The 143093-nt window shown below is 38.5% G+C and overlaps 9 protein-coding genes, 1 long non-coding RNA gene, 3 other non-coding genes and 2 pseudogenes across 18 annotated transcripts; 6 read left to right on the forward strand and 9 right to left on the reverse strand.

Annotated features, from left to right (window-relative positions):
• Positions 1-18173: 18173 nt before the first annotated feature.
• On the forward strand, positions 18174-22183 carry LOC121756499 (protein IQ-DOMAIN 14-like). The gene is made up of 6 exons (XM_042152053.1): positions 18174-18503; positions 19510-19616; positions 19994-20644; positions 20740-20979; positions 21071-21202; positions 21326-22183. The coding sequence occupies exons 2-6, from the start codon at positions 19542-19544 to the stop codon at positions 22055-22057; spliced, it is 1830 nt and encodes a 609-aa protein (XP_042007987.1). The 5' UTR covers positions 18174-18503; positions 19510-19541; the 3' UTR covers positions 22058-22183.
• A 4074-nt stretch (positions 22184-26257) lies between these two features.
• LOC121756646 lies at positions 26258-26384 on the reverse strand. The gene has a single exon (XR_006041025.1). It is a non-coding gene; the product is annotated as a small nucleolar RNA snoR86 (small nucleolar RNA).
• Positions 26385-26453: 69 nt separating this feature from the next.
• Positions 26454-26579, reverse strand: LOC121756647. The gene has a single exon (XR_006041026.1). It is a non-coding gene; the product is annotated as a small nucleolar RNA snoR86 (small nucleolar RNA).
• A 1487-nt stretch (positions 26580-28066) lies between these two features.
• On the forward strand, positions 28067-28137 carry TRNAG-GCC. The gene has a single exon. It is a non-coding gene; the product is annotated as a tRNA-Gly (tRNA).
• Positions 28138-35203: 7066 nt separating this feature from the next.
• LOC121756540 lies at positions 35204-38121 on the forward strand. Its single transcript, XR_006040960.1, has 3 exons — positions 35204-36069; positions 37414-37477; positions 38058-38121. It is a non-coding gene; the product is annotated as an uncharacterized LOC121756540 (long non-coding RNA).
• A 5374-nt stretch (positions 38122-43495) lies between these two features.
• LOC121755844 (probable sugar phosphate/phosphate translocator At3g17430) lies at positions 43496-48710 on the forward strand. Its single transcript, XM_042151257.1, has 10 exons — positions 43496-43830; positions 44115-44415; positions 45153-45260; positions 45951-45982; positions 46059-46109; positions 46788-46849; positions 46943-47204; positions 47802-48067; positions 48145-48233; positions 48378-48710. The coding sequence occupies exons 2-10, from the start codon at positions 44332-44334 to the stop codon at positions 48540-48542; spliced, it is 1119 nt and encodes a 372-aa protein (XP_042007191.1). The 5' UTR covers positions 43496-43830; positions 44115-44331; the 3' UTR covers positions 48543-48710.
• A 48-nt stretch (positions 48711-48758) lies between these two features.
• LOC121755845 lies at positions 48759-50807 on the reverse strand (annotated as a pseudogene).
• Positions 50808-51891: 1084 nt separating this feature from the next.
• On the forward strand, positions 51892-59268 carry LOC121755889 (ion channel CASTOR-like). Of its 4 annotated transcripts, none has more exons than XM_042151316.1 (13): positions 51893-52408; positions 52533-52604; positions 53448-54059; positions 54339-54521; positions 54820-54879; positions 54982-55185; positions 55342-55590; positions 56557-56655; positions 56713-56811; positions 57024-57218; positions 57388-57480; positions 58255-58521; positions 58599-59268. In XM_042151316.1, exons 1-13 carry the CDS (start codon positions 51989-51991, stop codon positions 58815-58817), a joined length of 2772 nt encoding a protein of 923 aa, XP_042007250.1. In that variant the 5' UTR covers positions 51893-51988; the 3' UTR covers positions 58818-59268. The 4 variants fall into 4 exon arrangements, with proteins under 4 accessions (XP_042007252.1, XP_042007250.1, XP_042007251.1 ...); XM_042151319.1 differs by having other exon boundaries at positions 52271-52412; XM_042151318.1 differs by lacking the exon at positions 56713-56811 and having other exon boundaries at positions 51892-52408.
• A 2728-nt stretch (positions 59269-61996) lies between these two features.
• LOC121756201 (LRR receptor-like serine/threonine-protein kinase FLS2) lies at positions 61997-76359 on the reverse strand. 2 transcript variants are annotated; one of them, XM_042151691.1, is made up of 6 exons: positions 75714-76359; positions 64449-64592; positions 64228-64371; positions 64046-64152; positions 63819-63962; positions 61997-63311 (listed from the first exon to the last, which is right to left on the reverse strand). In XM_042151691.1, the coding sequence occupies exons 1-5, from the start codon at positions 75736-75738 to the stop codon at positions 63915-63917; spliced, it is 468 nt and encodes a 155-aa protein (XP_042007625.1). In that variant the 5' UTR covers positions 75739-76359; the 3' UTR covers positions 61997-63311; positions 63819-63914. The 2 variants fall into 2 exon arrangements, with proteins under 2 accessions (XP_042007625.1, XP_042007624.1); XM_042151690.1 differs by lacking the exon at positions 75714-76359 and adding an exon at positions 64667-64718.
• On the reverse strand, positions 62087-63144 carry LOC121754674 (receptor-like protein 19). Its single transcript, XM_042149995.1, has 2 exons — positions 62502-63144; positions 62087-62379 (listed from the first exon to the last, which is right to left on the reverse strand). The coding sequence occupies exons 1-2, from the start codon at positions 63142-63144 to the stop codon at positions 62087-62089; spliced, it is 936 nt and encodes a 311-aa protein (XP_042005929.1).
• LOC121756202 lies at positions 69487-70894 on the forward strand. Its single transcript, XM_042151692.1, has 3 exons — positions 69487-69756; positions 69831-70186; positions 70293-70894. Exons 1-3 carry the CDS (start codon positions 69702-69704, stop codon positions 70320-70322), a joined length of 441 nt encoding a protein of 146 aa, XP_042007626.1. The 5' UTR covers positions 69487-69701; the 3' UTR covers positions 70323-70894.
• LOC121756200 lies at positions 71056-73225 on the reverse strand. 2 transcript variants are annotated; one of them, XM_042151688.1, is made up of 4 exons: positions 72274-73225; positions 71922-72186; positions 71638-71843; positions 71056-71528 (listed from the first exon to the last, which is right to left on the reverse strand). In XM_042151688.1, the coding sequence occupies exons 2-4, from the start codon at positions 72121-72123 to the stop codon at positions 71289-71291; spliced, it is 648 nt and encodes a 215-aa protein (XP_042007622.1). In that variant the 5' UTR covers positions 72124-72186; positions 72274-73225; the 3' UTR covers positions 71056-71288. The 2 variants fall into 2 exon arrangements, with proteins under 2 accessions (XP_042007622.1, XP_042007623.1); XM_042151689.1 differs by lacking the exon at positions 72274-73225 and having other exon boundaries at positions 71922-72194.
• A 16871-nt stretch (positions 76360-93230) lies between the features above and the next one.
• On the reverse strand, positions 93231-96365 carry LOC121753766 (annotated as a pseudogene).
• Positions 96366-105908: 9543 nt separating this feature from the next.
• LOC121755959 (mitochondrial proton/calcium exchanger protein-like) lies at positions 105909-113677 on the reverse strand. Its single transcript, XM_042151409.1, has 15 exons — positions 113560-113677; positions 111296-111937; positions 110897-111209; positions 109650-109796; positions 109475-109563; positions 109294-109386; positions 108743-108869; positions 108394-108458; positions 108115-108289; positions 107816-108010; positions 107686-107733; positions 107154-107300; positions 106884-106966; positions 106422-106537; positions 105909-106263 (listed from the first exon to the last, which is right to left on the reverse strand). The coding sequence occupies exons 2-15, from the start codon at positions 111880-111882 to the stop codon at positions 106181-106183; spliced, it is 2268 nt and encodes a 755-aa protein (XP_042007343.1). The 5' UTR covers positions 111883-111937; positions 113560-113677; the 3' UTR covers positions 105909-106180.
• Positions 113678-116194: 2517 nt separating this feature from the next.
• LOC121756041 (integrin-linked protein kinase 1-like) lies at positions 116195-121106 on the reverse strand. Its single transcript, XM_042151497.1, has 12 exons — positions 120123-121106; positions 119844-119918; positions 119661-119765; positions 119309-119394; positions 118476-118596; positions 118102-118181; positions 117788-117850; positions 117558-117676; positions 117297-117382; positions 117058-117185; positions 116830-116961; positions 116195-116552 (listed from the first exon to the last, which is right to left on the reverse strand). The coding sequence occupies exons 1-12, from the start codon at positions 120552-120554 to the stop codon at positions 116546-116548; spliced, it is 1434 nt and encodes a 477-aa protein (XP_042007431.1). The 5' UTR covers positions 120555-121106; the 3' UTR covers positions 116195-116545.
• Positions 121107-143093: the final 21987 nt, after the last annotated feature.

Consider the following 143093-nt stretch of genomic DNA (forward strand, 5'->3'; position numbering starts at 1 on the left):
CCCTAGAATTGATTAATGTTTCATTAGTTTCACTCATTCTTTTATCAAGTAAATGTAGTTATCCATTAAAATTTTACCCTTTTATTTTCCAGAATAATCCAAAGACAACACCTTCTGATTAATTGAGAATCCAAAAAGGCATTCTTCAATTTCTAGCAAATGATTGACGTATTAGAATCTTATAATTTATATCAAGTAGATACTTCTCTATTTCATATTAATAGAGTCATTTTATATTAAGTAGATACCTCTCTATTTCATATTAATGGAGTCATTTTTTAATTTTCAGAAATTTTAAGATGATTGGGTTATTTTTATTTTTGGCAAAAACTAATTCTTTCTTTTACTTTATTCTCTCTTCATTTCTCTTACTTTATTTTTCTCTTACTTCATTCACCATCAATTTAACATACTATTCTTAAACTCCGTGCAAAAAAAAATACATCAATTAACAAGGAACGGTTGGAGTATTAACTTATTTTTGTTACACTAGGATATTACTTGAAGATGTGTTTGGCTCAATTTAGTTATAATTACTAAGGTCATCCACAATTTACTAGTATCTCTTAACAATTCCTCAAGTTGAGTTTCATACTCTTTCCGTCCCAAAAAATTGATAAACTTGTAAATGACACGAGTTTTAATCTACCAATACATTATTAGATTATGAACATAAGAAATAACATTCACAACCCTCTTTTTTCATGAATCAATGAATGGTATAAACAAAAGTAACATACAAGCATGACTCGGGCATACCCGAGGGATACAGCCAACTAGCCTAGGCTAGCGAGCCGGGGAGGGGGAAGTAACAAGAAACACACAAACTTGGGCATACCCAAGGGCTTGTACTAAGCCAGAATACAACAGCAAAACATGAAAATCCTGAGGTTAACTGAGGACCCTAGCCAGCCTAATAGCTTAGACAAACGTCCTTGCCATGAAAAGTTTAGACGAAAACATAGGCATACCCATGTCGGATAGTCCGGGTCTATCCCGAAACCACAAACAAAGACCCTCTGGCGGTGGAGGACGGGCCTCATTAAAACCTTTTGAGGCAAAATCCAAATGGAAAAAATCCCCAAGAGGAAAAAGAGTTCCGTGATTAGGGAAAGGGAGAACGGGGATCGCTTGAAGATAGAATGAGGCTCACGAGCCTAGAACATGAAAACTTTTGTTTATCATACAAAACATTACCATACTGAAAGCCTTGGGGAACTAGGGGCCCAAAGATGTGGGGGCGGCCGTGTCTTCGGAACGTGCCGAGAAGATTGCATCGAGGTGGTGTTTAGCTCAGGCAAAGCACGGGTGGGGCTTTAGCCGAAGACATAAGCCCAAACACTTGTGCCTAGCTTAAACATTCGGCCAAAACAGTATCAGGGTGTTGCACGGTACGGGCCATACGCAATCTTAGCATTGACACAATAACTTTTGTTTATCATATAAAATACTACCATACCGCTAGCCTTGGGAAATAAGGGGTCTACTTGTATGGGCGAGGTACCGTGACTAATCCGGGTGTAGCACGGTATGGACCATACACGATGTTAGCAAGGACTCAAAAACTTTTGTTTATAATATAAAATACTACCATACCGATAGCCTTGGAAAACAAGGGGCCTTCTTGTATGGGCGACAGAGATTTCGAATAGGATGGGGCGGATTCATTTTATACACAGGTTCTATCTTTAATTTTATTTATTTCTCACATACTTACTAAATACTCTATTTAATTTTATTTATTTCTCACGTACTTACAAATTCACTATTTAAATTAAATATGTGATTTCATTATAAATATAGATACCATTAGAAGTTAAATAATTAAAATCTTAAAATTCCATAATCTAAACTTTATGTTATTGAAAACAAAAACTTATATAATCGAAATCCTAATCATTCGACAACATGACCAATGACAAAATTTAAAAAATACTAGAAACAAGTGCTTATTGTGGCTTTTGTAAGGCCACAAGATAGGTTTTCGGAACTGGGTATTCCTTTTCCTTCTTGCTTTTAGTCCTCCTTTTATGGCAGTAGTCTAGGAGAAGGGATGGTGATAATCAATTGTACCTTACACATCCTTTCTCTAGGATGCCGCGTTCTTCTTTGTCGCGTTCCTCTGGTCGAGATCACTCTTCTTTAGGCTTTTCTCCTACCTCTTGTGATCTCAACTCGCCCCACTTAGGGCTCCTTTTGACAATATCTCGCTGAGATAGTTGTTGTTCTGCGTTGTTCCTGAATCATTTGTAAGTGTGTGTATTAACTAAGTTTTCAGCGTAAAATTGACTCAAAATATAGCTCTGAATTGTAATGATCAACTTTTATTAACACTAAAATACTTACCGTTCTGAAGCTAAAATAGCGGTGAAAGAAATTTCTAGGCTTTATTGTTCTTCTGTCACTATGTGTTTTATGTAGTTTGGCCCATTAGAATTTCAATCTTACTCTGTAGTTCCTGTTGATTTATATGTGGATTAATTGGTTTTGGGCTAATATATTTAATATATGGGCTGGCCCTGTGGTATTAAATGTTGAGGCCCAACAATTTGTGTGGGCAACCCAAGTGCTTGCCTAGCCCGTCACTTACCTGTCTCACCGATGGCCGCCAAGTGTACCACCTCTCTTGGATCATCACGCACAGCCGTTGGATACAAGGTTCTGTTCGTGATGAGTGTTAAGTGAGGCGTCGTTTCGTTTCACCAGTCATTCTATTCACTTACTCTCTCTCACTCTGCAGTGCGATATTCTCTCTTCCTTCTCTCTACTTTCTCTCACTACATCCCCGGCGGTTAACGCCGGTCTTCTCCTCCAATCTTTGGTTTCTACCGATGAATCTGTGTTTTAGTTGATTGTATCGGTGAAGATTTGGAGTTAGGTTACTCTCTCGGTTTTCTTTTGAGTTTGATGTCGGATCTGACCTAGGGTTTCAGATCCGACTGGTTTGAGTGTTCGGTGTAAGAGATCTTGTGTAGATCGTGGAAGATCTGTGAGATTGGTGATGTTTTGAGACTGAGGTTGTGAACTGGTGGTAGTCGGTGAGACTGAGGTTTCTGTCGCCTGTGCTTGACGGTTTCTCACCTTGTGATTTAGTGGTTGAAGCGTGTGGGGAGGTTCTTGGCCTAGTGTAGTCGCTGTTGTGACCTGAGCCAACTCCTATTACTTTTGACCTTTGTTAGTATGTTCTATTTTGGTCATTCGGGATCATTGTTAGTGTTACTGACTTATTTACTTAGTGTGCAGGTGCTAAGCGGCTGTGCTTGGAGGTTCAAGTCTGGTGAATGACTAGAACATAGCTAGGGTTCTGATTAGGGTTCCTTGTACTTAGTAGATTCTGTAATCTTGTTTCTCTTTTGTATCTGGCTTATTTTCTCTGAGTCTAGCCAACTCCGTAAGCGGTGTAATAGCAAAAGAGGTTTCAATAATTAGTGTCATGGTGGTCTGATCCCTACCGTTCTAATTGTACTCAAATAATAATCTTGAATTTTACAGATTAAATTTGTAATTACTTCATTGAGTGTTATAAATAATCTTCAATACGTGCGGGCGGGGTGACCTAAATTTTCATATAAGGTAGTATGTAATAATGGAAGCCTGACTAGTTCATTTTATTCATTATTTGAAGTTAAAAGGAAACGAAACAAAGAAAGCTTTGATATTTTTTTAATTTGTAAAAGTCACAACCACAATAACATTTTTGAGATATTAAAAATTATAATAAACGTACAAAACAGATAAAAGAACAATGTTAACATATAAATAAGAGCTTCATATATAGGTGTCTGTCGTTGGTTAGCTTGCATTGGTTAATTGGGCCATTATTTGGGACCATAAAAGGGTTATGGTAAAAAACATTTACTACTATTAATAATTTAATATCCAATAATTCTTAAGTCAAAAAAATACAGAGTTCGTGTCACGGTGTCTGACTTCATTCATTGATAAAGAGAGTAAGAAATTCCGTCACTATATTTAGTCTAGTGATGAAAACGTGTTTAGTCGTTCTTCCTTTCTTTTCATTTTCCATGGCTACAAAGGAAAACGTTAGTGACCTTGATTTAGTCAACATTCATTTTTCAGGATCAATCACTAAACGATTGCGGTCAAATTACACAATTGTAATCCAATTAAAAGAAGAATATATATAAATAATTCTAAAAGTATATTGTAGTTTTGTTAAATTCATACCACACACATGTATGTAAAGTACTAGTAGTGTTTGCGTGTTGAATGATGCAACGCTTCATTCTCTATGATAATTAAATCTCAATAGCCGACTATTGCTAACACAAAAGATTAGTACTCCCTCGATCCCAGTAAATATGGAACATTTGGTTTTTAGCACGAGATTTTATGTAGTATTGTTTTGTTAGTTAATAAAGAGAGAGTAAAGTAAGAGATATGAAAAAGGAAAAATGATATTTTTTTTTCATTTTAGGAAACTTTTCATATTTAATATGACAATGTAAAAAGAAAAACAGCTAATTTTTAATGGGACAGAGAGTATTAATTAACGTTAGCATATTTCTCTATATTCCATTTTATTTTTAATGTATCTCATGTCCAAGACCATAAAATTTTCAAATAAAGTAACAAAATTCATATATTCCGATATTTAATTTGTAAACTGAGTGATTTTGTATTAAGTAGCAAGTTATAAAAAATCAAACAAAAAATGAAAATGAAACGTACTTCATGTTGACATTAATAAAATAGTGTGTGGCATGTCTAATGGAGTAGTAGTAGTAGTATATAGGAAGACTTTGTAGTTGATGAAAAAGTCCCGAGTCAAAGGAATGAAATGGAAGTTCTCTTCTTGATCAATATTATGGCCTTTTTGGGTTAAGCATTTTCACATTTTCTACAATGTTTTTTTATTTGAAGATTAATTCAAAACAATATGTGCCCAAGCTAATTATTTTTACGATGATTAATTTCATACATTTCAAATATTTTTTTGATTTGGATAAGAGCATATATAGTTTGATGAATTTGGACTCATCAGCTTGTCTGCCAAGAATGTGTGTGTTTTAATAAACTAAACTGAAATAAGGCATGCATGTTAGTTATTGCAAGGTCACTAAGACGAATTCACAGTGGAGAAATAAGCAAAATATTGTACTGCATCATGACTATTTTATTTCTCCTCATTTTTGGGTGATTTTTTTTAATATTGTGAATGAATAGAAATTTTAAAGACGATAGATTCAAATTCGAGACCTTTGTTATCAGACTTCATCACACTATTATTAGTTCAATACACACTATCACTAGATCTTTGAGTGAGTTTTTGTTTTTATAATTTTATGTTTGATGATTGATTTACTACTATTGTTTTTATAATTTTATGTTTGATGATTGATTTACTACTAATAATAATCGAGTTAATGAACTTTTGGGGTATATATATTACTCTTACTAATTACTCCATACTATGATTTCTCCAAAATGGCTGGTCACTGTCAACAAAGTTGGTTCAATCAATATCACCAATCAAATACAAGCACACATAATCATTGACCACCTACCAACCTTAACCAAGCTGGCAAGTTTGGTGAAATTAGCTAGAGTCTACTTGAAAATGTAATACTCTCACAATTTCCTTTTTTTTTTGTGTGAGGTAATAAATCGGAGAATTGTATAATCAATATTTGAAGAAGACTTGGGTATTGGATGTATAATTAACTAGTTGTATTACTAAATAATGGGAATAAATGCATTGCATCATTATTATCAAAGTCATGCTTTCAATGAATTGCTTACTTTTGGGAGCTAATAATATGATTATTTGATCGTAAAAATATATATAGCGGCCTTTTCTGTCACATTATATTCTATCACGTTCCATGCATAATTATCTGAAATTTTAAAATATTTTGTGAATTTGAATATAATTTGAGTAGTATACAAAGTATAGTTATTTTGATAAACTCAAATCTGATTATGATAAAGAGATCCGTGACTTAATTGATTTAAATTGGTTACGTTAACATTGACAGCCATTCCAATTTCAAAGGCCCATTTACTATACAATTTATTGTACTATGTACTACGCGTAAGGAATTTATATATTTATCTAATTACTTAATTGATTTAAATTGGTTACGTTAATATTGACGGCCATTCCAATTTCAAAGACCCATTTATTATGCAATTTATTGTACTATGTACTACGTGTAAGGAATTTATATATTTATCTAATGACTTAATTGATTTAAATTGGTTACGTTAACATTGGTTACGTTAACATTGACGGCCATTCCAATTTCAAAGACCCATTTATTATACAATTTATTGTACTATGACTACGCATAAGGAATTTATATATTTATCTAATGAGCGTAGTAGAAGAGTATATATGAATTACAGATCTAGATTCATTATCAAATTGTAAGTTGAACATGTTACACACAACATAATTAATCTTACTTGTATCATTGTTTTCTTCGATTGATCGAATCTGCGGGTTGAATCCACCACTATTAAAGTTCACGTGTAATCCAATTCGATGCAGGAACTATCCCGATACAATTGCTCTATACGCAGAAGAAAGCTAGAAAATCTTCCTACAAAACTTTACTGTTTCTATCTTGTTACCTTTCTCGTCTCTCTTCTCTCTCTATTTATTCTTCATAATAAAAAATAAATAATCATTAAGTAGATAAAAAGTAAGGTAATTGAAAAGGCATTTGGATTCTATAACTATTGGACTCATAAATTAATATAATTATAGTGTAATTATAATCAATTAACCTATATTAAGCTAATTCTAACTCATACTACTTTTTATTATTAATTATTAACGAAATGAAATATAAGTAGTAATATGAATGTTTGATACTAAAAGTAATACTCATTCCTTAAAGTTCAAAATCGAACGCATGTGATAATATTATGTAATGTTGTTTAATATATTAAATAAAAAAGAGTAACATAATTTTTTTTTAACAAAATAGAAACTGTGATAATTTAATTTTAGAATTGTGTCATTTTGAACGTGAGATTCTAAAAGAAAAATATAACTCCGAGTTGAATGAAAAAGTAGTACGCCGCAGTACTTTAACATGATGTCATCCTAACTTAATCATGTTTAACATATTAATAAAAAAGTAAAAAAAATAAAAAATAGAAAGTGTGATATTTTAATTTTTAGAATTGTATCATTTTGAAGAAAAATAAATAGAAAATGTGATATTTTAATTTTTAGAATTGTGTCATTTTGAATGTGAGATTTTAAAAGAAAAATATAAGTCCAAGTGGAATAAGAAAAGAATTACTTTAACATGATGTCATCCTAACTTAACCATACAGTACACCTTCTTGAATTTCACTATTATGTGGAGTAACTATTTAAATATAAAGGGTTTACAATCTATAAGCAGGACCACATAAATTAGAGAAACTGAAACATTTCGTAATAATGCTATATAGAAACCTCCATGATATAGGACCAAAAAATGTGGTTCATGCGACATGACCATGGTCTATGGTTTGCTAAGAGGGAACTGGTTGGCTAAGTGACATTCGTATATCTCCTATTCCATGTCTAAATATTTTCAAAAGATTCTTTTGAAACCTTTCGCAATAAAAGTTTTAATGGGTAAATTGCCAAAAGTCATAAACTTTTCATTTTTCAGTTTTTTCCACGAGCTAAAAAATTGACTTCTAATGTCATGAATGATAAGGCTAATTTCATGCATCGGTCTAGGGATTTTATTTCGTGAAAACGCTGGGTCTAATGCATGTTTAAAGCCAGGTGTGTGAAGGGTTTCGCTAGATCTAGGAAAGGAAGAGGACGCTTGCATAGTCCTAGGAAACTGGCGAAAGAGTGGACATTATGAAGAAAATTGCTTGACGGAGGAAGCCTCGGAGTTGAAGGGTAGAATAGGGATTTCTACGAAGACTCTAGAAGGCTATGTCCGCATCTATAAAAGGAAGAAGCATGCAAGCTGGAGGGACCTTCTCGGTTGGAGGCCTCGCTAACAGCCTGTAGCTTAAGTTCACTTTTCACACACTTGTTCGCGGAGGATCTCGGGTTTGCACTGAGGTTCACGTTTAGTTTTCTCGGAAGTATTTGTAGGTTGTAACACCGTCCTTCTATGGGGCGAAGAAACAATTTAATTTCCGTTTTCGTACTTTGCTGATTTCACCGAGCTCCACTGTTCGAAGCTCGGTCCTCTGTTTCTTTGCTGAATATTTCTCTTATCTTAATGCAAGTTTCGTTTTCGCTTATGTTGATTGTGTTGATTTCTGTTTGTTGATTGTGTTTACTTGAATGCTGGAGTTGGAATTGTTGGAGTTGGTTGTTTTCGTGGATTGTTGCAGGTTCGTGGTTGGATCTGGGAGAATGGAGTTTGTTTGTGGATGAATCGGGGTTTTGTCTTGCTGATATTGTAGGATTGTCTGTGATTGTTGGAATTCAGAGTTTATCGGAGCAGATCTGTAAGAATCGGAGTTATGGAGTTGATTTTGATGGTTGTTGAGTTCGGATGGCTTGGATCCGGAGTGGATTAAGCACCCGACGTGAATCTGAGCAGTGTTGATTTAATTTCATGCCTAGTTTACGTGTTTTCATTTCGCTTCGCCTAGTTTATGTCGATCTGATGTATTTCCGATTCGTAGCAAGTTTCTAGCGTCCTGATTTCTATATTCTGTTTGAATCTAGGTATGTGCTCTGTTTTCTCCATTTACGTATTTGAGTCGGATAGGAAAATGCATGTCGTTGTTAGTCAGGGCATGAGTTGGTTGTTTGCAGCTTTTACCATACTTGCTATATTTGGAGTCATGGTCCCCACTGCTTTTATTCTCTCTGTCTAGTCTTAATTAGTGAATCGTTTACACGGTCTAGGAAGTGATTTTAATACCTCGCGGTCATGACGATGTTTGCTGTCAGTGTGTTTACAGTTTCCTAGGTCTGGCATTTACATTTCGTGCCTAGGACTAGAGTTAGGTAAAATTCTCAACCCTTTGCGTGGCAGCAGCCGCTTGTTTCCAGAGTCTCTAAGCACTACTTTACGAATCCATCTTCGTGGGATCGACCTCGCTTCCCTATACTAATCCATAGTATTTGGGGTTGAGGGATTTGATTGTTGAAGGGGAGTCGAGTGTGTCCAACGACAGAAACACTCTGTGTTCCTTGAGTTCCTAGACCTAGTGATCCAGTGGATTTAAGAAGCGCGGTGTCTTGACCGAGCATCTGCATTAACTTTCTCTGTGCACACTTGCTCACTCCGCTCATGAGTCATATCTTAGCGAGCACGCACTTCAATGAACTTTATTGAATTGTTGGAATTTCCTATTTGACCCGACCCCAGAGTTTTGCGCACGTGGCAAGCGTGAAATCTGACGTGGAAAACGCAGGAAATTCATTAACTCAAGTCATAAACTTTTCCCATTTTCCGGTTTTTCCCACGAACTTTTCCCATTCTCTTGTCGTGTTTTCTTTTCCCTCCTGTAGCGATTTCTTCCGTAGTCCCATTTTGATTTTTCCCATTTCAAAGCATCGATTTTTAGTCAAATTGAATGTGTGATTTTAGGTTTGTTTGAATTCGACTATTTTTCTGGTTTGAATGTGTGGTTTCGATTTCAATTTCGTATTTTTAGAATAATCACTTTAGCTCTTAACCTTGACCAATTCAACGTATCTTTCAACAATGTAAACGGCTCCATTCTAAAAGGCCTTGTGGGAAAATCGAAGGAATCATTTCTCGGTACTTCGTTTTGTGGGAAGCCTCTTGACATCATGTAGCCCGAAACTCTGGCTATTGCCACCGGTGGATCCGCGAGTGGCGGCGGCGAAGGGAAGAAGAAGCTCTCTGGCGGTGCCATAGTGGGAATTGCAGTTGGATCTGTTCTAGGGCCACATCTCTTGCCGTTACTATTATTACCATATGTAGGAAGCGGAGGCTGCGGAGTAGAAGAAGTCGCGGTCAATCGATGTGGCGGCATATAAGAATCAAGAAATTGACTCATCCGCCGCCACGCAGAAGCCCCTCGCCCGCCGCAGTGTTCATCGTCATCGGCAACGATTTGAGAATGACGTGAAGGGAATTTGGGGGTGTGAATTAAGGGTAAGAATGGAGAGTGAATTAAAACAAATTTGGGGATTTTGTGCGTTAAAATACGAGGAAGCATAATTTTAACACGTTAGTACACACTCAGCAACTAAGTCAGTTTAAAAAAAACATCAGCAAAAAAAAATTAGTTCGTGGAAAAAGCCGGAAAATATGAATCGTTTGTGACTTTTAGGGCAGTTTGACATATCAGTAGCAACATCAGCTTATACACTCAGTAGCCACGTTAGCTTAAAAAGACACATCAGCTTGCTTCATGGCCGGAAAACCCATCATGAAAAAAGGCGACAGAATATAAAGTTCATGACATTATACGTCAATTTTTTAGTTTCTGACAAAAACTGAAAAATGAAAAAAGATTGTGACTTTTAAGGCAATTTGCCCTAAGTTTAAATATCTAAATTATTCTCTTTCCGAGTTTATTGTTACTCTTGCTTTAACACTAAAAATATTCTGTAGTAATTTTTTAACACTAAAATATTCTAGAGTAATTTTTATGGATCTAGTATGAGATTACAATGGTTACGGACTCTTATTTTCAGTAGTAGTGCAATCGAAAAAAAAAACAGTATTAGTACTACAATTGAAAAAAACAAATAAAAAAACAAAATAGAGTGGGCGAAAAATTACTAAGAAAATAATAAAACAAACAAATTAATTGTTAGTCGAATCAAAGATATCACTTTCACCACAACAAAGATTATAAATATTATATTTTCCACAAGACAAATTATATACTCCATCTGTCCCATTAGAAATGAAACGTTTTCCTTTTTGGATTGTCTCAATTAAAATGAAACGTTTCCTAAAATGGAAATAACTTTATATCTACTTTTTCATCTCTTTTACTTTACTCTCTTCATTAACTCACAAAACAACACTACATAAAATCTCGTGTCGATTCCCAAGTGTTGCATATTTAATGGGGTATATACGATTTCCTTCTAGATAAAAGCACCTCTACTTCAATTGGCATATACTCCCTCCGTCCCGGACTACTTGCACTTATTTCTTTTCTGGGCGTCCCAAGTTATTTGCACTCTTTCCATTTTTAGTAAAAATTATCATCTACAGCCGCAATTGTTGACTTTGCTATACACTCATTCCTTAATCTTCGTGCCGAAAAGAAAATGTGCGAGTAGTCCGGGACGGAGGGAGTATAAACTTAGCGAAGTTCCGATAATTGAGCAAACAGATTTCTAAAGTTGGTAAATGAAGAATGAGTGAGTAAGTTTACAAAGAAGCATTACATGTGAACTGGAATCCTTGTGTGTGTAATGACTCGGCTCCCAAATTGACGGTTGTCTCTACAGACCAACACAAGTCTTTCCAGCATGTTTTGTCCTCTTATCCATCTCTTAACCGTCTCATTCCTTAACTATTCATGGGCTCCACTGTACTTTTCACTCTATCTCTTAACTAAGAGACATAACCTGCAACCCTCCATCTCTTATCCGTCTCTTAACCATCTCTTAACTTACTATTCATTCAATTTCATTTTTTATTTTTTTTTCCAACAAATTCAATTAATAAAAAACACACTTCATTAAATAAAATAAAAATACAACTTAAAATCCTAAAAAAATACATAATTAAATTCGTGGCAAAATAAATAAAAAAGCATAATTTAAAATACAATTTTATAGAAATTAAAAAAACTACTCCGCAGGCAAATCATCTCCCGAAGGCGGTGGCGGTGCACTCAAGCTACCTGGAGGCGGAATACCAATTTTTCTTGCCATATACTCAATTCCGGCAAGATGAGCTTGGTATTGTGGAAGCGTAATGCGGGAAGTGTCAGCCATCGTGGCGGTCAAGTACATGGACAATAGGGTGTTCGAGCCCGAGCCCGAGCTAGCCTGGCATGATTCGCCTCGGCCCTTCCTCCCTCTAGCCGCCTTCGCCGCCTTGGTCCCTTGCTGCCGACGGCGCACAGGGGAGGACCCCCCGATATCGTCTGCCATGCACTCAACCTTCTGCTATGCAGCCTCTTGTGCGGCGCTGCCAGAACCGCCCCCACTAGACTAGGGCTGGCAAATCGTGCGGATTGGGTCGTTATCGGGTCAACCTGATAATGACCCAACCTGAACCCGACCTATTAAGGAAACTGTAAATCCGAACACGAACCCGACCTGCTACCTTTAAATCCGAACACGATCCGCACCCGACACGAACCCGTTATCGACACGATATAATATGGGTTGACACGACACGATAACAACCCGAACCTGATATTACACGATTAAAACCTAATATTACACGATTAAACCTTAAATTTTAACCTAATTTACATAATTAAAATTCGTTTTATACTATTTAAACCTAATTTATAAGAAATTAAAAAATTAAAGTAATATGTATTTTTTTTAAATAATAATAAAAATAATAATATTATTTCTTAATGGGTTACCCGTATCCGACCCGCATCCGACCCGAACCCAACCCGAAATTATCGGGTTCTTAATGGGTCAACCCGATAAGGACACGGATCCAATAAGACTTGACCCAACCCAATAATTTCATGCGGATTCGTGTCAGATTATCGTGTCGTGTCGAAAATTGCCAGCCCTACACTAGACGAGTATTGGCCACCCGTCGTGTACTTCATGTGCTTCGAGGTCGAGCCCGAGCTGAACCGCACACCGCCGGCCCACCTTTCCTCATCTTTGAAGCCTCCCAGACATCGACATGTCTGAATTCTTTGCCGGTGTCGTCGAAGTAGACTCGCAAAGCCGATTTCAGAATGTCGGCTCTCGTGGCTCCGCTTTGGTAATGAGCCGCTTCGTTCTTGTAGATGCAGCAGATTTTTTTAACCTCCCTGTCGACTCGGTCAAAGTGAGCGCGGAGCATCTTCAATGTGCGGCGGCGGGACCCTCTTGGCTTGATCTCGTTGTAGGCCTAGGTGACCTTTTCCCAGAAGCACTTCCGGGATTGTTGATTCTCGATGATGGGATAGTACGAGACGCTGATCCAGGCGTTGTACACCGTCATTGTGTCCTTGCGGCTGTAAGGATGTCGGCTTACATCCTCATCCTCATCCTCCTCGGCGTCCTCCGCCTCTTCCTCCACAACGTCGAATGCCCTGGAGCTTCCATCGCCTCGTCCTCCTTCCGGATGGGGTTCATCCGGATAATCCTCCCGAATTTGGGGGCGGAGGGACAAGCGTATTCATCCACATCAAAATGGGGTGGTTGATACCCCCGGCGTCGACGAGCCCTGGGTGCCCGGTGTAGACGAACCGGAACCACCCAACACGTTGTACATGCCCCCCAGTAGCCAAACGCGTTGATGTCAAACCCGCCGGAGCCGCCACGGCTAGAGTTTTCATCACCGGACATTTTGTGATGAGAGGTTAGATGAAAATTGGAGAGGAAATGAGGATGATTTGGAGGATTTGATGTGTATTTGTGTGTGAAATGATGATGAAATAGGAGTATTTATAGAGTAAAAAAATAAAAAAATAAAAAAAGGAAAACGGTCGAAAAATGGTAATATTACCGTTTTCGATTTTATATATATATATATATATATATAATTAATTAAATTCGATTTTTTAAAAAATGATTTATTGCGTCAGCGTGACGAAGCCCCCTCGCGGGCCGGCCGGCGAGTGGGCGTCACGCATGGCGCCGGAGCGCGCCACGTCGCGCAAGCGCGTGGCGAGACAGCCCGCGAGGTGTCTCAGTGGGACGGGCGTCTCGGCGAGACCGGGACGAGACGGGGCGCTGCAACGCGTCTCGCCGGCGTCTCGTCTCGGCGGGACGAGATACGAGACGCGTTGCGGGTGGCCTTACCATGTTATATTGTCTGATGTGTCATTGCAAGATTGAACCCTTTTACGTGTCAGTGCTCGTTGTGTCAGCAGTGCTGCGACACACGAGATATAGTCATTTTATCTATAGAGATGACTTTCCTGAACCAAGAGCACAAACATGTCGTATCTCATCTTGCTGAAAGAGAACTCCTCAAATCGCCTAAAAATTTTATTACGATTTTTCTTTCATTCCGTAGCCAATTTTGTCTAGTTCAATTCATTGTATTCCTTTTTATTTTGGTTGTAATTTGCTCAACAAATGGTTTTATACCCATATTGTAATAAGTGGCGATCCACAACTTCAACATAAATATCATATGATTGACATTTATTCTCAATTTTGCATTAAATATGTTCATTGATATATTAACTTCTCCTATTCTTGAATGTATCAATTTTTCGTTAATTCTTTATTACTATTATATACAACTTTTTTGTTTCTTTTCTTTTCTTATTTTCAAATTTACCCATTTGAATAAGATAGACGTATAGACACGCAGTAAGTGTGGAGCGAATGCAGCGCGTGAGTTGACGAGAAAAGGGGCCAAAAGAGAAAACGTATGCGACCGTTGGAGCAACCGCCTTTTCCATTTCCAAATTTGGTGATTCATATTCTATATATATATATATATATATATATATATATATATATAATGCAGATGGATGTCACACCAAATAACAATGATTAAGATTAATTAAATAAAGAGCATATGGTCTGTAATTAGTGGATAGGGGTAAAATATTGCTGTCTGAAATTGAATTAGTCTTCCTTCCCATTCAAGTAAAGTTGGTTGAATATCCCACCAGCTGACCCAGGAATCCCAATTTGAGTGCTCTACTGCCCAACTACTTCTCTCCTACACACACACATTATTGTTTTCGGAAAATTAACTACATATTTTTGAACTATATCGATAATTACAATGAAATTAACAATTAGAATAAAGTACACAATAAATTTGCAATATCATTTGAAAATATAATTAAAGTATCACGCTGAAGATTGATGTGACACATAGAAACTCATTCATGAAAATTGAACAATAATTTTATATAGTTAATGCATTTTACCATTAATATTTATCGACCAAGTTAGTTTCGGAGAGTTCAAGATTATTAGCGTAGTTATAATTATAAATAGTAGTGATACTTTTATTAAACACTATACTTATTTACTCACTGCTACATTTATTATGACCTGACTCATATTATGAAGGTTGAAAACTGTATCATGAATTAAATACCCGAATAAGAATTTAAAATTTTACTTTCAAACATATTTGGAATTAAATCTTCAGTATTACACAACGGTCAAAATGTATTACTCAATGGTTTAAAAATACAATATGTCTAGTGTGAATGGGTAATAATTGAAAATTAGTTCATCTTAATTAACCGTTAAATATATTAGGAAATTGGTGTCTGAAATCATTAACTTTGGCCAAAATTTGGTATTTCCCACAAACTTTAAAATTGGTCTAGAATATCACAAATTTTGCACTTTGTTAGGTATTTCCCATATCATGTCTATCACCCTATTTGACTAATTTACGAGGCTTTTTTTTTATCATACTTGACACAATTAAATCAATGTGGTTTTCTACGTGACTTTTTATCATACTTGTTATAACTTAAAAAGTAGTTTAAAATATTATAAACATATCCCGATTGCCAATGTAAAATAAGATTTTTCATGAAAATAGTTTATTTGGATCAGTTTGGGAAACACAAAAAAAAAGTGCAAGGTTTGTGATATTCTAGACTAATTTTAAATTTTCTAGGAAATACCAAATTTTGACCAAAGTTAATGATTTTAAGGATAATATTCCAAATATATTCTACATGTAACCGTAGTCTGAATAAATTTCCAAATAAATCATTTATTTAAGACGATTATGTATGGTGTCTATGGCGTGATTACTAATTAAGTTCATTAAAGGCCTAAACTTTTAAACTAATTTTGCTCTCAGCTAATTCTTCCTTTTATCTAGAATGATACAATGAGCTCTTGTACCTTTCAACATAAATAAGTTGGTGGGAAAATGACTAATTAATTCGGACAAAATGCAGAAAAACATTTTCTAATAATAAGACATGTGTTCAAGAATTAGGCAAGATATTGAATCCTAGGAACCGTAATAATTCCTCTATTTGTTGAATTTTAGCTGCTGTAAAATTGTGGTCTGACATAAAAATGATGCTAGTCTATCATCATTATTAATCATGATGATGCCTTGAATAAAGGAAGGAACCATCCAAATAAGAGAGAGAGAAAGAGGGGTAAAAAGGTGGGCAGGCCAACATTAGAAAATAAATTAAAGCTTCAGGGCATTAGCAATGGGGCGCCCTAAGGCGCGCCCTATGGCGCGCCACGTCAGCAGTTTTATCCTCCTACCTCCTCACCTGCAGTGGGGCGCCCTAAGACGCGCCCTAAGGCGCGCCCTATGGCGCGCCACATCATCATTTTTTTAATATTTATTACAAAACTCATACGAATTTAACAAAATTAATACATTAAAATACGAATTTCAAAAACTTCATTTCATTGAATAAAATTAATACATTACAATGCGAATTAAAAAAACGCGAACTCAACAACGGCGGTTGCGAGCCCACACTTCTTCGATCATGTCGTTCATGAGCTGCGCATGATCCTGTTGGTTGCGCATTGAGGCCTGTCTAGATAGAACCTCGTTGAAGCCTAACGGTAACCCTCTATCGGGTGGCTCGGTCGACGCGCCGGCCAAACTAGATGCACGATCATCTTCATTCCAATCGGTGATGCTTCCGCCTTCATTCTCGACTATCATGTTGTGCATGATTATGCACGCATATATGACATCGGCGATGACATCCTTGAACCAGAAACGAGCCGGCCCTTTCACAATTGCCCACCGTGATTGGAGCACGCCGAATGTCCGCTCGACATCCTTCCTCGCCGACTCCTGCTTTTGCGCAAATAAAACCCTCTTCTCACCAATTGGGCAGCTAACCGTCTTCACAAAAACAGGCCACCGTGGATAGATGCCATCGGCCAAGTAGTACCCCATATGGTATTGGCGTCTGTTGGCAGTGAACTCGATGGCCGGGCCATTGCCATTACATTGATCGGTGAAGAGGGTGGACGAGTTGAGGACGTTAATGTCGTTGTTCGACCCGGCTACGCCGAAGTAAGCATGCCAGATCCATAGCCGATGGTCAGCGACGGCTTCGAGGACCATCGTCGGGTGGCTGCCCTTGTATCCACTTGTGAACTGGCCTCTCCACGCCGTCGGACAATTCTTCCACTGCCAGTGCATACAGTCGATGCTCCCGAGCATCCCAGGAAACCCGTGCGCCGTCTCGTGCATCTGCATCAGACCCTGGCAATCAGTGGCAGTCGGCTTGCGCAAATATGTGTCGCCATAAGCCTCTACTATCCCCCGGCAAAAGCGCTTCAGACAATCGCGGCCTGTAGAATCCCCGCAGTGGAGGTACTCGTCGAAAAGGTCCGCCGTGGTGCCATAGGCCAACTGACGGAGTGCAACCGTGCACTTTTGCAATGGTGTAAGGCCGGGTTTGCCGATGCCGTCCTCCCGAAACGTGAAGAATTCATCACGTGAAGACAATGTCCGAACAATGCTGAGAAACAGGTACCGCGACATTCTAAATCGGCGCCGAAAAACAGCCGGGCCCCATCGCGGTTGATCGGCAAAGTAGTCTTCAACCAGACGTGTGTGAGCTTCCGCGTGGTCGCGTCGGATATACGACCTATGTCGAATAGGTCTATGGACTTGCTCAGAGGCCGCTGCCGCTGCCGCCTGGCGCTGCATCAACGCATAGCAATGCGTCATCGCCGTTTCAACGACTGCATTTAATGCTATATCTATGCTATTACTGGACTCATCAGAGGAACTAGAACTATTGGTGTCGTCGCCGGGATTCATATTGGTTGGATTTGTGAGAGAGAATATGTAGAGGTATGCACAAATGAATGACAAACGCTCTTTAAATAGAAAACCAAACCGCGTGCCATCGTCCGCGACCTATCGTCCGTGTACGCCACAATGGGGAGGACGATGGCGCGGACGATGCCTATCGTCCGCGGCCATCGTCCGTGTACGCCACAATGGGGAGGACGATGGCGCGGACGATAGGCATCGGGCGCGCCATCCTCCGCGCCCTTAGTATCGGCCGCGACGATCGTCCGCGACCTATCGTCCGTATCCGCAATGGGCGCGGACGATCGATGGCGCGGACGATGCGCGCCATCGGGCGTGCCATCGTCCGCCCATTGCGGATGGCCTCAACCTTTTGCAAGCAAGAACCTGATTCATAGTTCCCCACACACCTTGGTAAAAAGTTGTGGGCAGTTTGCCAATTTTCAAAGATTAACGGCTGCGATAAAATTAAAGGGTGTTGCTGCTATGGGGGAAAGAAATATGTTGTTGAGCACCAAGAAAGAGGGTGGATGAAGGACTAGAAAGAGAAGCTTTTGTAGGCTCTTCTCTTTTCTTCTCTTCTCACATATGCTTAGAGAGAGAGAGGAGACAAGGGAGTACTGTGTATTTTTTGTTTTCTTATTTTAGTTGTTGCAGCTTTGTGGAAGGCTTCTGAAGATAGGAGCAGCAGTTAAGGTGATGAGAAATTAGGAATCTTTAATTAATTGCATGTGTTGTTGATGCATATGATCTCTTGGGATTAGGCCTGTTTTTGTGGAAAACAGGAAAGAACTGATTTTTAAATTTCTTTACTTCTTTTCATGTATAGATTTTTTATTTTTCTTGCTTCTTGATTTTTGCTCCTGTTTCACTACCTCACTCTTGAATTGAACTACTTTTTCTTTCCAAATAAACCATGAGTGGAGGCTGCTGCCAAATTAGGTAGATCGAATTTATGGGCGGGGAATTGTATGGGTGTTTAGGGATTTGGTGTAGGCTTGGAAAATTTTGGCATTTAAGATGTATGGTTGTAGTTTGTTGAGTTCTTGACTTTGGAGGGTTCTGTAACACTCCAGAATGCCTTCAAATATCTTCCCTGTTATAGAATTTCTCTTTAGATATGTACTTAATCATATCACAAACCAAGATATCAGCTGTAAATCTTGTGTGGATATTATATTAAATGCTTCAACCTAAATTCGTAGAATTAGATTGTGTGTAATTGGGCGTTTTTGACCATGCTTGACGACTTAGGACTTAGCGTGGTTCATAAAGACCAAGACACAACCCATAATTTCACCCCTCGTGCTTACTTTTCTTGCACCGGTCTTTGGGGCGAGGTCCCGGGTTGACTTATTATTCACAGTGGCCTTGAAATTGGGTGTGAGGGGTTTGAGAATTCGAGCTTGGTTTAATAACATGGATGGGAAATGGAGGCTGTGTGTATAACTTTCGTGAAAAGAGTTGGATAATTCTTCAAGTTGATGTTAGACTTGTACCTTTGCAAAAGATCTTCCTTTGTGACTTGTTGCTCATTCCCATTTTGTGCACTTTATTAGATGTTAGTGTTTGTTTTTTTTAAGACCTTGAATGCATGATAAGTTGTGCTTCGTAGTAGTATGCTATGACATCGTGTTTGTCATTTAGCTCGATAGCAGAACATGGCCATATGTCTTGGATTGCTAACTCGAAACACATGCAGGTTTTTGTGGGAGAAACAGTAATGCTGAGAATATGGGGAAGAAGGGAAGCTGGTTTTCAGCAATCAAAAGGGTTTTCACTAACAACTCAAAGGAAAAGCGAGCCGATGTAAGTCATTCTATTAACCATAACAAAGTGATGCTACTTTTTAGATGATGAATGAATGGGCTCTCTTTTTTTTGTGGTTGTTGACTTAGGCATGCCCAATTTCTTAATATCCTCCTGCTTCCTTTCTGTAGTAATTGATGTAATTCTAGGAAGGGCATATGTTTCTCGTAAGTTTCAAACTAACCTTGTGATTATGTTGGAGCTTTAAAAATCACATTGTGCCCTGCATTTGTGATTTACTTCTGTGGATCACTAAACCATTTGGTCTTCCCACAAATATTTCAATGCATTTCGCCAGAGAATATATATGTTTAGAAGTTTAATGTGTTAAATTTAAAGCTAGCTTTAAAATTTCGTCCAATTTTATACTATTTCAGGGACCTGACAAGAAGAGCAGCAGCAAGGAAAAGAAGAAGGGTAAGGGAATTTTAAGGCATGGAGATACCAAGTCGTTTATTCCCCGGTTCAGAGAGCCAAGCAGCATCGAGAAAATATTAGGGGAAGCTGATCAGCTACTGATTAGGCCTCCTCCTACATCTTCTCAACTCCCAAAATCGCCTCCTGCTCTGCCTGTAAGGCCAGTCTCACCCCGGCCTGCTTCACCTGAACCTACTTCTCATAGAGCTTCTTCCCCTAAATCTTATTCTCCAAGAGCTCCTTCTCCGAGGGTTACTTCCCCAAAGGCTACTCCTCGAGAGACACTCTCCACTGGGGCCGTTCCTCCCAAGGCTGCTCCTCGAGAGACATTCTCCACTGGGGCCGCCGTTTCTCCCAAGGCTGCTCCTCGAGAGACATTCTCCACTGTGGCCGCCGTTTCTCCCAAGGCTGCTCCTCGAGAAACACTCTCCACTGGGGTCTCCGTTTCTCCCAAGGCTGCTTCTTCCAAGGCTGCTGCTCCTTTCAAGGCTGCTGCTCCTAAATCAACTCAAAGCAGAAAGGAAATCAGGCATGTACAGAAGCCAGAACCGACTTTAAGAGACCAGCAACTTTCAGCCACAAAAATCCAGGCAGCGTATAGAGGTTACCTGGTAATGTTCTCACTCCCTAAGAAGGTTGCTGATAGAATGTTTTTCTGTCCCTCGCGTGTTTGTGATTGACTCAATAGTATGCTTGAATATGACAGGCAAGGCGGAGTTTCCGAGCCTTGAAGGGCTTAGTGAGGCTTCAAGTAGTGGTGAAAGGGCAGAATGTAAGGCGGCAGACGGTGAATGCCATGAAACAAATGCAGCTTTTGGTCAGAGTTCAAACACAAATCCAGTCACGGAGGATCCAAATGTTAGAGAACCAGGCACTCCAGGACCACGTGTATAAGAGTAACAAGGATGCTGAGAGTACCCTGAGCAAATGGACCTTGAACCAGATGGTGAGTTCTTTTCTGGATATCATTTTGAATGTTCACCATCTTTAACATGTAGTTTGATATCATCTTCTCACTGTGTATAATGTTGGTGCAGTCTGAGGCCGGTCAAAATGAAGATTGGGACGATAGCAGGCTAACAAAGGAGGAAGTAGAAGCAAGGACGCGGAAGCGAGTGGAGGCTGTCATTAAAAGAGAGAGAGCAATGGCCTATGCGTACTCTAACCAGGTAAACAAGTCGCCCTTTTTGTCATTAAAGGAGAGAGAGCAAGGATTTACGAATAAGATTTGAAAATGCTAGATTTATTAGATGTTTGACTGGTTTTACTTCTCTTATTATCTATTACAACAGCTCTGGAAAGCCAATCCAAAATCAACTCCAAATTCTTCTGGTGTCCGATCCAACGGATTCCCTTGGTGGTGGAACTGGTTAGAACGTCAGCTACCTCAAGCTGGTAGTTCGCAGAGTCAAGCTGCATCAAGGAGCATCTCGTTAACCCCTTCGAGGGCCGTTTCAGAGTTCAAGCCAAGCCCTCAGCTTCACCCAAGTAGTACTAGGCTCGGAAACCTCATGTTCGACAACCACGAATCTGTAACGCCACGATCATCCAGGTCAACAGTCCCTGTCCGGGCAAAATACTTTCAGACCACCCCAGGCAGGAGTCCTCTTGCAAGCAGCTCGAGCTATACCAAGTTCTCGAAACCAAAAGGAGGTGCAACTAATTCAGCTTACGATACTCCTATGAAAGATGACGACAGTCTGGTGAGTTGCCCCCCGTTCTCCGTTCCCAATTACATGACGCCTACTGTCTCGGCCAAAGCCAAAGCGAGAGCATACAGTAACCCGAGGGAGAGGTTCCCGGGGACTCCAGGAAGCAGCGACTCCAAGAGAAGGTTCTCGTTTCCTTTGACTCCGAATGCTGGTTCGTTCAAGTGGAACAAAGGGTCTAACAGGGATTCGGCATCGCAAGTGGGAACTGAGAAACAGGAGGATGCCCGCTCCATCGGAGATTTCAGCGTGAATTCAACGGTTTCTATGCCTGCAGGTTTAGTTGGGAGAAAGCCGTTTAACAGATTTGTGTGATTTTTGTGTATGTTTGTTGTAAGATTATTAAGGTGGTGGTTGTCAGTTTAATATACAGTGTTGATGTTTGAAGGGTTGAAATCTTTAGTGATGTACAATAATGAATAGGAATGGTTGTTTTTACCAGTAGGAGTACAATTTTTGGCTGTTTAGAGCATCCACAACCGTGCTCTTGCCAGCGGCACGGTTGTGGGCCCGGGCGGTACTATTCATGCCTGCTCTCTGGCAAGAGCACAACACCCACAACTGTGCTCTTCCGCAAGGACGAGCACAATTAATATAAAATTCAATTACACAAAAACATTTCCATAATATTAAAATTCATTTAAAACCCACAATAAATATTACAAATGACAAATAAAATTAAACATTGCATAATTAAAATCCTAAAAATTAAAAATTACATAATTAAAATCCTAAAAATTAAAATTACATAATTAAAATCCTAAAAATTAAAAATGACACTACTCGTTGCCGAATTTCGCCCACATGTGGTTGATTAGGTCTTCTTGTAGTTGATTGTGGATTCGAGTATCGCGCATTGTGTGTCTTGTCTCGATCCTCTGGCCAACCGTCGTATGCTCGCCTCGGCGTAGGGGAGACCTCGCTGTTGAGCTTCCGGCTTCGTCCTCGTCGTAGAAGCTAGCCGCCCTCGGCCCTTCGTCGGCTATAATCATGTTGTGTAATATAATACACGTGAACATGATGTCGGCGATATTATTCACGTACCACAGCCGAGCCGGGGCCTTCACAATGTTGAATCGAGCTTGAAGGACCCCGAAGGCTCTTTCGACATCTTTCCGCGCTGACTCTTGACGCTGCGCAAAAAGAACCCGTCTCGGGTCGTGCGGGTTGTGGAGCGTCTTCACGAACGTCGACCACCTTGGGTAGATACCATCGGCGAGATAGTAACCCATGCGGTATATATTTCCGTTGATGGTGAAGTCGATCGCCGGTGCTACACCATTCATCACATCATTGAAGAGTGGTGACGAATATAGCACATTCAAGTCGTTGTTGGATCCAGCAACGCCGAAATATGCATGCCAAATCCATAGGCGGTAGTCGGCGACCGCCTCAAGGATAAGCGTTGGGCCGCCGCCTTTGTGACCGCTCAAGTGTTGCCCCCTCCAAGCAGTCGGACAATTCTTCCACCTCCAATGCATGCAGTCAATGCTGCCAAGCATTCCGGGAAAGCCATGGACTGATTCGTGAAGACGAAGCAACCGTTGGCAATCATCAGTGGTGGGTGCTCGAAGGAATTCATCCCCAAAAGCAGAACGAACGCCCTCGCAAAAATTCTTTAAACATAGGATTCCAGTGGACTCACCGATATGCAAATACTCGTCGAACATGTCGGCCGTTTGCCCAGTAGCGAGTTGTCGGATGGCACACGTACACTTCTGCAACGCCGTGATACTTTGCCGGCCGGCTGCATCTACACCTGTTTGAAAGTATTCAACACGTGCGGACAATGTGTTGACAATTCGCATTAACAAGCGCTTTGACATGCGAAAACGGCGCCTGAAGTAATCTGCCGGAAACCGCGGCTGGTCGGCAAAGTAGTCGGCAACGAGCCTTTCGTGGGCTCCCTCCCGGTCACGATGGATGTACCGTCGATTTGATCTGGTTCGTTGAGGAGGAGGAGCAGGGGTATTCGCCGCGACATATGCTTCGTAAGCGGCACGATGTTGTTCGTAGTATTCTTGTTCTTCGCGTTCCGCTTCCGCCATAATATGGGTGAAATCCATTTGAGAATTTGAGTGGGGGATGAATGTGTTGATAGTTTGTATGAGAATTATGAATGAGAGATGAATGAGAGATGATTTGATGTGATAAATGGATGATGAATGTGTGTATTTATAGATGATTTTGGGGAAAAAAAAAATAAAAAAAAATCAAAAAAATTCAGAAAAAACGGGAAAAAAAACGGCCATATTTTTGGGATTTGGAAAATATTTTTTTTTTATTTTTTAGCATTATTTATAATTAAATACCGATTTTTAAAAAAAAAATAAAAAAAAGTTTAAACACAACGGCTATGCCGTTGACGAATGGGAGCGCGCCACGTGTGCGTCCGCTGGCACGGACGTGCTCGATACATCGAGTAGCGCCGTGCCAGCGGCGCGGCTGCAGCGGCGGCGGTCCTGCGCCTTGCCAACGGCGCGGACGGCGGTGGCGTCTTTCGCCACCGCTGCGGATGCTCTTACATTTTACAATATCCATCCTCGTACAATTTGTCGTTTGGGCTGCCACAACAGAACTTGGCCTCTCTACGGTTTCCTTTTCTCCCTTATCTTGGGACCAACCACTGTGACTAGCTTGTCGCGGCTCTCCTCTCACATCCCTCTCCTCCTAGGTGTCCAGTCATCGTGCGTGAACCACAGGTGCTAGTTGGGTTATTATTTTGGTGTGTAGATACAAGATACTCCCTCCCCCGTGAATGAGTCTCGTTTTTTCATTTTAGTATGTCCGTTAATAGGAGTCCCGGTTTACTTTTACCATAAATGGTAATAGGGTCTCACATGTCACTAATTCATAACACTTGCATTTCATTTAAACTAATATATACAAGTGAGGTTCATATTCTACTAACTATTTTTCACCTACTTTTTTAACATTTTTTAAAACCCGTACCACTAAGGAATAAGACTCCTAATGACAAACGGATGGAGTAATAAACTTGTTGGACGTAATACAAACTAAAAAATAAAAATAATCGAGGGAGAAGATAACATGGAAATAGAACTGAAACTAATTGAGATTAGTGAAATGAAGCTACGAATCTTGTATTGAATGTCTTTCCACAAGATAGAGATACGTTTTGCCGCTCGGATAGTGCTATTGTCTCAAAGATAAAACGAGTTTGTCTCTGGTTACATGGGCGGACCCATGTATAATGGGTAAGGGGCTTAAGCCCTCAATGAATACTTATTTAAAGTTTTTTACTACTAATTATTTTTAAAAAAATACAAATTTACTATAAATTATAATGTCAAAGCCCCTATAAATTATCTTAATTACTCAAAATATACTTTAAAATAAATTTTATATATTTAAGCCCCTATCGATAAATATTTCTGCGTCCACCCTTGTCTGGTGAAGTAACACTGCTGGCAACAGAGCTCCGGCAAATTGTATGACAATGACACAACGTCTATAAAATAATAATTTTGAGAAATTGAGTTTATATGCTGTCTATAAAATAATAATTTTGTTATAAACTCTATTCTGTCTATAAAATACTTAATAATTTTGTTAAAGAGAGTTTATATGCTATGAAGGTAGAAATTTCCAGTGTCTTGGTCTGGAGAAGCACAAGTATGCTTCAATATTTTAAAGGCCAAGCCTATTACATATAGAGCTTATGGAGATTAACATTGGATTGTAAAGGCCGGTCGTTACAAAGGTCACAAACTTCAATTATAGAGCATGACTTTAGACAAGTATATCTAGACACCTCTCACGTCATTAGTCATTCCAAAGACGTATCTGGACCCCATCAATATGCAATGGACACTTACATGCCAAGCCACTTAACGTTATTTATCACGTATTTTGAGGTAAGTGTCCAATTTGTGATTAATTAATTAATCACAAATAGTCAAATCTATGCTTGACTAAGTGACTTCCAATTTGTAGTGTGTTAGCGCGATGATGTTGCTCTGGCGATCGGTGGGTGCATGCTAGCCAGATACATGTTCACGACATGCAGTCAGTATTTACATTCATGGCATTTATCTATAACACAGGATCTGCGCCTGTGGACGATTTTTTCTATGTCGAAACTAGTCAAACGTACTATAATTTAAAAAGATTAGTGATAAATGATTTTATAACAAAATGGATGGAACATTTATTAAGATCAATTTAAAAATAAAATAAATAATGTGGACATGAGTAATTAACATGTAACAAGGCATTACAGCAAACGTTTTAATGTAAACATTGCTATTTATATATACTTACCCCATGTATTTTTAAAAATTACTATGGGTTAAACCAATTATGTACTCCCTTTACAGCATTAACCTTTTTTAGAAAAACTAAATATAGCTTTTATGGATTAAAATTATTTAAAAACAGTTACTATCCAATAAAACAATCTTATTTTTTAATTATCTAATAGGAGTAGTATTGATGTTTACAGTATCAAATTGAAAAGCGATGTATATTTAACAAAAACTGAGATTCTGAAAAATTGTAGCGATTTGTTCGAGGCCGCAATCAAAACCGAGATAGATGAAAGGCACGGAGAATCGCTTTTCGATCTTGCCAACCTTCAATGCAAGTTTTCGTCATTGATATAAAATCGACGTCCTTGCTCTGCAAATTGGCTCCTAATGTATACAAATTTAAATACCAAATCATATTTATTCTGAAGGAAATTTTGAAAAATGTAGCGATTTGTTCGAGGCCGCAATCAAAACCCAGATTAGATGAAAGGCACGGAGAATCGCGTCGATATTGCCAACCTTCAATGCAAGTTTTCGCCATTGATATAAAATCGACGTCCTTGCTCTGCAAATTGGCAACCTTAACCAAAAACAATTAAACCAAAACAGAAACACGAGAGAAAATCTTATCGAGAAAATGATAATTTTAGAAAAGAAATAAGAAAAAGCAAAACGACGGACAGAGATGTAAAATGCTTATGAAATGTGGGTAAATGTTAGAATGCATTTATAGGCAGCAGGCGGTAGGGCGGCGAACCGAAACCCTAGTTTCAAATTGGCTAAATTGCCCCTCGCAGTTCTTTAATCCTATTTTCCTATTTTTAGTGATCACGTTTAGTATAGAGTTAAGGCCATCCACAACGCTGTCTCCATACCGTCTCTTAAACCGTCTCTTAACTACTATTTGAGCACTATTTGAGGGCCCTACTGTCCTTTTTTCCTCCATCTCTTAACTAAGAGACGGAACCTGCAACGCTCCGTCTCTTAACCGTCTCTATACCGTCTCTTAATTACTATTCATTCAATTTAATTTATAATTTTTTTTTAAAACCCAATTCAATTTAAACAAACACACTTTATTAAAATTAAAACAAAATAAAAAAACACACAAAATAAAAAAACACACAAAAAACACACAAAATAAAAAAACACACAAAATAAAAAAACACACAAAATAAAAAAAAACTAATCGGAAGGGCTAATCATCCTCCGGAGGCGGTCGAGGTTGAGGGGGAGTCGGAAGGCCAAGTTGTGCCGCCATAGTTGCCCTCGCCGTCGCCGAACATCTTGAGTTGGGTTATGAAAATTTCAGTGAAAATTTGAGAGAAAATTTAGATGATAGGAAGAATAGATGTGTAGTTGTGTGTAAATGAGGATGAGTTTAGGAGTATTTATAGAGTAAAAAATTTAATAAACAACAAAAAAATTATAAAAAAAAACAAAAAAAGGTAATAATACCGTTACAATTTTTTTTTTTAATTTAAATTCGATTTTTTTTTTAAAAAAAATATTTATTGCGTCAGCACGTGACGACGCCCACTCGCGGGCCGGCGAGTGGGCGTCACGCACGACGCCGGGCTGCGCCACGTCGCCTAGGCGCGTGGCGAGACAGCTCGTCTCGTGGCTCGCCGAGACGAGACGCGGGACGAGACGGGACGAGACGGAGGCTGCAAAGCGTCTCGCCGGGGTCTCGTCTCGCCGGGACGAGACGCGAGACGCCGGCGAGACCCGTTGTGGATGGTCTAACATATGTTCCAAAATTTTCTCCAATTACATTTTTCATATTTCACTTAAAGTTTTAACTAAATTAGTTAGTACTACTAATTCTTTTCTGGGATGTGCAGAAGATTGGGGTTTGATCACTAGAGTCGGTGGTTAGCATAGAAATTTTAGAATCTTTAAAAAATGGACCATAAAATATAGTCTGAATCCAAAATTGAAATTAAATGTACTGGTCCCAATATGAGTAACGACTATAAAATAAAATCCTTTTCAATTGGTCCCAATATGAGTGACAATTATATATAAAGTTAAATTCCTCTACAAAACAAGAGCACCAGTGGTCTAGTGGGAGAATAGTACCCTGCCACGGTACAGACCCGGGTTCGATTCCCGGCTGGTGCATCTTTTTTCATTGCGGAAGCACCGCCGGTGGAGGTGTCGCATTGCAGCGTGCCCGTGCTCTCAAGTCTAGTCTTGTCTTGTGTTATTGTTTAGGATCGTACACTTTTGAGTTAGCAATCAACTTCTTTATTTCTTTTATCAACAACATCCTATCTCACCCATTTCTCTACATTTTCTGATTTTTTATGCGCTTAAGCCTCTCTCATGATTTTCTTTACCTAAATGCATGCTACCTCAAATCTATGAATACCTTTTTTCAGCCAATTTTCTTCTCACAACAACTTATTTCTCATCTGTATTACCTTCAAAGTTGTGATTTTGTATGTGTAACACATGAACCATAACATCAAGTTGATTTAGCTAAAATATAAGTGTGATGGTTCCTGTTTTTTGAATCTATTGTTGTTTGTTGCAGAGCAGCAATAAGTTGGATGTTCATATGAATAGCTATGCTTTGGCTATTCTCAAGTATCTCCAACGAAGTGATGTGATCTCATTGTTGTTGGTACATGCAGGATTAGGAACTTTCTTAATACTTGTTGAGAATGAAGCTAAACTATCAGAGGACCAGAAAAAAAGTTTTTCATTAACAACTTTTATTTTATCTAGTGTTGACAAACATTTAGCTTCTGCACAGCTACCACAAATCATTTTTTTGGTAGTTAGGGAGGAGAATATGAGATATAAGGGTCGTGCTATAGCGCAAAATATCCAAATCAAACTTCATGTTCATCTTAAGGAAGCCATAACAATTAATTGACTAGAATGAGAAAACTACAGACTAGAATGTTAGTCAAGTGAAACAGACAACTTATAAATTTAGAGTTTATTCAAATATCAAGAAACCATAACAAGTCTGGGATATAAATAACTATGCCTTGGGTGTCAAGGTAGCTTCTTCCTCATTTCTATGTTTCAGATGTTCAAACTTGTCAATAGCTACTTGAAGTTCATCTGTACCACCAACTGCTCTCATTGTGTAGAAATAATTAAATTGGCTCGCCGACCGCTCGCCGGTCCGCCACCTACAATGGCGGCGAGCGCTCGCGGATCGGCCAGCTCTAGCCGATTTTTTCACCGAAATGGCGCTCGCCGGTTCCAATGGTTCGGCGAGCGGACCGGCGAGCGCCGGAAATCGGCTAGCTGGCCCGCTCGCCGCCATTGGAGATGCTCTTATGGTCTGTGATAAAAGGATCAAATATTTGGAGGAATTGTATTCTCTATGATATTATGTTGATAGAATTGTACTAAAATGACAACTCATATTAAAATGATAACCAACCACCAATTAAGACCCTTAGATTTAAGAATCGATTCAACTTTAGCATGCCACATGGCAGGCTTGCTTGTATATGAATTGTTGATTGCTTGATTATCTCTGATTTCGTATTACAGATTGCATGGAACAATATGTTGAGTAGCTTGTCTATGTATCACATATTGTGTCACGACCGCTCTCTAGGGTTAATAAATGCAGGCGATCGTGATTAAAAGGACTTAAATGACAGACATAGAAGACTAGGATTTTCAACAAGAGTTTGACCAAGAATTTAAGTTTAATAAATAAAACGACCAAAAGTATTTATGTTCAACAAGTAAATGACTAAGGGTTTAACATTTATTCAAAAAGAGTAACGAGTTTGCAAATATCCCAAATAAAACAGTTTTAGGATGAAATAAAAAGTATATGTAAAGAAAACATCACAGCGGAAGCATCCAAGAGAAGAGTGACGTCATGTGTGAAGACACAACGACACTCGGAGTTTCAAAACGACCATAGTTTATTATTAATTCCTGCTCAACACCACCAACCGCTCGTCGCCGCTCAACCTGCACATAGGGAAAACATATGCAGGGCTGAGTACTTATGAAAATACTCAGTGGCTCATGTCGAAAACATTTTAAATAAAAGTATATGTTATCATGCCATCCGTAAGTAACCATCGGTGTTTTACTTTAGAAAGGCCCAAGGCACCCAAAAGATTTTCCATTGTTCAAAAAATAGCGACTGCGCGGTCATTTTCCCATAGACGTCAACCATATCTGCCAATACATGACAAGGAATGCGGCCGCAAACCAGGTCACTAGATCGGCCAGCCCGTACGCTAGCACATAGTCTACCATAGGTGTACATTAATCCAAGTAGGGTTTGCAGCCCTACGAGGACCCGAATTCGATTTATATAATAGTGGCAAAAGCCACATCAGATAGGCACGTAAAAACAAACCAAGGCATGATAATCATAGTTATTTTCATCGATCAAACATTAGGACATAGTCCTTAGTTAAAAGAGAGCCCACCTCGACCGTTTAGATTTCAAGTATCGCTTTCCCTTTGATATCACGCTTAGCGCACGAATTTTCACCTTTAGATAAGGTATTCCCAATCAGTCACCAACATGGACTTAAAATTTATGCATGTCCCTAACTTTCCCTTTTTCCCCATCAACATATGGAATTCACATCATAGCATACCTCTTTGCATATCACATCACTCCATCACATATATAATTCATGTATGTCATTCATAACTTAATAATATAGTTGTTTTTGTAAAGGTAGAAATCTGGCAGCACTGCGCAACCATTTTATAAAAATATTTATAAATTCACCCGACTTTCGTTGGGGCTAAAACTTTACCACGATACAGTAGAATCATCAAATAACTTCCAGTTTAAATTCCATGTCAAAATACCCCTTTTTGGTCGGTCAAATCAACAACGTAACCTACTGGTCGAGAAAGTATTTTATGGCAGAATTGCGCAGTCAACTTTAAAAATTCACCAAAAATTCATCTTTTAACCAAATGAGTTGAAATTCACACACAACACAGAAGACATCATGAAGTTAACTCAGGAAAAAGAATCGATCATATCGGAGTTCATTTGGTCGGTCAAATACATGTCGGAACATACTGTCCGAACTCACAGTTTTTCAGGCCTTTAAAAAGATTCGAATTAGGGTTTATCCCTATTTATTCAAAATCAACCTTTTCATGGTTTTAACACACAAACATGCTCAAAAGAGTCCTTGTACTCATGCTTTCGTAACATCACATATCATTCACCATAGATTCATTAAATCATCAAACAATTTCATTCAAAACGCAATCACACATACAAAAGCAAATTCCCACCGATTAACCCTTGGATTTGAATTCCCTACGCTCTCTACATGCATGAGGGAGTCAAAGAATGTTTAGATGGAGAGGAATGAAGAATAGGGTATGATTTTTACCTTTCTTGGACGAAACAATCGGTAGGAACTAATAAAAGTCTCGATTCTTCAACAATCTCTTGGAAATTCGAAAGGATCTTGAGAAGAGTGGAAGAACAAGTGGGAGAGGAGATGAGAAGGAGAGAATGGCGTGAGGGAGAGGGAGGAGGCGTGTGAGTGTGGTGGCTAGGGTTAGGAGTCTTTTATTTATAGAGTTTAGGGAATAGAATAAACCACCATTAATTCAAAGATTTGGGTAATTAATTTGAGAGGGATTTGGGGAGATTTGATGGGGAGAGTGGCGTGAGTTTTGGGGGAAGAAATAAGGAGGATTTTCGAAAATCATGGCTATTTAATTAGCCTCTGATTTAATTTGGTGTTTTCACGGATCAGAATAAAATACTCCCTCTGTCTCGTGTTACTTGCACGTATTTCCTTTCTGGGCGTCCCAAGTTATTTGCACTCTTTCCATTTTTAGTAAAAATTATCACCTACAGCCGTAATATTTGACTTTGTCTATCACTCATTCCTTAATCTCCGTGCAGAAAAGGAAACGTTCAAGTAACGCAGGACGGAGGGAGTAATACGGAGCAGAAAAATAAATAAAAATCCTCCCACAAATATAGGAAATATGCGTGTATTATTCCCCCTCAATAAGGAATAATTTCAGATCTTTAATAAAATAAGATAAGGCAAGATTTGCTAGGATATTCCAATTAAATCATGGAAAGAAATAATTAAGGGATCAAAATAAATAATGAATAATTTCCTTCTCCCACAAGTTAGGAGATTTCGAAATCTCCCCTTAGAAAAAAATAATAGGGATCGGTTTTTATCAAGAATAAAATAAGGTAATTAGGCTTTAGGATTTAATTTGGATAAATATCCCAAAGCAAATAATTAAATCCAATAAATAAAATTCCTCTCCAATAATTGGTAGTGGTCGAAATTTCCACAATAAAAAGAGCAAGGTAATTATTTATGATCCTAAGTAAAATCCCACTCTCCTTGGAATATAATTCACCGCAATATATATTATTCCCCATCAATTAATTTAAGCCACATCATAAAAAATCAACGAAATTGACTCGGTCAAATCAAATTAGGTCACCAATTCAAACACGTAGCAATTCATCAATTAATTCGACAATAAAAGAAAGTAAATGTAATCGTCTTAGGGTTCGAAAATTAGGGTTCGAAAAGTGGGGCGTCACATATTGCTTGCTTATGTATCGTGCATTGCTTGCCTAGGTTGTCATTTTAACTATAGTGTCATCATAGTGTTCTGATTTCGTATCACATATTGCTTGGAACCATATCGCAGCTTGCTTGCTTATGTATCGCAGCTTGCTAAGGTTGTCAAGTTGTCATTTTAACTGTGGTGTCACTATAACGCACCCGTTGATATATGTCATTACTATATTGTGTACTCCCTCCATCCCTCTAAAGATGACTTACTTTCATTTTTAGTTTGTCAAATCCAAGATGACTCATGACTAAAAATGAAAATCACTTTATCTCTACTTTATTCCTTCTGTCTTATTTTACTCTCTCCATCTAACACACAAGATAAAACTGCATAAAATTCTGTACCGCCTAAGGAAGGGATCATCTTCCTTGGAATGGAGGGAGTATATAATAGAAGACATCCGATGATGGGATATTATTGGACTCATTTCCTATGTCACACCCTTCTAGTTTGTAGCTCGTGCATATATTGATAAGACCCTTAAATCATGCTCCCTCCGTCAGCAGAAAATAGACAAGTTTTACCATTTTGGGTCGTCCATCAAAATTACATTAATTTTTTTTTAAATGGAAAGTTTTAAACCAATACTAACCATACACAGCATTATGAATGTGGACCACACGTTTCTCTAGCACTATTTCCACCACATTTACACTAATTCTAAAAATGGAAAGTTTAAACTCAAGTCATTTACAACTTTGTTTATTTTTTTTTGGATGGATGGAGTATAATTTTGATATTTATTTTAATAAACTATGTTCATATTAATTAAAAATTATTTTCATAGTGCGTTAAATAATACTCCCTCCATCCTAAAAGAATATGCACTCTTTCCTTTTTAGTTCTTCCTACAAGAATATGCACTTTCTAAATTTGAAAATTCTTTTATCTCTAATGAGGTGGGAGCCGTTTTTCACTAATAATACTTTAATTATTTTTTCTTTCTACATCCCTCTTACTTTACCAATTGAGTATTAACACCTGTGCCCACCTAAAAATGCATATTCTTGTGGGCGAAGAGAGTAATAAAGATATATGATGATGGCAACTCGAAGCATAAAACATGTGGCGTATGCTTTAATGATATGACTACCACCAGTGACGGACGCAAGAATTTTTAGTGGGGCGTCCAAAGTCCTGTTAACAATTATTGCATATGGTAATATTGATGGCACCGAAATAATTGAAAAATATATTTATTTTAAAATAAAAAATGTTACTTTCAAATTATATTAATAATGAAAAGCGCCAGCTGAAGGAGATAAACTCCACACCTCCGGCTTGCAAGTCCAGCTGAACAAACAACCAACTCAACTATGCTATGTGTTGCATTTTATTTTATTAATATAGTATAAACAGTCATAATGAAAATTAACGGGGGTCCCAAGAAGCCGCCCCATACTACCATATAAGTTGACATATAGAAAATTAATAAATCCCTATATCTTGATATAAAAATTTTAAATTTTTTTTATGTTTTATAATACATCAAATAATAAAATATAGTATATGTAAATTCCAAATTCGAAAGAATATAGATTTGTGCACATAAAGTTGTCAACTGGGGGCCGATCCAGCTTGGGTTGATTTAAATGGTAAAAATAATGATAATAGTATAAATTAATAGAGGCTACAGCATAATCAAAACAATGCATAGAGGTATAGAGGAATATAGTTAGCGTATGATTTAAACAACGTAAAATGGTTGTGGATATGTAATAGTATTTCTACCTTCTAATAATATTTAATGAAATCTCATATGGAGTAATTTTTTTTAAATTCGCAATTCGATTTGAAGTTTGTGCTATCGAGGTTCGAATCTGTATTGTTCATGATAAGAATTTTTTGAAATTGTTTATAATAAAATTAAACCCAAGCGCTATTAGCCTAGCTATCATCATCAATGATTTACTACAGATATTATCCAAACTAAAAGTTGAATGCGAATGCAAATCCACACAAGCTTTGGAGCAACTTGCCATTGATTGTCATTTGAAACTCATTGATTGGGTTGCCGGTGTTCCTCCATATTCGAGGCTTTCCACTGGCTCTGATGTCGTTCCCAATTAGGATGTTGCACTTGTTTGTTCCCATGGCGTCGTTCTTGATTATGATGTTACTTTTATGTTGTCTTGGTGCAAATGTATGTATCAAATCCACTCTCTCCTGACTCTCGGAACACCCACAAGAAGACAATGAGTCGCCACACATGCTTGTTGTCGTTACGGGAGAGATCTTGTACCCAAAGGCAGTGGCCGACGAATGATGGATATTTCTCCATAGTATTTTGATTTCCACCTCGGGGACAATGTGTGTATTTCAATCACGAGGCTTCATCAAATATTATCCATGAATCTAGAATATATTATTTAATCTATTTTTATCTATCTAGAATATAATTTTCCATGAATATAGAATATATTTTTACTCTATTTTTATTATCTAGAGTCATTTCTTTTGGATGGTTATGATTTGATCTGCTAGTATATTTTTTTTATATCCACACATATAAATATGTATGGAGTATTTCTGTAACAACCCGAACTTTCGTACCTTATTATTATTATTAGCCTAAAGATAAATAATAAGTGATCGTTGTAGTATTCGAAATCTGCCATTTTCATGTATGATAATTGATCTTGGAATTATAAATAATCGTTGCTTCGTTCTCGAATGAATTTTTCAAGTAAAAAAAAAAGGTAACACCAAATAAAAATTTATAATGTCCGGCATATCTCCGAAGTCCGCTAAATTACTATTATACAAATTTATCAAATCCTTACCTATTACAATTAGAGAAAAGTTCAAGCAGCCCGTTCAACGGTCGTGCTCGCACTCCAAGAAAGTCCGGTACACCATCAGGGAAGACTATGGATGTTATTTGTTTTCCTACACCAAAGCCACGAGCTTAAACTGGGTTTTTCCTATACCAAATTAAATAAATAAGTAAATAAATATACAAATAATAAAATTTAATAAACAAATAAAATATAAAAAAAAATGAGAGAGAGGGCAAATACATAGAATCGTTTTTTTCTCCACACAACATTAAATGATGCATTAATAGCTTTGCAGTAGAAATCATTCTCTGACAAAATTTTGCAAGATACGCCACTTGCCATCCTAATCCTTAATCCCTGCCTAACCATTTAGGCATATCACTTTCTTTCACTCACCCACATCACCATCACACGCCTCTTTCAATATATCCCACCACCCTAATCTCCTCTTTCTCTACCGCCACTCCTCCATATTAGTTCATTCACAATCAAGTTCCATCCCCACAAGTTGCTCCACTAAAATCAGCACGAAGTTTCAAGAACATGGCTGATATTCTTCTTATCTCAATCGAAACAAATTCAAGAAACCGAGAGCTCAATCAATTGAATTACAGAAACTGAATCTGCAAAATCCAGTGGGCTACTCCTTTCGGTTCTACAATTTCACAACTAATATCGTGTTATCAAGGTAAAATCCCTTCCCAATTTCAAGTCATGAACTTTTAGTATACCCTCCGCAGTATATCATCATACATCACTCACACGTTGAACTCAGAATTAAATCAACAATCAGAATTAAGCGAAGATACGAATTAACATAAAAATTGGGTAAAGAACTCATCTTTCGGGGTAAATCGGGGTGACGGAACCGGCGGAGAAGCCGACAGCAGCGGCGACGACTCGGGGCAGTGGCTGACGCAGTCGCTGTGGCCGAACCCGACGGCGACGGAGAAACAGCAGAGGCCGCCGGCGTGAGGATCGACGCGATGGTGGAGGATCTGGACCGCGACGACAGAGATTCCTCCACTCCGGAGCGGCGACGCCGAGCGACGACGACGGTGACCGCGAGTTCGCACCTGGTGCGCGAGCGTCTAACGGCGGAGAATTTGACGGAGGCGGTACTACAAATCACGGTTGAAGTCAGCGGCGACCTCCGTGCGGTCTGCAGCGCCGACGACGACGTCCTCCGTTTGCCGGCACGTTGCGGTTTCTGATCTGGAATTGAATGAAAGAGTGACGGGATTTGGGATTATATTCTTCGTTTGGCGAATTCAATTTTGAGTGGTGCTTCAATTTGAGTTTCAAATTTTGGGTTGGGGGAGTTCTGCTTGAGAAGAAGAGAGAGAGACGTGGGAGAAATGGTGGAGTACTTTTTTGGGCTTTGTTTAAAAAAAAAGGAATTGGGCTTCTTTAATTAAAAGTGGATGATTTATTAAAGTATGGGCTCCTTTTAATTTTGCTTTGGGCTTTAGAAGTTTTATTAAGGATGTAAGGTAGGTGAAATAATTAGTTTGGTCTGGAAAATAAAATAAGAATTTGGGCCAGTTTAAAATAAATTTTTGGGCCGATAATTAATTATGACGAATTATTTAATTAATCCCGGAATATTTTGAGGGATGAATAATTTTATCCTAAGTCCGAAATAACTATATTTGCAAAGGGAAATAGTTGCGATAATTCAATTATGCGCTTAAATAAATTTTGGGATTTTTGTTCAAGATTATGATGGAAAAATACGAGGAGCTAACGGAGGAATTATGGGCGTAAGCGGCCGACCGGCATCGCCCCGCGACGCCTCGGGCGGCCGCTAAGGAAATGGAAAGAAAGAGGGAGACGACGTTCTCAAGTCACAAAAAAATAATTAAGTTAATAAAGAAGTGCTATTAATTAAATTTCCCAATTTAATTAATATGCAAGTTTCTAAAATTTTCTAACGGTGAACAAATGATGAAAGAAATAAAGTAGGGGCATGCATTCCTAGAAGTATGTGAATTTTCTCGAGTCTTATTAGTACGTTATTTGTTTTCAAAAGGCTATCTCCGTGAGTTAAGGGTGGAGTCAGGAAAATTCAAGTTAAGGGGTTTTAAGCAGTCCAGGTGAGCTTTCTTGTACTGAAATACAAATCGTATTTTATGAAAACACGAATACATGTTCGTGATTCTTTAAAGATGTTGTCCTGCCATAAATATTTTGTGTATGATGCCTATCTGTTTGGCTAATGCCAAGTGAATTATGAATGATGGTATAAGTCGAATTCGGGTCCCAGTGAGGGTGGTGTCCCCGCTCGGACTAGTGTACACAAGCTACCTCTGACATGTTGGGCAGAGCAGGTGACCGAGGAAGGTGGCCACCTTCCCGGCACAAGGATACCTCTGACATATTGGGCAGAGAAGGTGACTGTGGAAGGTGGCCACCTTCCCGGCACATGTATGTAAGGTGACCGTGTGAGAACACCATCTCAACGGCACAATGTGATCAGATATGGCTAAGTACAGGAAAAAGGGACTGCAGTCCAATGTGAGTATTTTTAGTAAGCTCGGGTCTTTTCAACAACACCCCGAGTGTTACTGTGATGATGGCTTGACAATATTTTTTAAATGTATATGTGTACTTTTTGGCAATGTGTTCACTGAGTACTTTTTGTACTCAACCCTGCATATATTTCTAAATGTGCAGGTTGAGTAGCGAAGTTGTTGGGGAAGTGCTATTGAGACAAGACATTTAATTCAGTCATATTTTGACTCTCGGAGGTTCATGTCTTCATACATGGAACCGCGTTCATTTGCTTCTGTTGTGCATCTTAAAAGACTCAAGTCTATTTTGTTCAAAACTCTGATTTTATTTTGATTTATTCCCATTTGTTTCGAGCTATGGTCGATTTGTGTTTTCCCCTTTCTTCCTCGCTTCTTTAATCATCCCCTAGTCGCGATCAACCGTGTTTTCTATCCTTAGAAAATGCGGTCGTGACAATTTCATTATAATGAAGAATGAGATTATTTCGAATAGATGTGTCTCAAAAAAATGAGTAACTGTTGTTATTTGGATATACTAAGAAAACATCGGATTATTGTTTATATACGAATGTCGGGGTCTGTGTTGATTATGATAATCTTGGTCCCTCCATTCACTGAAGTTAATATTTTTCACCAATTTCTTAGTCTGAGAATTAAAAAAAAACTTCAAACAACACTACGTAAGTTGTGAATAACAATCTAAAACTACAAATAAAAAACCAATACTTACCATACCATGTGGTATTTCATCTCTAACCGCAAGTCCGTAGTAGAGATACATCGGTCCACTTATTTCATGCTAAAAAACCATGTTTTCTCTACTTGTACAAAACACTAGTTGTACAAAAAAAATCTTTTGCTGCTTCCAAACACTTTGCTTTTTCAAACTTGGCCAATAACTTAATATTTCATCAATGTAGTCTTGAACTATATGAAAAAAAATAAGTTAAACACAAACTTATCGTTTTACGCATATATATTTGAGGACGAACTTCGAGCACTTATACACGTGAACGCTCTATGACGATACCGGTTGTCATTTGTTGGCCCCACTCGTGGACGGAGTTGAACCAAAGCTTTATTATATGCATGGCATATTCTCGAAGGATAAAGTTGTTTGGCTCACCAAACGTGATTATAAGAATACCAAAATTAGAGAGAAAGCTAAAGAGGCGATGACAACTGTGAAGGAGGGAGAAGGAGCAAATGCAAATGCAACAAAGGAGAGGGGAAGGCGCGATACATGTTTTTGTCTTACTTAAGTGGGAAGATTATTAACTATTGATGTATTAAGTTCTTGAAATATTAAGTCCTCGAAACAGTCTGCAAATCAACTAAATCAAATTGTATTTGGATGCTCTAGCTCCTTCTTCTGTAAAGAGAGAAAGAGCGGGTTGGTGAAGCGCGAGAAGAATGCACTGAAGTTACGGAGGGAGTGCTAATTTCAAATTTTTGAATTGTGGATTTAAGTAAGCAAGAGGTAAAAATTTATTTTCCAATAGAAAGGGTATCGGGTACTATATTATATATTTTTCAATTTTAAAAATTTATTTTTACCTTTTCTTCCTATAAAAGGTAAAAAGTTAGTTATTTTTATTTACTATTAAATTTTTTTTTGGAGTTCATTATTTTTTCAAAAGGTATAATTAAGTCTTCCCTTTTTTTTCTTTGAAATTCATTATTTTAAAAAGATATAATTAATTTTTTTAAAAAAGTAAATAAAAAATATATTTTTTCACTTCACTTTTTTCCGTAGAGATGCTCAAATAAAAAAATTAATAAATGAATTTTCAAATGTAACGAAACGGATGAAAATAAAGGAATAAAAAAAAGTCCAAAATAGAAAAATATAAAAATAACGAGGGCCCATAAAGGCCAATTAATTAGTAGGCCTAATTTTTATAAACAAAATATTGAGGTCGAGTAATTAAAAAAAAGAGGAAGTCCTCGCTTTGATTCCTAGCTCCCCTTTTCGATTCATCCGAGGTCTCTTTTCTGCAAAGCATTGCATAGAATTGACTATATTACCTTACTATGAACACGCTCACACTAGTACATAGTGTACTAAGCAAAAAAAACTGAGAACTGCTCGAAACATGTTTTTCAGTATACCAGCCCTAACAATAATTAATTTATTAGTTTAACAAAAAACAATCTTTTTACAATCTATTACTTTATTTTCTCTCATATTTTATTTTTTTCCCTCAACTCTATTCTCTCTATTACTTTATTTTCTTTTCACTTAATAAAATAGTATAATTTTCTTATACTCCCTCCGTCTCATAAAAATATGAGCGGATGAGATAGCACGAGAATTAAGATAAAATTGGTAAAGTAAGAGAGATGAGAAGAATGATATGTTAAAGTAAAAGAGAGGAAGAGAATGATAGTTAAAATAGAATTAGTTGATAGTAAGACCTACATTATTAAATTGATATAACTTTCCAAAAAGGGAATGCACATAATTTAGTGGGATTGACGAAAATGAAAAGTGCATATATTTTTATGAGACGGAAGGAGTATTTTATACTTAAAAAATTAATCACTTAAAATAAAATAAAAAAGTATTTTATATAAATAGTGTAATTATCCCAAACCTTATCATTACCTGTTTTGAACGGGCATCTATTTGGAAGGGGCATTCCTTCGGGCAATATTCGACATTTTCTAATGTCTAGTGCCATAAAAATAGGGAAAATAACAGAAAATATATTATATGAATGATGTACCTAGGAGTAAAGGGTAACCACAAGCTTTAGATTTTTTGTCGGTTCATATCTCATTAAAATGTTAATAGTTGAGGTAATAATGATTTTTTTTACTCAGGTAGGATGCAGTCTTGAATTTTAACGGGGAGCACTTTAAGTGACGGTGGGTTTTGAATATTGAAGCTTCCTGCTTTTCCATACAGAATTGTACTCCTATTATCCAATTTTAAATAGAGTGAACTATCCTAATAGTCCCTAATTTTATCGAATTAAAAAAAAAATTATACTAGTATTTTAAGTACAATAAGACTAAAGTAACCCTAGGCACAAAAATTGTAATTTTTTAATATTTAAGGACATTTTTGACTTTAAATACTAGTGTATTATTTTTGCATTTTATTTACTTAAAATAGTTTATTGTTATTATGAGTTTAAAAATAAATACAACCTTAAAATAATTTAAGTATACATTATTTATTTTTAAAATTAAATACTAATCATTATAAAACTCAGTCTATATGAAGAAAAAAATAAATCTAATAGTAATTTTTTAAAATAAAAATATTAAAGTGAATTTTAGAAAATTCTTTTTGTATGTGATTTATTTTCACTTAAAATTTAATTAAATTTTTTAATTTGAGAAGAAAAAATATTATAGTGAACTATAATGAATTTTTTGCTTAAAAAATATTACTTAAATACTTAAATGTTACTATATTTAAGTGAAAAATAAATATTTTAATTACGTTAATTAAAATATAGTATAATGAGAAAATATTTTAAAAGTATAATAATTAAAATTTAAGTGAATTATATTTAGCTTAAATTAAAGTGAACTCTTGCAAACATTTTTAATAAAAATATTAAAGTAAACAAAGGAACTTTTTTTATAAAGCTTAATCTATACGTTTTACAAGTAATTATTGAAAAATTTTAAGTGAATTATAATTCAGAATAAAATGTTTTATGTTGTAAAAATATAAAATCAACTAGTGCCAAAAAGGTAAATTTTATAGCTCGAGAATGTGCTTTTATATATGTCCAAAAAATTACAAGAATGAGAGGTACCAAAAATGTGATTTCCAAAGACCAAAAATGCCCTCCATGGCATTTAGGGGATTTTTCAAATGTAGAGGGATATAAAAGAATGAGAGGTACCAAAAATGTGATTTTTAAGGATAAAAAAAGCTATAAAATTTTTTAGGGATCATTGATGCATTTTTCAATAAGATCAGAGACTATTAGGATACTTCACTCTTTTAAATAATAGTTTCTTTTTTTTATTCGTCTGATAAAATTACTCCATTTTTATTTTTAACAATGTTCTTTATATTCTATCAATTTCATATCATTAAATTTCATGCCATCTATAATGTCTTTATTTTTTAGAAGGAGGAGGAAGTACTCCATGCAATGCTTATTGTACTGGGAACATATTTTCAACGTTGTTGTTTTAACTTTTAAATCTGTGTTTGAATAGTACGTTTTCTGAGCACTCTGAATCATTGGTGGGGATAAAAATAAATTTAGTGTCGGGTATAAGAGCATCCATCGCTCCGGTCAGGGTTCAGGCCTCAAGTCCCATCCACGTTATCATTCTTCTAAATTTCTAGGTTAGGCCACAACTTCTATAACCCCTGTAGGCTCCATTCAGGCTCTAACTATTAAATTGCACTATTCACAACTAAAACATATTTACTCGTAAAATAGAAAACGTTGAACAATAAAAACACGAAAAATTCATTGTTCAGTCGAAAATAAAAAATTATAAACCCTAGAAATGAAAAATTACAAACCCTAGAAAATAAAATTTATAAATAAAGGTAGAATAAAGTGAAAATTTGGTGAAAGAATGTTGAACAAGATATATAAATATAAAATAAAAAAGAATTGGGGGTTCGGGTTTGGCCCGAACACCCCATAACTCTTGGCCGGGCCGCAACCGGGCACGGCTCCGGGACTCTCCCGTGTCCTCAGGTGCAGCCCAGGCCTCTCCACCGCCACCTCCAACGCTGTTGGGCTTAGGCCGGACCCAGGTGCGGTCCGGCCCCAATTTTTTTCAGCGTTAGTGATGCTTTAAACGACCAAATGTGTGACTGATTAAAAATGGGATATTTATCCAATTTTGTGATTGCATTTTTTTTCTTTCAATGTTCTCAATTTCTTCTTATATTACTGGAATAAAGAATATTTTAACTGCAGAAATTCAATGTCCAAAATAGTGGACCATCACTCTTGCTAAAATATTCAACACTACACCTCACTTTAAACAACCACATCAACTTCTTTATGACATCCAAATATATGTGACAACACACCAAACTATAAATTAGATAATTAAATGAAAAGGACTACACTTATTATTAACCTTTTATGGTTAATCTAGCGTGCCACTCGTGTCTTCAACTTTCTATTTTATATCTTGTGTTAGGAAGTAACGAGAAAATTTGCCAGATAGTGATTGACGAAGTGGAAATTATTTTGATTCTTTACTTAATGAAAGACTATTTAATTCACAACAGAAACAAATTTATGCTCGTTTGCAAGCGAATACACAATGTGTTTTTTCTCCATTTTGTAGTAATAAATGCTAACGCCAATAATAAACAATAGTAGGAATGGCGGGATTTGTTTAATACTGAGATTTGAAAATAAATTAAATCACGAGTACATTTTTTAATATAAATTCGTGAGTCAGATTAATGCAAACTCGCAACTTAAATACGTAAAATAGCATTTTATAAATTGAAATTCAAATAAAATAATAATGTTCAACTTACAAGTTACAATATTTTTTGTAAATTCTCTTATCACTATATTGCGAGTATTTAATCAAATACGACAAAAATAAAGCTTCAACACTAAAGTGTAAAATGGCAGAAAATAAATAAAACACACACATCAGCAATTACTGATTAGCGCGAATAACCGAGATCTGAAGAGTTTTTTTTTCTTCTCTGATTCATCACCAGCAAGATTCATTCACTGTTATCACATCTTCCTCACTAAATTCCCCAACACATTGCACAAAAATTGCAGATCCTAAATCCATTGTTAACTGCGAGAGTTGTAACTTCCTTGGCCGACTAGCAACAATTTTCTACTTTTTTTTCCCGAATACCCATTAGGAATTTGTATCGTCATCACCGAATTTCCCTTAGACCCAACTCAAATCGACTGGCTTTACGGAGGTCCAGTTGAAGTTGCAGCTCTATTTTTACTTTTCAGGTTCGATCTTTTCACAAATTCTACTGATTTACTAATATGCCCATCTCGACTCTGCCCGCTACGTGGTTGTCGTAATGTTTCTTCGTAATGCCATCCTATAGCTGCCAATCTTGGTGTATTTTCCTGAAATTGTAGATTAATTATCTAATTATTGATCAAGTATGATTATAGTGGACTGTAATTCATTTGAGATTGTGTCTCGGGGTTAGTTTTCCTTTCGATGTTGAACCTTGCCGATGGATTAATGGATTCTGATCATGCGTTTGATTTTGGTACTTTTCTAGATTCGAGGGGCTGTTGGAGTTGCAGCATCAGCTACTTTCCCGGGAAAAGCGTTTTTTTGTCACATATCAAGGGAATGAATGAGGGCACCTCTACCAAATATAGCATCAGTTGATTTGCTGTAAAATAACTAGTTTAGTTAGTTTTAGTAGTGACAGATATCAGGACATTATATCTGGGGCATGAGTGCATAGATAAAAAGGGACCAAATTTGGCACAATGATCAGCAAACACCTTCTGCTGACCTACCTGTATCTCTTAGTATATATAACTCTATCCTCTGGAGTTATTCTGTATAACAAGGTATGTTCTTCTTGCTTCACGGCCATTATAATCACATGATCAATATGGTTAACTGGTGCTTCTTTTGTGTGTGTTTATGTGGTTTTCCTTGATGTAGGTATTTTTGGGAAATGTCCTAGCGGTAGTTTTACATGTTTGTGTTGTGTGTAGCTGATGGTACCTTAACTTACAATATACTATAAAACTCGTAGTTAGAATTTTAGTGCTATGCAGCCAGACAGACCTCTTGTTCATATGGGATTATGTTTGGATTAAAGGGTCATGATACAGAATAAAAAGTACAACGAAATAAGATTCTCTTGTACTATTATCTTCAGAATGTTATATGGTGTGCATTAGTATATGGTGCCTGAACTTTGTGTGTTCCTTGATATATGCAATGTTTGTTTCTAAATAACTAAAGAGCGAAGTGACCTCCTCGGTCCTCCTAAGACAGAAAAGAAAAAATATCCAGTTTTTTTTGCAGATGCGGCTGCATGTTCAAAAATTGAAAAAAAGTCTGTTTACATGATAGAGGACTGACTCTCAATTGTTTCTAGAATATTTTATTAAATTGACAAATATTAAAATATTTAAAATACTTGGCACAAGTGTTAGTTATTTTGTTATATATGCACAGTGTATAAATTTATGAAACCATAATAGTTTCCATCAGTATACTATATAATTTGTTGGGTCTGATTTTATGATATTCATGACCTCACATTTATCCCCTCTTACTTTTTTTGTGTTTGTAGTGGGTTCTCTCACCAAAGTATTTCAATTTCCCATTGCCGATAACACTTACAATGATTCACATGGGATTTTCGGCTTTTGTGGCATTCGTTCTGATCCGTGTTCTTAAGGTACATACTGTTATGGAACTTCTTTCATATTTACTATTATTGCTGTTTTCATTTCATAACATTTTTATTGAGCAAGTCATGTCAACAGCAAAAGCCATATTGAACAGACAAATAAATTATGAACTCCATGAGTTTATCTAATTGGACTTGTTAGTGTCATTCCTTTAGCTAGAGAATTTTGAATTTAAATTTCGTTTGTCAGGAAGTACTATGCCTATTATTATCGTGACCAAGCAATGTTCTAGTATAGCTGTTCAGCCATGCATTCTTCCAGTTCCGAACTTGAATATATAATGCACTTCCTTGCCGGTCTTTTGCTTTCATACTAGCTTGCATGCCGCCCATGGGCCACTCCCATCCAATGTGTACATATTGGAGTTTTTGGCTCTTAAAACCTTGTAATTTGATATATTAGGTTAGCTGTATTCTAACCAAATAGCCAAATTCATACTTTAGATTCAATTTGGATCTCTTTGGTTGACATCATATTGGATTGTGGCAGTACAGTTCCGTGGATTGCTCTTATTAAAGAAAAATACGTTTGATTTCTTTATTTTTAATTTTTTTATTTTGTGCAACTATTTTTTCTTCTGCACATTCAGTGATATCCTTCATTTATCATTTTATAATATATCATATTATTGATTTATTTTCTTGATTAAATATCTTTTACTCCCCTCTCTTTTTCAGGTTGTATCACCTGTGAAGATGACATTTGAAATGTAAGAGATGTTCCCCTCATTCTTAGTTACTGGATATAGCATCTAGTCTGATGATCATGGCTTTTGGTATTTGCAGATATGCGACATGTGTAATTCCTATTAGTGCCTTCTTTGCGGCAAGTCTATGGTACGTGATGATTTTCAAATAATGGAAGATCTTTGCTTGCTTTCACAGTTTTGTATGCTTACATAGGTGACATGCTACTTATTGTGCAGTAATTGTGAAACATGTATTAATAGGATACTTCAAAATTGACTACTTAGGGCTATCATGACTTGTCTTTTTTTTCTTTAATAAACTGGAGCCTACCTTGTTTTAAATATTACCATCACTTTTAACAGCCCTTGCAAGGATGGATCAGGATGTTAACAACAACATATTGTTTGCTTTTGAATAGTGTAGTTCAGCTTTTCACTCAATTTAGTTGATTTTAATATGGTTCATGATATACATGAAAATATAAGTTGATGAGATTAGAAGACCTTTGTTTTATTTATAGTTCATGATAAGAATTACTGTTAAAGATATTGTAACACCTTTCTTTCTTACCCTCAACTCGTAGTTTTTCCTGGTAGCACACTTATATCAGAAAAATCTACCAAAGTGATAAAGGAGAGTGTGGACTGTATCATCTGCACAAGATCTAATGTGTTCACCTCATTATCGTTACATCAGCTGTTATAAAACTGTCATTTATGAAAGTTGTTCTCATCTTGGGTGGAATTTCACTGACTTGTATGTCAAACTATATTTTATGAGCCATGTTCTTTTCTATTTTTAATTTGAGGATATACTCTTGTGCAGGTTTGGAAATACAGCCTACTTATTCATTTCTGTTGCCTTCATTCAGATGCTCAAAGCCTTGAGTATGTTTACATATTTTCATTTGGCCTCTTATTTCAATTGTGAGGCACAGAAAGTTGACTGATTAATTTTTTTATCCTTATACGTGATTTCAGTGCCAGTTGCCACTTTCATCATGGCTGTTCTTTGTGGAACTGACAAATTAAGATGCGATTTATTTCTGAACATGCTGCTGGTCAGTTTTGGAGTTGTGATATCATCATATGGGGAAATTCATTTCAATGTAGTGGGCACAGTTTATCAAGTTACAGGAATATTTGCCGAAGCTCTTAGATTGGTTCTTACCCAAGTTCTACTCCAAAAGAAGGGCTTAACACTCAATCCTATCACAAGCTTATATTACATTGCTCCATGCAGGTACAAACCTCACATTCATGAAAATTTCCACATCATTTCATATTCCTGAACTCTTCAGTAATCAATGGAGGAAAGTGCATGCACTGCTTTTTGCAGAATAAAATTCTGCACTGAGCGGTTGATCCATTATGAGAGTGAAATTTACAAACTTTTCAATATTCCATTCATGTGCAAATTCATTAGATAATGATATAGTACTATTATAAAATCCATACTTGGGTGTAATTCTGAAAAAATGAGAATCAAGATTTAGCAAAACAAATCTCGGAGTACGATGCTTGGTTCTCATGTTTCCTCAAAAGCTTTGTGATGGGATTGTTCGCCATCTGCCTGCCAAATATCTGCATTTTAACTCTTCTCATGCAAATTAATATATATTCTCAGTAGTAACTTTCGATTAATTTTTGTTATACCATTTGTGTCCCATAAAGTTCATATATATTTCTCAGCTTATAGGCTTTAAATATTCCATTTTATAAGAAAATGCTATACTTGTATTATTTTCTTAGTCCGCAACCATTGATACATGAAATTTAGCTTTTATTTTGTGTATTGACATGGATAATACTTGAGACGTCCTTCCCATTTTCTTTGCAGTTTTGTGTTCTTGTTTGTACCATGGTACCTGTTGGAGATGCCCGGGATTGAAGTATCACAGATCCGGTTCAATTTCTGGATATTCTTCTCAAATGCACTTTGTGCATTGGCTTTGAATTTCTCAATCTTCCTGGTAATTGGTAGAACTGGTGCTGTTACTATTCGAGTTGCTGGCGTTCTAAAAGACTGGATTCTTATTGCTCTTTCATCTGTCATTTTCCCGGAGTCGGCAATCACAAAACTAAATATCATCGGTTATGCTATTGGTACAAATCTGATTCCACATTAAGTTTGTATTTCTCTGAAAGTAGTCAACTCAAAGACTTTATCATTGTTTCTGCAGCTCTATGTGGTGTTGTCATGTACAATTACTTGAAGGCCAATGATGTTAGGTCATCCCAAACTTCTGGAGATAGTGAACGAGCAGCAAAGGTAGAAGTTCTTCTTAGTCAAAACAATCCCTTATAATCTCCCATGGTCTTTCACATCACTCTTCGACAAATGACTTCTACGTTTAATTTCGTTTGAAGGAGAAAAACCTCTTGATCAGCAAATTTGTACTCCATGTTTTTACAGGATCTGAGATCTTCCAATATGTATGGTCTGGACGATAACTCCTCAAACAGCAGTATGGGAGGAAAGAACGGAAGGAGTGGGTCTCATTTAGAGGTTGTGATAGATGAGGAAGTCCCTCTGATTCCTGCTTCGAAGGGTCTGTTGTCGAGGTCGAAACCCAGTTAGAGATAGATGCTGGAAATGAGTTACAGTTGTTCCTTCTATTGTTGGTCTACTCCTGGAGCAGCTCTTTTTGCAGCCTATTTGTCATTCTTTACCTATGAGAATTACTATGGATACTTAACATTTCTTAGAATGGTTGGAGTATACAATGCAATAGTTGGTTGTTTTCTATCCTTTACTTTTATTTCTCTTTTATTCTTATCATAATATGCATATGGATGCCAATAACAGAGTCATAATATTATATGTTCAAAGATTAATTACAATCCAAAGATGTGTTGAAAGCTGCTTGGTGATTCACAACATAGCAACTAATTAACATCTGCAGTCCTTATATAGGTCCCAGCGATGACTGTCACTTCTCAACTATATACGATGACATTGGATAAAGCACTTTCTCACCTAAATTTCACCAAGATATATCTGCTTGTCGCTGCTGCAAGACCCGATTATAGGTTCATTGGGATGAAAGACACATTCATTCACCGACCCAGTATGACCAGGAAGCTTGTATAACATGCGCCGTGAAGTAGTGTCCCATACGTAAACCATGCAGTCGCTACTACCAGCAGTGACTTTGCTTCCATCAGGCGACCAGCTACACCTCAGCAGGCTCTTCTCAAAATTGTGTTGATGCCCTTCAAGAATCTTCACACAGCGATTTTGGGGGGCATATGGTCGCATATCCCATATTCAGAGAGAGCAGTCCATGCTGTTTGTGAGAAGGTAACAGCCATCCGGACTCAGCTGCATACCAGTAATCATATCTTGATGTCCTTGAAGCTTCATAACAGGATCAGTTCTTCGTAAATCCCACACCTTAACATCATTGTCGATGCCACCAGTGTAAATCTTATCTGATGCATCAGAGAAACTGACTGCTGTAATCTGGTATTTTTCTGGAAAACTCTGAATGGAACCCCTTTGACGCATGTCCCAAAGTTTCGCAGTTCCATCATCTGACCCACTGACAATAAGAGGTGGGCCCTCCGAGCAGGACAACAAGAGTTCACGACAAACAAGTGCCCTACCATCTTCTTAATCTGTTTTCCAGTTTCCACGTCCCATGCCCTTAAAGTTTTATCTGGACTTGTTGATACTATCTGCGAACCATCAGTATTCCACTGAACATCCAACACAGCATTCTTGTGTCCTCTCAAGACCATAAAGTTTTTGCAATCACCATGCACATTCCACAAAAAGATATCCCTGTCATGCGAACCAGATGCAATGACAGTCCCAGCAGGGTTAAACTTCATTGAGTAGACCGCACTCTGATGCCCAGTAAGTAACATAATAGGTGCTTCTAAGCTTGATGTCCGCTGTTTCCCATTGGATCCTGCCCCAGGTGGGCCGAAGCTGTGTGTGAAAGTTGACAACTCTATTGGCTTTGGACCAACAACAGATAGAGCACTTTCGACCTGCATATTCACTTATGTTTCACTCTTAGTAAGATACTGAATAATAAGACAACAATAGTCGGCAACCTCAGCACTGCACAGAAGTAGAATTAAGAATGTCATCAAGTCAGACAAGGTATATAATCAAACAATAACAAAGAAAAGAAAACTTGCTGGACTGGTAGAGCAAGTGTCTAATTTGCAAATCCGCTAACAGACATGATTGAAGAGCATGATACAAATATAAGAACAAATCTACTATTGCACGCAATCAGAAAGCATTGAGTTCTCACACACAAAGTATCCTACTGATTTTATATGTATTCCTTCAATCAAAGTCAACATCACACCTTCAAAGATATTCTCATGAAGTTCAACATAGGAAGACATTCTCACATAACACACTTTTCAGTAGAAAAAAAGAATCTACTGAAAGCAATCCAACACTACCAAATCAAATAACTAGTCACATCTAGAACACATAAAATCAAACCTCCAATGGGAATTATAAATTTAAATTCCACATTTAAACTCTGCACAACGCAAATCGACATTAAAAAAGAATACAGAGAATTCAACCAACTAAGACCAAAATATAAAACGATCATCTAACTAGCATCAAATAAAAGACCCGAAAGAGGAACGAGGCAGAGCAACATTATGGACATTGGTAATTATGAATTAGATAGAAGCTGATGAACACTAAGATGATGCAATCGCACAATTAATTACCTCGATACAGAGGTAGTCGTAAAGCACTAAAGCTAGGGTTCTTCAAGAAAGTAGTGGAACAGTCAGCTTAAGAAGATTTTACAGAGAAATGATGGGATCGGAAATGTTGTTTTCAGCGATGTAGTGTATAGTTTATTGGGTTTGGGCCTATGGCTTTGTTTCTTCGGCCATCATTTTTCTTGGGCTGGGCCGGGCCGGGCCGGGCCTATTGCTTTGTCTCTTTGGGTCTTCATTTTTCTTCTCTCAGCATGCTGTGGTCGATCGAAAACATGCTTTTAAAACATCTAAAATAGGGAGTAAGTAGTACTTAACTTTTTGGCATCTAGAAGAATTTTTATGTGAATTGAGAAGTTAGTTTCTTAAAATAGAAATTACTTTTATTTTCGTATGTTTCTTAATAATAGAAATTTTTAAATTTTTTTATTTTTATGAAGGGGATTTCATATTATACTAATATTATTTCACTTTTTTTTTTCTTTTTCTTCCTTTTTTTTCTCTCTATTTTTCTTCCTTTTTTTTTCTCTCTATCTTTTCTTTTCTCTTATTTTAGTCAATTATACCTTAAAACTCGTATCATTTTTAAATAAAATTATTTTTCAAAGATAAAGTTAGTAGAAATTTATCATAAACTTCAAAATTCGGTAGGTAAGAATACTGACGGTCGCACGTTAGAACAAGGTATGAAACATTTTATTTTCAACACGAGATTTTATGTAATGTTGTTTTGTGAGTTAACGAAGATAAAGTAAAGTAAGAGAGAGAAAAAAGTAGAAAGAGTGTTGTTTTCATTTTTAGAAATATTTTATTTTTAATTTGACAACCTAAAAGGGAAAACATTTTATTTCTAATAGACATATAGAAGTACATTCTTTGAGCATACTCCGTATATTAGTGAACTAAACACCTTAAGGTTTCTACAAATGTAGAGTTTGATCTTTAATGATGTTGAAACAGAAGTTATAATGTTATAAAATGATAAAATAAGAAATATAGAAAAAAAGGTGATTCAAAGTCTTACTCCTTCCGTTCTATAGTATAATAGGTTAAGTAAAAAAAGAATAAAGTAAAAACTAAAAAAAGTTAAAAAGACGAAGAAAGAATAAAATAAGGGAGAGTAAAGTAAGTGATAAGATATCAGTTGACTTTACTAGTACGAAAGGGAGGAAGAAATATATTATTAGGAGTTTTAAAAAAAGATGAGGGAGTATCTGTTTGAGCGTATCAAAAATTTTAAACTAGTATGGTTGGTCAATACTGCTACTATTAATCATTTGACAGTTATCAAATTACTCCTCGCAGTCTGGTGGAATTCCAAACATGTCCTCAAACACCGACGGATCGCCGCCGTCGACCTCATCGGCGGCGGCAGCCACGACAAGAGACTGGATTTTCCCTTCATACTCATTCGTCCACTCCACACATAACATCCGGAGAACCCCCAGAAGAAGGAGATTCTCTTCCTACCATCCACCGCAGTCGCAGCAATTCAACTCCACCGCGCCGGCCTCTTCATCCGAAGACGCCTCTAATTCCTTCACCACTATCTCTCCGAGTTATAGACCACAGAGTTCGGAGTTTGTCAACTACCAGAAGTCAACGAGGTTGGTGGCTGGTCGTCCAGACGAACCCGCGGCAGCGCCTGTCAAGTCGAACGACGCCGTTTCTTCGGAGAAGATATTTTCGAAATTGTTTAGAGGCTGTTTGAGAATTCGACCGCGGTTTGCCTTTTCTGTTTCAGTGAGTTAGTTCTCTTCTCTACTCCGTGTTTTTGTGTGTGTGTTTAGCAACGTACAACTCTGATACGCTGAGGTACTACTTTTTATTTGCTCTTATCTTCTGATGTTGATGTTTTGCAATGCAGATAGTGACAACGGTGTTATCTTCATTGTTAAGCAAAAACTTTACCTTGCACAAAGAGGTTACTCAGTTGCAGGTAGTTATGGCAGCTACAAGTTCGTTTAGGTCACGTTTCTCATTTGCATCAATTTGATTTTGTGCCGTGTTATAGTATCATTTCATGGGGATCTTTCACGTGAATTTCACAAAATTGAACAACACAATGTATTAACATAAGGAATCAAGAGTCGTTTCTAATTTGCTATTTGCTATTTGCTATTTGCTATTTGCTATTTGCTATACTATGATGCAACTCAGCTACTGGTGCTTTTTGTAATTTATGCATGATCCATAATGATCATGTAAATTTGTCACTATTTTGTTCTCTTGATCTCGTTTCTTGAACAAAGAATGTTGCTGTAGGTAATATGGATTTTTTTTTCTAATGTAGAGTTCCAATTAACGCATTTGATAGAAAAATTATTGGTAGAAAAACAGTTCATGCATCTTGATTAGGAGAATGAAAACAGTGTTGCTGACTATAAAAGAAATTTAGTTTTGCACATCAGAACTGGAACTCCATTAGTTAGCTGTTAGCACAAGAGAAGCTACCATCTAGGCCAGTTTTATTTGGCTGTAAGAGTTTGAACTCTAGATGGAAAAATATATGCTCCCATTGGTAAGAAACTAAATGTCACAGTCCACCTTCCCTGGGAGTCAAACTTGCGTTTAAGTTCTACAATGAAGTGAATAATTATATTATTTGAACTTAATTATAAATAAACTAAGTTCTACAATGAAGTGATTAAATTTCCAGTTTAAGTTCTCTGTCAATTGCAATTCCTTGAGTATAGATGTTCACCCTTTCTGTTGCCTTTGTACAATCTCATATATACTATATAATGTACTATCTAATTTTTTTCTTCACCATCATTTGTAGGATCAAATTTCCAAGCTTAATGTTGGACTCAAACTATGCAATCTGTTGGACTCCCCAGACATGTACAACTCGACCCTGCAGGATGTTTCTCTTGATCCAAGCAAGAGCCTGAAAATTGCAGCATTACTTGTTTCAATCATGTTACTAGTCCTCCCGCTCTTCTTCTTGAAGTATGTTGATTATATTTCAAGTTCAAGAAGACAGGTTGATAATAACTCAGAGGAAGTTTCTTTGAACAAGCAGCTAGCATACAGGGTTGATGTCTTTTTATCAGTTACCCCTTATGCTAAGCCTCTAGCATTGTTAGTTGCTACTTTGCTGTTAATATGTCTTGGTGGATTAGCACTGTTTGGTGTGACAGATGACAGTTTAGCTGACTCGCTTTGGTTATCATGGACATACATAGCAGACTCGGGAAATCATGCTAATTCTGAAGGCTTTGGTTCTAGACTAGTGTCTGTATCCATTAGTTTTGGTGGGATGCTTATATTTGCTATGATGCTTGGACTAGTTTCTGATGCGATTTCTGAGAAGTTCGACTCTCTGAGAAAGGGTAGAAGCGAAGTTGTTGAGCGGGATCATACTCTTATACTTGGGTGGAGTGATAAGTTGGTAAGCTCTCGTATTGTGTGCCCTAAACTGAAGAAGAAAGTGATCCTTGGAACTCATGTGCATGCTCCTGGTCATTCTTCTGTAGAATGTCTTCAATCATTTTAAAGCAAAGTCGTTTCATTCGAACATGGTTCTAAATTTGTATTACAACTGCTAAATTGATTTTTTTTATCGAATTTCATTTCCAGTGATCACTTTCAAATCAACTTACCATGGATGAGAGTGTGTGTGAAGGATTTTGGTTTTATTGATTGTAATGGACACATATTTCGTTTTCAGGGATCACTTTTAAATCAACTTGCCATAGCTAATGAGAGTTTGGGTGGAGGAAACGTGGTTGTGATGGCAGAGCATGACAAAGAAGAAATGGAGCTTGACATTGGTAAAATGGAGTTTGACTTTAGAGGAACATCTGTCATATGCAGAAGTGGAAGCCCTTTAATATTAGCTGACCTAAAAAAAGTATGCTCATATAATTTTTTTTACTCCCTCCGTCCCCAAAAAATAGACAAATTTGTATGTGGCACGGATTTTAATGTGCAATTAGTAAAGTAAGAGGGAGATTGAAAAAAGTAAGAGAGAGGGAAAAGGTAGTGGAAGTAGTGTTAGTGGATTGTGGGGTCCACATTATTAGTATATGTAAAACTAGTCTATTTTTTGTGGACGGAGGGAGTATTTTAATGCTTATATTAGTGTGTATATTATGGCTGGTCTAACATTATAAATTTAATGAACAAACTAACTGGAAGATGTTCCACAGGTTTCTGTTTCTAAGGCTCGAGCAATAGTTGTCCTTGCTGAAGATGGAAATGCTGACCAGGTTAGTCAAATGGAGAATGAGCGCACCCCAACAATAAAAAAATGTAATTTTATTTATTTATTTTGTAATTTTGCTAACATTTGAACTTTCTGATGCATGTAGAGCGATGCTCGTGCGTTAAGGACAGTTTTAAGCCTTACAGGAGTTAAGGAAGGATTGCAGGCTCACATAGTGGTTGAATTAAGTGATCTTGATAATGAAGTTCTTGTTAAACTCGTTGGAGGGGACCTTGTTGAAACTGTTGTGGCACATGATGTGATCGGAAGGCTGATGATTCAATGTGCTCGGCAGCCAGGCCTCGCGCAGGTCACCTTCTATGTTTGTATCATTAAACAGAAATAATTGCTGCTTTCAACATCATATATTGATTGTTAAATGCGACTCCCTGACACTTCTACATAGTTAATATTTAGTTTTACTTTTCCAATTTTATCTTATTACCTTCTGTAAACCGCAGTGCAGATATGGGAAGACATTCTCGGGTTTGAAAATTGTGAGTTCTATATTAAAAGATGGCCACAGCTGGATGGAATGCAATTTGAGGATGTTTTGATAAGCTTTAAGGAGGCCGTTCCTTGTGGGGTGAAGGTAGCATCTAGTGGTGGAAAAATTATTCTGAATCCTGACGATTCTTATGTTCTGCAAGAAGGGGATGAGATTCTTGTTATTGCAGAGGATGATGACACATATTCTCCATCAGATCTGCCAACGGTATTTCTCTCTTCTTTTCTTTGCTAATATGTTTTAAGTGTATATTTTCTCGATGGCTTCCTATAAACTATTCTATCATAAGAGATTTTAGCTGATAGGCAAATTTGTTCTCCTTTTACTTAACGATATTGCCATCTTTTTTCAGAAATAAAGAGAAAAGCCATCATTATTTAAGCTAGTTATACACTCTAAATTCGTTAGTAATTAAGTGGCTCTTCGAAAACTTTAGAATCGGATGTGAATTCTAACCTTGAATCCATGAGAATTCTCTTAGCACTATTCTATTTGTATTTTCTGCATATACTGAAAAGGTCCATTGATTAATGTAGCATTGCTCTTTCCTTCGAAGTGGGCACTGCTGCTTTCCTTTTCTTTCCTTCAGCATGGGTACCATCTGGTAGCATTTGCATATAGTCTTCACATGCTCCATATTGTTACTGGTTCATGGGAGAATGGAAGTATGTCAAATGATAGCTAAAACATGAATAATGATTGGACTCGTACAAGCATCTTATCTGACAGCCACACCTCAGATACATGCTTCAGGCCCATGGATATGCTTTTCTCAACCATGTTACCAGTTCTGTATCATTGCATCAAATGATTGTCTAAATCTTTCTGGAAGCAAAAACTGCTAGGAATTCTGCTATGCAGTTAACTTCAATAGTCAGTTAAATTCCTGCTTTGCCAATAGATATAACAATAATATAATCTTTTCAAATCCGACTACTTCCAGGATTTTTGCTATCCTAAATTCCTCAATCTCTTGTAATGAGAATGACAGTCTGGGGAGCTTTTATTTCATAGTGGTATATCACATTAAAGCTGACCTAATAATGAAGAACGTAAAGTGGAAAGGTAGGCTGGCAACTGTTGAAAGACATGGTTTAGGACCAGTTCCTACCATGGACAGTGGGGCATACCATGGATCAAACTTACAGACACACAATTAATTTTATTATTCAGGTCAAAGATGCCAAATTCCTACTTGTTACCCCACTGGCAAGGAAGCCTCAGAAGATTCTACTTTGTGGATGGAGGAGAGACATTGATGATATGATTGTGGTAAGCCCTGTTTATAGAAGCTCCTAATTTCTTTTCTTCTTCAACTGGATGCTGCAGGTTCTGGGAGGAAATTTACCCGAGCATGAACTAATTCAAAAGTCTTTTGAGCGGATTCTTCTTTGCGGTTGGCGGAGAGATATGGAAGATATGATAACGGTAGAGCATGCCTTCAGAACTTCTCCAGAAAAGTCAATTTCTAGGGAGGCAACTGGCTATTTGCTGTTATAATAAACTTCGCATCATGCGACTACAATCCACTGAAAATATAATCAAATTTTTGTCTCATCTACTGTTGTTAATACATCCATTTTAAATTACTAGATTAACACTTTCCAATGTCACAAGAAACTCTTGTGGGTTTGTTTTAGGTACTGGATGCTTCTCTAGCACATGGGTCTGAGTTATGGATGTTCAATGAGGTTCCTGAGAATGAAAGGGAGAGAAAGCTTACAGATGGTGGCCTTGAGATTGACCGTTTGATTAACATCATACTTGTCCATCGTGAAGGAAATGCTGTCATAAGGCGCCACCTAGAAAGTCTCCCATTGGAATCGTTCGATTCAGTAAGCTGCATCTACCTTTACGTACATCTTCTGCAGAAAGCATGAACTGACAATTTACATGTTATAATTACAATACGTTTACTTTCTTCAGCAACTAATCATTGTTCACTGCTGTAAACTATATTTCTTCCTAAAGTTTCTAGTTATCATTGTTGTTTCTACCCTGCAGATATTGATTTTGGCTGATGAATCAGTAGAAGATTCTGCAATTCAGGCAGATTCCAGATCTCTTGCCACACTACTGCTAATACGTGACATTCAGGTAACCTATTGGATAAGGGATCTTCAATGTAGTTGTTATGTGACCTATGAAATTACACCGGCTCTTTATTCATTTTTCATGGTCCCTTGTTGATATTATGTGAATTTTGATTGCGATTTCTTCATGATATATTTTGTGAATCACAGGTTTGGTGCTAAACAAACTATCTTTTGCTACTATTTGTTGAATTAGTTCTGAAGTCTGGTCGAACTCTTGTTCTACATGATTTCCAACCCACAATCCTCAAAAGAAAATTTCTGTTGTTCTTAATACCCTCTTGAACTATACTCAATATTTTTCCTTAATAAGCAGCTAGTATTTAAGCTATGCGGCTGGTATTACAGTATCGATTGCAAAGGCCACTTTACCTTTGTCCCTAAACTGATTTACTCATATCTACTACTCCTATGACCTGCTTTTGGCTTTCTTTTGCCTTTTTTTAAGATAAAAACTTGGTGCCTCATGGAAACTAATATCTTTCTTTGGAAAAGGATAGAAAGAGACAAATAAGTAACTAATATTGATACCAAGCTGCCACCGTAAGCAGTTGTGTTGAGCATATGAGCTCAATTTGTGTAGACACACAATAATGATGGTAAGCAGTTGTGTTGAGCATATGAGCTCAATTTGTGTAGACACACGATAATGATGAGATCAAAACATATACTACGGAGTATTTGTTTTCATTTTGACCGACTTGAAGGCAAATATGGCTTTGGAGATGAAAGTAAAAGCACAGGTATGTCAAACTAAATTTCTAATCTGGGTTTGCAGGCAAAGCGCCTTCCATACAGAGAAGCTATGGCATACCAGACCCAGAGAGGTAGCTTCTCGCAAGGCTCGTGGATTGGGGAAATGCAGCAGGCTTCAGATAAGTCAGTTATTATCAGTGAGATACTTGATCCGAGGACCAAGAACCTACTATCAATGTCAAAAATCAGTGATTATGTTCTGTCAAACGAGCTTGTCAGCATGGCACTGGCCATGGTTGCAGAAGATCGCCAGATAAATGATGTATTGGAAGAACTTTTTGCTGAAGAGGTAGGTTTCTGCTTGTGGAACTTAATGTTTTATGTTCCTTTGCAAATAAAATAACAAGAAGCTTTCATTTCTTACAGGGCAATGAGTTGCACATAAGAGCAGCACACTTATACATTGAGGAAGGTGAAGAATTGAGTTTCTATGAGATTTTATTACGTGCTCGTCAAAGAAGAGAGATTCTGATAGGATATCGCCTGGCTGACACAGAGAAAGCTGTGATCAATCCTCCGGCCAAAAACGAGAGAAAAGAATGGTCAATGAAGGATGTCTTTGTAGTGATAGCAGAAAAGGAATGAGTTATGCTGCTCGATGCTTGTTGGTATGTGCTCTCCTGTGTGCAAGTAACGTGCGTCAAGATTTGCTGCATCGCTTGAGCTCTGGTTGTTGCATCCGAGATATTGAAGTCCATTGGTTTGTAGAGTTGAGTTTGGCTTGAGCAAAAGTGGGCGATCACCTTTTAAAGTGTCTTTGGAGGGAAAATTCATTTTTCCGTATGTCATTACTACGTATATATAAACAACGCATGCACATTATTCGTTTCATGATATAAGATCTTAGGGGTGGGAAAAATTAGAAATACCATACTTAACCTAAATAATACCGATTTTTTTGTATAATGTGCTTTCGGTACGATGAGATACCTTATCGAAAGATTCTGGTACGTAACGGTATAAAATTCATATACCGCGGCGTATGGATATTGGATATAGTGAAATTTTGTTCCGTTATACAACGGAAATTATAGTATATACTACTCCCCCGTTCCATTATAAATGTCACACTTTCCCTTTTAATTTGCCTCACAAAAGATGTCACATTTTATTTTTTGAAAAGAAGTTTTCTCTCACCTCTTATATACAATGTCAATGTCAATGTGAAGATGTCTATACGTATATAAAAGGGGAGGGGAGTTTCGGGAGAATTAACAAAATTATCATTATAATATTTTATTAAAGTTGGCAAATAAAATAGTTTTTTATTCTTATAATAATTGAGGGAAAGTTGAGTGAGAAGGTTTTAAAGATATGTTGAATATAGAGATGAAAGTACTAAAGTCGTGGAAAATTAAAAGATACTGGAAGGGGAAGTGATATGTTAAATACTCATTAAGATTAGGGATTAAAGTAATAAGGTAGTGGAAAATGAAAAGATTTTGGAACGGGAAGTGAAATGATTTTGGAAGCTTAAACCTAATATACTTTTTTTAACTATAAATACTACTCCTACTTCCAAATTGGATTTGTACGTTCCAAGTTGATTGCCTAATTTTGTAAACACTAATTTAATATTCTACTTGTATGTTGGTTAATCTTTGATTGATTTTTCTACGCTCGTTTTATAAAAATGATAATAAATAATTAAAATGAAGAAATGATATTTCTCCTACTTTAATTTTCTCTACATTATTTTCTGTCTTACTTTACAATTTTTCACTTTAACTATTTATATCATTTTTATAAAACGAGTACAGAAAAGTCAAAGTGACTCCTAATATGGGACGAAGGGAGTAATAACGTACTTTAGGGCATTAGCAATGGGGCGCCCTAAGGCGCGCCCTATGGCGCGCCACGTCATCATTTTTTTAATATTTACAAAATCCATACGAATTTAAAAAAATAATACATTAAAATACGAATTTCAAAAACTTCATTTCATTTAATAAAAATTAATACATTACAATGCGAATTAAAAAAAACGCAAACTCAGCGACGGCAGTTACGAGCCCACACTTCTTCAATCATGTCGCTCATGAGCTGCGCACGCTCCTGTTGGTTGCGCATTGAGGCCTGTCTAGATAGAACCTCTTCGAAGCCTAACGGTAACCCTCTATCGGGTGTGTCGGTCGATGTGCCGGAAGAGCTAGATGCACGGTCGTCTTCATTCCAGTCGGCGATGCTTCCGCCTTCACTCTCGACTATCATGTTGTGCATGATTATGCACGCATATATGACATCGGCGATGACTTCCTTGTACCAGAAACGAGCCGGCTCTTTCACAATTGCCCACCGTGATTGGATCACCCCAAATGCCCGCTCGACATCCTTCCGCGCCGCCTCCTGCTTTTGCGCAAATAAAACCCTCTTCTCACCAATTGGGCAGCTGACCGTCTTTAGGAAAACTGGCCACCGTGGGTAGATGCCATCGGCCAAGTAGTACCCCATATGGTATTGGCGTCTGTTGGCAGTGAACTCGATGGCCGGGCCGTTGCCGTTACATTGGTCGGTGAAGAGGGTGGACGAGTTGAGGATGTTGATGTCGTTGTTCGACCCGGCTACGCCGAAGTATGCATGCCAGATCCAGAGCCGATGGTCAGCGACGGCTTCGAGGATCATCGTCGGGTGGCTGCCCTTGTATCCACTTGTGAATTGGCCTCTCCACGCCGTCGGACAATTCTTCCACTCCCAGTGCATACAGTCGATGCTCCCGAGCATCCCGGGAAACCCGTGCACCCTCTCGTGCATCTGCATCAGACCCTGGCAATCAGTGGTTGTCGGCTTGAGCAAATATGTGTCGCCATAGGCCTCTACTATCCCCCGACAAAAGCTCTTCAGACACTCGCGGCCTTTAGTCTCCCCACAATGGAGGTACTCGTCAAAAAGGTCCGCCGTGGTGCCGTATGCCAACTAACGAATAGCAGTCGTGCACTTTTGCAATGGTGTAAGGCCGAGTTTCCCGATGCCGTCCTCCCAAAACGTGAAGTATTCATCACGTGAAGACAATGTACGAACAATGCTGAGAAAAAGGTACCTCGACATTCTAAACCGGCGGCGGAAAATAGTCGGGCCCCATCGCGGTTGATCGGCAAAATAGTCTTCAACCAGACGTCTGTGAGCTTCCTAGTGGTCGCGTCGGACATACGACCTATGTCGAATAGGCCAATGGACTTGCTCAGCCGCCGCCTCCTTCTCGCGCTGCATTTGCGCATAGCATGCCGCCATGGCCTCTTCAACGGCTGCATCTAATGCTTCGTCAAGCGAACCACCGGATTCAGACGAACTAGAACTATTGGTGTCGTCGCCGAGATTCATTTTGGTTGGATGTAGAGAGAGAATATGTAAAGAGATAGTCGATATGTTCGTATGCACAACTGAATGAGAAACGAGATTTAAATAGAAAATCAAAACCGCGTGCCATCGTCTGCGTCGATCGTCCGCGACCTCCACAATGGGGCGGACGATGGCGCGGACGATGACCATCGTCCGCGGCCATCGTCCGCGACAACCGCAATGGGGCGGACGATGGCGCGGACGATGACCATCGTCCGCGCTAACCTCCGCGACCGAAGTATAGGGCGCGACTATCGTCCGCGCCCTATGGCACGCACCCGCAATGGGTGCGGACGATAGATGGCGCGGACGATGCGCACCATCAGGCGTGCCATCGTCCGCCCATTGCGGATGCTCTTACAAACACCGGGCAACTTAAAGAAAAACATTCTTTCTATTTATTACTAGCACATTCTTGTTTATTTTCGTCTAATCACCACTATTGTGTATTGGAAATAGAAAACTTTTAGAATATAGAGGAAAATGTTTAGTTCCAAGGAGTATTAACATTTACCATTCTAACACTGTCTTCTCACCTGATTCCTTGCAACTCTTCTTCGTCTATCTCTTTTCTTCCGACGCTGGCAACACTCAAAGATCTTCTCGAAAACATCCTCAACTTTCTCGAAGTATTTATACCTGAAACTTCGGCAAAATAAAAGCAGCCACGAAAAGCTTCCTAAGCCCACAACATATCCAGCAGCAGCAGCAAATACATAATCCCACTCAATCTCCCTATCTGATTCCACTTCCTCATTTTCCCACTCAATCTCCCTATCACATTTTTTTGTCAATGGAACTCCACACAATTCTGCATTCCCATGTATGATTCATTATCAAATGTGGAAAGTTGACCCGCCTGTGGTATTTGTCCCTCAAGATTATTCATTGAAAGGTTCTACTTTGCAAGAAATGTCAACCTTGCTAATTCACCTGGAATTTCTCCATTCAGTTTGTTTGAAGACAAGTCCATCGACTCGAGCAAACTCATACCTCCAAGCAATGGTGTTATATGTCCCGTGAGGATATTGTGAGACAAATTCAAGTATCTAAGAGAGTTAAGATTCCCTAGAGAAGGTGGAATGCTCCCAGAGAATTTGTTGGAGGATAAGTCGATAGTCGTAAAGGTATCCAATAGTTGCTGCAATAACTGATCCAATCCTTTCAATGTGACCTTCAAGTCTATAAATTCTGGAAACATATTGCCCTCGTCATAGGTCTGATTTTCCTTGGCATCTATCATACCTCGAAAGTTCTTGAAATATCTATCAGGTAGAGAGCCAACAAGTGCATTATGCGATACATCCAAAACTTGCAACTTTGGAAACGACTGCTCAATGCTTATAGTACCATTGAACTTATTTGACTTTAGGACAAGGATGCGAAGTTCAGGGAGTGTTTCCATCCAAAAGGGAAACGCACCTCGTATTTCATTATTGCCAATGTCAATGCCCTGCAGAGGCTGACAGTTGACTAGAGTCGGGGGTACTGTCCCTTTCAACTTGTTCCCATTTAGATTGATTGATTGAAGACTGTGTGAATGTTGATGGGATAAAGCCAGTAAATTTATTGTCATTCAAATAGAGGAATGCCAATCTGGAATTGCTCCTTCCAAATAATTGTTTGGTAAATAGAGGGACCTCAACTTGCAAATGGATGGTGAAAGTTTTCCACTGATACTGTTGTGGCCAAGTCCTAAAAAACCCTGCCATGATTGATTCACAACGGTGGATGGTATCGGACCTGAAAGTTTATTTTACACGTGTGAGTGATCTGTAGTTTTGATAAAATAGTGCATTACTCATAAATATGAAAATACTAGACGTTTTTAGCTTTAGTGTCGTTTACATTTGGAAAATATTACATGCAATTAAATTGCATGAAATCAACATCCAATTATATATAGTTTGTGCATGCAATATGAGATTAAAAAGTATATATAAAGCATAGAAATTAAAGATTAAATAGAAAATGGCCTTAAATACACCAATAAAAGTTCGAAAAGTAGGGTAATTAAGATCCAAAAACTTTTTAAAGTCTAAACCTTTTTTAAAAGAACCTCAAAACATATAATTCTAACATAACTCAATCACATTTTACAAAGCAATAATTTTAACATAACTCAATCACAATTTACAAAGCAACAAAAATTAAGAATATAATTAATGAAATAACATAAAAAAGATAATCTGAATAGCATTCAAGTAAAAACAAATGTAGATAATGTAAAAACATGGGATAAGATCTTACCAGTCAACATGTTGTTACTAAGTTCCAACCTATCAAGCATTTTCAAGTTCCCAATTTCTCTTGGCACGTGGCCATTAAAGTTATTATTACTCATGCTCAAAGATTGTAGATTAGTAAGAGCACCAACCTCTTTTGGAATACTACCTGGGAGCAAATTGGATCAAATAAATCATGCCAAAACAAATGTATGGAATGTAACAGCATCAGATAATATCATAAGATACAACCATCGAGGTAATGTCAAGTTCCAGATTTCCTTTGGCACGTAAGTTGTTGAAACTCATGCCCACACTTTGTAAATTAGTAAGAGCACCAATCTCATTTGGAACATTTCCTGCAAGTAAATCGCACTAAATCAATCAATGAAAAACAAATGTAGGGAATGTAAGAGCATGAGAAAAGATCTTACCACTTAACATGTTTTTACTAAATTCCAACGCTTGAAGCATTGTCAGGTTCCCAATTTCTCTTGGCAAGTGGCCACTAAAGTAGTTGAAACCCATGGCCAAAGTTTGTAAATTAATACGAGCATCAATCTCTTTTGGAATATTTCCTGTGAGTAAATTGCATCATATGAATCAAGCCAAAAAATGCCGGGAATGTAAGAGCATGGGATAAGATGGATCATACCACTTAACTTGTTGTTGTTAGCGCTTAACCATTGAAGCATTGTCAAGTTCCAAATTCCTCTTGGCACATGGCCACTAAAGTTGTTGAAACCCAATTCCAAATTTTGTAGATTAGTAAGAGCACCAATCTCTTTTGGAATATTACCTGTGAGTAAATTGAATCCAATCAATCAAGGTAAACAAATGTAGGGAATATATGAGCATGAGATAACAACTTACCACTTAAGTTGTTGGTATAAAAACTCAACAATCGGAGCATTGTCAAGTTCCCAATTTCTCTTGGCAAGGGGCCACTAAAGTTAGTTAATCTCATGGTCAAAATTTGTAAATTAGTTAGACCACCAATCTCGTTTGGAATATTACCTGCGGTTAAATTGTACTATCAAATAAACCATGCCAAACAAATGTAGGGAATGTAAGAGCATGAGATAATATCATACCAATTAACTTGTTTTCATCTAGGTACAACGAATGAAGCATTGTCAAGTTCCAAATTTCTCTTGGCACGTGGCCACTAATATGATCGCTAGCTTGAAGGAGAGGTACACTTTACCTAGTGTTTAGCTTATCAACCCTTGAGATCCTAGTCAATATGAAAGCATAATTAACTGACAATAGGAGTTTGTTATCGAATCCATACAATTTTACCGCTTTTCTCCGGTGAACTTAATTTTTATTATATTTATAATTGTTTTAATTAGAGAAGCCAAGTTTTTGGCACCATTGCTCGGGACTACGATTTAAGAGTTTGATATTGTGACGAGATTGAGATTATAAGTTTAGATAATTTTATTTCAGACTTAATAAGCATGAGTAGGATCTTTTTATGTTTTTGCTTGCTAAGTGCGCATCTAGATTCACATGATTTCAATTTACGACTTCTAAAATCAATGATCTTTGCAACACCTTAGAAAGATCTTTAGTGAGTGTTTCTCATCGAACATTAGCTTCAACAACTTTCCCCTCATCTATTCAAAGATCTCTCTACTGATATGAATCAAATCATTGTAGGTTTGTCTTAGTAGATTTATTATACTATTAAAATAGTTTATACATAAGTTTGACGTAGGTTTATCTTAGTAGGTCGCGGCTCAAGACAAAACCAAGATAGGCTGAAGTTTGGAGCAAGAGGGGAGCTTAAACAAGAAGTCAAAAAAAATTGGCCGGTCTTTGAAAACAGAGTTCAATATATCGATTGCCATGCATGGAGGATTAAGTTTTGGATGTCCAAGTGATTGCATATCTCTCGGCTAATTATTTTAGAAACACTCACTAAAGATCTTTCTAGGGTGTTGCAGAGATCATTGATTTTAGAAGTCGAGCTATGAGTGCAGTGCGAGGCAAGAAGGATCGTCCAAAGAGCCAGACGTCGGGACCCGCGCGCTTCAAGGACTTCACGCCTCACTAAGGAAGAAGATGGATTAGTTGTTAAGTTATTTGTTTTATTATTTTAATGCTTATATTTTTTCTTTTTGGAAGATTAGTATTAGATTAGATTTGACAAATTTTTTTTGGGTTTTCTTATTATTCTTTCCCGAATCGTATAGTCGAATCAAGCAGGTCCAACTCTATATAATAGAATCCATTAGAGAGTCAAAATCATCAAAAATTAAGAAATAAATAATTCTTTTCTCGAAACCCTACTTTTCTCTCAAACCTTGGTTGCCGCTAGGGTAATATTTGTGCCTTATTTTCGTTCGACAAGTACTCGGATGAACTGATAGGCTCCCAGAGCCTATCAGAGTCCCATACACTTATGGAGGAACAATATGGACCGTGCATCTCAAGACTTTGTTATAGCATCCGCAATGGGGTGGACGAAAGCCCGCCCGATGCATCGTCCGCCACTGTAGCACGACGAACGATGGCTTCTCCTTCCTCTGCGCCCTATGCTTCCTCCGTGGACGATGGCCTCGGATTACGCATCGTCCGACCAATCGTCCGCCCCATTGCGGGGGGTGTGGACGATGGACGCGGACGATGCGACCCATTTTCCTTTTTTTGAATTCTTTTCATATTTTCTTATTCCATTTCTATAAATATACCTCATTTCTCATTCCATTCTTCACACCAATCTTTCTTTCTATCTCAATTCTCTCTCACTTTGTCAAAATGAATCTTGGCGACGACTGGAGTACCTCGGAGGGCATTACTCGGGCCTTGACTCGATTGCGTTCATAAGGCTGCGGCTAGGGATGTTAATGTAACCCGGAACCCGCGGGCCGGCCCAAACAACCCGATAAAAATACAGGGTTAGGGTTGCAATTTCGCAGCCCGAATTTGAAATCGGGCTGACTCGGTCGGGCCCATCGGGTTGAGGCTTCTGGATAGTGCGCAGTCTTTGTAACGGGCATAACTTTCTCTAAAAAGCTCTGATTGAGGCGTGCAAGATACTCACGCGAAGCTCTTTCGAAGACAAAGAGAATGATATGCATTAGGGGCTTATCGGACTTCAAAATCGCGAGAAACATTGACTCGAACAAGGCTGCTGCACATCCACATATTTTGTGTATATTTCTCTAATCTATTTTCTATCAATTCTCAACAAACATGTAAACATACCAAAATATAGAAATATAATCAAAATCATCCAAGTCAACTCTCTAAAACCATGAAAATTCCAAATACGTCAACCGACTATATAAGATCACGAAAAAAATCATTATGCGGTTCATGGATTCATATATTCTCGTATATAAAAGCTTTGTTTTAGTATATGTCCAATATAATAGTGCAAAGTGTTTTGGCGCCGCTTCGTCATTGAATTATGCGTACTTTGATGATTCTTAAAACAAAGATAAATCAGTATTTGACTTATCTACAGCTGAAATAAATTAAATTTGATCAATCATAATTCAAGAAAACTTTAGAGTTTCTCCAATAATTTATTCTTCAACGATTCAAAATATTTTTGTTACATCTACGCTCCACCTCTCACGTTATGAAAAAGTTATTCAATTTTCTAATAATTGATTTTTGTTTAAATTTTGAAACAAAGTGTTGACTTATGTTTTAAATACATAAACATACTATTGATAGATATTTTATAAATAATTACGTAAATATGTAATGAATAAGTTATTTTAATTTGAAAAACTTAATCTTTTTTCAAAAATATTCAAGAAAATTAAAAATAACGTATTTCATTGTTGCATGACTAATTAAAAATATGTATATAATTAAAAAAATATTAAAATATGTATTATTTTTTTGAAAATAGTAAAAAACTAAAAATACGCATTTGCCCGAATAACCCGATGGGTAAGCCTGAAACCCGAAGGGTTAGGGCTAGAGTTAAACTTTTATAACCCGAAAAAATCATAACCCGAATAGCCCGTACCCGAACGGGTTGGCCCAATTGACATCCGTAGCTGCGGCTGATTGCTTGGCCGAAATGAAGCGTGAGAGTGATCAGGCGGAGCAGATCCCTAGGCTAATCCGCCGTCGGACCTTTGCCCCCCCGAGAGAATGACGTAACTCATCAACGTCTGTTCGCAGACTATTTTACTGATGAACCACGGTGAGGCCTAATGGTTTTTCACCACCGATTTAGAATGCGGTGAGATCTTTTTCTCCGCATTGTTCACACGTTAGAGGCACGTGATACATATTTCCAGTATCGGTCTGATGGCAGACTTATGCAGTTGCAGAAGTGCACGGTTGCGCTCCGGCAGTTGGCCTACGATACCACGACGGGCATGTTCGACGAGTATCTTCACGTCAGGGAGACAACTGGCCACGAGTGCCTGAAGAAATTTTGCAAGAGAGTTGGGGAGGCTTTCTGCAACACATATTTGCGAAAGCCGACCGCTGCCGATTTTCATTCCCTGATGAGAATGCATGAGAGGGTACACGGCTTTTCTAGAATGCTAGGGAGCATAGATTGTATGCACTAAGAGTGGAAGAATTGTCCGCCGGCGTGAAGAGGCCAATTTACTAGTGGACACAAGGGCAGCCACCCCACGATGATCCTCGAAGCCATTGTTGACCATCGGCTCTAGATCTGGCATGCTTACTTCGGTGTGGTGGGGTCGACAATGACATCAATGTCCTGAACACATCGTATCTCTTCACCGAGTAATGCAATGGCAACGACCCGACCATCGAGTTCACTGCAAACGGACACCAGCATCATATGGGGTACTACTTGGCCGATGGCATATACCCGAAGACGATCAGCTGCCCAACGGATCCGAAGAGAGCTTTATTTACTCAATGGCAGGAGGCTGCGCGGAAGGATATGGGGCAGGCAATTGGTGTGAGGCAATAGTAAAAGGTCCGACGCATTTCTGGTACACAGAAGTTATCCCCGATGTCATGTATGCATGCATCATCTTGCATAACATGATAGTCGATAACGAAGGTACAAGAGTCATCGATTGGGGCAATGAGAAAGCTGGATCCAGCTCTGGTGTGGCGACCCTGCCCCACGTTCAAGGATTACCGATGGGCTACAGTGAGGTTCTAGCGGCACATGCCTCAATGCGCAACCAACAAGACCATGCTCGGCTCATATCCGACATGGTTGAAGAAATTTGAGCACAAAACTGTTGTTGAAATTGTAGTTTTTTAAGTATTTTGTATTGTACTCTTTCGACTTTTTCAATAAAATTAAGTTTTTTTTTTATTTTGTAGTGTTAAATTACAATTTTATTATGTTCAAATATGAATAAAAAGTAAAATAAATACAAAAGATAAATAAATGATAAAGAGCGGCGGGCTGTATGGCAATCCACTGCAGGTGAATGATTAGGAGGATAAAATACAAATGTGGTGAAGTATACAATTTTATATGAATGCTCTTAGGAGTAGTTCTCTTGAATTGAAGTTCTTGGAAATATGTTAGGGGCTGATTTTGTAGGCTGGTTAGGATATGACTTGACTTTAACTACATTAGGATATACCCATGTGGATTACATCTGCCAAGTCCAATTTAGGCTTTGTGTTTTGTAGGCTGGATACATGGGCCCACTCTTTTGAGAAGACTAAAGGAAACATAATGAACCGTGTTTTGGCATAACTTATCTCTCCAATTGTTGTCTCCCAGAAAAGCAATTACGTCAAAAATGAAGGCGGCAGCTCCGGCCGGTAAATTTTTTGGGAAAATAGAAAATTGCGCGCCTTGTAACCCTCTATTTGCCTTTGTGACGCCCTTCTCAAACAATAAATTGTTGATATAAAGGATTTGGAACCCTATTCACTACAATTTAGTTTCATTACTTGATAGAGGATTCCAAATCGCAAATCTGCAGAAATGGCTGAACCAAGACGCGCCAAATCTGCATTACGCGTGAATGGTGGTAGTCGAGGTGAGATTAATCTTGCTCTTTTGTTTGATTTTGATTTATGTTTTTTGCCTTCTCTCATTTCTTGTCTCTATTAGTTGGGTGGAATGGTATGCCTCATTCCAGCCCCGTAACGGCGGACCGCACACGCCGGTGCTGGGCTGACAGAGAGGAGAGGTATCTACTCGCAACGCTGAAGGAACTGGTCAGTCACGGATGGAAGTCTGATAACGGGTTTAGATGGGGTTATCTCTTCAAACTCGAGGAGGCCATGCGCCGGGAGTTTCCAACCTGTGGACTGAGGGCTAATCCGCATATACAGTCCAAAATTCATACCTGGAAGAAGAATTACGGGGCTGTGGCCCAACTGTTGGATAAGAGTGGTGTTGGATTCAATATCAACGGCGATAACAATATAGACTGTGACGAGTATGTTTGGGCTGAGATAATCAAGGTGTGTACGATTTGAAACTCAGATTTGTTCTTACTGACTACACAAATAGAACATTGCATATTTTGGTGTATTGCGTTTCTCTGACCACATTGTTCACACCCTTTAGGCTGATCCAAGTGCTCGGGGCGATACGTAACAAATCATGGCCGTACTATGAGGACTGGAAAATTGTGTTCGGGAAAGATCGAGCGACTGGAGTTGGGGCAACGGACACTGAGCGGGCAAACTCCATGTATGCTCCTAACATTGACGGTGGGAACATAGGAAGCGGCTACGGGTCCAACTACGAGGGTGATGAACCGTATGAGGAAGTTGGGGGGAACGAACGTTCCACTCCCAATGGAGCACCCGACAACATCCATTATTCATCTCCTGTTGGGTCGGACTCGGGCAAGGCTAGCAAAAAACGAGTACAGGGTGATGCTCTCGATGTGATAGTTGATGTGCTCACCAAAATGCATGAGGACACAAACGCTAGGCTCGAATACTTGGCCACTCGTATTGGGTACGAGTTTGATGTCACAAAGGCTCGTAAGGAACTCTTTGTTCTGATCTCGGCCATTCCAGAACTCACACTTTCGCAAGTGTTCAAGGCATCTGATGCGATCCTCGCTAAGGGAGAGCGACTTGAATACTTCATGAGCTTACCCGAGAGTCCGCGTCACGCGTACGTATGGCATGCTTTGGAGAACTACGTAGGCAACTGATGTGTAAGGCTCAATGGTGGGTGTTCTGTTTGGTAGTAGTTAGGTTGTTTTTGTTTTGGGAAGCTAAGCTTTTGGTTATGCAAGTAGACTGAAGTAATGTCTTAGTATGATAGCTGATGACCTTTTGTAAATATGTATTATGCTTCAGCACCTATGTGAATATGAAGTAATGCTACTGTGAATTATGCTTTAGGAAATGTTCTGCTGAACACTTCTTGCACTACAAAACATATGCTACTACATACATCACTAACAGTAGGCATCAAGAGGGAATAGCCACTCACATTACGATAACTTACATAAAAAACATACTTGTTGCATTTAAAATCGGAGCATGCTTGAGTGGATACCTATGTAGTTCAAACCCATAGACCGCAGTCAACGACATGGCATATTCATGCTTTGATTAAGACATAGAAGTGGATACCGTTGATATCAGAAAGGAGGAAATGCAAGGTCATACCCCATCCTACTGAATTACGGCGCTTGAAGAGTGACCAACCGCGTTTGATACGGATCTTTCCACGTGTATTGGCAACCTGCATCTCCCACGTTGAACCATGGACCGTGAAGTACGCTTTACACGGGAAACACCGAGGGTATAGGTATCGCTTCCAGAAATCGAGGGGCATTTCCTGATGATGAATGTACCGAGTAGTTTTGTGAGATGCAGCCTATGTACCTCAATGTATAAATGCTATGTGAGACGAAGTTGTATGTAAAATATCTGAATGCGATTCATACCAACGTGCCATTGAAGTGCGCTGCAGAAAGCACAACGCTGAATGATGGAGGTCCATCACCGATGGAAAGCGCGCGAACACTTGTTCTTAAGTCATGGTCCTCATCAGCCCTGTCTTCGGCCTCTTCGTCGGAGGTGTCAAAGTCATCGCTGGTTTTCACATCCGGATATAGGTCGACATCACTCTCATATGCAGGAGTCAGTGAGGCTACATATAGTATATATCAACATTTAAACTTCAAACACAAATTATTTCAAGACAACCAAAACTTTAAAGTCCACTGACCGTCGTAATCTGGTCTCGACGGACATCCGCTGAAACTGTTGAACCTGTAGACTTGGAACTCTCCCCCTCCCACATAATGAAATGCAAGGAAGTCTGCTTGCGCCAAGAAATTTTGGCGAACAAACTCGTTCCAACTAGACCTAAAATAGAACCCGTTTTCCACCTGCACTAACCTTACAACCCAACGTCGCCGATTTTGCATGATTAGGGTACAGTTATGTGGCAAGTTCCGACCATGCCGGTGCACCCACTCATGAGGTACCTTCTACATAACATAAAACATAATTTCATGGAGTTATATCGGAAAGTAGCAAACGATGCGTGCTATGGTTCAAAGAAATAGGTAACTTACTAAACTTTCGAGGCAGGTCTCCACTAAGAATGTTTTGCAGAATGGTGGGATTAAAAAGTCAAACTCCAGTTAATCAAAACAAGTGCTCATGAACTTGTCGAGGCGGGTTCACATAGTGGCAGTCGATAACAGTACAGAGACAATAGCACAAATAAAATCATAGTACTCAAACAGGCATTTGATTTTGATTTGAAATATGAGCGAATCTAAGATGGGCACATACGAGATCTGGAAGATATGTTAATCGAAGAGTGAAGATGGTGATAACTTATCGGAATAGGAATTCAGCAGGAGTTTGCTGTTTCCGAGAGTAAATTTCGTCAAAAGCCTCCGCGGACGAAGAAGAATCGTTGCCCTAATATTTTGTGGGTTGATAGAGGGAAGAGGAAAGTAATTGAAGGAATAGCAAACAATTTAGCCGGCGAGAAGTTCAAGACACTTTTTAAAATTAACTTTCCAATTCCAACAGTGAAAAGAGGATTTCAAACTACAGAACTCCCGGGTCAACGAGGTTTGTTGTCAAGGCTACAAAACGCAGAGAATATCGAGGATAAAAATAAAATTCTTGCTTATTCCCATCTACAAAACACGCCCTAGGAGTACTTTCTGAGAATCTCTGCTACGGATCAAGAGTTACCTTTTATGCAGATCTTTTTATTAGAAGAGTTGAATTTGACTTCAAATCTTCTACTCTCTCCTTATTCAAGATGTTCATTTTTTCTTTTTAGTTTGTCACATTCAAGATGTCCAATTTCTATATTCAGAATTAAATCTCTCTCTCTCTTCTCTATCCTCTCTCTTCTCTTCTCATTAAAATATTCAATTACTTTTTCCATTCTAGTACTTTATTACAAACAATTATTCCATCTAAAACTTCGTGCTATTCAAGAATATAACCATCTTGAATAAGACGGAGGGATAACCATCTTGAATAAGACAGATGGAGTAGATAATTATCTTTAATCAAAAGTTTGATTATTGTATGGGCAATAAACTATCAAACTTTTAGATCTAGAGTTACATTTTATGCAGATCTTGTTATTAGACTAGTTGAATTTGACTTCAAATCTTCTAGATAATTATCTTTAATCAAAAGTTTGATAATTGCATGGGCAATAAACTATCAAACTTTTAAATCTAGTTATAAAATATCGCAAGAAAAGAGGAGGAAATACAAAAATGCCTCTCTCAAAAATTTCAAGAAGTGGGACACGAATTATGATCAGATAATCTTCCCATATTTATAGACTATGTTTGGCTAGAGATTCAAAGATATTTGTATAGGCTTTATCCAGACAATAGACTTCTTTTTAATTAAATTGAGCCAAATATAATTAAAGTCTTTTAAGTGACACTAGTTAGTGTTACTATTATGATTAATAGTATTGATATACCATCGAAATCCATATTACATAATCTTGACTCCTTTTTAATTCAATTAATTTCATGTGTTTAAAATATTCTATGTCCATTAATTACTTGCGTTTTTTTGCTAGCTTAATATCATTAATTTCTTTTTTCAAAGAGTGTTAAGAGTTCTGATTAACCTTATTTTTATTGTTCAGAGTAAATTACAACTAACTAGGTCTATGTACTACAAAGTATTAAGAGTGTCCACAATAGAGCCGCGGCGGCCTATTGCTCGCCGCCGACCGCCGCGGCGGTGATTTCCGGCAATTTTGTTTTCCTTAATTTTTTCATTTTTATGTTAATGAAGTAAGTTTTTTTTTTTTATTTCTAATTATGTCATTCTAGTCGAATTAAAATATACCAACAATTGATAAAATAATGTGATTTGCGACTGTGGCGTGGCTGTTATTGATTGGGTTGAACAAGTTTTTGTGGTTGTGGCGTGGCTGTTCCGCTTCTATTGTGGATACTCTAATAATCTAGCTCTTCTCGTATGCTAATGATCTCCACTACTCAAGATGCAATAAATATAGGGATGCAAAAAACTCACACATATTAACAAGTCAAAGTAGTACTCCCTCCGTCCCTCTTTAGTAGAGGCGTTTAATTTTCAGCATTCGTTTTGAAAAAATAATAATAAATAATTAAAATAGAGTAAATGTAAAATAAGAGAAAGATTAATATAGAGAAGACTCTTAACTTTATTATTTTCTTTTTTACTTTACTTTCTATGCACTTTAACTATTTATTATAAATTTTCCAAAATGAGTGCTCAAAATGAAACGCCTCTACTACAGAGGGACGTAGGGAGTATAAGACCAACATCATATGCTCAATACTGATTAAAAATTAAATAACCACCGAAATTTAGTATGACCAATAATATCATATGCTCAATGTCTTAAATATATATTGTTTAAATTTGGCTTGATAATGTCTACTTTTCTTGATTTTTGTATTTAGACCATTTTGTTAAAATTGTGTAGGAACAGAGGCTTGAAATAGGTGCACCATACAAAGTGCAAAAGTTGGATTCGAAACAGATAACAAAAGTGGCCCAGCGACCTGCTCGGTTCGCAACCATCCAATACAGCGACCCGCTGACTTGATATGCTTACCAACCCAGCGATCGACTGGGTTGTAGCTGAGATCTAAAGAAACTCTAGTGGCCCGCTGACTTCGCATAAAGGCTAACCCAACGACTCGCTAGAAAACGTCTGAGAGAACAGAAAGTCTCAAGCGACCCGCTGAGTTTCCACATTTGCAAACCCAACGACTCGTTGGGAAGTGGCTGCTCATCATAATGACCTAAATTTCTTTCATTTTTAAACCAAACCTATCCCCAACTATATAAACGGATCATTCAAACAAGAAGGATCAACGAATCAAGAGAGAGAATACGAACAAGACGACTCTCTTCTACATTATTCTTTCTCTTACTTTACTCTATCTCCATTTTAACTATTTATTATCATTTTTTTAAAAATGTACAAAAAAGAAATGACTCAAGTAACGTGGACGGATGGATTATTAGTTTCGTACAACTATTTTTAGTATTCATAAAAAGTGCATCAATTATTTTAAGAATCAAATAGTCAAATTTCGGTTATTATTTATTTTTAATATGGAATTAGGACGTCTTAGTTGGAACAGACTAAATATAAAAGATGGGATATCTTGAATGAGACGGGAGAACTTAGTTTATGTTGATTTATGCTATGAAATATACCCTAAAATATGCAACAATAATACACCTATTTAAAAATACCAAATAATACAGCGTTTCTCCTTTTTAGGTCCAAAGTGCATTTTTGTGTTTAAACTTTAAACCTTTTGTAAACATTTATACACCATTCACATTTTACAACACCAACTAAAACCCGAGAGATGACTAAATATAAATCCCAAATGCAAAGCATAATAATTAATACCTCCAAAACAAATTAATGAAATGACATAAAAAAGATAATTTTCATACCAATCAAGCCAAAACAAATGTAAAAATGAAATAGTATGAGAAAAGATCGTACCACTTAAATTGTTGCTACCCAACATTAATTGTTGAAGCAATGTCAAGTTTCCAATCTGTATTGGCACGTGTCCACTGAGGTTGTTGCTGTATAAAGACAGATACTTAAGTTGTGAACAGTGATCCAAACTTGATGGTATTTCCCCTATGCAGATTGTGTTTACACATATCAAATGGTAAACTACTAGACAAACTGTTATTCCTCAAATCCAAAACTTCTAAAGTGGACATGTTGAAAATAGATGTGGGAATAGGACCATGAAAAAAGTTCTGGCTCAAATCTAAAGACACAAGAAAAGAAAGATTTCCGATATATTCAACTGGTGGAATGGTTCCTACAAGACCCATGGACGATATATTCAACTGAGTCACTTTGTGATAACGAGAATCACAAGTTACTCCGATCCAACTACAGATATTGCTCTCACTGCTCCAATTTTTGTTCAATATGTTATGGGGATCGAAAGAGATTCGAGATCTTGTAGCAATAAGTGCCGAACGATCAATATTCATATCTGAGTTGGCTGAGCTATAATCAATTAACCAATGAAGTAGAAAGAGTAATGTAATGAGGAGGTAGAGATGTGAAGACCTATCCATTAGGCTTGATTTTGAAGTAGCAACGTGTGGAGGTAGACAAAATTTGAGCTATCTCTCTCTCTCTCTATATATATTCGTTTGTGATATCATTTTCTATGAGGCAGTAGTAAATTAATTAGTCATGAAATACGTCAGATAAACATTTCGCAGAAGTCTTATGCTTAATCCGTCTTCTTCAATCCTAGCCCTTCATATTTCATCAAAGGACCGAGATTTAGTCTTAATTATGATATGTCGGTTGGTCTTATTTATGAATCATGATAGTGAGAAAGACAAGCTTATAAATTATAATTAGATTTTCGTCTAAAACAAACCGCAACGAGAAATAAATCAAGCACCCGTAACGGTGCTAGCCGGTGTCTTGTCTCATCTCGCCTGGACAAGAGAGACGCCGGCCACACACTGTTAGTGTCTTGTCTCAAAGAGTGTCACGCAGGGGAGGCAATAATCAACGAAGCGCGCCACGCCATGCCCCCACCCCCCGTTTGCCCATGGCTCCTGCCAATCAAATATCATGTTACTATTTTTTTTATAATAATGGATAAAATTGGATAATTAAAAAAGTTTTCACTTCTCCAAATATATCGTTTATTACCGTTTTATACCCAATTGAATACCTCACTTATCACATGCTTCTTCCTCTAATCCTAAAATATCTATAAATACCTCACTTATCACATGCTTCCTTCGATCCCCATTAAATATCCCATATTTTCTTATTTGGACGGTCCCCAATAAATGTCTCATTTCATTTTTACTATTTTTAGTAGTGGACTTCACATTCTACTATCTAATTCTCACTCACATTTCATTATAAAATTATTATATAAAAGTAGGACTCACTTCTACTAACTTTTTTTACCCATTTTTTTCAACAAAATCAAACAATTTCTTAAAATCTGCACCGGTCAAATATGAGACATTTAATGGGGACCAGAGGGAATAATTATTTTTAGCCCAAAAACTTTCTCTCTCCATTTCTCACTTATTCTTTCTCTCTAAATTTTTCATTCTCAATTGAGAAAATATGGCTGGCCAACCCAGAGCAGCATCAATCTCAACAATGACAACGTGCCGTCGCTGGATTATTCGACACCGGGTACCCAAGGCTCGCCGACACCCAACTACTAGAGGTCGTGGACCCCAACTGATGATATCTACCGACTCTCCATATTGCACTTGCAATACAGGTCGACGCAATCATTGCCCCAAATTCGGGAGGACAACTACCGAATTCCAGAACAAAATGCACAAGAAATTCCGGAAGCCGACATCCAATTCGAGGTCAGTGTCTTTCATCCCTACATCGAGACGGTGAAATGGTTCGAAGTGTGGGTCGCCACTTTGGAGGATCTGATCATGGGAACCCAACAACACTGGAATTTTTTTTCGGCTAGGGTAACTGAAACCTACAACAAAGTGCGGTGTGTAGGAACTTCCCCCATAGGTGGAAGATGATTCGGAGTCATTTTGACCGAGTGAACAATGCTATCCAAACTTTGGCATCTATAGGAATGAAGAACTGCGGCTCCCCCTGCGGACCTGCCGTCGCCGCTGACTAGGTAATATTAAGGATTTTAATTATGTAATTTTAAATTTATCAGAATTTATAATATAATTTTTAATTGTTTAAATGAAATGTTTTTTAATTAATTGAATTTATAAATTAAAGAAATAAATTAGTGTGACCCATGACTAGTTAAGAGATGAATGATTGTAGGTATTATCTTCTTAATAAGAGATGGAATAAAAAGTGGTGTGTGGCTCATGATTAATGTAGTTAAAAGATGAATAAGAGACACTGTTATATGGAATTATCATTGGAGTATAAATAAACCAACTACTCCATCTGTCCGCCATTAATTATCACAAGTTGATTTGGCTCGGGTTTTAAGAAATATAAAGAGAGTTAATTGAAAAAGTTTGTTGAATGTGGTTCTATTTTTATTTAGCTATTTTATAATAAAATGTAAAGAAAATGAGTTAATAGAATATGTGATTATCATCAAAAGTAGTTAAAAATAAGTGTGATTGTGATAAGTACTATTCCGTCCGTCCCAATTAAGATGACATACTTTCCGTTTTAGTTTGTCCCAAATAAGATGACACATTTCTATTTTTGACAACTTTTTTTCTCCAATTAATACACTCAACCACTTTTTCTCTTCTCAATTAAATATTCTACTCCTTTTCTCTCTCTATTTAATACTTACACCCACTTTTTCTCTCTTCAATTAAATACATTAACCAATAACTCCTAAAATCTCGTGCTGATTTTCAAATGTGTCATCTTAGCCGGGACCGGGATGGAGGGAGTAATAGATATATTGAAAAGAAAGTAGTGACAAGAGGACTATTAAAAATTAAATAAGTAAACAATGACCACAAGCCCACAATAATAGTCATGAGGACAATGCAAAAGACTCGTTAAAGTCTTCCCACTTGAGAGCTCTCATTTAAAATAATATCATTTCCTTGGTACCACTTTGTGGAAATTATATTTAGGATTTAGAAACATTGAAATTTCCATCCAAATAAATTCATAGTGAACCCAAAAAACACGCCATGCCTCAATACACAATTTATAATTTGTCTGATATATTGATAGTGATTATTGACTTTACGTCAAATATGACACGGTTGATTATTGCATTAATTTCTCTTGTGTAAAGTAGCTGCGGAAAATTGTGGAAAATGTTTGTGGGAAAAATTAAATTGCCCTCAATCATAGAGAAGTATAGACATATTTTGACTTAGAGGGCCCAATTAAGTATTCTTAAAATTTAAGGTAGACTAAAAAACTATTTTTCATTATTTTTATATACATTTCATTTCTTAGTAATTCACAAACCTCTCTATTCAATTACGATTATACCATCGTGAATTCATAATCAGTTTACAAAATTAATTATATATAATATTTTTATTTACAATAATTTTACGTACCTGCCATTTCTTCCTAATCCACAAATCTCTCTACAATTTCGATTCTAGTCTCTATGATTCACAATTTTCTGTTTTTAATTTACAAACTCATTTATTTAAATCAATAGAGTTGTGGGTATGTACAAATAATCCAAGGGTGATTCTTTAATAGCAGACTTGTTTAAGCTTTAAAGAATGCTTGTTGAGTCAAGCTACAAGTTGTTTATTACGGGGACTAGATATGGTTCCATTAATTGAAGTATAATTGATACACGAAGAGAAAGAAAATAAATTGATGATGAGAAGAATGACTTATTAGCTAATTAGCATCCGCACTATTGCGTCAAAAACGGCGGATGCGGACGTCGGCTATGGACGAGAGGTCGTCCGTCGGTTTCAGCGGACGTCCCAATTTTTGAATTTAAAAAAAAACTCTATATATATGTCTCATTGCACTTCATTTCATTCGCACAACTTGTATTAACGAGTTTTCTCTCTCTCCACTCATTTCTTGTGAAGATAAATGGAGCATGACAATGATTCTCCCGCCACGAGCGAGTCACAAACGCCGACTTTCCCCGTTGGAGGTGGGGGAAACGCTGGTGGAACTGCAGGGTGTTGGAATCTTGAATTTAAGATGTCCGGTCAACGAAGTTTGACCAATAATAAATGTGACGAGACATTTAATTTTTAGAAATTAAATGATATATCGTCGATTTACGTTCCGCGTAGATGACCGTAGTATATTCACTTTCTCAAATTTGATTCCCGGTGAGTGAGAAATAGTAGATAAAAGCTGGTCACATTTTAGCTTTTGATAAAGCTATGAGTTGAAAGTGTAGGGAGTAATTAACTAGTGTTAATTATCCCACATAGGAGATGAGACACATCTTTAAACGTGTATTTATTAAGTGAATTATTACACTTAGTAATTATCGTGGAATAAGATGGGTGAAAGAGCCCACACGCGCGCACACGCGGGCTGAGCCGAGCCGAGCCGAGCCTTGCCCGTGCCCGCGCCCGCGGCAAGTCGCTTCACGAAGTCCACATGTGACGGTTGAACTAGGGCGTGTACATCGTCTAGATTCAACGTCAACCACTCCAGCTTTCAAACTCGTAACGGTCGGCGGTTACAGGCCTGCCATGATGAGCCATGATGACAGCCATCAAGGCTGAGTTGACCCCCGCAGTGGACCAAGCCTATAAATAGGCTAGTCATTCCTTGTATTAGTATATAGAACAACATACGAACATACTCACAAGCATCATACTCTGCATTGTCTTCCTTCCCGAAGCTCTGCCCTCTCCTCTTCCAGTTCGCCGGAGCTCTGTTGATTGCGGTGCTGTTTCACCAGAGACGTAGCCGTTTTATCTTTAGGGACGGCACGCCAAACCGAGAGCACTACCGGGGCCAATCTCGTCTTGCGGAAAGAGGCCTCTTCGACTCGGCTAAGTTTTATTTCCAGTTTACAGTTTCGATTTCATTGTAATTTTCAGTTTTAGTTCTTCCTTCTTGGGTTGTATATTACACTCGGTATTGTTTATCTCTTTTAATCCCAGTTTGAAGTAAGAAGGATCCCAACACAGGGATGCCCCAAATGATGCCCGGAATGGCGGCAATGATGCCCCAAATGCCGGCGATGATGGGCGGGTACTATAATATGTTCCCTTGGATGGTGCCCCAAATGCCTCAAGGGTAGTGGAGGGACGGTGCCCCAAATGATGCCCGTGATGGGGGGAATGATGCCCGGTATGATACAGGACATGCCTGCTGCTGCAGGAGCAGCAGAGTGGGGTGTCCCCCAATTGCCCGGGGACAATGTGTATCGCATATGGATTTATTGTCTAGTGATTCCCAGAGTACTCCACTTGAGACTCAGTTCACCGGCATTGAGACTTTCTCTTTGGAGGAGTTGGGGATATCTCCAGTCAAGGAGTCTCCCATTGAGATACCACAAGCGGTAGGGAAGATGAAGAAGAAGGGCAAAGGGAAGGGCAAGAGCAATGCCGAAAACAGTGGGAGCGGCTGAGGAGATCGCTCACCCGATTTACCTGCATCTACGAAAACAACACCCGGCAACCAGCGGCATGTCCATGGAGGACGTGAAGAGTTTTGTCCATGCAGCAGTTTATCGACAAGAAGAAAAAGTTCGGCGTCTTCAAGTATTGAGAAGTCTATCTTGTGCTGCAGGATTCCGCCAAGTTTCGTGCGGGTGTTGAAGCTGGCTGGCCGAAGCGGTCGAAGCTCAACTCTTCTGGCGAGTACAGCAGCAGTGCCGGTTCCCACGACCTCCCCAAAGCTGCTGCAGATATCCCTACCCCTCCATCGTTTTCCCACCGCCGTCGCCCGGTTGGGCAAAAGACCGCGATGCAGATGGCTAGGGGAAGCGCCAACGGATCCCACGATGTCCAATCGGCAACTCCCGGCGAGGACAGTGCTGAACTCAACCACCTCGCCCGCATGCAGCACAATCATGTTTTGGTGGACACCATAGAAAAGTGGCGGGTGGCGACTAACCCCTTGTACAAGGAGATGTTGAAGGAGGTCATCGACAGTATGAGGCGCGAGTTGGGTCTCGCACCCCTGCCCGAGAGTGACGGCGGGTTTGGCCAAGGGGACGACGAGGAGTGAGACGGGGACCGCGTATGTTGAACTTTTGGGATGTTTTTCTTTTGAACTATGTATTTTTTTTGAACTATGTATTTTTTTATTTAATTATGTATGTTTTTTTAAAATAAAATGGTTGCATTTTTTCCGTATTCGTGTCAAAATTTTAATTCCGTAAAATTGCATATTTGGAAATTTGTGAATTTTAATTATTGGGATGTCTGCCGGGATGTCCTTGGGGATGTCTGCTATTGTGGAGTGGGATGTCCTTATGACGTGGCAGGAGGTGTTTTGGGATGTCCGTCGGGATGTCCGCCGGGACATCTCCTATTGTGGATGGCTGGATGCTATTATTATCTGTTTTATCTCAAATTCAATATTGACAACTCACATGTTTATATTTCAACATTTAAATAGAGATTGTGATGTTTGAAGAAAGAGTTAGGATACGACCATCCACATAGAGATTTTGAAGCTTGAAGATTGCTCATTAAATTGGTTGAGGCGGAGATTTTTTAAAGATCCATAATGATTTTTCATTTACCTATTGCGAATCGAACTCTCCGTTTTAGATTATGGTAATCGAGAGTGCAGTAGAACTCTCCCTTGTAGATTTCTCAAATGGTACGGGCTCCATTTTTAAGTTAAGAGATAAAAGTAAGGAGCGTGTAACGTATTTGGCTTGTAATTTCAGCGTCTATTATTCCTCTGTATACTACTCTTTAAATAGTCTGTACATCCCCTATACAAGGCAACTACGATAATTAGGAATAAGATCAATTACAATTATTCTATGCCTGATTTGGTGTGATTCTGATTTGGTACTAATTTGATTCTCCTTTCCAATTCTAACACTCCCTCTCAAGTTGGGGGTGGGATCTCCAAAGCTCAAATTGCAAAGAACACTTCTTAGAGTTCATAGCTTTCGTGAGGCTGTCGACCAATTGATGCTATGATCGAACGAATGGGAACTCCACAACTCCACTCTCGATTTTCTCCTTAATGAAGTGCCTATCGACTTCCACATGTTTAGTTCTGTCATGTTGAACCGGATTATCTGATATACTAATAATCGTTTCTTTATTGTCACATAAAAGTTGGCTCTTTTTTGGACCCGGTCCAATCTCACCCATTAATCTTCGCAGCCATAAGATTTCTATTAATCCACTCTTGATCCCCCTAAACTCTGCTTCGGCACTTGACAGTGCCACCATTTTTTGTTTCTTACTTCTCCATATTACCAAGTTACCTTCCACAAAGGTGAAGTATCCTGCCGTTGATTTCTTGTCGACTGGATTACTTGGCCAGTCTGCATCAGTATATCCAAACACTCCTCGTTGCTCATTTTTCTTGAACATTACTCCATGCCTGACTGTCCATTTGAGATACTTGACTATTCTCAGTGTTGCCTCATAATGGTCCTTCTGTGGTCGGTGCATAAACTAGCTTACTGCTCCAACGACATAAGATATATCCGTTCTGGTATGGGATAAATAGATGAGCTTTCCAAACCAGACGTTGGTACCTCCCTTGTTCTGTTGATTCTGCTCCCCCGATAATCTATAGCCCATGGTTGACTAACATAGGAGTTTCTACTGGCATGCAGTCCAAGAGCCCGGTCTCTACCAGAATATCCAAAGTATACTTCTTATGCCTTAGGAAAATACCCTCTTCAGCACTTCTATTCTTGGAACAGACTCTCTTTGAGGCACTCTATCGTTTCAATATCATTTCCATTGATGATCATATCGTTAACATAGATGATTCAGCTTGTGATTCAATCTCCGCACCTTTTCAGGAACAAGGTGTGATCGGAATTACTCTGTAGCTTCTGTAAATCTTCCGAACCATATTCTGGGAGATTGCTTCAAACCATATAAGGTTTTCTTCAGACGACATCCTTCACCCTTCAACACAATGTCAACACATCATCAACCATTGAAACTATGCTGACATTTTTTGTTGCTATTATTTTATCATTTATAGATATTTTCTAAAGGTCAAGATCATAGTTTGAAGTTTGTACAAAATTTAGAGTTTGCATCTGATCACATCCCTACTAGTATACTTGTGTATACTAATATTTTCTTAGAATTCGCGAATCAAAAATCCTAGATACACCACTGTGGACCACTAGAAAAGGCAAGCCGCTACCGAATATTCTAGGAGCATCGCGCGTTCTACTTTATCTATCGTTAAATTTCAGAACCGGCTCATTTCATGTTCTGGTCCCTGCCCCCCCATCCCCCCACAATGGAGGGGGACACCCGACATGCCTCCGTTGCTGTCGCGGCTCCCCCTCTTTCACTGAAATGTGAATGCTCTTAGAGAATTAGCAATAAGGGGTTGTCTGGTCGCCGAGCGGGACGGCGGTCGGGGCGACCCCTATTGGGTGAGCCGAGCCGTGGGGGTAGGGGAGGGGCTCCGAGATAGCGGGTTAGGCCGAGCGTGGTTCGGCGGTTGCTCGGCAGTCGCTTAGCGCCTATTGCGTGCCGTTCGACTGCCATTCCATTTTTATTTATTTTTATTTATTATTTCAACTATGTATATATGACTTATTGCATTTCATTTTATTCATACCTCTCGTTCCACCGAGTAAAATTTTTTTAACACCTCTCATTCTCTCTATGTAAACAATTTGAGGAACGATTTGAGTAGCAAGAACAATCGGTTGAAGATTGGAATGAAATTGTAAAGGAAATTTTATTCACTGGAATGAGAAAAACGAGAGAGAGAAGATGAGCTACAATGTAAAACTAACTAATGAATTAGCTATTTAACAGAAACTAACGGCTAGTTTCAATCCTACGGCTAGGATTAAAACTTGACTAACAAAACAGATCTAACGGCTGCCGGAAACGAGTTGTCATAACAGCCGAGCTGCCGAGCTGCCGAGCTTGCCGAGCTTGCCGAGCTTGCCGAGCTTGCCGAGCTTGACGAGCTTGACGAGCTTGCCGAGCTTGACGAGCTTGCCGAGCTTGGTGCTTGAGCCATCACAATCTACCAACAAACTCCACCTTGATTGCTCAATCACCAACCAAACTCTTCCTTTCCAGTCCCACTAGTTTCAAACATAGCAGAAACTTTTCCTTAGGCAATGGTTTAGTCAACATGTCTGCCGGGTTCTCTGAAGTATGAACTTTGAAGACTTTCACATTGCCTCTTTCAATCTCCTCCCTGATGAAGTGATACCGCACATCAATGTGCTTTGATCTCTCGTGATAAGCTTGATGCTTGGCCAGAAATAAGACACTATTATTGTCACAGCCAACTGCTATCGCCCCTTGCTCAATCCCAAGATCAGACAACATTCCTTTCAACCAGAAACTCTCTTTGATTGCAGCAGCAAGTGAGATAAATTCTGCTTCCGTTGTGGAAAGTGCCACCACACTTTGGAGACTTGATTTCCAGCTAATAGCAGACCCAAACATTGTGAATATGTATGCCGACTGAGACTTTCTGTTGTCTAAGTTCCCAGCAAAGTCCGAGTCACAATATCCCACAATAGCATCAGCTCCACCTCCATCATTCACTCCATATAGAATGCCTACATCCCCAGCACCCCTTAGATACCTCATCAACCATTTGAGAGCAATCCAATGTTCTCTTCCATGATTTGCCATAAACCGGCTGACAACACTTGTGGCTTGTGCTATATCTGCTCTGGTGCTGATCATAGCATACATAATGCTCCCTACTATATTAGCATAGGGTATCTTCATCATTTCTCTGGACTCAGCCTCACTGTTGGGCCTCTGATCAGCCTTGAGCTTGAAGTGCATTGCTAGCGGAGTAGCCACTGCCTTCATATTCTCCACCTTGAACCTTCTCAGCAACTTTGATATATAATCAGATTGTGTGAGCCACAATTGCCTTTTAGCTCTATCTCTGATAATGTTCATGCCTAAGATTCTCCTTGCTGGCCCGAGGTCTTTCATTTCAAACGCAGCATTGAGTTCATCCTTCACTTCTTGCACTGCCTTCCTGCTAGCTCCAGCAACAAGCATGTCATCTACATAAAGTAGAAGATATGTAGGATGTATGCCCCCTTTTCTGACATATACACAGGAGTCATAACTTGATCTCTGAAAACCAATCTTGATCATATAATCATCAAAAGTCTTATTCCACTGTCTACTAGCATGCTTCAAACCATATATACTTCTTCTCAGCAAGCATACTTTATTTTCATTCCCTGGTTTGATGAAGCCCTCAGGCTGGGCCATGTAGATTGTTTCCTCTAGTCCTCCATGTAAGAAGGCCGTTTTCACATCAAGCTGCTCCAATTCCAGATCCAACTTAGCAACCAAAGCCAGCAACATTCGAATGGAAGAATGCTTTACAACCGGTGAGAAGACCTCATTGAAATCAACTCCATGCTCTTGAGTGAATCCTCTAGCCACTAACCGGGCTTTAAATCTGATCTGATCACCCTCAGCACCTTCCAGCTTCTTTTTGAATATCCATTTACAGCTGATAACCTTCCTTCCATCAGGTTTCTCAACCAATATCCAAGTGCCATTTTTCAGTAGAGAATCAATTTCATCCACCATTGCTTTCATCCACTTTTCCCATTCTTTGCTCTCCATTGCTTCCTTATATGAGGATGGCTCTATATACTCAACATCTTCAGCCACACATAGTGCATAAAATAGCATCTCAGAATCATCAAATCTTGATGGCAGCTTGATCTTTCTTCTGACTCGATCCCTAGCCAGCTGGTAGTTTTCCAGATTATCTTGAGGCTGTGTTTGTGTCTCATTCTGAGCACTCTGAGGCTCAGTGACTTCTTCACTCTCCCCATGTTTCTCATGCCTCCCATGCTCCACCTCAAAGTCAGCTTTATCAACAGAATCAGTCACAGAATCAGGCTTCTCAACTATCACTTTGTTCTTATCCAGAAAAGGCATTTCAGTTTCAGAGAATACAACATCTCTACTAATCACAATCTTGTGATTCCCTGGCTCTACACACCACAAACGATATCCCTTCACCCCAGGTTGATATCCCAACATCACACACCTAATAGCCCGAGCATCCAACTTCCCTTGTTTGAGATGAGCATATGCCTTGCAGCCAAACACTCTCAATGTGGTGTAATCTCCATGGCTGCCATACCATCTAAAATCAGGTGTGTCTCCCTCTATACTTGATGAGGGACATTTGTTGATAAGTTTCACAGCCGTGGATGCAGCCTCGGCCCAAAACTTCTTCTCAAGTCCAGATGAGAGGAGCATACACCTCACCCTCTCTAATATGGTTCTATTTGCCCTTTCTGCTATGCCATTCTGCTGAGGATTCAGAGGTACAGTCCGGTGCCTTTTAATTCCCCTCTCCTTACAAAAGTTATCAAACTCTTTGGAGAGATACTCCAAGCCGTTATCAGTCCTCAAACATTTAAGAACCACTGACTTCTCCTTCTCCACTTCCAGGCACCATTGCTTGAACTTACTAAAAGCCTCTGATTTCTCTCTCAAAATGTATATCCACATTTTTCTAGAGTAGTCATCTATGATACTCATATAATACTTCCCTCCACCTACTGACACCACAGATGCAGGACCCCACAAGTCACTATGGGCATAATCAAGAGTGGATGTGGAAGTGTGCTTGCCTTTGGGATAGGGCTGTTTCTTGGACTTACCCAAAATGCATTCCTCACATGGAGTAGTGTCCATCTGCCCAGAACTTTGTATAATCCCCTTCTTGGCCAGCTCCTTAATGCTTCCCTCAGCTGCATGAGCAAGCCGCATATGCCAGATTTTGAAGTCATCAGCCTTCACAATATTTGCCTGTGCAGTAGGGATCTCAACACTAGCCAGTAGATAGTACAAGCTTCCCCTCCTTTCAGCTTCCATCACCACTCTTTGATCCTTGGAAACTGTCATTTTTCCCCCAGTAGAGCAGAATGTATATCCCTTGCGTTCAAGAAGCCCAAGTGAAATGAGATTCCTCTTGATATCAGGTATATATCTCACTTCACTTATAATCTTCACAGATCCATCTTGCATTCTCAGCCTGATCTTGCCTATACCTTGGATGGTACAAACTTGGTTGTTGCCCAATATAACCGATCCAGTCATCTCTTGGATCTCCTCAAACCAGCCAAGATTCGGACTCATATGCAGACTACACCCCGAGTCCATGATCCAAGATCCTCCCAGACCACCCTCCATCACATTCAGAATTTCTGGCACATCAGTTTTCTCAACACAGTCAGTGGATGGAACACGGTTTCCACCACCATTTGCCTGCCTTCTTTTCCATGCGAAGCAATCCTTTTTGAGGTGACCCGGCTTCTTGCACCAATGACATGAGCGGGTTTCCTTTTGATCATTTGATGGAGTTTTCTGATTTTCTTGGCTCGGCTTCTGAAACCTCTTGACTCCCTTGAACTTCTTGACATTTAGGCTCTCAGCCATAGCCTCTGGATTCTTAGAGCCTGACTTCTGAATTTCTTTTGCTCTTATGGCCGACTGAACTTCAACAAGGGTGATAGTACCCTCTCGGCCATACAATATAGCATCTCGTAGCTGATCAAATGACTTCGGCAGAGCATTCAAAAGTAATATTGCCTTATCTTCATCCCCTATCGAGGCGTCGATATTTTCAAGATCATCGACCGCCTTATTGAAGTCTTCAAGTTGCTCCAATATCCCTTTATCATCCAAGAATCGATAGGAGTATAACCGCTGCTTCATGAGCAGCCTATTGGCCAAGGACTTAGCCATGTACAAGTCTTCGAGCTTCGCGATTATTCCGGCTGCAGTCTTTTCTTTTGCAACCTCTCGAAGAACTTTATCCCCGAGGCATAGCACAATTGCACTATGAGCTTTCGCCTCGATCTCAGCTCGTTTAAGGATCTCCTTTTCGTCAAGATCCACCTTCTCCCCTTCCTCCGACTTGTCCTTCTTTCCGCCCGCCTCCAACGCCGAAGCAAGGCCTTGATGAATCAGCATAGCCCGCATCTTCATCCGCCATAAGCCGAAATCATTCCTACCCGTGAATTTCTCGGCCTCAAACCTAGAAGCCATAACACCCTCCAATCTCACCACCGAAAGAACAAAACAGAAATCAATCGCGCCTCCCGATTCCCACAGACGGCGCCAATTTGTAAACAATTTGAGGAACGATTTGAGTAGCAAGAACAATCGGTTGAAGATTGGAATGAAATTGTAAAGGAAATTTTATTCACTGGAATGAGAAAAACGAGAGAGAGAAGATGAGCTACAATGTAAAACTAACTAATGAATTAGCTATTTAACAGAAACTAACGGCTAGTTTCAATCCTACGGCTAGGATTAAAACTTGACTAACAAAACAGATCTAACGGCTGCCGGAAACGAGTTGTCATAACAGCCGAGCTGCCGAGCTGCCGAGCTTGCCGAGCTTGACGAGCTTGACGAGCTTGCCGAGCTTGCCGAGCTTGATGCTTGAGCCATCACAATCTACCAACACTCTAGATATAATGAATCAAAATAGCTATTCCCCCAACACCAGCGAATCACAATATCCCCCGTACAGGACGCAGTTCCCCAGTTTGTCCTTTTTTCAATTAATTTCGTATTTGCTGATTTAATATTTGATAAAAACACCAATAATTAATTTAATAAAATGAATTAAATGGGAGAGCTAAGAGCTATTGGAGGACTGTGGGAGGGTTGGGAGGTATTTTTGGAAGGTCTTTCTAAGAGCTATTGGAGGACTGTGGGAGGGTTGGGAGGTATTTTTGGAAGAGTTAAAGACGTGGCCGGGGGTATTTTTAGGAGGATTGTGGGAGGGTTGAGCCTATTGTGATTGCTCTTAGAACAAAAGCGACACTATTGTTCTTCTAATATTTTGTTATTCCAAATGTGTCCCACGCTACAAACTTCCAGCAAAGCAAAATCACTGCTCTCTGTTTTTTTCGTCAATTTGGGAATCTGGTTTCCATCATTTTTTTTAGCTTCATCGGATTTTTTAGTTTGACAAGCGCTTGAATAAATGTTCCGACGTATGAGTAAATTTTAAGGATAATTGATTAATCCGTTTCAATTATTCGATTCAGTCTTCCAGCAAATTGGCATTTCACTATAAACTGTCAAACTCAGTGAATTTTGCAACTAAGCAGAATTATTGAATTCACGTAATTATAACTCACTATGTTCCAATAATCATGACGTACTTTCTTTTTGGTTCGTTCTAAAAGGGGGCATTTTTATTAATCGTTAGAGCATCCACATCCACGCTATTCTGCGAGAGTATGGATGTGGCCTATTTTTTACTTCATACTCTTCCGCAAGAACACAACACCCATATTCACGGTCTTCCACAAGAGCATGCTCAATGTTCCCACCATTCTATTATTCAATTTAAATATTTCAATTACTAAAAATATTTCCACAATATTAAAATGCATTAAAAATACCCGAAATACTATTACAAATTACTACAAAATTAAAAATTACATAATTAAAATTCCAAAAATTAAAAATTACATAATTAAATTCATAGTAAAAAAAATTTGAAGTATGAATAAGAGTAATTTGATGTAAAGAATGGAGGATGAATGTGACTATTTATAGATGATTTTGGGATAATTAATTTTTTTTAAAATAAAAAAATTGAAAAAAATGGTAAAAAAACGGCTATATTTTTGGAAATTCGATTTTTTTTTTCTTTTTTTCGAATTTGATTTTTTATGGATTTTTAAAAAAATAATGGAATAAAAATGAGTCAATCAGGAGGTGCCACATAGGCGTGCTCTTCGGCACGACAGTTGATGAGGCTCGTTTCATGCATGTGTTCCGTGGCAAAACTGCACTCAAATCCATGAACTAACGTCTATTTTTGAGTCAGGTGTGTGTGAAATCTGCCATTTTCAGAAGAAAGAACAAATTAGTTGGGCGGAAGCACGAAGCAAGAAACGAAGGCAAAAACTATGGCATTGAGTGGATCAAGTCAGAAATCAAACGGAGCCAGCAGGAGTTCCACATGAAGATAGAGCGAGAGACCCCATTACAAAATGTGAAGGGCAGTAATGACATTTCAGAGAGGACGGTATCCTAGGGATCAGAGCCCTACGCCTCTCTATACAAGGAAAGCCCAACACAAGAGAAGGAGGACCCAGCAAGTGGTGAAGGGGGGTCTCACATTCATTCGAAGTTAGAATATCTTTTGGGAATTCAGCTCTCTTCTGGGCTGAACTTGGAGCTCTTTACTTCCTGTTTTTTGTTTTCGTTGCACACACACTTGGTTTTAGTTAGTCTAGTTTAGTTGGCACTTGATGGTAGTTTTCGTCACTGTTATCTTTCTGTTCTTGCTATTCCCCTCCGAGAAGGGGTGATGAAACAATTTTCTACTTTTGTAGTTCACTTTTGGATATTATTGACAGTTATAATTTCATTTCCTGCTAATGTGTTCTGTTTCATGCATGATACTTCTGACCATATTCTGATTTCTATTTCCCGATGCATATCCTATCTCGAATGTTTTGTTTCATGTTGATTTGACCAGATCTGATGTTTTACGTCCGAGTTGCCTTGAGATAACTAGATCTAGTAGCTACTTTTATATTTCTGCATGAGTATGGGTTAGTTTCTTGTCTACATAGTTGCAGTTCAGATCTTAGGATTGGATTCAAGTCTATGAGTTGTTTTGATGTTTCGTCCACCGTAGCTTTTCAGATTTGTTCTTTGCTCTGTTTTTCATTTGATTCTGTGAAGAAGATGAAGTTGTTAAAAAGTTTTTACTTTATCGTACACTTTGCAGGGGACTAACAGTCCCCTGTTTATTCTGCATGGTCATTTGTGGAAGGTTCAGTTAAGTTGATTAAGTAGACTAGTTAATCTTTCGTGAGTTGATCAGTTTAGTTTTAATTTCTCAAGTCCAGTAGTTTAACTTAACCCACCCCTAGAAAGCGTGGCAACAACAATCGCCATTTCGTGTCTCGCAAGCAAATGTCAGACACATAATCTCTATGAGATCGATCCTTACTTCCCTATACTAGTTAATAGTATTGTGGGTTAAGGTTTTGAAAACACGCTTGCTTCTGCACTGTTCTTTTTATCTCACTAGAGTAGGAGTAGATCGAGTTGATCAGGCCAGATCTTTACTGGATCACTATCCTGTCCTCACAGGTAGAAGGGCACGCAATTGGCTAGCCCGATCAGTTCGACAACCTAACTTGAGCAAGCCACAACAACAATGGAGAGAATCAGAAGAAGGGTAGACAACAAGCGTGGACGAATTCAGCAGTGCTCTTACTATCGAGTAGGGCCGTGCCGTTAGCAAGAGCACAACGGCAAGCAAGGTATGTGCCGTGCCATGGTGGATTCTCTTAGCTAAGAACACCGTTGAAGAATTGAATTGGGTAATAGGGTCCCACAAGATTTAGACCTTATCACATAGCAACCAATGAAGTCTCAACACCAAGTTGAAGCATAGCAAACAATATCCACAAACCAAATTTCTAGGTGAACTTAAAAATCTCTAATCTTCTAAATTCCCCAAAAATAAGACTAGGTAATTAACCATGGCCCATATAGTCCCTGTTAATCCCTAAATCTCTACATTAAAACATCGAATTTCACATCTCCATAATTTCACAAATTCTATGCTTGCACCACCGCAGTTCCTTATCAGAAAACAGCTGTGCAGAGAAGGTTTGCGCCTGCATTTATTTCTATAATTTTGCACATGCAAGCTTTATCTGTACATATTTCTTGGCTTCTATTTAGTTCCAACCCAACTTTACTACGATTTTGTTGATGGTTGTGCATTTTTATACTCCCTCCATAGTGTTCTCTAATCTTTACTTCTTTTACTTTACTGTTTCTCCACTTTAACCATTTATTATTATTTTTATAAAACGAGTGCAGAAAAGTCAACGTGATTCCTAATGTGGAATGGAGAGGGAGTAACATTTTACCTCCTTGATCATGTTATCTAACTTGAAATGTGAAGTGCGGGATGTTGCACTAGGCTTAGCAGGAGTGGAGGTGGAAATGCACCGCCGCCACCAGAAGAGAAAAAGGATCCCAATGTGACTGGTTTGGCGGCAAAAGTTGTTGCAAGCAAGAAGAGGAAAAAAGCCATGAAAGACACTATTGCTAAGCTTAGATATAAAGGAAGGGTCATTCAGGATACACCTCAATAGGGCATGTTTACCAGAATTAGCTTGCCTACCTGATTCTGTTCATTGCCAGAAGCTCACCTGACTCTAGGTGAACATGGTAGCATAAGCAAATGAAATGTAAGGGGGAAGAATAACAGCACATAATGGCGCAAACTTCTCATTGCCAATCTCTTTTACCTACATTAACAATTGCTGGTATTGATATATCACAAAGTTCTGACCTGCAACGTGCCGTTCTTAAAATAAGTAACATAAATGGGAGAGTCATATGCGGAAACATTTTGCAACATCATTCAAGACATGTACTTGAATAACAGAATCTTGTGTTAGGAGTGATAAAACAAATGTAGTATATCTTGATCAAATATATCAGCCTTTCAGGCTTCCAAAAAATCTAGAAAGGGGCAAGGGGCCATCAGCCTCTTTATCTGCTTTGCTCGAGTGCTTTGATCTTGATCTTGAGCTTTTCCTTTTCCCCTTCTTCCTTCTCCTCGATCTTTTTGCTGCTCTTTCGTCATCGTCAGTGCTTGATGTTTCCGATGAACTTGAACTAGAATCTGACGATCTTCGTGAATGCTACAACCAATCCAAGTGTTTTGAGTATTCAGTTTGTTAATAATGCACGTATATACCAAATGATGCAGTTTGTAACTCGAATATTAATAATGCATGTATACCTAATGATGCTGTAATTTAAAACTAGAATATTCAAATTGTTCAGTATCTCATCAGGTGTAAATGAATATATGGGAGAGGAAAATCACCTATTACTGTAAACTTTCCAAAATACCCAGCAAAACTCACATACTCCATATGATATAACAGGGGCAGGGGTGGATGAATTAAGTTGAGGGGACAAAAAGAAATGTACAAAAAAAATTGGGGGCTAAATAAATAAGAACACATTTATCTAAAGCCCCCTACAATGCCTAAGAAAGATCCACCCTTGCGAATAACCAAAGTTGTTTATGTTGATATAAGGCTACCGACATCAGCTATAGGCTATATGTACTATGAAAACATTAATTTCTAATAATTTTTCATGTTATAAACTATGCGAGAAGGCATTTTGGAAAAACTTAGCAGTTAAAAGGTTTATGTACCTTCCGCTTCTTGCTGCTATGCTTTCTCGAATCTCTCTCCTTTTTATCTGAAAGAAGTCAAGAACACTCAATAATCAATAATCACTAATGTCATAAAGCTAGAGGACAAAATTACCCAATTTATTACCCTTTTTGTGGCTGCTTTTGCTGCTTGAGTAGTTACTCCCGCGAGCAAGTTTACATGCCCGTTCAGCATCCAGCTGAGCTCTATACTCTATCATCATCCTGTCTTTATCTGCTTCCAATTCTCCTTTTTTCAACGCTTCTTCCTAATAATTGCAGCATTAGATCTAGGCACATACAGTCGACAAATAAATAAAACTTGGTAGAAATGAAATTTTAGTCTCAGCAAGAAATCAAGGAAAAGTGGTAGAGCTTTAAATTACACAATATGTGGTAGAGTGAATACTGCAACTAGCAGTAGAAGAGTCCCAGCATTAAAGACACATGATGTGATAGTACTTTGATCTAAATCTTACCATCTTATAGATTGTTTATAGTCTGTCATGTAAATGATGTTACGAACATCTCATTTGCTAAAGATAGTTACACATCATGGATTTTCAATAAAACATGGAGTAGTAATTAATTTGCTTTAACCTAAATTTTCAAGTTAGTCATAAATATTCATAACTTAGATCTCCGATTTCTCCCAAATCTATCAAAGCAGCCACAATTAGTCCTGAGATAAGTTTATCCCTCCCATCAGCAATCATCCTAAAATAATAGATCTCCCGCTCAATAAAGCATCCAAAATAATTACCAAAACCGCCTCACCTCTAATTTACAATAGGGATTACAGCTAAAAGAAGCCATTTTGTCAAGATTGCAAGTTTACAACTACTACAATGACAATCAGCTGCAAAAATAGTTTTAAATTTATTATGATTGCTCCCAATCCTCTACTACTAGGTTAACATAAATTCAAATGTAATTTTTTTATCACACCTCATGTTCGAAAGGCGTGTCACCTTGCACCTAAAGCTTCCAAGCCTTTGCACCTTGGTGCAGTTAGCACCTTAAATTACTATGGTGTCAAAGCATGCTATCCGATGCTAATATATGGAACAGTCTATTACGGTCCCTTTCAATTAGACTATCCCATCCAATAAGTTTAAGGTAACCCAAAATGGAACATGTTTGCTATCACTCGCCCAAAATTTTCCTCTAGTTACATTGTTTCTATTACTCACCCACAATATTGATGCTTCAAGATGTTATTAGCAATATGCCAAAGACAAAAGGAGGAACATCAGGTCAAAAAACTAATATGAGACGAACAGAGTATAACAAAAAAATGCCAGGAGAATGCATAAAGATTGTAGAAAAGACATGAAAAGAAAGCTGAAAAGTGCATAGCTTGTTAGCTCACCTTCTGTTTCTTTTATACTCCTCCCACGTAACTGTATGCGAAGTTTTGAGACTTGCCAAACGAGCAGCATGCCACTCTGGTGAATGAAATGAACTATCAACCTGAAATTTTTCTCATCAGATATATTTCCAACACACACACTCACAGGTGAAAAGATAACACAGTTGAAATAAATTTTTGTCACAAGCTTCTTCATAATGCAATTCTAAGTAGTATGCGTATCTGTTCTAAACAACAGCAAGATTTAAGTGAAGCAGTTTTCTTTTACACAACTATATGGAACAGAAAGCATGTCTTTTATTGAATGAAAAAACTGAAGAACTATATCTCCACATTAAACCACTAGATTCCATAGGTAAAAAAGGTTTATAGACACCCAATTGAAGCCTGCACGCTTTGAAGATTGTAACTGAACAACAAACAACTTGAACAGAAGCAATGAGGGAAATCTCAAAATGAAGTAAAAATCTCAAGATTGTGACTACACAGCTCCCTCCCCCAATCGTGCTCCAAATACCTAATTCGAGAAAAAACTAGTACCACTAATTTCTTAATTTTAATACTGTTCATCAGTTCCAATCATTTCAACCTAATTAAAAGTTTTCTGCTAAAACCGACAAATTCATAAAGGTTCCAATTCAGATTCCTCATAAGGACAAATCACCGACACATATCAATTCGTTCATCAACAAAACAAAGGTAATAGATAGTGAAGCAGTAAGGAAGGGTAGGAGGGAACGAACCAAGCCATCCTCAGCCTCTTCAGGCCCGGCTGAGCTCGAGCCGAGCCGGCCTCTCTGCATAGCTTTGTAGGCTTGATTTTTCCCCATTTTCTTTGTGCATGAATTTTTGTGTATTTTTGCGAGATTTATTCACTCTATACATATATGAAGGGGGAAAGATCGACGGGAGAGGGAAAACTAATTCGGATTTTGAAACCTTGATGGGTTATTTAGATGGTCGTTCGGTTGCCATAACTAATATTATTAGACTATCCATCTAGAATTAAGTTGTGGGATGATTTTAATTGGAGGGGAGGCTATGACTAATTATCATGAGACTAGGGCTGATAATTTGGTCATCGGTTAGTCGGTTAACCGATGACCGAACCGAACACCTCGGTTCTCGGTTAACCGAGAACCGCCCCATCTCGGTTATCGGTTAATTTCGGTTCCCATCTTCAAGTGTTGATCGGTGATCGGTTAGAACCGATAACCGAACGGTGTGACCGAATTTAGGACCGAAAAACCGATTAAATACCAAAAACGCAATGTAGCGCAAGTGGTGGCTAGGCTGGGAATTTTTCGTATGAAATGTCCAGGGATCGATCCCTATGAACTGCAAAAACTTTTTTTTAATTCGGTTCCGGTTCGGTAATTGGAACCGAACCGACCCTATTCGGTTAGGAACCGAACCGAACCGAGGCCAATTCGGTTTCGGTTCCGGTGCTTCAATTTCGGTTCCTTTTGATTTCGGTTAATCGGGTATTCGGTTCGGTTAGAACCGAACCGACCGAATACCCTGCGCTACATGAGACTATCCATCTAGGCTTGAAGGGTTCAATCTTATGAACCAAACATGATACATATTTAATTATGCGATTTAATCTTGCCAAACGAAAACCTTACTGTATTCAATCTATTTATGTATCTTAATTGTAATTAAAATATTGAAAAACATGGAGTAGTATTTATACATTTGAGTCTTTTATTTTTTGTCACAAATAATATATTTTGAGTCAAAGTTACCAATTCGGTAAAAAAAACTTGACGATCAATATTAATTCGATTAACCAATTAATAGCTCGATTAACCTATTAATATTAATTCGATTGACCTAATAATAACTAATTAGGCTAATTAGATTCAAAATTAATTCATTAATTTGTTCAACCACGTTTGACCGTTAAGTTTTTAATGAAATTGTTAATTTTGGACCATAACGTATTATTAGGGTTCAAAAGATAAAAGACATAATGTATAGGACTAAAAAATTTTTAGGACATAGTAGTGGACAATTTTGGCCTTTAGTATAATATTGGACAAATTTTTTACTACCCCCATCTCCACAAGAATATGCACTTTCTAATTTTAGAAACTTTTTTTTATCTTTAATGAAGTGTGACTCATTCTCCACTAACAATATTATAAGTAATTTTTCTTTTTACTTCTCTCTTACTTTATCAATCATGCATTAAAACTCATGCCTAACCAAAAGGGAATCTTTTTGTAGGGCGGAGAGTGTTTTTCAGTAGATCTTCATACTATTTCCTCCGTCCCTAAAAATTTGTCACATTTCATTTTCTGCACTTATTTTAGAAAAATGATAGTAATAAATAGTTAAAGTGGAGAGATTATAAAGTAAGAGAAAGAATAATGTGGAGAAGACTCTCAACTACGTTATTCTCTCACTTACTTTACCCTCTTTCCACTTTAGCTATTTATTACTCTCTTTGTCCCTGAAAATTTGTCACATTTTATTTTCTGCTCTTATTTTGAAAAAATAATAATAAATAGTTAAAGTGGAGAGAGGGTAAAATAAGAGAGAAAATAATGTAGATAAGAGTCTTCTCTATATTATTCTCTCTCTTACTTTACTTTTTCTTTACTTTAGCTATTTATTATCATTTTTCCAAAACGATTGCAGGAAATGAAATGTGGCAAATTTTCAGGGACGAAGGGAGTATCATTTTTCTAAAACGAGTGCGAAGAATGAAATCTGACAAATTTTCGGAGACGGAGGGAGTAATATTTTTTATTTTATTAGATCCTTTTAAAAAATTTTGTTTCATCATATACTTTTACTAATGCATTTTTATTTAAAAATTTCTTTGATCAAATATTTATTTAACAAATTTTATAATTTAATTTATTTTTTGTTAATTAAATAAGTCATTGGCACTGATAAAATATTAGAGATTGATCGATAAGAACAAGAACTAGAGAGAAAGTAGAAAGTGGGGTTTTGGGAGAAAAATGTAGAATCCTTTTATTGCTTCAAGAATGTGACGAACAATGAATTAAATCCTAACAACTCTACATCTACTATCTATATACATCAGTAAATGAGTGAAGTGATCGAGGCTTCACTTCTACAGCAGTTACAACAACCGAGCTCAACCGAGAGCTCAACAACTATTACTAACGGCTAGTAGCCGTTTGGAACTTAACTACTTTTTGAGTCTTGCACTTCTTGATTTGGTGTAATGCATCTCCACACTAATCTCCCATGTACATGCGCTGCTTCTTCATCCATCTTCTATAACAATCTCCACCTTAGATGATGAAGCAACACTCAAAACACCATCTGATGCATACTCACCAATCTGCAGCAATATCTAAACTTTTTCTTGCTCAAAGGCTTTGTCAACATGTCTGCGGGATTGTGAGCTGTGTCTATCTTCACCAGCTTCACTCTCCCGCTTTCCACTTCATCACGTATAAAATGCAGCCTAACATCGATGTGTTTGCTGCGCTCATGGAACATCTGGTGCTTGGCTAAACATAGTGCTCCATTATTGTCACAATGTATAGTGACTCCAGCGTGGATAAAGCTACTATTTCCCTTCTTTCACTGCTGAAGTTAGTGCTATATATTCAGCTTCAGTGGTGGATAAAGCTACTACATTCTGTAAACTCAACTTCTAACATATAGCAGCACCAAACAAAGTGAATATGTAGCCAGTTTGCGATCTTCTTGTATCAATGCTCGCGGCATAATCTGAGTCGCAATAACCTTGCAAAGCTTCTTCCTCAGCTCCACCTTGATCAGTAAACAAAATTCCCAGGTTACTAGCACTTCCCAAATACCTCAATTTCCACTTGAGAGCACTCCAGTGCTATCTGCCATGTTGCCATAAAACGACTTGTTGCACTTATAGCATGAGCCATGTCGGGTCTTGTGCATATCATCAGGTACATCACACTCCCAATGATGTTTGAATATGGAATTACATCACCTTTAGCTGCCTGCTCCTTTGACAGTTTGAAGTGCATAGGCATTGGAGTTGAAGTAATCTTCATGTTGTCAACTCTAAACTTTTTCAATACTTTCTGAATATACTCAGACTGAAACAACCATAGCTTCTTCTGACTTCTCTATCTGACTATATCCATCCCGAGTATCCTCCTTGCACTACCAAGATCCTTCATTTCAAATACTGTCATGAGCTGCTCATTTACCTTCTTGATCTCCATTGAATCTGCCTTAGATATGAGCATATCATCCACATAGAGGAGAAGGTAGATTGGAGTCTTGTTCTTTTGTCTCTTGACGAATACACAACTGTCATACAATGATCTGGCAAATCCCAAATTGGCCAAGCTTTCTCCAAACTTGAGATACCACTGCCGGCTGCTTTGCTTAAGGCCATACAAACTTTTCTTGAGCAAACACACTTTCTCTTCTGACCCAGGGACCTCGAAGCCTTGTGGCTGACCCATGTAAATTGTCTCTTCAAGTTCCCCATTCAAGAAAGCAGTCTTTACATCCAACTGCTCCAAATCCCAGTTTCTCTTTGCTGCTACTGCCATAAGCACTCTAATGGAATTGTGCTTCACAACTGGAGAGTAGACTTCATTAAAGTCTATCACTTCTTCCTGGTTGAAGCCTTTAGCAACGAGCCTAGCCTTAAATCTGACCTTCTCTGCAGTTGCTGTCTCAATTTTCTTTTTGAACACCCACTTGCATCCAATAACTTTTCTGAGCTCAGCCTTGTCAACCAATATCCATGTTTTATTGTTGATTAGGGACTCAATCTCTTCCTTCATAGCTTGAAGCCACTGACTCTTCTCTGGTCCATTCACAGCTTCATGATAGGAATTAGGTTCTGATGTCTCTAGCTGTTCTGCCACACTTAGAGCATAATAGAGCATTTCATAATCATTGAACCGGGCTGGTGCTCTCACAACTCTTCTAGGCCTGTCCCTTGCAATCTGATGCTCTGGTATGGTTACATGCTGGTCATTTACACTAGTGTTTTGACCCTCTGAAGCTCCACCTGCTTCCACTTCTTCCATATTCATATCATCAGATGGAGCACCAGCATCTTTGAGAGTGAAATGAGCTGTATCTTCATGAATTTTTTCTGGAGCCTTCTTCACTAGAAATGGCATATCATCTTCAATGAAAGCAACATCCCTGCTAATAACTGTCTTGTGATTCTGGGGCTCAATACACCAGAGCATATACCCATTCACTCCCTTTGGATAGCCTAGCATGATGCATTTCAAGGCCCTTGCACTAAGCTTTCCCTGCTTCAAGTGAGCAAATGCCTTACACCCAAAAGGCTTTAGCCTTGAGTAATCTGATTTTGACCCATACCATTTTTCATCTGGGATGGACCCTTTTATGGCTGAAGAGGGATACTTGTTGATGAGATAGGTCGCAGTAGTCACTGCTTCTCCCCAGAATTCTTTACCCAGACCAGAGGATGATAGAAGACATCTCACCCTCTCAAGGAGAGTTCGGTTGAGTCTTTCTGCCACCCCATTTTGTTGGGGATTGGCTGACACTGTCTTGTGCCTTCTAATGCCTTTGTCCTTACAAAAACCATCAAAATCTTTGGACAAATACTCCAGCCTGTTGTATGTCCTCAACACCTTAGGAAAAGAACCCCTTTCAGTCTGCATTTCTGTGCACCAGCTCTTAAAGGTTCCAAAAGCCTCTGACTTCTCCTTCAAGATGAACACCCATACTTTCCTAGAGAAGTCATCTATGATGGACATGTAATATCTCCCTCCACCAAGGCTCTTGACAGGAGATGAGCCCCAAAGATCCGAATGAACATAATCTAGAGGTGAAGTAGAAGTATGTGCACCTGCTGGATATGGCAGTTTCTTTGATTTTTCAAGTAAGCAATCCTCACACTTCATCATTTTTTCTTGATTGCTTGCCTCTATCACCCCCTTCTTTATCATCTCCTTCAATGTGCCTTCTGTTGGATGTCCCAATTTTAAATGCCAGCATTGAGATCCGCATGAACAACAGCATGGGATTCGCTAGTAACTACTACAGCATCCAAGTAATACAGACTGTCTTTCCTGTGGGCAATCATTTTGATTTGTTGTCCCTTGCATACTTTCATTTCTCCACCCTCAGAAAGAAAGCTGAACCTCTTCCTTTCAAGAGTTCCAAGTGATACAAGATTCCTTTTAACCTCAGGAATGTAGCTGACATCAGTGAGGATCTTCACAGATCCATCATTTAATGTGAGCTTTATACTCCCATTGCCTCTGATGCTGCAAGCTTTGTTGTTGCCTAGGAGAACTGTTCATTCACATTCTTTCATCTCAGAAAACCAGTCCAGATTTGGACATATATGGAATGAGCACCCGGAGTCCATAATCCATGATCCTTGCTCAATCTTATCATCAACATTCAGTACCTCAGTAGGCTCCTCACCTTCACCGCTGACAAGATTCGTATGAGGCTTAGATTCTGCAGCCATCTTCTTCTTCCAGCCATAGCAATCTTTCTTTAAATGGCCAGGCTTCTTGCACCAATAGAAAGATCTTGTCTCCTTGGATCCAGAGGCTTGAGGTCTAGGCTCCTCGAACCTTTTTTTGAACTTCTTCTTATTCCATTTCTTGATATTGAGAGATTCAGTCTGAGGTTCTGATTTCCTCGTGCCATTATTCTGCAACTCTTTGGCCATGAGTGCAGAATAAACCTCATTGTAGGTTATAATTGTGTCTCTCCCATAGAGAATCGCATCTCTCAACTGATCATAGGAACTGGGCAAGGCATTCAAGACCAGAATCGCCTTGTCCTCATCTTTCATCTTCACATCCACTGCCTCCAGATCATCTACAGCCTTGCAAAAGTCCTCTAGCTGCTCAACTATCGATCTATCTTGAGAGAAGCTGTAAGAGTAAAGCCTCCTTTTCATGTATAAGCGATTGGCCAGAGACTTTGCAAGGTAAAATTCATCGAGCTTCTTCAAGATACCCAAAGCCGTATTCTCCCCTTGAACCTCTCTCAATACTTTGTCTCCTAAACACAGAATGACTGCACTATGAGCCTTCATCTGCATCTCATCGAACTTAGCCTGTGTTTTCTCATCCAACGCAGGAGCCTTCGCCTTCCCATCTGATTCAGTCGAAGTCAGAACCGACGCAAGGCCCTGCTGAACAAGAACTGCCCTCATCTTCATCTTCCACAAGCCGTAGTCATTCTTGCCCGAGAACTTCTCCGCCTCGAGCCTAGCTGCCATTCTTCAAACTCTTGATTGATCAATAGCGTTTCCCACAGACGGCGCCAATTGATGAAATATTAAAGATTGATCGACAAGAACAAGAACTAGAGAGAAAATAGAAAGTAGGATTTTTGGGAGAAAAATGTAGAATCTTTTAATGCTTTTGAATGTGATGAAAATGAACTAACTCTTTTAGAACTCTACATCAGCTATCTATATACATCAGTAAACTAATGAAGTGATCGAGACTTCACTTCTACAGCAGTTACAACAATCGAGCTCAACCGAGAGCTCAACAGCTATTACTAACGGCTAGTAGCCGTTTGGAACTTAACTACTTTTTGAGTCTTGCACTTCTTGATTTGGTGTAATGCATCTCCACGTTAATCTCCCATGTACATGCGCTGCTTCTTCATCCATCTTCTATAACAGGCACCAACCGTGTGTTTGTATCTGGGATAATGCAACCGTGAGTATATGTTAATTTTGCTCAGAAATTTGGGTACACACAGTAGATAAATAGCCGAACATATATCAGCTCGGAAGAATAACAATAAATAAATTAATATCAAGAAGATTAAAAAAAAACACACACACACAACACGACCTGCTAAAATCTAGCAAAGCAAAAATGGGCACAAAACACAATCAAACAATCAGGAAAATTACATCATCACTCGTAGCATGCTTCATATATGAACATTATCTGATAATGAAATTAAACAGTGTTATCGACAGAATAAGCGTAGGCCGCCATTAAAAAATTACCGACATGTTATATTAGTAACACTCTTTCCGATGTAAAAATAGGAATTACCAACAACATTTTTCGTCAGTAAAGTTATTTTGAAATACTTCTCAAGATAATGCATGTTTTTAATATAAAAAAGGATTTAAACTATTTTCATTTGTTAAATAATAATTAGTATTACACACCACATTATCTTGAGGAAATATTCACTAGTCAGGCATACCATGGTGGCAATATGAGGTGGTGTGCCCCACCAATACTTATTTGACATGTGGACCTCAAAATTGACTCACATTTTGCATATGGAAACTTCCCAAATAAGATTTAAACTAATATTTAATATTCTAATATTAACATATTCCATCTTGTTGTGTTTAAGTCTTTTTCTAATAAATTATAAAATTAGTATCTAATCTTACAACAATTTTATAATTATGTCAATAAATCAAATTAGATGATTTTTAATATTTTATGAATTTAATATGCAATATTTTATTAAAATCATAATCATATCTCTCAATCGATATTGATATCACATTTTCCTTTTTTTTCTTCAACTTTTCTTATCATATTCATTATTATTTATATAATTTGAATTAATAATTCGTTAAAATTTAATTAAATCATATCTCAATTTCACCGGATATTAATTGTATGGAGAGGGGTCAAACTCATTTATGGGTTTTTTATTTGAAAGATGGAATAGGGATATAATTCAATTAAAAATAATAATAAATATTTAATATTAAGACAAGAAAAAGTGAGGAGAAAAAAATAATGGACAAATGTGATACTAATATCATGACATAATTAAGATTTTAATGAAATATTGTATATTAAATTTGTAAAGCATTAAAAATCATCTAATTTGATTTAAGGACTTAATTATAAAATTATTGTAAGTTTGAATATCATTTTATAATTATTAGATATTAAAATATTAGTATTAGAAAAAAGACTCAAATATGACAAGATGGAACATGTTAATACTAGTAGTTTAAATCTAAATTGGGAAGTTTCCATATGCAAAATGTGAGTCAATTTTGCTAGAAGTATTGGTGGGGCATATCACCTCATATTGCCATGGTATGTCTAGACTAGGGAATATTTTCTCCATTATCTTACCATCATATCTAGATTATTAAAATTTTTACTCCAATTAGGGGAGATTGGAGGTCATATTTAATAGCCAAACTCACTATAAAATTTAATTAGACTATACACTCACATGAATATATTTATCCTATAAATTATATCAATCTCATAAAACTAGTCATTCTTTTACTATTTTGATTGATTCAATTAAATTAGTCTATTTTTAGTTTTGGTTACTTTTTTAATCTGATGAGGAGTTTTTTTTTTCTCTTATTCTAGTACTAATTATTTACACCATTTGTCCAATATTAAATAGCATCCCTTTTTTCGGTCCAAGGATAAATATTTTATTTCATTTTTATCATTTTGACACGTAAACCTCATATTCCACTATTTATTCTACCTATTTTTTACTATTATAAAATTAATATAAAAAAATATGACTTACCTTTCTATCACTTTCTTAAAAAATGAAGGTAGTACATTGGTACACATTGTTACAAAACAAAAACTGAAAAATTCTGAAATTCGAACCACGTATATAAACAAGAAAGTGGATAAGGCAAAACGAAGGCAGTATACATTCCAAGACAACAATATTAAACCATCGTTTTTGTGTTTTGAAGATAAGACCAAGTTTATAAAATAAATATCTCTTGAGTTATGAAGACACGTGGGAGACGGTCGCATACCAGGTACCAGCCCAAGGTGGTGTCGACTCATGTTTTTCTCAAACAAAACGACAATCATTTACTATAAAATTGATAAAATTATTCATCATCTTTTATTTCGCCGTTGGATAATTGAATTAGAATACTTGAAAACGACTGACTGCCCTCTGTTTTAATCCTCTGGTTTGTTCCGTATTTAATTAATTGGAACAAACAACTCAACATATATATGTATATATATATAGTGTTGAAAGTGATCTGTAGTGATAGCAAGCAAGCAAGCATGATACTGGTGGCAATAGTAGCGGAGCTGCTGGAGGAGTACACGGTGGTGGTGGCGCGTGTGCTGGAGCACGTGCTGCAAGACGCGCCGCTGCCGTTTCCACGCCGGGTTCGTTTCCTCATTCTTCGTAATCTGCCTTTCGCTTCTCCGCCGTCTCTCCCATTCCGCCTTCAACACACATAGCTAATATTCACTTTTCTATTGTCTATATTTGTTGTGTTGCTGTGTACACTTTTCTTCTTCTTAATAAACATAGCTAGCTAGTCTAGTAGTTGAGAGTTGAAGTGAGGCTTCTTTTCTAACGTAATTTGTATTCGAAAGATGACACCTCTTGTTTGTAGCCATGGGTCATATGAAAGAACAAGAGTGATCTCTCATCAATGGATAAAAAAAGTGATGTCTCTCCACTCCCAAATCACCAATGATCTGTTACTTGAGTTTCAGTAGAGAAGAGACATTCTTCCACCCAAAACGTTATAAAATGAAAATAAATGGATTTTATAAGATGGGATTCTCTGTATCAAATTTTCTACCAGTAAACATTATTTTCACACTAGTAATCAGACCTCTTATATCATACTACTACAAAAGCTCGTAGATCACTTTTCCTGCTCAAACACACAAAAGGATCTTTCAACAAGGTTATACCATGTCTTTAGCACTTGTGCAGGAATGGGAATAAGTGTTGGAATGCGACTAGAACCTTCTGCCACCAAGATCAGCAAGTCTAGCAAAAGGCAAAATTATCCCTACATTTCCTCGGAATCAGCTGAGTTGCCACCATCTATACGACTGCCCAATCTCACTATATCTTCAACAAGTATCTTTCCATCTGAAGAAAAGAGCATAACAAGTAAATAAGAAATAAACCAACCAGCGCTCTCAAAGTGGTATTGTGGAAGGCAGCAAGATCAGCAGATTGAATGTGTGCAAAATGTATGTTTTAGGGACATCATCTGACGTGTGAACATTGAGCTTATGACAACTAACCTGCATCTTTAGAAAGACTGCTGATCAATTCTTGCACCCCCTCTCTGCCTAATGTGTTCTTCAAATATGTAGCAGCTGCTGCAACTTCCTCAGGAGTCACTTTTCCGTCATAATCTCTGCAAGGATCACCATGGCCATGGGGAACTTTATCAACACAACTTATATACCATAAATTTTTTTAGAGTATGTTATACAGTTAGATCCATACAAGACCAGACATCTCAACGCTTGATTCTCGGCACCCGAATTCGGAGCCCTATATTAACATCATAGATAATGTGACACTATATGTCAACACTCTAAAACAAGATGAGAACATTCAATTGTGACGAAAGGACTTATTATTTCATAAGGCTGGACAGGAAAAAGTAGCAACCTTTTGTCGAAAAGCCATAGTTGATACTGAAACCATGATCTAATTGAAGGAAAGCATAATAACTAACAAAATAGCTCATGGATTACCTGTCAAGTATTCGCCATTGATCACCAATTTTTGCATCAACGTCATCAATTTCTTTCTCAAGCTTTTGAAGCATATCCTCAACCTAGACAAAATTGGCAAGTTTACAAACATGCATTATTTTAGGTGCACGGATATTTAAAAATGATTCATTCACCCCAGTCCTAGCATATTCCTTATATAGTGCTGCCAGTTTTTTTCATTTTGTTACTCCCTCAGCCTAGGCATGAGGCCATCCATTACTTCTTATGGACTGCTAGGGAGAGACATACCTTATCAACAAGAGCAGATGAAACATTGTTCTGTTCAGGAACTTCAGCATCATCCTTGCTTTCATCCCGAGCAGCTTTATATGCCATCTTTGCCTGCTCTTCGCCATCTGTTCCATCTCTATCCACCATGCTATTGTATAGCTTAATCTGAGAAGATGAAGAAACCATCGATGTTTTGCATACAAGTTTAGTTGAAGTTGAAAACATGAAAGAAAAACGTTACGTTTCCAAGTGGCCTATATGGATTTTAAAATTTGAGAATTGAATATAATGAATGATTCAGAAGAATAATTGAAGTTCTATATAATGAATGCAGAATTTTAAAGCCAATTCCGGAAGTAAAATTGCACAAAATAAAGCAATTACTTGAAAAGACAGATTTATCGCCTTTCCAGGCAACAAGGCACAAATCATAAAAGGTGTCATAATGGTTAAGAGTTGGTAAAAGAATGAAGCCAGCTAAATATTTTGTTCATCGCCAAAAGTCAACCAATTAATATTCAACTGTAGCTGAATGGGAAGTCAAAAATACCTCACTATTCACAAGCCTCAGGAACTCTTCACGCTCCCTGCTCACTGACTGCAATAATAAAATAAAGTATAAATGTGGAAGGAGTATACATTTATCCTCAAGAAACTCACACAAGAAATTTCTTAATTACCGATGCAGAAGCCAAAACAGCTAATGCGCGACTAAGTTGACAAAGCTGTTCTTGTTTATCCAGAGCTCTAGCTCTAGCTTGCTCTTGTGCTTCTCTTGCCATCGGATTGCTCATCTCTTTCAAAGCAACATCAACTTCCGCATCAGCAGATTCATTTTTCCTGACTAATTCTTCTTCCTGTTTCTCTTCCTCCTCCTATAGCCCCATAAATGAACGGGAAAAAGGGGGTACATAAGATCAAGAATTTTACAGTTTCAGGAGAAAATGTTAATAGGAGCAAAAGTAAACAAATGATCAACCTTGATAAGTTCCTCCTGCATTTCAAGGTAGTCCAGCTTCCTCCTCCTTTCTGCAAGAGAATCTTCAGATGGCAATGACGTAACACCCACAGTATCCACAACCTCATCTGGAAGTGAGGACAAAGTAGCTTGAACTGCTTCCTCTGGCCTCATCCTTCCGGTCACAGTGAAGGCTCTGCGAACAACATTAGCAGATGTATCAAAATTCTACAGCTGTGCAAGGATGTATAATGATAATTTTCAAAGCAGATAGTGAACAATCTAGGTGAGAAATTTAACCTGGAAAGAATTAAAAGTGAGGATGGAACAGAGTGATTCAGAGACAAATCTAGCCAATCTCGCAACTGAAAAGAGAGAGGTTAGTGGATGTAGGTCACACCAATATATGTCCTATCGCTGGCATATCTTTCATCAGCATACAAATTTCTAATACAGTATTCACCAATTATAGTAGTTCACTCTTGAGTTGTAGTCTGTGTTAAACATTTCCATCCAAGACATTGTCAGAGTTCATGCTCAAGCAATATAACTAATCATCTCATGCAATTCATGATATGTAAGGTTGCCACCCAGAAACCCTATAAACACTGATAACAATTAAGTGATATAATTTTTTTGTGATACAGACCTGTTGACGCATTTCCTCCACTGAAAACTCCCCAAGCATACCCCTCTCTCTACAATCTTCACGAAGCTCTGCCTCTGATAGAGATTCTACGCCCTCTGCTTGGATCATTATGTCATCTTTTTTTATGCTAAAAAGAGAACCCAAACAGACTTTAATAAGTATATATTAACATATAATACAGTTTGATTTAAATTTTTTGAAGTCGGCTAACTGAGTAAAACAACAGATAATATTTCAAAGACCAAACTATAGCATAAAAGTTGATATCACCCACTAACAGAAGAAAGAATACAAAAGGTTGGGAGTATCAGGATTTATTTCAAGAGAATGTGCGGAAATGTCAGTACTATCATAGAAAATATCATGTCAAAGACAGCAGTTGCATAGTCAACGCAAGTTACGCTCATACAACACTCAACAGTTATAATTAAGTGATAATACAATTATAGTTAAGTGATACTACAGTGGCCTAAGCTGCAAAAATTGTGCAATCTCTAATAGCAAAAAGTCTATGTATCAAACAATTAACACAGGAAGGGGAAATAGCACACCTCTGCAATCTCTTCCGAAGCATATACCGCAAATAAGCATCGGTCCCGATAGGGCTCACTCCCATATACTTGCACATATTAACTAAACGAGGCCTGTCGAAAAGAAAATTGTACCAAATAGATTAATAACATATTCAACAGAATGGCAATGAGACACAATCATAATCTTGAGAATGCAAACCTGCTGATATTATCTAGAGTGAGTTCATCATTGAACAACTTAGCAAATCCTAGAATTTCATCATTTGAGACGCGAGCACCAGTTCTAATCTGTATAGAAAACATTAAATTTCATTGAAATTGGTGACTCAGGAGACTCTCTCTTTTTACTTATGATAATGATAATGTTCACTGACCCTGTTCAGAAACCCATCAAGATCTTCAGCTGTTCTCTTAACTTCTCCACTCCTTGAAGTTTGGACTTCTTTTGCCATTTCTTTGACAGTCTCTTGGAGAAACTTGGCATATTCTATTTTGGCTTTCAACCTTCTTTTTAGTGCTTCCTGCAAGTATAACATTCAAGATGAAGATTGCTTCTAGAAATATAACCAAACAAAGACAGAACACTCAGCAAATATCTGCAAGAGAGTGCATGGAAACATACTAGTGATGATGATGATGTCACAAAATCTTACTTTCAGCAGAAACAGAGTTATAAAGTGCTCATGACATGTAAATCATCATTAACCACTGGAAAGTATCTGGATTGAAACAAACAATTAATTACATTATTAATTAAAAGATTTCATTTGATTTGACCACGAAGTGCTTCTCAGTTGATAAGCGTAAGACATTTCCATCCAAAACCAGTAGGTCGGGGGTTTGAGTCAGTGCTCCAGAATGTATATAAAAGTTGGGACAATAAGAAATACTCTTGAATACAAAAGACATCGTGTATTAGTTGCAGGTAAAGGTTGATGATATACACAATGTTTGTTCTTGCTAGTGGCTGAAACACGAATATTGAATTGAGCCCATGAGTATACATTGGGGAAGACAAAAGTCTTGCCCCCAAATATTAAAATTGAGAATTGACTAGATAAGATAGCAAGCAGAACTGAGTAATAGATCAGACAACTGCAGGATGATAAAATAACATTAAAAGTTTGATCTCTAAGGCAACAGGTGAAAGATGTAAGATATGTAGACTTAAATGTAGGATATTTCATGCTTCCTCCGTCCTATAAAAGATGTCACACGGATGACAAGGGATTTTAGGAGGTTTTGTTCTGTGTGTTAAATGGAGAGAGAATATAATTTTTATAGTAATGTGAGAGAAATTTTTTCAAAAATGGAAATGTGACATCTTTTGCGGGGGACAAACTAAAAAGGGAAGTGAGACATCTTTTTTTGAGGGGGCATTTTGGCAAACATAGAATGTAATATGAGCTCAAAAATATCACAATAAAGCTCCAAAGAAATTTTTGAAAAATCTCTACAGCAAAAGATAAACAGATAATTAGCTATTTCCCTGATGAGAAGAAATATTTTTTGAACAGACTTTTGTGTTGTGGAAGATAAGATGTAGCCATAAAAAAATAGGGATGAAAATACACGTAATTGAACAGCATCCCAAAGACGCCAATTGCCTTCTGGTCCATACCTTTTCTTTCATCTTATCCTGGAAGGTTGAAGGTAGCATGTTAGGGAAGAGCTTGAGGAAAACAGGCAACAAAAATTCCATGAAAGGAACGATGATGAAAACAGCTACTGGGACTAGCCTAAAAACATCAGCAGTAGTTCTTGTAAGTTGTTGCCTCTCCCTTCTGGAGAGACTTCTTCCACCAGCCAATTTCATTAATAATCTCGAACTGATCCTCACGTCAGCCCCTAGAAGTTTAAATCCTAGCCAGTAATGTTTTAGTGTTGATACAAACTCACTTCTCCAGTGTACGAGTTTTTTGGCCCAGTCTTCCCTGTTTACATGATCATAGATGACACCTTTCCTCATTAGTTTAACATAAAAGTGGAGCATATAGATAGATTAAAAAGAAAATCTGACCTGCTCATGGAAGCCACGGCCCTCAGAGCTGGACCAATACCTAAAAATGTGGCCCATAGTTTCTTTAAGATCGGCTTAACAGTAATCTGAGATTCATGCAGTTTTTTAGCTTTGGCTTTGGCTTTTGCAGTACTTAGGCCCACAACAGCCTGATCACATTCTTCAGGAGAAGCTTCTTTTTTCCTTTTTGCAGTCATTTCTTCAATATCCTCATCATCATTTCTTGGGTCAGGCTGCCTTGCAGTTGCTGTTGAAGCATAACATCTAGATTGTGATATCATCCTAGCACCCATCAGGCAGTTGAAATCCAACCTTACATTCCCATATCTTAGAGCTGTAATTTCATAAGCTTTAGGACTACAGACCCCTAAGGCTACAGGATTCAGTGGTTTCTTGCACAAAGTTGAAGTCTTCTGTTTTTCTCTCAATAGATCTATGTTATGAGGATTGTGGTCTGTGATGGAGGCGTAGCTAGGAGAGCAAGATTGACCACAACCAGATGTATGGGAAGTTTGAATAGAGCGAAGGGAGAGACTCAAGTAATCTGAAAGAGTCTTTCTCCTTCTCAAAATCACTCCAGAGGCCATTATTTCCTCACTTCACCAAAATCAAAGACAGACTTCACCAACTCAATAGGCAAAGCTATGGAACAAGAAAGACAAATGAATACGAACTGAATCAGAACGTGTATCATCATATTACTTATCTGAATACGATATAATATAAATAACAGGACAAGGAAAATAAGAAGTCAATTTTATGTTTGAAATCTGAGACTTGACCATGGTTATCAAGTATATTGGAACCATTTCTTGCAACCATGAAGCAGTTAAACACCAATAGTAGTAGCCAGAACTTCCAATAGAAATTACATTTGCATAACAAATCTAATCGGCCCTACTTAATATATTAAATAAACCACTTCTACAATTTTAAATAATTCCAAGGTAGATCCCAAATGCAAGTAGGGACCGCGCTCTAAGAAACGTGGCGGTCAATCGGTATAGTTATGTGGGAGAGAAACATTAGTAATTTTGGTATTTTGATTCCTTAGGCAGAGGATAGCTATAAAGTAAGCTACTTCTATAGTCTTTCTATAACTTTCAACAGCATATCTGACAGTCAAAAGCAAACCTAACCAATTAGGAATGTCAAGGATTTTTTTCTGTTTATTATAACCAATTCGGTTATAATTATATAGGTAATTAATTATTGAACAAGATCAAAACATAATCAGGTAACAAGCACCTATCTAAAGAAGTGAATTTTGTTTACAAAGGTCATGATAGATTAGACTATAAGAAATTATTCAATCCTTTATTTAAAAAGAATTTTCGTGGTACTCATGTCAGTCAAACAAAAGGTACGAGGTTATATTTCATTCCCATCTAGTACTAATTAAGATTTCACTTGCAAGGTTTCAAAAGTAATTACTTGTACCCTGGGGAGCATACTAGAGTTGAATAAAATTATATATTTTCCTTCTCAAGTGGCCTTAAAAAAGACAATTGATGAACCATTCAACAAGATTGACTGCATAAACTTAAGTTGCTGGTAACAGTCAATTGCCTTGCACAATACTCCATCTCTCTCAAGGCAGTGAAGAAGCAATCAGATTCATCTGCTTATAGATATTGCAGGGGCGTGACTTGCTTATATACTTTGCTGGATTCATACACCCCATAGAGCATCTATTAGGTGAGGAACGAAATCCAACCTTTGTTAATTAGTTAAATAAAGCACTATCTCTGCCATATAGAAACTACCAAAACAACAAAAAGAAACTAGCTAGTGCATCTAGAGAGAGTCAGAAAGAATTACAGAACATACAAACACCTCTGCTATATGTGCACATATATGCCTAGAAATCCCCTTGGCACATCGACAAACCTAGAGTCAATAAACTATTAAACAAAAAAAAAACAGAACAGAACAGGAGCGTATATACAACAAAATTCGACTGATACAGAGCTGCAATCATGGAGTTGGAAGATGAAACATTTTGCAGAAACAATCAGTAAAGAAGCCAAATCAAAATATAAACAAAAAAACAAAGAAAATGAACTTAATTGAAACCATCGACCATCTAACCTCCAGAGCCAAAAAAAAACCCCAATCGTAAGCAATCGACGAACAACTTCTTAAAATGAAAAAAAATTATTAAAAAAAGAAAGAAATTCAGTTTTCCAGCACATTAGGTGCTCTTATGCGAATGTCTTATTTGTGTGTGAGAAAATGTAGGGAGGGAGAGAGAGGTTACTCACAGATTGTTAGGAAAGCAGCAAGAAAATGATGAACGAATGTGGAGAAGAAATCGACAGGGTTTGGACAATTATGAATTAAATAGAAAGTGATGAAGCAATTGATCAGGAGGGGTTTGGGGAGGTTTTGGAAGGGAATGGGGAATGCGTACTTTGCTTATATGCCAAATTTGTTCAATATTACATTTGAGTCATCCCATTTTTCACACATATCATTTCTATCCTCATATGTATGCTAAAATTGAAATTCAACCCCAAAGGTTGTAACTCTCTCCCATCCACAACCATGTCGCTAAAAATTGTTCCTATCACATACACTATTTTATCCATAACTATTCATAGATCCCACATTTTAATTTTTTATTCATTTCTTATTTGAATTTGTTATAATTAAAATACTCAATCATTCCTCTAGAGGGATTCAAAATGTTGTGAGCACGTTGTGCTCATTTCGGTATTTATATATTTCGTCGTCTTCGTTTCAGTTGGACAAGGTCGCGGCTCTTGGCTCATCCCCTCACTCGTACCTACGGATGTAGCCTCGATGCTTGTTGAATAATGGCTCGTATTAGTGTACATTGAGCATTTCAGCCCCAGCCCCGAGCTCGAAGTCGATTCTATGTCACCCGCCCAGTTGTCGATGCGAGAAACTTTTCCCCAAGTTAAGACACATTTGAAAGTTTTTTTGTTGTCAGTTTGATAGATTTTGAAAGCAGATTTCAAACTATATCCACTAGCCAATTGTTTTTCCTCATTGTTGTAAATGATTCAGAAGTTATGAATTGAGTAACTCACACGACCGAATCTTCTTGTAAGAGCGTATAGAAGTCCTACCGGGTCGATTCTGATTGTATGCCCCAATAATTATCTCTAAAAAGTATTCTCCTTATGGTAGTCTCCGACGATTGGATCCTCCGTGACTTAAACTTCAAAGATCATCCTAGTTTTCTCGAGTAGGTAGGAAACGCGAGCGGAAGAGAACTCGACGACATAGGATTCTAATTTCCTTCCAAATGGAGCTGACATGTTCGCCAATAGTGTCAATATGAAAAATTCAACGTATCATCAAAACAACGTTGTTTGAATAGAAGAAGATAATTTGTCTATGAATGCACGAACTTTCAATCTTTTTTCTTATTTTTTCCCTCAAACTTAATTTTTTTTTTTGTTTCAAATAAAGGTTGATGTGTTCGTTGCAAGTGACAAATGACAATTTTTTTTTAATTAAAAGTTAAAACGATGTCAGTTTTAATAAAATAAGGTAATTTAGATTGAGATATTATGGATTATGGTTCAGGTTCACAGGGAAAATTTGTGTACCCCAAACCATTTTTAATACAATAAGGTGTGTTTGGTTTGTCAGTTTTTGTTTCATGAGAAAATGTTTTTAGTATGATAGGGAGTTCTTTTTCTTGCTTTAGCGTTTCCAACTTAAATGTTTGGTTCGTAGTTTTTTATTCTATAGTATTCAAAACTTTAGTTTGGTTTCAAAGAAAACATCAACTATTGCCCACAAATTTCTTCATGTCTTCGTTTTTTTTTCTTATTTCCAACCTTGCCCCTTAGGAATTCTAATACTCTACGCCCACAATATGCTCTCTTTTGTGATACCCATCTCTCCCACCAAGCAACAGTTGTGGAATAGAGAAAGCTTTTCTTCTTGTTGTTTAGATTGGGAAAATTGTTAAGATGCTTAGGGCTTAGACTTTCATCTCACATGTTGTTGGCATAATTTAGAAAATATGGGCAAGAATGTTTTCCAAAAAGAAAATTTGTAGCCTAAACTCAATAAATTGATAATAAAATGGGAACACCTTGTCGGCGCTGTGGATTTGGAGTTGCTTCCTTCCTCCTTTCAAATCAGCTACGGTTTCGGAGGGGTAAAGAATGGCGGTGGTAAATCTCTTTTGTTTCAGAAAATCCGTGAATGGAAGGGAGAGCTCTAGGCAGGCACATGAGATCTCACATGATGAAGTTTTATGCAGAGTATTTGCTACCGTCTTCGTGTTCGTCGGAGAGCTTGTAGAAAACGCGAATGGAGGAAAGCTTGAAGAATTTTTTTTTTCCGAAAAGGAATAAATGTGGCTATTGGGGATAAAAAGGAGGGTTAATTTAGTAAATGCATATGATTTAATTGTTTTGAGAGAGTGATGAGATATGGTATCAGAGGTTTTTGGGAAGAATTGCTAACTGACGAAAATTGCATTTTTAAGGCGGGGCCTTAGTCCATTACTCAGGCCGTTCAGAAACTGTATATTTCAAACCAAACATTAGAAAATGTGAGAAAGCATCCACTAACTGTCCCTAAATGCCAAACCAAACACACCTAAGGTAACTGAAAATTTGAGATTGATAACTTAGGTTTTAGGATTGATAACTGCTGATGCCTGATGGGAAACTTGGTTTTCTAATAATATCTAAAAATCATTTTCTGATTGTTCTATTAATAATATTTCAAACCCCAAAAAAATGGCTAAAATTTTCTTATGGGTGGCCTCGTTAATTTAAAGCCACAAAATATACATTTCTTAATTTCCATATACTGATCCTTGTAAGACGTTATTAATAGAACGAACAGTAATAACTCAGATCGTAATTATGTACTGTTAGAAATTTACCGAGGTCGTGTCAATATGCATAAAGGCAAATAATATGTTGGATCTCTCATTATCAATATAGAGTAGGAATTGAATTTATCTTTAATACAACACTGTTTTTGTGGTTGGGGTAGTAAATAAAATTTGAAAGGTAAAGAAATGAAGGGTATTAACATTAACTCTCATACAAGTACGGCAACAAAAATATGCACATTAATATGTACTTATAATAAACTCAACTCCGATTATATATTTGTGTAAATACAAACGTTCTTGGGCTTATGTGTGCCCCTTCACTGGCTCGCGATCCTGCATTACTTTCTTTGAACGTGGCATACTGTACAAGCTTCTTACGTTCAAAGAGAGTAATGGATTATCATCGGATACACCCCTTATTTCCTGCACAACGACACATCTTATTAATCATCACACGTCTCATTTAGTCCATTTTGTTGCTCAGTTTCAGCAAAATCCCTTATTAGGCGAGCTTTTCTCACTTTAACTAATCCGCCTCTTCTCAAGTATTTGTATTCGGAAAATTTTATAACAAATCTTTGGCTTGACAATGCCCCAAAACATAGTCACATAGTGACAAGCTGGATAGCCAGTTTTAGCATGTTTTCGTTTTTTGCTTTGTGCTATAATTTGTATAAAAAGAAAGAACGTGTGAGCATACCAGGGGAGTTTGAAAGTGTCCTTCCACCATCCTTGCTTGGAGCATGTCATGACAATCTTATCCAATCGTATTATGATCTGTGAGAATGTCGGCCTCACACTGGGACTTGAATGCCAGCATTCCTCGATCAACCTGGGATACACCACCAGCATTAGACGTGAAGAACAGAAGCTGTTTTTGTGAAACTCAATTCTATGCCTTTCATCTTTGATCAAGTGAATAACTCACTCTTTCAATTCTGGAGGAAAAGATTTATTAGATCTTGACTTAAATGATGGTCTCTTCCCTTCTAAGCAAATCACCCTAGCAGCGTCCTCAGGAGATTTTGAAGAAAATGGCGGAGAGCCCTCCATCATCTGTTATAAGAAGCGTGGCAAACAATTTTAAACTTTAATCATATCATTTGTCACAAATACATACTTCAAACATGTGCACTCAAAGTGCTTCAGCATGTAGATAAAGTATACCTCAAATAGCATAACACCAAAAGAGTACACATCCACACTTCTGTCAAATGCATCGTTGTTGTACACCTCTGGTGCTAAGTATACATCTACATATAGCATATATAGAAAAGAATAAGACCGTAAACTACTTAATAGTATATTATAATGTTTAATCAAGCATAGCCTGGAGAAACTAGCCAAACTGGTAGAATTTCCATTTACTGAACAGTAACTTGAACTACAAAAACTAGTAAAATAGTTGTGTGAACTGTGAAGACTCACTTGAACGATCTATGGCCTCAGGCTGCAAAAGTTTTACTCTATCAGGTTCCTGTGCTGACAACCTAGTAACACCGAACCCTGCAACCTTCAGCTGCCCTCCAAAATCCAGTAAAATATTTCTGGCACCTTACAAAAATTGCAAATATTAAAAAAAAACGTGTATTGTAAAGGAAATACTCCATCTAAGTGGAAAACATTCAGACACTCTAACCAACTTAAGCATTCCTTACTTTGGCTTTAAATCGCAATGTATGATTGGTTCAGGCTTGCACTCGTGAAGACAATTTATGCCCCTGCAAAAAAAAGAACATCATATTGAAAAACAGAATGCAACAAATATAGAAGTAACTCAGAAGTTCAACCAGAGAGCTGGAGAAGAAAAAATGTTTCTCAACTGAACAAAAAGCACTATGAAAAAAATAATGAAGCAACTAGCAAAGAGCAGCAAAAGAGCAACATAGATAGAAAAAACAGCATAAGCATGCACTTATTGAGCAGATTACCAGCACAGGTGGAGTATCTCTTTGTGAATCAGCACAAGTACCTGGCAATTTCAAGAGCAAATCTTAATGCCTTAGACGGGGATAGACGCCCTTTCTTTTGAAGGTAACTAGCAAGGTCACCCTGAAAAAATTGAAGCATAAATAAGCAAAGTGGTTACTAGGGGGAAACTACACACAACTTATCATCCGTCGACCCTATGAGAGACTCTAAAAACTAAACAAGCCACACAATACTAGTATATAATCCAAATTCATCATTACATACGAATGCACAAAGCAGAAGTCAAAATACCATAAGATGGTTAAGGTAGCTAATACTAAAGGAAGCAAACAACAAATACAGAGCTACACCGGTTTATAGAGGTACAATGTATATATGCCTTGGAAGTGGGAGTAGCGAGAGAGAGATGATTACTTTTGAATGATACTCCATAACAATCATCATAGGTATATTTTGGGTGACAGCACCAATAAACTGAACCACGTTAGGATGCCGAACCTTTTCTAACAAGGTTAATTCATTCCTGAACACATTTCTGCAGAGTAGGGCATAATAATTAGTTCAGTTCATCAAGTCATGCATAGACAGGAAAATAAAATACTAGGTACTAGTATAACAAAAAGAAAGAAAACATGATGATTCAATAATACTATCAGATTTCATGGCAGTACTAATGCAAATTTTTTACAGCTTGCATTCAGACAACAAGTTGTGATAACACATCAGAGTATGCTAATTGGTAAGGAAACCGATGTCAAATATAAAAGACTAAGGAATTATTGTTCAGCATTTTGCCTCTAAATCATGTAAAAAACGTAATTTCATTAGCCACATAGCCCCTTTTCATGCCAATAGATAAAAGAAAAACCAAGATTGGGAACTGTTGTGAATGACATATGAGTACTAAAAAGTTTGTAGAATTTACTGAAAGATTTCGTTCTTAGCAGGTAACTGTGACATGGCAATCTCGCAAATTAAGGATGCCGATAATGCACTTCAATGAAACATCACTGCTTGAGAAACACTATCTACACATTCAATTAGTTAAGTTCATCTAACTTGCATGCACATTATAAGAGCTAGCTCATTTCTCTTTTTAACATATAAATTGGCCAATACTGCTTTAGGTGGGGTGGCCAATTTAGTATTTGCATAAAGATACACAGATATACAAATGAAATTTTTTTACTAAAAATGAAACTAAATAGATAAACTAGAATTAAAGCTGGAAAGAAAGCAGCACATACATCGAGTCATGGTCTGCATGGCTGTCCTTGTCGAGTATCTTCACTGAAACTTTAGTGCCATTCCATTTAGCAACTTGATAAGATCCCTGTTCACAGATACCATACCTAAAAATCAGCCTATCGAATTAACTAAGTGTGATAACATGTAATCATTTCCTTCCATGAGAAAAATTTGAGACATTTTGAAAATCAACAACATAGAGAAGGCACAATAGCTCTTTATGCCTGATAAATGATAATCCATTAATTCAAAGCAATATGTCATACATATTACTTACATACATATATATTGACAAGCCATTAAATTTCTAGTTGGAGTACAATGCTCTGGTAGTTGCACGGAAGACCATACCTTAGATATGCCATCACCTCTTCGTATTTGAATATCTAATGGATTGAGCTCATACTCTGGAACTTCACGAGGATTTGCAACCGTCATGGGTGTCTTTTTTGTTTTCTGAGAATACAGAACAAATTTATATAAAAGACAGTAAAAAGGAAATAAGTTTCTCTACAAAATGATTTTCATACTTACTGGTACGTTAGCTCCACGAGATTTCAACATATTAAAAACTTCCACATTTCCATAATATTTGGCATCAGCAGCAGCCTGCCATGATCAAAATGAAAATCTAACAAAATTAATATAGTCATTGCAACAAAAGTAAAGCAAAACAAGGAATCATTAACTATCACTCTCCTTAAATTTGAGCTAGTTTAAGAAATTCCAGTGGCACAATAAAAGTATCCATCAATCAAGCACCATTAATTCTTAGTTTGGCAAATGCAGAGCACAACAAATAAACCAATGTACCGTGCTGCCCCATCGATCCCGAGCATCAATATTGGCCTTCCTGCTCAGGAGAAGCCTGGCGACCTCGACGTGACCCTCGCAGGCAGCGATGTGCAGCGCTGTCCGGCCATCCAAATCGATGCTGTTGACATCAATCCCTTCATCCAGCAAGTCCCGCACCCCATCCACGTCGCCCTTGCACGCCATGAACAGCAGCTGCATTGTGCTGTCGAGGTTGCTCGGCACAGTCATCTCCTCCTCGGCGCTGTCTTCCGGCACCGGAGTCCGCCGTATGGGGTCCATCGACGACTGCCGCCCTAAGCTGAACCGGAAATTGTTCCGCCGCGGATCCAGCGAGTTCTGCCGCTGGAAACTGAATCTCCGGCTCATCTTCAACGACCCCGTGGAAAACTGGCGCGAGATCCCGCGCTTCAGCTGCGACGCAATATCCATCACTCACAATTGATCGCCAACTGTTTCCAATCACAACAAGACCATAACCCCCACCCGATTAATATTAGGGCACGGGAAAATCCCCTTCTCTTACGTTAAATGAGATTGAATTTGCGGCGTTTCGCCTCAAAATAAATTCCGTGATTTCTCTTCAAAGCAACACTGTGCCTTGAATGAATTTCTGTTGTAGTATTAGATGTGTCGGCGAGAATGCTGATGCAACCAAATTTCTCTATTAAACCAAATGGTGTGGAAAATGAGGTAATCGATATACTTCCGTTGATGAATGTCAAGGAGAAGGGATACAGATTATTATTATAATTATTTTTATTTTGGATGTGTTTTCAAGCTGTTTAGGTTGGAATTGGGAGAGTGGATCGTTCGTTAGAGAGCTGGAGAAGAAAGCCCTCAAACGAAAAGGGCAAATGAATGAAGGAAAGAAAAAGGAATGGATCTGAGTGAGTGAGTGAGTGAGAAAGAAGAAAGGTAAAAATGAAGAGACCATGTAATTTATTCCACTCGATCGCCGATAATCCAGAAAGATCTTTGCTACGTTACGTACTTGCTTCATTGCAACTTGTTCGCCGTTTACTCAGTCTACTTCATCTACTCTTTTCTTTTTGTTTTTACCCTACTTATTTTTATATAAAGAGATTCATTTTATTAAGACTATCTATCCCACTTGAAGTCACATATTTTCTTAAATGCAAATAATATAATATTTTTTTAATAAACAACGATGGATTAATTAAAAGTATTTGATGATACAATTCGGAATAAAAGATCAAAACATACAAGGAGAATACATACAAGAGTTATGAGCTATAATATATGCTAATGTATTGTTTGAACGACGAACCCAAGCAACTACCACATCAGGTCTATGTAGTAGTAATTGTTGACGTTCCGATATGACGGCTCCGTATTAGGACCAATCGGGTGATGTGTTCATAATCATAATGGAGAAGACTACTCCTTGTGCATCTGTGTGTATGATACCTGGCCCAGGGCAGTGTTGAGAAACATACTGAAGCGTAGTACGAATGGCTTTCGCTTCAGATACACGGGAAGGAAAAATCTCATACTGACAAGATGAAAAACGCATGAAGAAATAAACTGTCATGCGATAGCAATAAAGAATCTGTACCGATCATCTTGGACTCTGCGAATGTAGCTGCATCCGTGTAACACCGCCAGCTTTCGGATTATTTTCAACTCACAAAATAACAAAGATGATGATATCCATCTTGGAAAATTGATACTCCGATCAAAGATGATGATATTATTTGTTAAATTTGAAATTTGTAGAATTGTTTTTAAAAAGTTACATGATATTATATGTTAATAACCCAAAATAACAACGGAAAAAAACTTAGATTAGCAATAATGAAAAGAGCATCAAAAGCAAAATGATATTATTGTGTATGATTTGTAGGATCGCATTAGCAAAATTGATGAAAGAGAAAGAGACGATTGAAATGAAGACACATGGACATGGGATTGAATTCCGTGTAGGGTATAGTTGGAAGTGGACAAAAGTAGTAAGTTAACCAGCTAGATATGAACATGGTGGGAGTTAAGGTGATAATTCTACTAATGATCTATTTTTCTTTCCTGTACCAACTACAATATAACTAATTAATTAAAGTCTAAAGGTCTAGATACTAAACGACATTATTATTACACATCTTCATATAGCTATTCAAAATAAATTTATAAAATAAATAGTCCCTCCATTCACAATTAGGAGTCCATCACTTTTTCATCATAAATTTTAAGAAACAGAGAGTTAGATAAAAATTACTGAAAGCTTTACAATAAATTATAAGTGACATGACTAATTGGAATATGTATAAGGGTGAACAAAGTACCCGTGATCCGAATATCTGATCTGAACCAAATTGAATTTCAAATTTTGGATTCGATTTTTTTCCCTTCAAATTTCGGATTGATTTGATTTTGTTTTAGGCCAATTTTGGATTTTGAGATTGGTTCGGATTAAATACTCCAATCGCTTTTTCTTTTTAAATCTCTCATACTTTATCAATTTTGTTAAATCTCGAGTACTATTTTCAAAATTCTCTCTATTTTTATAGGAATTTTGCTTTTATCCAAAATGTCCACCTTAACAAGATGGACTTTCTTAAGAATAATAATTAAAAGAATAAATATATATTTTTTAATTATGATAATATTAAATATGTAAATATATCATACAGTATATATTAATAACTTTAATTTTAGAACTATGTTACTTATTAAAAAAAATGGTGTTGTTAAAAAATAGTGTTGTTAATTGTGGTGACATCATAATTTTACTCTTATTATGGGCGAATATACTCCCGTCCACATACTAAATAACATTTGTCCATTTCGATCCGCTCTCATCAAATTAGCAAGTTTTTCTTTATTATGAGGTGAACTTCAATCTCCACTATAATATCCTGATCATTTTTTTCTAATTTTTTTTATCAATTTTGTTAAAACATGTGACATCCCTAAAGTCTCTAATATTTTTTTACAACAACGGATTTTAAATCTATTACTCCCTCCGTCTACAAAACATAGACTAAGTCTAAAAATATAAAGTTTTCAACAAATAATAACCTCACACATCATTTTGAATGTGAACCTCACAATCACTAATACTGTGTGTCCATTACCTTTTTCCTCCATCTCTCTTACTTTTTCCTATTTCTTTCTTACTTTACCAAGTATAGATGTTATGACCCAATCATTCGACTCATACACACCACCATGAACTATGACTTTGTGGAAGGGGAATACTTTTACAGCCAACCTAGTAGTCAGGGGGAGACACAATCCTCAGATAATTATCCGAACAGTGACCTACTAAGTTGGCTGCCTACACCCATACCTAACACTGATCCACAGCCAAGCCCCAACACTGATCCACAGCCAAGCCCTGTTACAGACGTTGGTCCAACAGATGAGGTAGAAGGCACCACCGGGCCGTCAAACCTTGTAGTACAGGACGGTGAGCAAAGTGACATTGACCAAAGATCAACCCCGACTTTGAATACTGAGGTAAATCGTTCAAATATTGATGAGAGTATATATTCAGAGAATACTAATGATGATAGGAACAATGGAGTCGAGGGTGAAACCAGTAACGGTGATGGAGAACTACAACACAGATTACCTCCTAGAAGTACAAGACGAGTTCCCCCTCGACGATACTCACCAGACTGGAAAGGGAGAAAGACAAAGTATGCAGTATCTAATATTGCACAAAGTCACCTATCTGAAATGGCCCGAGCTTTCGAAGCTACTCTATATGAAGAAGAAGACATCCCACAAACATTTGAGGAGGCAAGCAAACATAAGCATTGGAGAGAGGCCATGAAGAAGGAGATAGACGCCTTAGTGAAAAATGGTACTTGGGAAAGATGTACGTTGCCAAAAAGGAAAGAAGCCAGTCGGATGCCGATGGATATTCACCATAAAAAGGAGAGCAGAAGGTTCAATCGAGAGATACAAGGCGAGACTTGTGGCGAAAGGATACACCCAAGTATATGGAGTGGATTACGAAGAAACATTCTCCCCAGTGGCTAAGATGGAGACTGTGCGAACACTACTATCTGTAGCAGCATGCAAAGACTGGAATCTACACCAGTTCGATATAACTAACGCCTTCCTACATGGAGAGCTTGAAGAAAACAAAGAAGTGTACATGGAGGTCCCACCAGGTTTTTCCGGAGAATTTGGAGAAGGGGAAGTCTGTCGGTTGCGGAAAACCTTATACGGTTTGAAGCAGTCTCCACGGGTCTGGTTCGGCAGGTTTTGCCAAGCTATGCTTAAGCACGGGTTCCAACAAAGCTATTCCGATCACACACTCTTCACTTAAAAGAGAGACAACAAGGTAACATGTCTGCTTATCTACGTTGATGACATGATTATCACTGGAGACGATACAGAGGAAATTCAGAGATTGAAGGAAAATCTGTTCCAAGAATTCGCAATGAAAGACCTAGGAGCACTGAAATATTTCTTGGGGATAGAAGTGTTGAGATCCAAACATGGAATATTCCTAAGGCAGAAAAAATATGTCCTAGACCTGCTAACCGAAACAGGTCTCCTCGAATGCAAGCCCGCAGACACTCCAATGATGCCCAACCATGGTTTGAAGATAGAAGAAGGCGCGGAACTCGCTGACAGAGAAAGGTACCAACGGTTAGTCGGAAAACTCATCTATCTATCACATACTAGACCCGACATTGCATACGCGGTGAGCATTGTGAGTCAGTTCATGCACCAACCTCAAGCCAATCACATGGAGGCTGCATTGAGGATCGTGCGATACTTGAAAGGTACTATAGGATACGGAGTATTCCTAGCACGGAGGGAATACTTGGAGATTGATGGATACACCGATGCCGACTGGGCGAGTAACCCGGTGGATAGAAAATCTAAGGGAGGGTACTTTACTTTCATCGGGGGAAACTTGGTTACTTGGAGGAGTAAGAAACAAAAGGTTGTAGCCCTATCCAGTGCCGAAGCCGAGTTCCGAGGAATGAAAAGTGGACTCATGGAAATCCTATGGCTAAGGAGGTTGCTCACAGAAATTGGCTTCCCACCGACTCGGAAGAGCCGGCTGTTCTGCGACAATAAGGCCGCTATTAGCATCTCAGAAAATCCGGTACAACACGACCGAACAAAGTACGTGGAAGTTGACCGACACTTCATTAAAGAAAATCTTGAGGCAGGCACCATTGAGTTCCTGTTTGTGCATTCGCAAGACCAACTAGCAGACATCTTGACCGAAGCAGTTCATCCGAAAGCCTTCAAGGAGATTTTGGGCAAGTTGAGCATCGGGGATACCGTTTCTCAACTTGAGGGGGAGTGTCAAAACATACCAAATGAGATATTCCAACCAAGGGAGAAGATTGTGGAGAATAATTAGTTGATTGAGAATAATTAGTGTATCAATTACATTTATAGTATTTGCATAGATAGAGAGGATTCTACCCTATATATGAAAGGGGATGTAAATCATTCTAATCATCAAGAAATATACGAAACTTTTACCTCTCAAACATCCTCTATCTTTCTTTCGCCTACCATGACCATCGCCTCTCTCGATTACCATCGTTAAGAACTCGAATTCAGAAAAGGAAGAAGATGAGTCCGATGATGAGATTGAGATTTATTCCTCTAAAACCCACACCTGGGAAATTCTGGAGTTTAATTTTGATATCAAACTCCCTACTTTGAGGCATGTTGCGTTGACTACATGGGGAGTGGTAATGGTGCCTGAAAATTACATGTCGGATATACTCTATTTGAACAGGGCTAGCAATCAAATAAGTGAAATTGAGTATCCGGATAATCTCTATGTAGAGGAATTGGAAGATCCGAATATGCTAAGTAGGATGAGGTTTTACAACCAAGTATCCAACGGTGATTTATTTCAAATTCACACAGTGGATCATGGTACTCCCGACACAGCAATGCAGGTTTGGAAGCTCGAAGGTGTTGATCCTCATTGGGTCATGATGCACAATCAACCCACACAACGATTTGGGGGTAATGAATGGGTCGGTTGTGCTAGTTATGGTGGAGGGACGTATTACTTTGTACAACTTTATCGACTGAAGATCTCGTTCAGTTAGGGTTTGACCCATATGCAGTCGTGCCCTTTGGTGAGAATTTGGCTTCTGTTTGAGTTTAGCTGATGAAACATGGGTTCGAGTCTTGCATTTTGGTGAGACATTTTTGTTGAAGATTTAGTTCATTTAGGGTTTGTCCTGTTAAATGGTATAGACAACATATTTAGATAAGAAAGCAATGGGAGAAGATAATTGTATTTGATTGAATGATGAAATGATACTCAACACCCATATATTTATAGGGATGTTGGTGACCTTTGAGATCCTACAATAAATGTATATTCATGGAACTACACTATTATTGGAACATGCACATCTTCAATGCTTCTTGGAACTCCATTCTTGGAACTCTATTATTCTTTAATGCTTATTGATACTTCCCCTTTTCTCAACACTCCCCCTCAAATTGAGTGGTGGGATCTCCAAAACTCAATTTGGAAAGCACATCTTCAAAGCTCCTTGAGTTGACTGCTTTAGTTAGGATGTCGGCAAGTTGATCCTCAGAGCGAACAAAAGGGAGTTCGACAATCCCATTCTCAATGTTTTCTTTGATGAAGTGTCTGTCAACCTCCACATGCTTCGTTCGATCATGTTGTACTGGATTTTGTGAGATGCTTATAGCGGCTTTGTTATCACAATACAACTGGCACTTGCTTGGAGAGAGATTAATCTCTTTCATCAATCTCCTTAACCATAAAATCTCGGTCAACCCACTTTTAATCCCACGAAATTCTGCTTCAGCACTCGAAAGAGCCACCACCTTCTGCTTCTTGCTTCTCCATGTTACCAAATTACCTCCAACAAAGGTAAAGTAGCCTGCTGTAGACTTCCTATCGTTTGGGTTCCCTGCCCAGTCAGCATCTGTATAACCATGAATCTCAAGATGCCCATTTTTGGCGAACAACACTCCATGCCCTGGAGTTCCCTTCAAATACCGACAAATCCTAAGTGCTACCTCCATGTGATCTGTCTGCGGCTTATGCATGAACTGACTTACGACCCCAACTGCATAGGTAATATCTGGCCTAGTGTGCGAGAGATATATGAGTTTTCTGACCAGTCGCTGATATCGACTACGGTCAGCCAACTTGGCTCCTTCTCTGATTTGTAATCTGTGATTAACTGTCAGAGGAGTGTCTGCTGGTTTACATTCCAGTAGGCCAGTCTCTGCTAGGATGTCCAAGATATACTTCCTTTGTCGCAGAAAAATTCCTTTGGTTGACCTTAGCACTTCAATCCCAAGAAAGTACTTGAGATTCCCCAAGTCCTTCATCTCAAATTCCTGAAAAAGATTTTTCTTTAATTCCTCAATCTCTTCTAGGTCGTCACCTGTAATAATCTTGTCATCAACATATATGATTAAACATGTGATCTTATTACCCTGCTTCTTAAAAAATAGCGTATGGTCTGAATTGCTCTGTGTATATCCATAGCTAATCATTGCCCCAGCAAACTTCCCAAACCATACTCTTGGAGATTGCTTCAATCCATACAAGGTCTTCCTCAATCGGCACCCTTCACCTGCTTTAAAATCTGTTGCAAAACCTGGGGGTGCCTCCATGTAAACTTCTTCTTCCTTCTTCAACTCTCCATGTAGAAAGGCATTCGTCACATCAAACTGGTGTAATGGCCAGTCCCTATTAGCAGCAATGGATAACAACACCCGAATAGTGTTCATCTTAGCTACTGGAGAGAAGGTCTCAGAATAGTCAACTCCATATGTCTGAGTATAGCCTTTTTGCGACAAGTCGTGCCTTGTACCTTTCTAACGAGCCATCAGGTCTTCTTTTAATAGTGAAGACCCATCGACAACCCACTGGTCGCTTCCCTTCTGGTAGAGCACATTTCTCCCATGTGTGGTTTCGAATCAGTGCATCAATCTCTTTCTTCATTGCTTCCCTCCAATGCTTGTATTTCATAGCTTCTTCCCATGTCTGTGGTATTTCTTCGTCCTCATATAGTGCATTCTCGAAAGCCCGAGCCATCTCTGATAAATGGCCTTTGGCTAGGTTCACAACAGAGTACCGCTTTTTCCTGTCAATCCTCTCTGGTGTATACCTTTTGGGTGGAACTCCTCTGTTTGACCTTGGTGGAAGTATGTACCTCCCAGTGTCAGGGTCAACTCCTTCGACCTCGACTTCCTCAATTTCCCTTTCTTCGGTCTCAATTGAATTTTCTTCTGCACTTACAGTGTTAGCCAAACAATTATCTGTATCCACAGGATTACTTACATTGAATAACCTTAACGGAGAAATATTTGAGGCGATGCCACCTTCTACGATGGACTCTACCACATCAGAGACTTGCTCAGCGGAATTGCTTACTGTTTTCTCTGATAGATCCGCATCAGGATTGCTTGGCGTTGGCAATGGCATTGAGATCCAACTTAGCGGGTCCGTATCATTATTATCCCTAACATTACTCTCCCCCTGACCGCTAAGATGGGTAAAGAAGTACTCAGTTTCAAGAAAGTTGCAGTTCATTGTAACAAACATCCGGTTGGACTTTGGATCGAAACACCTATACCCCTTTTGATTTACCCCATATCCTACAAAAATGCATTTGATAGCGCATGGGGATAGTTTAGTTCTTTCATGTTTAGGAATGTGGACAAAAACAGAGCATCCGAAGACGCGAGGTTCAAGAGTCAAGACGGAGGAATTTTTGTGAAGGTGGACAAGACTTGTAGATGAGTTTTGTGTTTGAGAATACTTGTGGGCAATCGGTTTAAGAGATAGGCTGAGGTGGCAATGGCTTCTGGCCAGAAGTGTTTCGGAGCTTTTGACTCTATAAGCATAGAACAAGTCATTTCGAGGAGAGATCGATTTTTCCTTTCTGCCACACCGTTTTGTTCGGGAGTATGAGCACATGTGGTTTGGTGTATAAGGCCTTTGTTTTGGAAGAATTGTTTCATGGTAGAATTAACGAACTCCCCCCATTATCTGACCAAAGGACCTGGATGGTTTTGAGAAACTGAGTTTGGATAAGGTTATAGAAATGGGTAAAGTGTAACAAAACTTCAGATTTTTGTTTCATGAAATATATCCAGGTCATGCGAGTGCAATCATCCACAAAAACTAAGAAATATCGAAAACCTTGCCCCCCAATAACTGGTGCGGGCCCCCAAACATCAGAGTGTATTAAGGCAAACGGGGTTTCAACACGAGTATTACTTAATGGGTAAGAGTTCCGATGACTTTTGGATAAAAGACAAGTTTCACAGTACATGTCATGCTTAGGAATAATACTAGGAAATAACAATTTTAAGTAACCGATAGATGGATGACCCAAGCGCCGATGCCAAAGCCAAGCTTTCCGGTCAGCTGATCCGTGAGTTAACATGGCAGTCCCTTTTTGAGCTATCTCATCCACATAGTAAAGCCCATCACGTTCAGTGCCACGCCCAATTATCTCCCCGGTTCGGATATCCTGCAACAGACAAAATTGTGGCTGCATTAGTAACGTACAATTCAATTCATTTGTGACATGACTAATGGATAATAACTTATGAGACATCGAAGGAATATATAGACAATTTGATAACTGCAAAGTTGGGGAAATGTTAACGGTTCCAGCCCCCTCAACCACTGTAAATTCCCCATTGGCAGTTTGGATATGAGATTTTAGAGGTTTCTGAAGGTTGGTAAGGTCTGAGGCATCATATGTTATGGTATCGGTTGCCCCGCAGTCAAAAATCCATTTATCATTTTTCTCATGGCTATTAGATACTGCACACACAACTCCAAGCTTCTCGAGAGGCTGAAATCGATTTTGGCAAGTAGTTTGGGAAATTATGGAATTTTCAGGAGATTTGGGGGCTAATTGTGACTGAGAATTTTGGTGGGGTAAAACCTGCAATTTCCCAAAGATTTGGGGGCTTCCAATAAAAGAGCCCCCTAACCCTAATCTACCTGAATCGGGCGCCGCCTCTTCCCTCATCAATTCTTCACTCCAATCACGAATAACACTCCCACTTCCGCCGGTGACGAAGTTTGTTGCCCCGGTTGTGTTCACCGGCTGAGCAGCTTCATTTCTGGTCCTTCCTCCTAGCTGGACAGCACCGGCGGTTTGCGCGACCCCCTGCACGGCGTTGCCACCGTCGCCTCCAACTGCTGCGGCGGCGTGCCCGCCATGGTTCCAGGGTGTTTGCGGTTGCGGCGGCTTGCCGTGCTTCTCTTCCCACCAATCTGGATACCCAATTAGTTCAAAGCATGAATCTTTTGTGTGTCTTTTCCGTTTGCAGTAGGAACACACCAATTTTGACTTGTCTTCTTCATCACTTTGCCGATTTATGCCATTGCCGCCGCCGCGACCACCACCGTGGCTGCCGCGACCACCACCGTTGCTGCCGCGACCGCCACCCCGAGAGCTGCCGGTAGGGTTCTGCCACCCTCGGATGGCGAGGCCGGTTCCGATTCCATCCGTGGCAGCTGCTCCGCCGGTGTTTGCCTGTTGTAACACTCAGAGTCGTGTCTCCTCCTGCTGAATCAGGTTGTACGCATAGTCGACGGAGGGAAGCGGGTCCATTTTCAGTATCTCCCTCTTGGTTGTTTCATATTTGCTATCAATTGCATATAGAAACTGACATACTCTCTGATCTTGTATGAATTTGTTATGAATCTCCATATCCTCTGGACATTTCATTTGGTTCGTCTGTTTTTGATCAATTGAAATCCAGATCTCTCCCAACCGGCTCCATATTTCTTCTAATGAACTGATTCCTTGTCTTAGTGTGGTTGCTTTAAACTGAAGATCATACACCTGGATTTTATCTCTTCCACTCCCATATGTGACGGCCAACGCATCCCAAATATGCTTCACCGTCGGATGTTGTGAAACTCGACTAACCAGTCGAGGCTCGATGTTTTGTATTAACCAAGTGATCACACAGTGATCGGCTTGTTGCCACTGTGTGAAGGCTGGATCGGTTCGAGGTGGGGAAGGAGGCCCTCCGGTGACGTGAGAGACCATTCCCCGACCACTTATTGCCGTCTTTATCAATACGGACCAAAGGGCGTAATTTTCTCCATTTAACTTGTTCCCACCAATGTGGAGGGGCTGCGTATCGATTCTGAATGGCACGACAGCTGTTTCTGGTGGATTTGGTTGGTTCATCGCAAAACTATTGCGCATAAAATTGGCAAACTGCCGGGCAAATTCATCTACCATAGATGAATCTGAGGTTTCGGTTACTATATAGTTGTCATTTGACATTTTGGCTTATGGTTACAGGTACAACGGAAAAAGGAAAAAAAAAAACGAGAAGGGGCCGAGAAAGGTATCAAGGACGATGATGATACCTTATCTGAGTCCAAACCCGCTCTGATACCATGTTAAATGGTATAGACAACATATTTAGAGAATAAAGCAATGGGAGAAGATAATTGTATTTGATTGAATGATGAAATGATACTCAACACCCATATATTTATAGGGATGTTGGTGACCTTTGAGATCCTACAATAAATGTATATTCATGGAACTACACTATTATTGGAACATGCACATCTTCAATGCTTCTTGAAACTCCATTCTTGGAACTCTATTATTCTTTAATGCTTATTGATACTTCCCCTTTTCTCAACATGTCCCATATAGAGTTTCACACTTTGTGAGACCTTGGCTTCATTCAGGGGTTGGCCCCATATAAAGTTTTGCAATTTGTTGAGACCTTGGCTTCATTCATTTGAGTTTAGATGAAGATTGCGTTGAATCAGGTTTGACCCATATGGAGTCTTGCATTTTGGTGATAGCTTTTGTCTGAGTTTACTCTTTAACATTGCTTTTTCTTGTGGATTTTGTTAATATTGTGAAATACTGTGGCTCTAGATTTAAATATATAAATTGCAATGCTTTTTTTAGTACTGTCCCTGATTAAGAGTTAATAAATTTGGTACACTAGATTTTAGCTTGTGTCACTTAAATATTTTAATTCCCATTAAGGTTCACATAATAAATGTGGTCAATAGAATAGATGTGTATGATTCATTGTCAATTTCTCGACATCCTTAGTTTATCCAATTCTTTGGACTGAATACTTGTGTAGTTTGTGGTGTACGCTGTGAAGTTTCACGAACTAATTTCTGTAGGATGATTGCATTCATGGAAGATGTGTTTGTGTAGACTCATGCTCGTTTTTTCACCTTGACTATAAAAGGGACTATGATCCGTAATAGTGTGTGAGAGCCGGAATTCAGTATCGTGCTTGAATGCTTGTAATTGTGGGGATTTTTTAAGATTATTTTTAAATTATATTTGAATATATTTCATTTTTCTAAATAGTAGTAGTGTTAAATCAATAGACACAGTAAACATAATTTAAATGACATTAAACTAAACAAAAGTGTAGTACACTTCATTTGAAATAGCTTTACAACTTCATTTGAGTGTGCAACGCTTTAAAACTATTTTTTGTCTTCTCAGTTTGTTGATCCCATTCTGCTCGCATCTTCCTCCAATTCACCTGATAAAACACACCAAAAATTATGATTGGAATTCAACAACCAAACAAGTGTAGATTGATGAATCCGCGAATTTCTGATGTTAGTAAATGCTGGTAGAGAATAAAGATCACGACACAATGAATTTACGTGGTTCGATTTACTGAGGTAAATCTACGTCCACGGGGAGAAAAGAGGGCAGAGTTGTATTGCTTGATCTGTTTTCTACAGCTTACAATGCAGACTTGCTATTTTGATCTTTTATCTCTAGCGTTAGTTAATCCTGGTCTATCAGATCTAAGTTCTATTTATATATTGAACTGAGATCGTGGCTTGCATCACCACCCTAAGTCGTGGAGGTCATGGAGGTCATGAGATCCTGCATGGCCACTAACTAGGCAGTGGCTTACATCATCAGTAATTATGTCGTGGATGTCGTGGAGGTCATGAGAGCCTGCATGGGTCCACCACTAGATAGATCGTGTAGTGGAGGTCGTGGCTCCCAGTTCGGTATTGCCGAGCAGCTTTTGCCGATGCTGAGACCGAACTGCTGAACTATTGCCGAGCAGCTTTTGCCGATCTGAGAGTAGAGCTTGATGCCGACCTGAGAGCAGAGTTTGATTGGTTGGCTTTTACCGAGCTGTAGGCTGGGGCCGAACTCTTTGGTTGTGCCGAACTGAACTCTTTCTTGGGCTTTAGGCTGATGGGCTTTACTGCTGTTGGGCTTGTTTAGTACGTACTCCATCACTACCCCCCCGGAAAGCGAAGTGAATTATTTCGGCATTCTGGATAAAGGTACGGGGTAAGTTGATGTTTGTCCTCGATCTTATGAAGTGAACTCTTCTTTGACCGGACTCGTCTTTGGTCTGATGAAATAAACATCTTTGACCGGACTCGTCTTTGGTCTGATGAAATAAACATCTTTGACCGGACTCGTCTTTGGTCTGATGAAATAAACATCTTTGACCGGACTAAGCTTGTGTCCTAATTTGGCGAGTTTTATCGCTCGGATCGGACTTTCCGTTGTCCTAATTTGGGGATCGGACTTTCCCTTGTCCTAATTCGGCGAGTTTTATCGCGTGGATCGGACTTTCCCTTGTCCTAATTCAGGCAAGTTTTATCGCGAGAATCGGACTTTCGTTGCAGTTCGTTTCAGACGAAGTGCTTGATTTTTAAGCCGAATTGTGGTCTTGTATCCTCTTTAGAAGCTTGGACTTCACAATCGTTGGCTTATTGCAGTTCGTTTCAGACGAAGTGCTTGTTTAAGCTGAATTGTGGTCTTGTATCCTCTTTAGAAGCTTGGACTTCACAATCGTTGGCTTATTGCAGTTCGTTTCAGACGAAGTGCTTGTTTAAGCTGAATTGTGGTCTTGTATCCTCTTTAGAAGCTTTGACTCACAATCGTTGGCTTATATATGTTCTAAGAAGGGGATCAGCCTTCGAAGAACAAGATACCTCAGTAACATTTGTAAGAGACGACACGCACAGAGACAGACAAAACACACAGACAAAACGCACAGAGACAAATAAAGACCAAGCAAACCAAAGAAAGCACAAAGACCAAGCAGGACTCAAGACTGACTGACCGGACTGTCTCTTACAAATGGAACTTTTTGAGGTTGGAAATGTGCCATGTTCGGGGTACCTGTTCTCCTGACATGTGAGCCAATTTGTAAGACCCTTTGCCGAGGACTTCTGACACCCGATACGGACCTTCCCATGTGGGTTCGAGCTTGCCCAGCTTTTCTGCTCGGCTTACTTCGTTGTTTCTCAAAACGAGATCTCCCACTTGAAATTGCAGCTTCTTCACCCTTTGGTTGTAATACCGGGCTACTTGCTCCTTGTACTTGGCTGCTTTTATGCATGCCAATTCTCTTCTTTCTTCGGCAAGATCTAGCTCGGCTCTCAGTCCGTCGTCATTCATTTATGCTGAGAAATTTAGAGTTCGGGGACTGGGTATGCCGATCTCCACCGGAATCACGGCTTCAGTGCCGTACACAAGACTGTACGGGGTTTCACCGTTGGAGGTTGTGGGTGTAGTTCGGTAGGACCATAGGACTTGAGGGAGATTTTCTACCCATTGTCCTTTGGCTTGTTCTAACCGAGCTTTTAACCCTTTCACCAGGATACGATTTGTTACCTCCGTTTGTCCGTTTGCTTGTGGATGAGAGACCGAAGTGAACCGCTGTTGAATATTCAGCTCTTGGCACCAATTCTTGAACGTCTTGTCGGTGAACTGAGTCCCGTTATCCGAAATGAGGATGTGGGGTATGCCAAATCGGCACACTATGTTCTTCCAGACGAAGTCCAATGCCTTTGAGCTCGTTATCGTAGCTAATGGTTCAGCCTCCACCCACTTCGTGAAGTAGTCCACGGCAACGATAAGGAATTTCATTTGCCGAGGAGCTTGAGGAAGTGGTCCCACTATGTCTATGCCCCATTGCATAAAAGGCCAAGGGCTTTGCATAGTGGATAGATCGGTCTGCGGCATCCTTGGGATGTTTGCATGAATTTGGCACTTCGTACACTTCTTGACGAGCTGCACTGCCTCTTGTACCATGGTTGGCCAATAATATCCCCATCTCAGAACTTTTTTAGCTAAAGCTCTGGCTCCGATGTGGCTACCGCACGATCCTTCATGAACTTCTCTGAGGATGTAGTCTGTCTCTTCTGGTCCTACGCACCGCAATAACGGCTGGAGGTAAGACTTTCTAAAGAGGACTCCTTCATGAAGTTCGTACCGAAGTGCTCGGCACGTGATCTTCCGAGCTTCTCTCTTATCCTCGGGCAATTGTCCTTGATCCAGATACTGCAAGATCGGCGTCATCCAGTTCGGCGAGCTGGATACTGAATGTACCTCGGTTTCATCAATGCTTCGATGCATTAATTCTTCCGCCTTTGAGCTCGGATCTGAGGCCAACTTACTTAAGATATCTGCTCGGCTATTTTCCGCTCTGGGAATTCGGATTATCCGAAAATAGGAGAAACTTCGGCTGATGCTTTGCGCTTTGTCCAAATACTTCTTCATTCTCTCGTCACGAGCTTCACTTGTACCCCACATGTGATTCACTAGGACTTGTGAATCACAATGGACTTTGAGAGATTTGACGAGCAGACTTTGCGCTAACTGGAGTCCGGCCAGGAGGGCTTCGTACTCGGCTTCATTATTAGTAGTGGGGAATGAGAACCGAAGTGAATAGGTTACCTCGTGTCCATCGGGAGCGATAAGCAGAATACCAGCTCCACTTCCCGTTTTATTCGAAGCTCCATCTACGAATCCGCTCCAGCAGTCCGGCGGCTCTTCTTCGGATTCCAAGGGCTGTGCTAGTTCGGCATTGGCAGAATTTTTCTGTTCGGCAATGACAGGGATTGCTTGATCGAACTTGGCTTCTGTAAGAAAATCTGCCAAGGCTTGTCCCTTGATGGCTTTCCGAGGTAGGTACTCGATTGAGTGTTCTCCCAGCTCTATGGCCCATTTGGCGATTCTGCCTGATGCTTCTGGCTTGGTCAAAACTTGCCGAAGAGGCAGATCGGTTAAGACGCATACCTTGTGAGCATAGAAGTATGGCCGCAGTCTCCTTGCTGCATTTACTAACGCCAGAGCAATTTTTTCCAGAGGTTGATACCTTGTTTCTGGACCTCTTAATGCTCGGCTTGTAAAGTAGATGGGAAACTGCTTTAGGCCTTCTTCTCGTACAAGCACCGCGCTAATGGTTTGATCGGATGCCGCTAAGTATAAGAAAATCACTTCGGCATCTGTTGGAGCAGAGAGAATTGGAAGCTCGGCTAAATAACTTTTGAGCTCGTCAAAAGCCTTTTTCTGCTCGGCTCCCCACTCAAACTTTGGTGCCTTTTTTAACACTTTGAAGAACGGCAGTTGCTTTTCGGCTGCTTGGGAAAGGAATCTATTCAATGCGGCTAGACATCCAGTTAGTCTTTGCACATCGTGTATGGACTTCGGCATCGCCATGTTCTGAATAACCTGAACTTTTGAGGGATTTGCCTTGAGTCCGTCCTTTGAAACCCAACAACCCAGAAATTTTCCCGAATCTACCAAAAAGGTACATTTTTGGGGGTTGAGTTTGAGGTTGGCTTTTCGGAGCACGTCGAGAGTGGATTTGAGGTTGTCTTCGTACTCCGAAGTGCTTTTGCTTTTGACAACTATGTCGTCGACATACACTTCAACCTGTTTTCCGATTAGGTGCCGAAAAAGCTTGTCTACCATCCTTTGATAAGTGGCTCCGGCATTCTTTAAACCGAATGGCATCTTTTTATAAGCGAAAATGCCGAAATCGGTAATGAAAGCTGTTTTCGGAGCGTCACTCTCATCCATCAACACTTGGTGATATCCTTTGTATAAATCAAGAAAACAGAAAATTTCGAAGCCGATCAAAGCTTCTACTTTTTTATCTATATTCGGAAGGGGATAGCAATCTTTAGGACAGTGCTTGTTTAGATCGGTAAAATCTATGCACATCCGCCATCCTCCTCCTTTTTTCTTGATCATCACAGGATTGGCCACCCAAGAAGGATATTTCACCTCGAATAGTACATCCGCTTTTAGTAATTGGCGGACTTCGTCATGGATGACTTGGCTTCTTTCTGCCGCAAAGAGTCTTTGCTTCTGTTTTACTGGCCGGATTGAAGGATCAATATTTAACCGATGAGTGATTACCTCGGGGGGCACTCCGGTCATGTCCAACGAAGACCATGCAAAGACATCTTTGTACTCCTTGAGGAGCTGAATGGTCTTTTCCCGGAGTAGAGGCGTTCCTGTGAAGCCGATCTTGACCGTTCTGGATGGATCATCTTCGTATAACTGAACGGTCATTGAGTTCGGCTCTGAAGTGACTTCGGTCATCTCGCTTGCCTCTGACTCCGGTTGCTGTGATTGCTATGCTTGATGGTGCCGAACTAATTGCTCGGCACTTTTAAGCGCAATCTGCAGACATTCTTTTGCTCTCTTTTGATCACCTCGGATGACCGCTATCCCACCTTTAGTGGGGATCTTGATGGTGAGGTGATAAGTAGAGCAAACGGCCCGAACTGTGTTGAGCCAGTCTCTCCCCAGGATGATGTTGTACGGGGACCGAGCTTTCACCACAAAGAACTCGATCATCGTATTGGAGCTTGTAGGCGCTTTTCCCACCGTGATCGGAAGGCTAATAATACCTTCAGGGCGGGTGTCCTCCTGGGCGAAACTTTTCAGAGGAAGTGGAGCCGGACTGAGCCGAGCTGGATCCACTTCCATTTTATCGAAACATTCTTTAAAAAGAACGCTGACTGACGCTCCTGTATCCACAAATACTCTGTGGATCAGTTTGTTTGCCACTCCGGCTTGAATGACAATAGCGTCTTGGTGAGGAGAGATGGCTGGGACGGGATCGGCATCTGAAAATGTAATCACTTCGTCTTTCTTCAGCCTTTTATGTGTCGGCTCCTCTTGATTGGAACCTCTGCGTTCTGCTTTTAGGGACGACTTAGTCTTTCCGGCAGGGAGAGCATCAATAGTCTGGATTACTCCATCATATTGCGGCTCGTCGTCGTCTTCAGGATCTTCATGCCTTTTCGGATCCTGAGGATTGCAGTTCGCACCTCTCTGCTTTTTGTTCTTTTTCGGCTGCTTGCTTTGGTATTTTTTTAATGTTCCTGTTTTCACAAGAACATCAATACCTGCAGCCAAATTTCGGCACTCCTCGGTATCGTGACCGTGGGCTTGATGGAAGGAGCAATATTGATCCTGAGGTCGCCGCGCGGCTGATTTCGTCATCCGCTTTGGTTTTTCGAACATATCGGAATGTAGTTCGAAAATTTCCGTTCTTGACTTGTTTAATGGTACGAACTGAGCGGGCGGCTTCTCAGGATTGAGACGTGGCCCCAATCTGCCTTGTACCGGTGCCCTTTGAATTCTTTCAAAAGGAGTTCGGCGAGGAAGCACCTGGCCGCTTTGATCGGGCTTCTTTTTCTCTTCTCGGGATGAGCTGTCTAAAGACCGTTTTCGACGGTCTGCCTCATCCGCACGGGAAAACTGGTCCGCAATGTCCCACATTTCTTGAGCTGTTTGCGGACCGCACTCCACGAGCTTTCTGTAGAGAGCTCCGGGCAGGATTCCATTTTGGAATGCCGAAATGACAAGTAGATCATTGAGATTATCTACTTGTAGGCATTCCTTATGGAATCTCGTCAGGAAGTCGCTGATCTTTTCGTCGCGACCTTGACGTATAGAAAGCAGCTGAGCCGAAGTAATTCGGGCTTCCGCTTTCTGAAAGAACCTCCTATGGAAAGCATCCATTAGATCTCGGTAGGATCTAATGCTGCCTTGAGGAAGGCTGTCGAACCACCTTCTGGCGTTCCCGATGAGCAGCTCGGGGAACAGCTTGCACATATGGACCTCATTGAGACCCTGGTTCGCCATATTATATTGATAGCATCCCAAGAAGTCATGAGGATCCACTAGCCCGTCATAAGTCATTGACGGTGTCCGGTAGTTCCGCGGCAAAGGAGTTCGGGTGATATCGTCCGAGAACGGAGTCTTTAATGCTCCGTACATGGCGAACCCGACATCTCTTCGGTACGGAGGAGATGGAGTTCTCCTGTGGTTCCGGTACCGAGGAGGAACAGGAACATGTCGGGGTTGAGGATTCTTTCTCCTGGAAGACACGTCACTACTGCGGTAGTGACTTTCATGTCTGGATGAGGAGGGGAGAATCCGCCGTTGTCTTCTCCGGCTGTTGGCTCTTCTGCAGGAAGGTTAAGAACTCCTCCTGCTTCTCGGCCAAGAACAGCTTGACAGCTTCATTTAAATCGGGCTGCTGGGAAGACTCGGTGCGATCTCTCCTGGAGTGGCTTGTTCCTTCTTCGTGAGAACTGGAGACAGATTTCTCACGAGGCTGCTTTCCAGGCCTATGGGCTGCTGGATTAGCTTCCTCATGGTTATCACGGACGGAGGCACGGGTGTTATGTGATCTGGTATGCATTTTTTTTTTTTAGTGGTGGAAAAAGGATCAAAAATTCGCTTTATCACAGATTTGGTTCTCTGGTTTCCCACAGACGGCGCCAGTGATGAATCCGCGAATTTCTGATGTTAGTAAATGCTGGTAGAGAATAAAGATCACGACACAGAGATTTTACGTGGTTCGATTTACTGAGGTAAATCTACGTCCACGGGGAGAAAAGAGGGCAGAGTTGTATTGCTTGATCTGTTTTCTACAGCTTACAATGCAGACTTGCTATTTTGATCTTTTATCTCTAGCGTTAGTTAATCCTGGTCTATCAGATCTAAGTTCTATTTATATATTGAACTGAGATCGTGGCTTGCATCACCACCCTAAGTCGTGGAGGTCATGGAGGTCATGAGATCCTGCATGGCCACTAACTAGGCAGTGGCTTACATCATCAGTAATTATGTCGTGGATGTCGTGGAGGTCATGAGAGCCTGCATGGGTCCACCACTAGATAGATCGTGTAGTGGAGGTCGTGGCTCCCAGTTCGGTATTGCCGAGCAGCTTTTGCCGATGCTGAGACCGAACTGCTGAACTATTGCCGAGCAGCTTTTGCCGATCTGAGAGTAGAGCTTGATGCCGACCTGAGAGCAGAGTTTGATTGGTTGGCTTTTACCGAGCTGTAGGCTGGGGCCGAACTCTTTGGTTGTGCCGAACTGAACTCTTTAGTCATGCCGAACTGATACTCTTTCTTGGGCTTTAGGCTGATGGGCTTTACTGCTGTTGGGCTTGTTTAGTACGTACTCCATCACTAAGTGATGAATCCGCGAATTTCTGATGTTAGTAAATGCTGGTAGAGAATAAAGATCACGACACAATGAATTTACGTGGTTCGATTTACTGAGGTAAATCTACGTCCACGGGGAGAAAAGAGGGCAGAGTTGTATTGCTTGATCTGTTTTCTACAGCTTACAATGCAGACTTGCTATTTTGATCTTTTATCTCTAGCGTTAGTTAATCCTGGTCTATCAGATCTAAGTTCTATTTATATATTGAACTGAGATCGTGGCTTGCATCACCACCCTAAGTCGTGGAGGTCATGGAGGTCATGAGATCCTGCATGGCCACTAACTAGGCAGTGGCTTACATCATCAGTAATTATGTCGTGGATGTCGTGGAGGTCATGAGAGCCTGCATGGGTCCACCACTAGATAGATCGTGTAGTGGAGGTCGTGGCTCCCAGTTCGGTATTGCCGAGCAGCTTTTGCCGATGCTGAGACCGAACTGCTGAACTATTGCCGAGCAGCTTTTGCCGATCTGAGAGTAGAGCTTGATGCCGACCTGAGAGCAGAGTTTGATTGGTTGGCTTTTACCGAGCTGTAGGCTGGGGCCGAACTCTTTGGTTGTGCCGAACTGAACTCTTTAGTCATGCCGGACTGATACTCTTTCTTGGGCTTTAGGCTGATGGGCTTTACTGCTGTTGGGCTTGTTTAGTACGTACTCCATCATAGATCTACTATGGAATTGACAAAGAAAATACAAGAGGAAGAAAAGGAGCAAGCATACTTTAGCCATGAAGTGGCCACCTGTAACTGTGGCAAGAGAAAACAGATTTGAGTAATATACAAGTTAGCCCTGTGATAGTTCATTATATTTACATTGTGCATATCCTCCAGAAATAGTACCTAATCACCAATGTGAATATTAAGTAGTCTGCTGCCCCTTGTGCTTGCTACTGAAAAGAAGAAGATGAGTAAATATCAAGTCCTTCAAATTTACTCTTCACCCTTGAGCTGTAGGTGCTTCCCCTTTCAACATTAGCTTCCACCTCCAACTCAAATTAAGCAACAATCAAGGATATTAAATAATAGTAAATGCTTACTGCCAATTATTACTGTTTAGGTTTGAGTTTGTTGTTATCACAAAGTCTCAATTTATATTTATACTAACTTGAGAGGCATAAACATGACCACAAGGCTAACTTTCCTAGGCCGCATATCAATTAGCAAGTAAAATGAAATTCCTTACTTGATTCTAATCTCTTGTACTGCAGATTCAAACTATACAACATTAAAATTTATGACATCAATTATTTGCTTCTAAAATTTCAACACCAATGCAATTGAACACATATTTGAATCGGAGACTAACTAGGTTAAAAAACGCGGAGGCGAAGGCGACGAGCCAGCTGACGAGGGGAGGCGGAGCGGTGGACACCGTTGAGGAAGCAGGGAGAGAAATTAGGGGCGGAAAATTCCGGTGCTTACCAATCTTAGGGATGGATGTTTGCGAGCCCAATTTGAAAACAAAATTTTAAACTTTCCATGATCGAATACCAATTTTTATTTATACTCCTTTGCCCACCAAAAATAGTTAAAAAAATTGATAAAGTAAGAGAAAATAATATAAATAGTATAAATGGAGAATTTGTTTTTACAATTTTTCACATTGAATATATTATTATGAGAAATTGAGACTCATAATGTGAAAAAAAAATCCAATGATTTATTGTCTGCTTTATATAGGATTTTGTGATTTAGTATATAATGATTGAATTTTTCCTTTTAAAATTTAAGTTTTATGATTTTGAAATTAGATTTTACAAAAAAATTAAGAACCTTTTTTTAGGAAATTTAAAATGCTGTATAAAAACACACTATATGATTATTTAAAGAAAATAATAATTTTATAGCTTTAAAATATTAAATAGACGAGTCAAAAGCATATGATTATTTTTTTATCAAGGTTTGACTTAACGTTCCAAAAATTAATAATTAAAAAAATAGAAATCTTTAAATTAAAAATATAAAGTTTTTAAAACTAAAACTGTAAACTGAATTAGTCAAGTTCTAATTTGTTGCATGATAGTATACCATATTGAGCTAAAAATTCTTATATTTTATAAATAAAGAGAAAAAAATTAAATATACAACCTTTCCATATGAAATGAATGAGTTTAGAATATGTGATTATTTTTGTATCAAGGTTCGACTGTAATGTTCCAAAAATTGAGAATGTATAGAAATTAATATTTTGTAAGTAAAGAAATAAAATCAAAATCATATACTTAATTCATTATTAAAATTTTAATCGTTTTATGTTATATAATTGTTCAGATCACATTGGTAAAAACTGCCAATGTGTCATGTAGTTAGGTATATGCGCTTGCTTAATACTCCCTCCGTTCTCAAATAATACACATTTTGGGTTCGATATGGGTATTAAGGTAAAATTAGTAAATAGTAACTTTAATGTCACAGTTTTTTTTGCAAGCAGGATATCCAGCTAAAATGTCACGGGTTTTTTCAATGCAATAATTATGGAATAATGGCACATAATCAACATCCATGGAACTTGTTTTCACATCTCCCTCCAATAGCTTTAAGTTACTTCCCCAGCAGGCATTATGAGCCCAGTTTTTGTTAGCTACTGAAATATCAAAATAGCATCCATACTGATTAAATAGTTTGGGGCATGCCATATTGCCATTTTATTTGGCGATTCATTTTTAAAGTTGTAACCAACGAA

Source organism: Salvia splendens, chromosome 11, assembly GCF_004379255.2.
Source record: "Salvia splendens isolate huo1 chromosome 11, SspV2, whole genome shotgun sequence".
In the NCBI taxonomy this organism is placed as follows: Eukaryota; Viridiplantae; Streptophyta; class Magnoliopsida; order Lamiales; family Lamiaceae; genus Salvia; species Salvia splendens.

What these genes read in the sequence shown, in the direction of transcription:
- LOC121755889 (XM_042151316.1), top strand. Translation starts at nt 51,989, where the DNA reads ATGTCCTCAAACACCGACGGATCGCCGCCGTCGACCTCATCGGCGGCG. An exon ending in AAGAGGTTACTCAGTTGCAG is followed by an intron (nt 52,605 to 53,447) that starts GTAGTTATGGCA and finishes CATCATTTGTAG; the next exon opens with GATCAAATTTCCAAGCTTAA. An exon ending in ATATGGAAGATATGATAACG is followed by an intron (nt 56,812 to 57,023) that starts GTAGAGCATGCC and finishes GGTTTGTTTTAG; the next exon opens with GTACTGGATGCTTCTCTAGC.
- LOC121756201 (XM_042151690.1), bottom strand. Translation starts at nt 64,706, where the DNA reads ATGCTCCGATTGTTGAGTTTTTATACCAACAACTTAAGTG. An exon ending in TAGTAAAAACATGTTAAGTG is followed by an intron (nt 64,153 to 64,227) that starts GTAAGATCTTTT and finishes ATTTACTTGCAG; the next exon opens with GAAATGTTCCAAATGAGATT. An exon ending in AACTTGACATTACCTCGATG is followed by an intron (nt 63,963 to 64,045) that starts GTTGTATCTTAT and finishes ATTTGCTCCCAG; the next exon opens with GTAGTATTCCAAAAGAGGTT.
- LOC121756202 (XM_042151692.1), top strand. Translation starts at nt 69,702, where the DNA reads ATGGCTGAACCAAGACGCGCCAAATCTGCATTACGCGTGAATGGTGGT. An exon ending in CGTGAATGGTGGTAGTCGAG is followed by an intron (nt 69,757 to 69,830) that starts GTGAGATTAATC and finishes TGTCTCTATTAG; the next exon opens with TTGGGTGGAATGGTATGCCT. An exon ending in TTTGGGCTGAGATAATCAAG is followed by an intron (nt 70,187 to 70,292) that starts GTGTGTACGATT and finishes CACACCCTTTAG; the next exon opens with GCTGATCCAAGTGCTCGGGG.
- LOC121756499 (XM_042152053.1), top strand. Translation starts at nt 19,542, where the DNA reads ATGGGGAAGAAGGGAAGCTGGTTTTCAGCAATCAAAAGGGTTTTCACT. An exon ending in CAAAGGAAAAGCGAGCCGAT is followed by an intron (nt 19,617 to 19,993) that starts GTAAGTCATTCT and finishes ATACTATTTCAG; the next exon opens with GGACCTGACAAGAAGAGCAG. An exon ending in CCTATGCGTACTCTAACCAG is followed by an intron (nt 21,203 to 21,325) that starts GTAAACAAGTCG and finishes CTATTACAACAG; the next exon opens with CTCTGGAAAGCCAATCCAAA.
- LOC121756041 (XM_042151497.1), bottom strand. Translation starts at nt 120,554, where the DNA reads ATGGATATTGCGTCGCAGCTGAAGCGCGGGATCTCGCGCCAGTTTTCC. An exon ending in TTTGCTCTTGAAATTGCCAG is followed by an intron (nt 117,851 to 118,101) that starts GTACTTGTGCTG and finishes TTTTTTTTGCAG; the next exon opens with GGGCATAAATTGTCTTCACG. An exon ending in TGAGGCCATAGATCGTTCAA is followed by an intron (nt 117,383 to 117,557) that starts GTGAGTCTTCAC and finishes TGCTATATGTAG; the next exon opens with ATGTATACTTAGCACCAGAG.
- LOC121755959 (XM_042151409.1), bottom strand. Translation starts at nt 111,882, where the DNA reads ATGGCCTCTGGAGTGATTTTGAGAAGGAGAAAGACTCTTTCAGATTAC. An exon ending in GCCGTGGCTTCCATGAGCAG is followed by an intron (nt 111,210 to 111,295) that starts GTCAGATTTTCT and finishes TCATGTAAACAG; the next exon opens with GGAAGACTGGGCCAAAAAAC. An exon ending in TCACTTTTAATTCTTTCCAG is followed by an intron (nt 108,290 to 108,393) that starts GTTAAATTTCTC and finishes TGTTGTTCGCAG; the next exon opens with AGCCTTCACTGTGACCGGAA.
- LOC121755844 (XM_042151257.1), top strand. Translation starts at nt 44,332, where the DNA reads ATGATCAGCAAACACCTTCTGCTGACCTACCTGTATCTCTTAGTATAT. An exon ending in TTCTGATCCGTGTTCTTAAG is followed by an intron (nt 45,261 to 45,950) that starts GTACATACTGTT and finishes TCTCTTTTTCAG; the next exon opens with GTTGTATCACCTGTGAAGAT. An exon ending in TATTACATTGCTCCATGCAG is followed by an intron (nt 47,205 to 47,801) that starts GTACAAACCTCA and finishes TTTTCTTTGCAG; the next exon opens with TTTTGTGTTCTTGTTTGTAC.
- LOC121756200 (XM_042151688.1), bottom strand. Translation starts at nt 72,123, where the DNA reads ATGCAAAATCGGCGACGTTGGGTTGTAAGGTTAGTGCAGGTGGAAAAC. An exon ending in GTCGAGACCAGATTACGACG is followed by an intron (nt 71,844 to 71,921) that starts GTCAGTGGACTT and finishes TACTATATGTAG; the next exon opens with CCTCACTGACTCCTGCATAT. An exon ending in CGCACTTCAATGGCACGTTG is followed by an intron (nt 71,529 to 71,637) that starts GTATGAATCGCA and finishes ATTCATCATCAG; the next exon opens with GAAATGCCCCTCGATTTCTG.
- LOC121754674 (XM_042149995.1), bottom strand. Translation starts at nt 63,144, where the DNA reads ATGACAATAAATTTACTGGCTTTATCCCATCAACATTCACACAGTCTT. An exon ending in ACTGAATGGAGAAATTCCAG is followed by an intron (nt 62,380 to 62,501) that starts GTGAATTAGCAA and finishes ATGGGAATGCAG; the next exon opens with AATTGTGTGGAGTTCCATTG.